General features: G+C 37.0%; 1 protein-coding gene, 1 long non-coding RNA gene and 1 pseudogene across 7 annotated transcripts; 1 reads left to right on the forward strand and 2 right to left on the reverse strand.

Annotated features, from left to right (window-relative positions):
* Positions 1–1,483: 1,483 nt before the first annotated feature.
* Positions 1,484–93,287, reverse strand: PTBP3 (polypyrimidine tract binding protein 3). 5 transcript variants are annotated; one of them, XM_027550514.1, is made up of 15 exons: positions 93,120–93,202; positions 90,182–90,215; positions 71,179–71,263; positions 50,119–50,288; positions 47,623–47,769; positions 39,436–39,600; positions 30,052–30,162; positions 28,419–28,593; positions 18,216–18,293; positions 14,647–14,792; positions 14,370–14,403; positions 11,389–11,481; positions 10,445–10,661; positions 6,925–7,002; positions 1,634–6,790 (listed from the first exon to the last, which is right to left on the reverse strand). In XM_027550514.1, exons 1-15 carry the CDS (start codon positions 93,125–93,127, stop codon positions 6,658–6,660), a joined length of 1,674 nt encoding a protein of 557 aa, XP_027406315.1. In that variant the 5' UTR covers positions 93,128–93,202; the 3' UTR covers positions 1,634–6,657. The 5 variants fall into 5 exon arrangements, with proteins under 5 accessions (XP_027406312.1, XP_027406313.1, XP_027406314.1 ...); XM_027550510.1 differs by lacking the exon at positions 90,182–90,215 and having other exon boundaries at positions 2,374–6,790; positions 93,120–93,287; XM_027550511.1 differs by lacking the exons at positions 71,179–71,263; positions 90,182–90,215; positions 93,120–93,202 and adding an exon at positions 54,443–54,485 and having other exon boundaries at positions 1,484–6,790.
* Positions 59,529–93,310, reverse strand: LOC113897663 (annotated as a pseudogene). The gene is made up of 3 exons (XR_003512390.1): positions 93,120–93,310; positions 71,179–71,263; positions 59,529–60,704 (listed from the first exon to the last, which is right to left on the reverse strand). The product of XR_003512390.1 is annotated as an immunoglobulin-binding protein 1 pseudogene (transcript).
* A 14,663-nt stretch (positions 93,311–107,973) lies between these two features.
* On the forward strand, positions 107,974–112,379 carry LOC113897664. Its single transcript, XR_003512391.1, has 2 exons — positions 107,974–108,932; positions 112,083–112,379. It is a non-coding gene; the product is annotated as an uncharacterized LOC113897664 (long non-coding RNA).
* The last annotated feature ends 829 nt before the right edge of the window (positions 112,380–113,208 follow it).

Raw genomic sequence — 113,208 nt, forward strand, 5'->3', positions numbered from 1 at the left:
GTTCAGTCGCTCATTCGTGTTTGACTCTTTGTGACCCCATGAATCGCAGCACGCCAGGCCTCCCTGTCCATCACTAACTCCCGGAGTCCACTCAAACTCATGTCCATCGAGTCGGTGATGGCATCCAGTCATCTCATCCTCTGTCGTCCCCTTCTCCTCCTGCCCCCAATCCCTCCCAGCATCAGGGTCTTTTCCATTGAGTCAACTCTTCACATGAGGTAGCCAAAGCATTGGAGTTTCAGCTTTAGCATCAGTCCTTCCAATGGACACCCAGGACTGATCTCCTTTAGGATGGACTGGTTGGACCTCCTTGCAGTCCAAGGGACTCTCAAGAGTATTCTCCAACAGCACAGTTCAAAAGCATTAATTCTTCGGTGCTCAGCTTTCTTTATAGCCCAACTCTCACATCCATACACGACCACTGGAAAAACCATAGCCTTGACTAGACGGACCTTTGTTGGCAAAGTAATGTCTCTGCTTTTTAATATGCTATCTAGGTTTATCGTAGCTTTTCTTCCAAGGAGCAAGAGTCTTTTAACTTCATGGCTGCAATCACCATCTGCAGTGATTTTGGAGCCCAAAAAAATAAAGTGTGACACTGTTTCCCCATCCATTTCCCATGAAGTGATAGTTTATAGAAGTTTACAAAAACTGTTTTGGCCATAGGGTTATTTTATCTTTCCCTGATAAAAATGCCTCTAGATCTAAAAGAAAAAAAAAAAATTTGACCTAGTTACATTCATGGAGACAACAGATTTTTAGATGAGCAAATATCAGTAGTAGTTAAGAGTCTCCTATGCCATTAAAAATAATCACACACACATAAATTCCCACTTGCAAAAGATCTAAGAATAAAAGATTAAAATAAATGACTGCTTAGACTCCCAAAATCCAATAATACTTTAAAGAACCTAGAAATAAAACATTTTTGTCTATGGAAAAGAAATATATAGGCAGCTGGTAACTATGTTACCCTTTAATTGAAAACAACACAAACTTGGTTTGAGATCACACCTCATGTCTCAAAATTTATGTATATTAGCTCCCTAGGGAAGCCAAAAACTGGAAAAAATGTTCCAACTCTTGTTTGGCATTGTACATATATTGTCTGTGTGTGTGAAAGAGAGAGACAGAAAGGAGAGAGAGAGAGATATACACAGAGAGAGCAAAAGACAGCATTCATGCAAATATACCAACGTGTACTTATACAGAGGGAGTGTGCCATTTACAAAGCTACTTGTAGGATGATTAGAAAAGCACTTTGTTTCTCAAAATGAGAACTGTTCCTGAACTAAAAAAGAGATGATCAGCAAACTTAGGGTCGTTTAGTTTTTAAAGCTGTGTGCACATGTGCTTGCTATGCTGTAACAAGTTTAGATGGATGGTTATGAGAAGGAAAAGAAAATATGACATCATTAGAATTACAGGTAAGACAAGGGAAAACCCAAAGTACAGACAAGAACACAGAAATATTTTAAGAGAGTACAGATGTCATGACATTTATTAAAAGGCATGCTACAATGCTATACTTGTTAGGAAAAGAGTAGAGATATCAATAGTCAGCAAATATACAAACTGAACGAAAATGGAATATACTGTAGTGTACAGAAGCTTTAATTAACCATGCACTACGCACTTAGAAAATATGTTTTTTAATATTTTATCATCTCTTTGCATTTATAACATGATTCACTTCAACAATCACAGAATCCTTTTCTTCCAAAGCCACAAACTGTGTTACAAATGAAAGCTGGTACTGCAGCTTATCAAAATATACAAGACAATTGATGTTTTATATAAAACCACTTTATATGTCAACTTGTTCCCTAAAACCGCTTTTTTCCCCCCTTTTTTGGCCTGGTTTAAAAAAATGTTGTTACAAATATTTACAGCATTTACTTCTGTTAGATGAACATTCTTATAAACTGAAAAAGGGAATTTTATGAACAGACCACATAAAACACAAGACAATGTCAGAGGCTCCTAGCTGTGCTATTTTTTTTTTTTTTCCTTAAATACAGTACTGAAAATGCCCATCGAACTCTTATCATCTAATCCATTCTGTTCACATTTAAACTCCCATTTTCTCTAAGTAGTCTATTCACCGATAGGAAATAGAAAGTAAAGGCCGCTTTGCACTGGCTCTTCTTTCAGAAAGGAGCTTGGGAAAAAATGCTTAACAGAAAGGAGTCAAAACCAGAACAGTCAGTCTTTGGTCAGAGCAATGAGGTGACATTTTGATGCAAAACTCTGCTTGGTTAGCAATCTTTATAATTAGTACTTTTTGGATGTGGGATGAATTTTTTAAAGATCTGGGTATCAATGGTAAAGGGAAGAAAGGCCAGAGTATGATTTTTTAAATGACATCAAAAATAGTTATTTAAATATTTATTATTACAACTACTACACAGATTCAAGAACTAAAAATAACCTAAAAACAACAACAACAAAAATCTGTTTACAGTGCTGATTTCAGCTTGCCATAAGCAGCTTTCAACCATGACTATTATCACCAAGGTCACTGGGCCAGAAAAATACCCCTGTTCTCTGGAACACATGCCTCAGGTTACAGAAATGAAGATGACTACCACAAAGACTCCGAGCAGCTCTGTTCTTGGGCCTGCACATGCTATGAATATTATGTGAGGAAGGCAAAAAGCATAACTGAGACTTCATTTTACAGTTACAACTGTTTCCTTGAAAGAATGGTCTGTGGGATAACATTCTTTTAAAATTATATACTATGCATTTCCTGAAAACCAGAATGTTGATACTACCACCTAAACCTCATTAGGAAGAAAGATCAATTAAGACTACTGAAGAAGGCACATACACTTTGGTCCTGTTTCTTTCGTTCTTCTCCCTCTATAAAACCCCCCAAACTGATATTTTAGTAATTTTCTATTTTTTAAACTATTCACAACTAGCTGTTAAAATTTGCTCTGAAAAAAGACTGCAAATAGTCTTCTAAATAATAACACAGCTGAATTAAGAGACAGCTGAATTACATTTTCTTTAAGGGAAAAGTTTTGTGCAATCTAATGGTATTTCTTTTCAGCACAATAGTAGATTATTTTAAGTCTGGCAGTTTTATTCTTGTTAATAACAGATCAAGACAAAGGAAAGGTTAAGAATGCTTTTACCCATAGTCATGCTGTCTTTTTGGTTTTAAAAATAGCAATACACACTAGTTTTTCTGAGAGATAGCCTGACAATTTGGCAAACAGGGTTTTTAAGTGACTCACTGCGGGCAGGGGACACATACTTTTGAGCTTGTCATCTTTCGTCCAAAAAATATTTAGTGGGAACAGAAGGGGAATTACATGATAATACAATCAGTGCATAACCTGCCTGCTTAATAACATGGAAGTTTCCAAAAGTTTATATAAAACTGAACAGAGACATTCATGGGCACTACTTCTAATCAACTGAAGCAGAACCTATGATGACCATACTAGGTGGAGCCAAAGAAACACTGCTTCCATAAGGAATCAGGCAGGCAAAAACTGTGTCTCTAAAAACTGTGAGATTTGCCAACTTTCAACAACAAAATCAGAAACATTACTGCAACTAACATCACAACTTAGCCTTAAACAAAGAATTTACTGCATTCTGTAGGAACTACAGATTGATTCTGATACTTTCCAGGAAGTTATCAAATTATTAAGCTTATTTTCCTATTTGTATCTCACACAAAACACAATTTACTACTATGCAAGTTATTTAAATCTCAAAGTAAAACTTTTTGGCATAAATTGCTACCGTTTAATGTGTACTGCTATTTTTTTCTCAGAGTTTCATACTATGGGTTTTTGTTGGTTATTCATTTTGTACTGCTATTTTTAAAAGTCCTGAATATATATAATTTGTGTCAAAGTCAGACACCTCCAAAAATAAGACAATTCTCCTGGAAATAAAGTAAATAAACTTTAAAATAGGATACTACGACAGCTCAACAACAACAAAACATTGCTTAGCAGATATCAACTAACTGCATGCCAAAACAAAAAATACAAAGATCTAGTTTTTTAACTGCCCTGATATTTTTAAATCTTTTTACAGAAACTATGTCAACACAAATACTGTAGACCTCTATAATTCAAAGAGCAAAGAGCCCAATATGGACAACATCCATGTGCTACAGCTAATTTTAGACACAAATTGATGGTTTTGAACACACTGTTTTAAATAAGAATATCTCACTTTTCCAAATCTTAATTTGATTAATGTTTTTGGTCAATAATTTAAGATGTATGTAATGTACATATGTATGTACAACATTAGAGGAGTGTATGTATGTATATACACTCATCTACACACACATACACATACACACACAAAGCCCTGAAAAGGATTCAAATGTTCTCTCTCAAATATAAAGGCCATTTCCTACTTCAAAATTACATTCAACACCATTTATGATCTCCCTTCTGCTACACTTCTGCTACACTTACACTGAATGTTATGAGAATCATGAATTGAAACTACACAGTAATTACTAACTCAAAAAGAAAAAAAAATTCCAATTTAAAATATAACTGAAAATTACAATAGTGCTTGTAAAGAAGGAAAAAATGAAGCAAACTTGGAGTGATTTCTTAAAGAAATTGGTTTTTCTCCCTTCCCTCTTACTCAGTGTTTTGGTAAAAATATATTTCATAAGTGAAAAAAAAAAACTAGATAAATGATTATACCGATCAGCCAATACTAAAACTGATCCATTCGAAAGGTCTCAATTTAGTGTCCTTCATTTTCTACCGACTAATTGCTGCTCAGTGTTGAGGGAATTTTGCTTTTGAACAATCCAGAATGTCTTTTGTATTCTCCGAATATTTTTGCAAAATTGTTTTTGTTAAAACTTTCCTGTTTAATTTAATAGCTGGAATATAATAAGAGATTGAGATATTCTTCTAAAAGGTGAGATGAGCCACTCTGAGAATCTGAGAAAAGTGAAAAAGGAATAGACAAAAACGACCCTTTTAACAAATTCTGCTTTAAAAAATCTACTCAAGCACTGAAGGAATAAGTAATCAATGCCAAGTATCTAATTTAAAAGAAACAATTTTACATTATACAGTCAATGAAACAACATTAAAACGTATGCTTATGTTCAACTAGAGAGAGAGAGGGACAGAGTATGAGAAAGAGCCCACTCCTCATACACGACCTATGTGGGCACTCACCCAGTACTGAGCTTCATTAGCCAAGAAAAGCAAGTTCTCACTTGAGTATATGACAAAAACCAAGCAATCCTGAGACAAATTCTAATGGATAAAGATTAGACAAGATCCAGAAACGGAGACTGCATTTTATAGCCCCCAACTGGTATGCTATAACCGCAATGACCACTGCTGGTCACAATATGAAGAGGCCTACAGGTGTGCACTGAGTTATTCCCAAAACCATTTAACCCTTCCCCACCCCACCTCTACACCAAAGCACCAAAAATTTGAATAGAAACTATTACTTCTTGAAAAATCACTTAAAACTGCAATTAAAAAAAAAAACAAAAACTTTAAAATTCTTGCCAAAACAAGGAAAGAAAAAACAAATGCTCACCAAGCCGACAATATAGCTTTTAAGATACTTAGATAAAACTCTAACCTATTATATCATAAGCACATAATAAGGCACATAATAGGAAATTAAGTAAATACACAGTAATTCTGAATAAGTATTAGAGATTATAGTGGTACAAAAAACCCTTGAGATTAATTTTTTTTCTAAAAGAAGACTTTACCAAAAATAACTTTTAAAAAATCTGTCAAACCATATAATAGACCTGAATATTTTCCTTAAGACTGTAAACTTTTTTTTTCTGAAAACAACTGTAAAAAAGTAGTTTATAAGTAGGATTATTTTTCTTTTTAAATTTTCCAAGATCATATTACTAGGCAACTGTCATTGTGAAATTTAAACCATGATTTTCCCAAATAAAATGAATTATTCTGACCCTTAATAGATCCTGGTTGGATTCCACATAATTTCCCTGGAGACAGTTGAGACATTTCATTCTCCAAATAGTTTTAAAAAGTTAAAGATATGCAAAGGAGTGTCTTACAGTGGGAAAAAAATAATTGAAAGAAAACATGCAAGTTTATCAATTTGCTTCCAATACAACCCCATTTATGTATAATAAGTATCAATATATGCCAAATAACTGTTATAACTTATAAGAGAACATAGTTTCCTACAGCACTCAAACTTCTGAATCATAAAGTTAAAAACTTGGTTGTAGGTCATTTAAATTACTTATGTCAAGTAATTTTAAAAGTCTGTATGTTTAAATTTTTCAAAGTACAAAGGAGTTTAGAAATGTTGTATAAGGCTGATCTGGACCCAAATTAAAAGAGTCTGTCCTCTTGAAATCCAATTTAATACAGGGAATTAAATTATTGGAAAAAAAATTTTTCCTGAAGATTATTTTCATTTTAGAAACAATGGTACAAAGGAAAAACATGCCTCTGATGACGTACTGGCAGAGGGGAGAAATGGGAAAAGAGAACATCCCTTGATTTTTTTAATATACTTTAACATCAAAGTCAGAAAGAGTTATTTTTGAAAAAGAGGCAAAATTGGTCTTGAGCTGCTTCAGTCTATGTCTGAAGGTTTTACTGAAATTATGGTCCAGTCTTAGGAGAAAAATTCAAAGAAAAGTCAGATTGTAGATTTTGAGAAGGAAACTCTGAGGTGATGATTTTCTCCAAGGTCGTGGTTATGAAGCTCAATGAGGGCCTGGATTGCTTCTTCCACAGATCCCAACTGAATGAGTGCCATTTTGCGATCTTTCCTAAAGTGGCAGAAGAAACAGAAAAAGTACACAGAATTAATTTTGCCTACAAACCTCTTCCCCAACCCTAGAAGATTTCATTAAATTACCATAAACATTTGCAAATCATGTATTTTTTAAAAGAATGGACTTACTGGAAGAATTTAAAAGCCTTCACTGAACATCCAGCTTCTGTGAAAAGATTCTTCAGGTCATCTACTGTAACAGAGGGGCTGTGAAAACATCATCACAGAGACAGTCAACTATCTTATCCCTAATTTTCAAATGAAGCAATGATTAATTCCTGACATCATCAGGTCTCTAGAATACCTCACATTACAAAGAGCATAAAGCCATGCAATGAAGACATGATTTGCAAGTGCCCTTAAAGATCTTCAAGGTTGGGCTTCCGCAATGGCTTAGTGGTGAAAAAATCTGCCTGCAATGCAGAAGATGCAGGAGACTTGGGTTTGATCCCTGGGTTGGGAAGATCCCCTGGAGGAGGAAAGAGCAACCCACTCCAGTATTCTTGCTTGGAAAATCCAATGGTCAGAGGAGCCTGGTGGGTTTTCCATAGAGTCACAAAAGAAAAAAAAAAAAAAAAAAGATGTTCAAGATTGATGCATGCATGTCTTCAGACAATGGAATGTTGTCTCAATTCTTTTGCATAAGACATGGGCAGTACCTAAAGAGCAAGAAAATCTTTCTATATTTACTCTTTCAATGGGATTATTACCCATACGGCTTTAGTACCTAACTAGTACTTCCAATGGAGAAGGCAGCGGCACCCCCTCTAGTACTCTTGCCTGGGAAAAAATCCCATGGACGGAGCAGCCTGGTAGGCTGCAGTCCATGGGGTCGCTAAGAGTTGGACACGATTGAGCGACTTCACTTTCACTTTTCACTTTCATGCACTGGAGAAGGAAATGGCACCCACTCCAGTGTTCTTGCCTAGAGAATCCCAGGGATGGGGGAGCCTGGTGGGCTGCCGTCTATGGGGTTGCACAGAGTCGGACACAACTGAAGCGACTTAGCAGCAGTACTTCCAAGCCCCTTCCCTAGCTCTGATTTGTCTTCTATAGTCCACTACTAGTCCAGTGTATTTTTAGTACTAATCCAGTACCTTTTCAATTACATTCAGGATAATTACAAACATATATATGCGCCAATCATATTCAAAAGTAGCCCCCAATTACACTTGCCTCCTAGTATATATACCCTTTGGGTACTCCTCTCCCATACAGAATAAGGATGTCCTCTGTAACCCTCAGGGTATTACAGAAATGACACATGACTTCTGAGGCTGAGAGACACTGTGATTTCCACCTTGCCCTTTCTTGAATGATTAGCTCAGGAAGAAACCAGCTGCCTTTTCATGAAGACAGTCAAGTAGCCCTATGCACAGGTCTTTGTGGCAAGGAACTGACTAAGCATATGAAGGAGCCACTTTGGAAGTGGACTCTAACCCCATTACAGCCTTCAGATGCTATTTTGTGAGAGAATCAGCCAAAACCTAAACCACTTCTGGATTCCTGACTCACAGTAAGTTTGAGATAAAGAACATCTACTACTGTGTTAAGCTTTAGGTTTTGGAGTGATCTGTTGCACAGCAGTGGACAACTAATACAGTGGTCTACCACATGACAGTCAATGGACTAAAAGTAGACTCTTCGTCATTTCACAACTACCAGCAAGGATGGTCTTACAGAACAACAACTGGCTCTGCTAGGAGAGAGATTCGAATTCATGTTCACCTGGTATGTCACTCCTGAGTAAGTTACTTAATCTGAGCCTCTCACTTTCAGTGTTAAAATGAAACTAACAACCTTTACTCCAAGGGTTATTATGGATAAACTGCTAAGACAGAACACAGAATGGTGGATACCAAGGACAGGGTAGAGAGAAACAGAGAGATACTGTCTAATGGATACAGAGCTTCAATTTGAGATGATGACAAGGATTTACAGATGGATACACGTGATGGTTGAACACTATGAAAGTATATAATGTGAGTGTACACTGAAACACACACTCAAAAGTGGTTAAAATGGCTATGTATTTAACCACAATTTTAAAAAGAAGATTATTATGGAGATTAGATGAGGTAATGCATGTAAGACACCAGCACAGTGCCCGATACTTGGTAGATGGTTAAAAAATACATTAACATTCTTTCTCCTACCTACATGTCCAGTGTAGGATACAACCTGAGACCAGCTCCTGGATAAACGTCCTTAAGAGGGAGCCTGCTTTAGTCTTTAAATATGTTGCCTCTCTCCCTCATTCTGTAGTAATGAGGTGCTAAATTTCTAGACGCACATAATTGAGTTTTCTTTTCTAAAGCGACTCCTCCTGTTGCCTGGAAGGCATAAGGCTTGAGCCACTGCCCAATTCAGATGCAAAGTTTCTCCATGTGCCTAACTGGAGACTAGTGAGGAGCCTGGGCATTCAACAGTATTTTAAACAATTATTTTTTGTTCCCATTCAACGGCCATTCTCATTTTCAGAAATGTCCCAGAACTGTACCCTTTTCCATTCCCTTTTAACTTTTCACACACATGCTGGCATACAACTATACCCCCCAGCTTTTACCCTTTCTTTCCAAAGCTATCCTCCTCCATGTTATATAAAACTGTCATCTTTTTTGGTCAAGGATTTCACAAATTAAAACTGGGATTTCCAGTTTTACATTTCTTAGGCTTTGATGACCATACAGTCTCTATTCTAACAATTCAGCTTTGTCGTATTGGCTCAAAAGCACCCATAGCTAATACATAAATCAATAAATGTGGCTGTGTTCTCTGAAACTTTTCTCATGGAAGGTGAAATTTTATGTAGTTTTCTCAAATCACAAAATATTATTCTTTTGTTTTTCCCCAACCACTGAAAATGTAAAAACTGATCTTAGCTCATGGGCCTTACAGGTGGATTTGACCCATGGGCTGTAGTCTGTCAATCTCTAAGCTAGATGATGAATGAAGAACAAGTCTGCTACAACACTGGTTACTACAGACTGGTTATAAGAAAATAATTTCTAGCTTTTAGATATATATGTGGCTTGTAGGTTAAAAAACAGAGAATTCAGTTTTACCAAATTCTTGCGTGCCTCTGACTCTTTGTAACCCCATGAGCTGTAGACAACCAGGCTTCTCTGTCCATGGCATTTTCCAGGCAAGAATACTGGAGAACGCTGCCATTTCCTACTCCAGGGGATCTTTCCAACCCAGGGGTTGAACTTATGTCTCCTGTGCCTCCTGCACTGGCAAGCAGATTCTTTACCACTGAGCCACCTGGGAAGCTTACCAAATTCTTAAAAACATAAATTATTTGATTTTGCTATGCTGGTTGCTGAAAGGTCTTCACTTCTACAGAAGGATGAGTAAGTCTGTACCAATGGAATATCTCTGCATAAATGTAATTTTGCCCTTCTATAACTGAAAGGTAACTAGTTGCTAATTCCCTGTTTGGAAAGAAAAATTTTAAACACTGCTACCTTTACTTTTGGAGTGTAAGTTTAGATAAATTTCTTAAGACATGATGGCAAATAAATCATCTGACAAGAAATTAGTGAATTTCTACTACTACGTTAACAATAATTTCAGTTTTTATCTCCCCAAACCATATACTCTAGATTATTTATCATTGAAATGAATAGTAACAAATTAAGATACATACGGGATGTTGGAAAGATGCAGAGTAGCTGACGGGGGAAAAATATTCTGGAAGTTTTTAGAGCCAGGTTTTTTAAAGCGATGCAAAGGACTATTGCTAAAATCCTTAGTCAGACCTTGGTCTTCTTGTCCCTCTCGAGGAAGCTGAACCGCTTGATGCTTGGACAGTGTAGCACGAAGCACTTTCCCATAAAGTCTTTGACCGCTCAGATGATTCATTGCTGGTGCATAAGAAGAAAATAAGGAAATTCTGGGTATTAAGGTAGAGTCTCTGTAAAACTATCATAATTCTTTTTATTTAGTCATTTAAAATTATATTGTCAGTTTGAGGGCTTAAATAGTTTTAAATTTAAAAACTCTTACATATGAAAACATATTAAATGAGTTGGTTTTACCATAAAGAAATGCAATACAACAAAAAACACCTATTTTCCTAGCAGAGTGCTAAAACGTTTCAGAATGCCTGAAATATAACACGAGCTCAGGAAATGGCTACTGAATAAATTAATCTCAAGTAAAGCTTTTTAAAATAAATATCTGACTAGTATATTTCAACAGCCACTATAATAATGAATGGTGAGATAGCAAAATGACACTTTCTTGCACTATCATTATGAACTTTTAAGCAACAGTTCTAGAAAACTTAAAAGGAAAACAAACAAGCAAACGAAAGAAAACAAGTCATGTTTATTAGTTTAAAGCTAATGGAAAAATCCTAGAGTCAAAGCTCTAAACATCAATGATATGTTCAAACAGATAAATGCACTTCAAAGAGTTATAAACATTTTTAAATCTTAAAATGTAAGCAGATCCAAATAATAGTGCAGACACTGACATAAAGAGGAACTCCTTCTACTTAAGCCGTAAGTTTACTTCATAGGAAAATTCACATACAAAAGGAGCATATAATATGTACATATAATAAGGACTATTATTAATCACTAGTACCTAGTTGAGCTTGATTTGCATCTGCCATCTGAACCAATGCATTTTCTTTCTTATTAAACATTATCTTCACTCGATGTACATCACCATATACTCCTAATTAAAAAGACAAAACAGTTTTTTAGTGTTGACTGTAGTGTTCAATTAATTTTACCAATATATTTAAAGAAAGCTTCTTTTCTCATGCTATATGCTTTCCCTGAGCAATTTCATATATATGCTCCCAAATTTGTATCTATATTTTAGATTTATTAATCCCTTCACGTGGATGTCCCATAAATACTTCAAATTTAATATATTCCAAATCGACTCATCTCCCCTTTTTGTCCCCTCCTATGTTCATGAACTCTCTTGATAAACAGTATCATCATGCATGCATTTGCTCTGGTCAGACACCTGGGAGTCATCTTTTGACCTATTCCTTTCCCTAAGTTCTTACATCCTATCAACTACCAGTACTCATTGAGTCTATGGCCTAAATACCTCTCACATTTGTCCACTTTTCCCATCCTCCCTACCATCCAAGCTATTATCACTATTTCACAACTGGACAATCACAATAGCCTCCAAATTGATCTCATTACATCCAATTTTTCTATACTAGTGTTCCCCAAAGTGGGTCCCACATCCCAAAAAGCAGACAAAATGATTCACTGGGGTGTGGGAGGATTGAAAGTGAAAGTCGCTCAGTTGTGTCCAACTCTTTGTAACCCTATGGAGAATACTGGAGTGGATAGCCTATCTCTTCTCCAGTGGATCTCCCGAACCAGGAATCAAACAAGGCTCTCCTGCACTGCAGGTGGATTCTTTATCAACTGAACTATCGGGGAAGCCCGAGAGGATAATAAACTGTTATTTATCCTGATTTGTTTATATAAACCAATGTGAAAAACTACATTTTACTAATTTTAAACATATACAAGAAATTATAGATGGAAATTTTCTACAGTGTGAAGGACATTTTCTCATCTTTTTCCATTTAGTGTGCTAAAATATATTGCAGTTCATGTGGAACAGGGTATCACCAATATCATAAAAATAAGATCCTTAAACAGTAGCACCATTACCATACTGTGTAACAGGATGAGAGAACAACTACGACAATCTTCAGGGCGCACATAGGAGAACTGGTTATCTCATGGGCAAGCCCCTACAAGCAACTAAACTGAGAGATAAACAGTAGCTAAAAATATATATATATATGTAAGTATCCCAAATTTGCTGTCCTTTTCAGAAATGACAAGTGGCTGAAATATTGTTGCTCAGTAGTGTGCAACTCTTTGCACCCCCATGGACTGCAACACATCAGGCTTCCCTGTCCCTCTTGGCCAAAATAAATAGCCTTTAAAAAATAACATACAATTTGTATTTCAAGCTGAGGGTAATTTTTTTCTAAATTAGTGAGAAATTAACTATTTTTGGAAAGAAATGTGCTCTGGCTACTAAAGAGACATATGAAAATTAGCATGAACACATGATTTTGTTACTGATAGTCATATAAATGTATCATGAACTAAAACTATTATAGAAACTGCACCTGAGTATGAAGTATCTCTGGGGGGTGACAGAGATGTTCTCAAATTGAACTCTGGTGATGGCTGCACAACTCTGTACACTGACTAAAAATCACTGAGTTGTATACCTAAGTTAGTGAATTGTATGGCTGTAAATTATATCTGAAAGACACTGTAAAAAAAAAAAACCTATTATCCACTTAAAAAATTTGAAACGATTTCTATTAAATATTTTTTCAAATGAAGATTAGTGAGTTTTAGCCCCATTATTCTAATACAATAGATTTCAAAATCAACTAATTTAACAAGAGGAAACATGGAACTTTTTCCAAGTAAAATACATCAAAATTTAGTGGATTAGACCAAAAAACTAGTATCTTAATTAGTATAGCAACAATGCAACACTTTCATTCATATCACATTTTTATATTTTTCAATTAAAATGTTTTCTTGGCCATGTCACGTGACTTGCGGGAGCTCAGTTACCCACCCAGAGACTGGACCCAGAACCTAGCAGTGAAGCACTGAGTCCTAACCACTGGACAGCCAGGGAATTTCCTTGTGTATCCTTATGAGGTATCTTTTTCAGTTACGACAACCATCAAGTACAAAAATAAAGTGAATTTAGAATCAGATTTTGGAATACTGATTCAAAGTGAAAAAGATTTTTGAAAATAATGAAGCATATTAAATCTTATTTCTCACTAAATGTTAACAAGATTTTTATTTCAAAAACTTTCATTAATAAAAATCTTTAAAATATTAAACATTGCTTACTTCATGGTTCTTGTATTTCTGTTTGTAATATAAAACTATACATACAGAGTACAGTAAAAGATTGATGAAATTTATGATTAATTAATCATATATAGATTAGGAGTACATGTTAAATATTTTTTAACTGAGAGAGGTACACTATCAAAAAGTCTAGGGATTATTTTTAAAATCTCAATCTCATTATGGATTCCCATTGTTCTTAGGTTAAAAACCAAGTTCCTTAATATAGTTCACAAAGCTCTTAATGGCCTTGCCCCCTATTCGTCTGTCCAGCTTCAACAAGTCTCTCCCTTATACTCTCCACTGAGTTTCCTTATTTCCATGTTCCAAGAGCTCTGTCTCTCATTGCCAGTATCTGTGAATGGACATTCGCCCTCCCTTTCTGCCTGGCTAACATAACACTTCTTCATTTCTCACAAGTCAGCTTAACTATCATTTCTCTGTACATCACCTTTGATTCCCTCAGCAAGGTTAGGTCTTCCAGCTGTATGTTCTTATTACAACCTCTAGTTCCCTTTTTATAAAACGTTGTATCTATAACCACTTAACAAATGTTCCTTGTTATTCTATCCTCACTCTAATTGGCACACAGCAGTAGTAAGTATTACTGAATGATGCAATGGGCTCAATTCACATCATAGCTAACTTAAAAAAAAAAAAACTAAAAACAGCAAAGCAAAAGAAATTACTTACCAAATAGTATAAAAAGTCCATGTGGTGTGATAAGCTGTTTGAAAAGGAGAACACAAAATGTAAGGGTCTCATTTAACTAAAAATTTTTTAAAAGTTTACTTGTAAAAACCAGAGTTGACTGTGTTTAAAGTGTTGCTTTTTTACATGCTTCTTTATATATATTAGTGATGAACTTTAATACAAATTCTTAAACATTTCCATTTGAATTCAACTCGAAGTCAGAAGGCACAGTATTTCCTCCTGAAAGACTTTTTACATATGATACTTTCCAACTCACATCAGGATTAAGATTGGTGACAAGCAGAACGGAATTTCCTGGCATCCCACCAGCCCCAGGAATGGCCATCCTTCCAGTGACAGCGGAGGAGGTGATTGCGAGGGGACCGAGCGCTCCGGGACCTAGTCCAGCTGGGACTGACAGACCTTTATGAAACAGCAAAAGCATTTTGCATTCTAGTTATCTGGAGAATTGGAACACTTGATGAGACTTAAGAAAACAAATGAATGAAAAAGCAAAAATAGAGAAGAAAATGCTTCAAAGCTACCCTAAGGATAACAAAGGTCAATCCAGACTCTGGAGGTAGAGCTTCTCATTTGTTGACATTATCATACTTAATACTCTATTATTTATATAACACTTTGCAGACCAACAAAATTCACCAGTCTTAAAGCCATGAGGTTTTTTAAAAGGGTCTATAACTACCAGTACTCCTTCTATGCGGGGAGCCGGTGAGGCATTCCACTCATGGCAAAGGTCATGAGGAAGGAGGCTCGGCATACGCAAAGGCGGGATCGAGCCTCAGGAGTCCACCCGGATATTCTCGAGCATTTTCCCCCAAAAAACCAGAGTCTGCCTACTTTATTGCTTTGTGCTCTCACCTCTGACTTTACTAGGGGCTGTCCCCTACCACCATCTCTCTCTCTCTGTGTCAAAGAGTTAACTTACAGCTCCAATTAATAAAGTTCCTGGGCAATTAGGAGTGTTTAAATCCAAACCCCTCTGATGGCTCTCTAACTCGCCTGACAAGTTTACCCGGACTCCTGCAGCTATGCATACGATTGTTTACAGTCTCCTAGCCTCCAGAGGCACGGGAAGCTTAAGATATTCAAATAGCTTAGAGCCTCTCAGAGAGTTAAAAACTGTCAGAATAAACTAGTAAAGGATTTCATTGATGAGTCAATGCTTGTTGCCAAGTTTTCACATCCCCTGAATTGTATCCTTGAATATGTATCAATTAATAGTGGGTATGTAGAAAAAATAAGTAGTGGCCTTGGTGTTAGTAACTTTAGACCCTTAAGGTAATAAATTCTTTCTTTGTTGTAAACCCATTACACATCCGCCCTATAGGAATGCAATTTTATCTTTGGAAGATGGTGCCAAACCTTGAAATAATTACTCTTAGAGAAAATAAGTCTTTGTTGATAAGTCCTTGTCAAGAGTCATAAAATGTTAGTAGGCCTTCTGGCCAGAAGATGATGTAAATCACCTAAACCATTTGTATACGATACATTTGCAGGAAAGAAACCTTGGTTTTTGATAAGAACCAAAGACTGCTGACTTTGCATCCCCTATTATCCTCTATGTGTAACTTAGGGTATAAAAGCCCCTGTTAAAAATAAAGCTACGGGCCTTGTTCACCAGCGCTTGGTCTCCCCATGTCATTCTTCCCTTTAACTTCCAGCTGAGTCTCCATCTGGAGCGCGGAACCCACCACGCTTACTAATCATGCCTGGGCTTTTAAGACCCACTCGAGAAGGAGTCTAGGGTGAGACACCTTCCGCTATTCGAGAGGGCGCCTGCGGCCTACGTAAGTGGTGCAAACTTCTTGTCTTGAAGTTTTATTGGTCTCCCGCGTAAACCAAGCTACTCAGCTTCTTTTCTCCACTGAATTTTCCTACTGAGCTATCCTCATTCTATTGTTCTCTATATCTCTAATTAGCATACAAATAGTCGCCTAGGCCGTCTCTCCTTCGAATACCCTGGATCAGCTGGGGCTGGTCCCCGGCACTTCTATTTCTTGAAATAGATATATTCCAATACATTTCTCTAAAGCAGATGAATTTTTATATTGACTTCTACCATTAAATCATATATATGTGTGTGTGTGTGTGTTTATATATATACATTTTAAAAGCCCTTCAGCAGAAGTCACATATATGCAAGCTAGGTAGTAATGCATGTTCTAAAACTGGACTGTGGTAATGACTGTACATCTCTGTAAATTTATTAAAAAATCACTGGGTTGTACATCTAAAACAGGTAAACTGTATACATATATTCTGCATGGGGAAAAAAACATTTTGTAACCTTGTAAAACATTATTACCATCAACAACAAATTTATGGAATTCAATATGCTTTTGGAGCAAGAATTTTCAGAGCTCTCTATTCCCTTAGATACTGCAGAAGCTACTGAAAGCCCTATGATACTGGAATATTGACACTACATACAATACATAAAACACTACACTTCCTCATAAGGTCCAACCATTTGTATGCTCAGCTTAAAAACTATATAAGATAAAATTCCAAGCTGATGTAAAATGAGCCAATTCTTTAAGGTATTGATTCTTTAAGTTCAAAATTCCTTATAATAGAGTCTGGCCACTTCATCACAAATCATGTGTGTGCATATACCCCCTATCACACCTGGAAAGCCTTATCAACTCAGGAGCCCTCTTTATGCAGTTTTTTCCTCTTTTTTACCATCTACTACAGTGTCTTATAGATACAGCATGTCAAAAAAATATCTAAAATGAAGAAACCATATATCACTACCTCCAAATGTGTAACTCTTGGGATCTTCAAATACATAAACACAATGTATAATGCCTTCATTTTAATGAGATAGATAAGATCACTCACTAATTAAACATATGTTAAAATGTCTTAAAACGACCAAATATCCTAAAAAATAAATCTCAACCTTTTAAATCACTTTCTTTTTAGTTAACTTCATCCTCTCTCCTGAAGAGAAGAGTTACAATTCCCAGACTTAGAAAGGGAGGATACTAAGATCATTGTCAGAAAGGAGCTATGCTGCAGTTTAAGATAGTTCTATTCACAGATCAGCTGGACGCTATAAAGGTAGTATGTAGACTAGACTTAACACTGCATCACTCTTCCAACCATCCACCTCAATTATTTTCTTTCAGCACAAAACCATAAAGTATTTTTTCTTATTATCAAATTCATTTTATTATTTGGAAGAGTCAGAGTCATTATCAAAGTATTAACTGATTGTTCTCTCTCTTAATTATTTTCATTAGCTGAAGAAAAAAATGTGTATACATGTATTTTTTTTCTGAAATAAAACAGCATGCATATCCTCTATAGTAATCTTCCAAACCCATTAATTTTTTTTTAAAAAGTACTTACAGATAAAATAGTCAATGTTTATTCATTCAAATGTTTGCTGTCTGCATATTAAGTACTGAATGTCATTAAAGGCAGAAGGACACAAAGATAAGTAAGACAGAAGTCTGTTTAACATGTAATTGAGCTGCTTATCAGCAAGCAGCTCATCTATTTTATATAATAACCAAAGAGATAAACCTAAGGTTATTTAATATAGTCAACCTATAGTTATCTGGGCCAATGGCAAGTATAAATGATGCAGAACAGATAATAGAATTTTAGTGTTGAGAAGGAAACCAGAGAGAATTATTTATAAACACAAGGAAGCTGTACAATCGTCTATTGTCCATGAGCCACTTCCATGATTGATATACGTAATGCTTTTTTGGTAAATCCTTCAAACATGGTCATATCTTTCATTTTGATAAGTTCTAGAATATATAAACCATCATTAAGAAATCATTTCAACTTCATCTTTAAAAGAGTCACCTGTAGCTTGAGGAAATCCAATAGCGGGGGCAAATCCAGCAGCCCCTGCATATGGTGAGGAAATGATTCCTGGTGCACCTAATGGGGAAGAGAAGCTGAAATAAATACACTACCTTCTATAAAGAGGGTTATCAACACAATAAAATGGCCATATGAGAGTATATTGTTGACAAAGAGATTCTAACACGGAGTAAAGATTTGTCCAACAGATGATCCTTGCTGTGTTGTATAAGAGCCTCTGCCACTTCTGGAGGCTAATCCCTTTCAACTGGGTTCAAGGTTCAAGACTACAGCTAGAATGTTATTAGTATTTCATTCTGAGTTATTAGTTTGCTACTTACTTTTAGTTTATCTGGTTTTGTTATTTAGGTTGATATTCCTGCCCTTATTTAGAGCACTGTTTCTATGTAAAAATCATCAAATATTCACTAAACGATACTGTACTGCTGGGGTACTGTGCTGATAAAAAGAAATATGAAATAAAAATCCTTGCCTTTGAGAGGCTTTACAAACTAAAATTATGAATTATAGAAGATTCACATGCTGAGGATCTAGAGGTTTAAATACAAATATACTGCAAGTGGTCTAAGAAGAAGGGATTGCAAAGACTCTCTGGGACTGTCTGAAGGCTTCTCAGGAAGTAAAACTTGAACTGGACATTAAGTGAAAAGCAGTGCTTAGTGTGTACCAGATGCCAAACAAAGGCTGATATTCCTTCTCCATTTAGAAGCCTGGCGACTGTGCACCATCAACAAATACAGGAGTTAGCTCTAAATGGTGGAATCATTATTACTAAGAAAACAATTTGATTTAGGACAAATTAAGGTCGAGGTGATACTAAGACATTCAAATGGCAATGCCACAAGTGGAAATGAGGGGGTAAACTCGGAATTTCTAACTATTACAAGATACAGATTTGTAAATCATCTATATAGAAATAAATGTAAAAGCCATATGAAGAAGAACTCCACTAAAAATTCAGGGCACAAGACAAGAAATGAAGGAAGCTAAAAAGAGAGCCTGGGAGTATCAGGACACTTAAGTGGAAGACGAGCATTCTAAGGAAAAGAGACAGAGAACAGCCTCAGAAAACAAAACAATGAATCACAGTCCCTCAGGATCCAGAGACGGAATTTCAGGGAGAGGGTTCAGTGAAAGTCAGGGAGAGTGAGAAACATAAACGGGAAGCAATAGTTTAGAGCAATAGTGAGAAGCTAGACTGTACGAGTCAAAGGGAGGGATTTGGTGTTTTTTTTTAATGATAGGGTGATATGCATATTTATAGGAAGTATGTAGGCTGAATTTTCCAGAGAAGTTAAAAGATCACGTAAGTTTATTCTCTTCATTAAAGAGAATTATTTAACAGAATTTGTTAAATATGTGCTATGACTTATTAAAATAATTCAAGAAAACATAGTTATAAAGAGACTTCAGGGACAGAGCTAGCAGAGAGAACTGACAATAAATGAAGACACAAAAATGAGAACGGACAGAGTGATGAAATAAGAGAAATATCACTGAAAGCACATTAGGAGGCAAGCACCCCTCTGGCGCTAAGGAAGCACTAAGTAACACATACAAGAATCTCTGCCCTTGCTCAACTTATATTCAAGTAGGCTGAAGCTCATAGGTAAAATGATTCATTTTCAGAACAAATAACTATTTTAAGGCACAGAGGGAGACTTACCAGAGACACTTCAATATGGATATGAGTTATTATGAAAATTCACACTGGGAAGTTAAACGGAAGAAGAAATATGGTTGTCAAGTATTCACTTGACCCTTCCATCTAACTCTGGCTAGTTATGTGACTTGCAGTGTCTCCTGCAGAACATACATCTGTAGGCAACACCACTGCACTCACATGATAGGAACACACAGACAGTCATGACATAGACTGCTATACAGAAGCGTTAAGAAGCATTACGGGTTTACACCAGTTCTCTGATTTCTTTCACCCTCTGCCATGAGAATGCCACGTCTCAAATGGAGTGGCACCTTCAGCTTGGACCCTCGATCTAAAAGACATGTGAGGGAAGTTTGCAAAAGTTGATTCACAGTTGTTTAAGTGTCAGTTATGTGAGAGGAATAAACGTTAATTACTGTAAATCACAGATTTGTCAGAAAGGGAAGGGAGGTACTTTTAAAACAAAACAAGTCTAATACAAGTGGTTATGGGGGGGGTGCGGTATGAGGCAGAAGATATGCAGTAGGTTTGAGAGAAATGAGGAACATTTTTGATATTAACTCTCTTTGAACATTAAACAGCAATAAATGAAAGAACTGGCAAACTGTTCCAGGGCCAAATTTTAAGTAACTGTTTCCAAGTACAAGAACATTTGTTAATATTTGACAAAAGAAACATTTGTAAAGTTTCCATAAATCTACATTCCTCAAGTAAGCAGGAACAGAAACATTTTAGCAAATTAACCTGTTAGACATTGGTTTACACAAACTTTAAAGGAAAAGGTTTAAGATTTGAATAGCTATATCACAGGTATTTTACATTTGGAAAATGTATTACCAATAGCAATTAAGGGAATACAAATAGATAACATTTTTACCTATGAAATCAGTTTATCAATGTTTCAGTGTTTCTCAGTGCTATTGTTTATAGTAGCAAACCCTAAAGAAACAAGCTTAATGTCTAAATTGGAGAATTATTATATAAATTATGAGTCACTAGACAAAATAGAGACATTTAAAACATTACAAACAATATATATTATGGAAAAGAGGTCCAATTATTGTTTTTCAAAAATGTGGATATAGTAGCAGACTAAAGACCAACCTTGTGGCAGATATGTCCAATGAACAGTAAAAAGATCTTTAAAAAAAAACAAAAAAACCTAACAGCCAACAAGATGATTAAGAGTAACCTGGCTAAAAACCTAACTCTATCAAACAGCTTTGGTTTTATCATCCTCACGCTTAATGGACAAGATGCAAATCCCAATGTTAGCCCAAGAGGAAGGAAGTCAACAGGAGACGTCCATGACATTAATGCAACAGTATAAACCTAAAATAACCCATTCCATTACCTACTCCCCCTGCCTTCAGAAGACTACAAGGAAAGCTGACTTTGTGTCTAACAGAGAAGAGACAAAATAAGTTCTGAAAAGGTCTAACCAAAAGTAAGCTCTCATGCAAATTTTCAGCCTAAATTCACATTTCTTAGGAATTCAAGGGAAAATTAACAAAATTATGGATTTAGACTGAAATGGTCCCAGACACAGATCCTTTGATGTTGCAAACAAGTAAATTCTTTCTGGAAGAACATACCATCTTGAGACTAAGAAGTCTCACAAGTTATTTCCCAAGTAAGTGAATAACTCAAAAAGAAGAAAGTAGAAAAAGAAATATCTAACTGCAGAAAAATAACTGCAAAGACTTCAGACATTGGAATTATCAGATGAGGATTCTAAATAGTATGTTTGGAAAAATAAAAGCTATGCTGAAAAGTCTCTACAAGGCAGATGATACTTAAAAAAAGAATAAAATTTCTAGAAATAAAAAGCACAATTACTCAAATTTAAAATTATCAAACAAGTTTAACAACATATTAGACAAAGGTGAAGAGATCATTAATAAAATGAAAGGCCTTAAGGAATTATTCAGGATGCAGCTCGGAGAGATAAAGGAAAAAACAGGACAGAAAGTTTAAGATACTCAGATCAGAGTAAGAAAATTTAACAGGTCTAGTCAAAATTCCAAAAACTAAGAAAAGAAACAGTGTGAAGATGGCATATGTGGAAAGATCACTTCTAGGACCAGTAAAAGACAACAATCCACCAAATTAAGATGCTTCTAAAGGGTATGTAATAATATATTATGGTAATTTTAACTTCCATTTTGCTGATGACTAGGGATGCTGAGCATCTTTTCATGTGTTTATTGCCACTCATATACCATCTTTTGTAAAATATTTTTTCAAATCTTGTGCCCATTTTTAATGATTTGTTTTCTTATTATTGAGCTGGGAATTCCCTGTATACCTTGATGTAACTAATTTGTTTTCTTCAAGTCTATAAGCTTGCCTTATAGACTTATTTATTGGTTTTGTTTTGGCCATGTCACACTGCATAGCATGTGGGATTCCAATTCCCTGACCAGGGATTAAACTCGTGTCCCCTGCAGTGGAAGCACGCTGAGCCTTAGCTGCTAGACCGCCAGGGAAGTCCCCCTTCCTATGTTTTATTCTAGGAGTTTTTTAGGTTTAAGTTTACAGACAGGTCTAAGATCCATTTCAAGTCAATCTGTCAGTATGGTGTGAGATACTAATCAAAATTTATTTTTTCCAATATGGATATCCACCTGTCCAAAAACTACTTGTTGGAAGATTCTCCTTCATTGAATTTTTACACTGGCAATTTTGCTCAAAATCAACTCATCCTATATACGTGGGTGAATTTTAGACTCTATATGCTTCTCTACTGATTTATATATCTATCTTTTCAACACTGTCAAAGTCGTTTGATTACTGCACTTTATGTTAAGTCTTGCATTTATTTCCTTTCACTCTTCTAGATACTTTTCCATTTCTACATAAATTTTAGAAGTTCAATGCATCTTATTAAAGTAAAGAGAAAAAAATTAGAATATTTAGAGAAAGGAGTTAATAAAAGTTGAGTATGAAATCAAGAAACAACAACACTGCATTTGTATATTAGCAACACTATGAAAACCAAATGATGGCTAAAATTTACACTGCATCATTCTAAGCTCTTACGTACATTAGCACGTGTAATATTCATCACAACTCTTACCACTTAAGTATTATTATGTTCATCTCACATATAAAAAGACAGAAGTACAGAGCAGTTAAGCAATTTGCCCAAAATTACACAGATCAAAAAGACTGGTTGAGAATTAGAACCTTAAAAGTATAGCTCTTAGGAATAACTCTAACAAACATATGTAAACATACTTTCACAGGGAAAAGTCGTCAAACTTTACCCAAAGACATTAAAGAATACACAAATGGAGAGGTGCACAATGTTCAAAACCTGGAAGACTCTATTGTAAAGATGTCAATTGTCTTCTAAGTGATTTATAAAGTCAATATAATCTAATCAAAACCCTAAGAGTGCTTTTTTCCCCCTTTGAGGACTTGAAAAGCTGATCCTAAAATTTCTAAGTGTAAATGGTCAAGAACTGCCAAGATCCTCTTGAAGAATAAGAGACTTAACTGTCAGACACTGAGACTGCCGGTAATGACAAAAATAATAAATAGACCATTGGAGCAATGCCCAGAAAACCACTTATGCAAATATTAACCTCCAGTTAATGGTATGTGTTAACAATTCTGAAACTTTCTGTGTATTATAGGATTGAGCAAACGGGTAAATATGTTGAGGCCAATGGAAACTAGATCTCTCATTCCTGAAGAAAGGAAGCACAATATGAAAAACGGTGCTCAATGAGAATCGGAAGTACCAGTTAAATTGGAAGTATCAGTGCTCAATTAGAATTGGAAGTATCAGTGTTTTTTAAAAAACACACACAGAGAAATATATGAAGTACACATACACATCCACTTAAAGTTTCTAGAAGCAATGATACCGTATTATCAATGAGCATATATATATAGTGCCTTAATACTGATTTCCACTAAAGGGAACCAGGGCTCATTGGAGAAATGGCTGACTGCAATGCTAAGGCAGGGAAAGTAAAGAAGATTTGACACATCTTCTGCCAGAAAGTAATGAAGTGTGCATACAATGATGAGGACACGTCAAAAGGCCACAGAAACTTGTATGAAAGGGCTCCCACTGGCCAAATCTGGGATAGTTTGAACATAAAATGAAAAACAATAATATGAAATTACTGCTCATATAATAAGAATTTACAAGTGCATATTAATGTGAAAAAATAAGTAGAATGAATAGTAAATAAGTCATACAGAGCCAATGCACAGTATAATGAATATAGACAGTAATAGTAAAATGATGCAATGGGGTAAGTATCACTTATCCCAGTGATCACACTATACCATGTAAATAGAAAGTAGCACATTATAAACTTACATTCACATAAATGCAGTAAAAATGGATGAATGAATGGAGTGGTAAAAAAAGTCCTTTATAATAAAACCCCAGCTACCAAATCAGGAGGAAAGATGAAATTAGCAAATCACCAATACAGCAACAACCATCACGGTGACAACTATTTTAGGCAATGGATATTAAAGCTGAAGTGTGAAGGACTTCCCTGGAGGTCCAGTGGTTAAGACTTCATCTCCCAATGCAAGCAATCCAAGTTCAGTCCCTGATTGGGGAGCTAAGAACCCACATGCCTCGTGTCCAAAAATCCAAAGCATAAAACGGAATCAATATTGTAACAATCAATAAAAACTTTTAAAATGGATCACATCAAATAAAAATCTTCAAAAAGAAAAAAACAACTAAAGGGTGAAAAGTGGTAAGAAACAGGCTGTTTATATAGTCTCAACATATCTTCCCTACAAAAAAGTGTTTTTAATTATAAAGAGGAAAAAAGTAAGACAACTGGAAGAAACCACCTTAAGTGATCAAAGTTAACATCACCACGAATAGGATAAACTGGCAGCAATCCTGATGTAATGAAACGAGAAAGACACAACATTATTTCAGCCAAAAACCCAGACACACATATTGGGATACATTCTATTAAATACTCAACCCTGAACTCTTCAAAAACTTAAAGGTCATAAAAGACAAAGAATGAGGAAATGTTTCAAATTAAAGGCCTCCACAAGACATGACAAATAAATTAACCTGATACTGGTTTGGATCCCTACTAGAAAAACATTTTCTCATAAAGAACATTATTTTCACAACTGGCAAAATTTTTAAAAGATCTATGGATTAGATAATGGTATCATATGAATGTTAATTTTCTGATTTTGTTATTTACATAAGAATGTCCTTGTTCTTAGAAAATATACAATGAGTATTTAGAAGGGACATCATGCCTGCAACTTACTTTTTTCTTTTTACTGCAACTTATTTTCCAATGACTCAGAGGAAGAAAAATACCACACACACACACACACAAAGAGAGATGATAAAGTAAATGTGGTGTGATGTTAATAATCAGAGAATTTTAAGGATGCAGGAGATTCTTTCAACTATTTCTGTAACTTGAAATACTGCAACAGTCACTAAAATACTACACACTTTAAAATTTCTAAGTGTTTATATTTATAATGTCAAAGTAACAAAGGATTTTTTAAAACATGACACAAAACACAAACATAAAGGGTATGGCAAGTAAATTCGGCCATATAAAAATACCATGAAGAGAATGAACCAAAAAGCCAAAACTGATAGAAACTATTTGCAACACATAAAACCAACAAAAAGACTAGTGTCTAGGATATTAAAGAATTCCTACAAATAAACAAGAAATGACAAGAAACTAAATATAAAAACAGGCAAAAGAATTAACAGAAAATTCATAAAGAAGAATGGCCAACAAACATAAGTTTAACCTCATTGATAATTAGGAAAATTTCAAAGCAGCACTGTTCATAATGGCCTCAAACTAAAATAACCCAAGTGTCTATCAGTAGTAGCACAGATAAACCAACTATAATATATTCATACAGTGGAAATCTATACACTTGACAGTGTTGAAAATGGATAAGCAAGAGCCATATATGTGAACATAGATGAATCAAAAAGGAAAACAGTGTGCTTCCATTTAAATAAACTTCTAAATATAGGAGAAAAATCTCTAGCACTTAGGGCTGCATAATGAGTAGTAAAAAAAACAAAACCAAACCACAGGAGAAAAGCAAAAAAGCAAAAGCAGGACTACCATCAAAAATTTGAGACTACAGATATATTGGAGCAGGAGAATGGGAACACAATAAACGAGAGGGGTACAAATGGTGCTTCCACAGTATGTGTATACATTTTATTTCTTAATCTGGGTAATATGGATATTTAAAACTGTACTCAGGGGCTTCCTTGGTGGCTCAGTGGTAAAGAATCTGCCTGCCAATGCAGGAGGATCTTTGATATAGGAAGGTCCCACATGTCATGGAACAACTAAGCCCGTGGGACACAACTATTGAGTCTGTGCTCTAGAACCCAAGAGTCACAACTACTGAAGCCCACACGCCCTAGAGCTCATGCTCTGCAACAAGGGGATCCACCCCAGCTAGAGACCAGACTCTGGCTCGCTGCAGCTAGCGCAGCCATAACTAACTAAATGAAATTAGTAGAATAATGTTAAACATTTCATGAAAAATAAAAAAAAAAATTAAAAAACTATATTCACATATTTTTACAAGCTTTTCTATTAATATAATATAATACATCTCTAAAACAGATCAGGAAGACCCCAGAATGCTTACAACTTAGCTCTAAGAACCTGAAAGGGTAATCTTTAAAAGAAAGAACAGCTAGGTAAGTAAGGAACAGAGACCTGGAAGTGTAGCATTTTCAAAGCCAAGAGAAAAAAAAAGAGGGAATAGTGAACCATGTCAAATATTTGTGAGAGGCAGAGTAAAGTTTCATACAACACCTAAAGGTATTGTTCTCTGTTTGATAAATTACTTATCTTACAATGTACATACTATTTGCAATGACAAAGGACTTATTAACACAATAAGAAAGGATAGCAACATTTTGATATTTTATATTCAGAAACCAAAATTCTTAATTGTATTTTTAAAGTGTCCTCCTCCCACAATGCAGAACATCAATTACACCAACAGTATGTATTCAATTACTGGAATATGTGCAGTTCTGCACCTGATAGCCAAGCTTTGGCAAACCTGAATGACAGCCCCAGTTCCTATCACTTGCTATTAAAATGCTAATTACAAAGACCTTTGGCTCTGCCAAGTTGTACATATGAGTAGAGGCTGATAACAAATACAGCCCCCTTCAGTATCTACAAGGGATTGGTTCCAGGACACTCCCAGCCCCCTCAAGGATGCTCAAGTCCCTTTATAAAATGGCACACAGTATGTGCATATAATCTCTGCACATCCTCCTGAATACTTGAAATCATCTCTAAATTGCTTATAATACCTAATATGTTGTAAATGCTATGTAAATAGTTGTAAAGACAATGTAAATAGTTGCTGGTACAAGGCAAATTCAAATTTTGCTTTTTGGAACTTTATGAAACTTTTTTTTTCTCCAATTATTTTTGATCTGCGGTTTGTTGAATCCACAGATGCCAAACCTGTAGACATGGAAGGCCAAATGTATAAAACACAAAAACTTGGTTAGACTAAAACAGAAACTTTAACAATTCAGGGACATGAACTGAACAATCCACTTGACTTTTTTCAGTTATAAATAATAAAAAGCTTTTATTTTAAATTTACTGTTTTCTAGAAAATTTGGACAACTATTTGGCTAAGGATTCTTTTTTCTCACCTGTAAAATGAAGATAAACTAAATACCACTTAAAGTCTCAATTAATATTTTATGGTGTCATCTGGCAAAGAAAAATCAATCACAAAGGGTAATAAAATTTAATACCTTATCTAAATAATAAACCACATTTGAGTGCTGCAAAGCCAAAAAGTACATTAACCTAGTGATATATTCAACTAGGCTATTCACTACTTTTCCTTTTACATAAAGGTTTACTTCAAAAGTTTAGATTACTGAGACCTGATCTTAAATAAAAGAAGGAAGCTCTTCAAAGCAACATTAGCATGAGTAATGCAGAGGATTGTATTTTTATTAGTGCAAAAATGCAATTTCACACAAATTTAGCGTAATGACGAAAAGTTCTGATGTTTAAAAAACAAAATCCTCTTCTCTGAATAAAGAAAGAACATACTACCAATTCAGGCTCTTGTTTTAAAATATCACTACTTTAAAAAGGAGAAGTATTTCTCTCAAGAGCACTTAGGTCAATATTCTGCTGGCTATAAATCAACTTGTTTAAACCAATGGTAATATATAAGACTATTAAATCCAGACAAATGGTTGTATGGTTTATAAAGAATGAGCAATATTCTTTAATTAATGGTAGAAAATAAATTCAATTTTAGGTATCCACTTGTTTTTGACAACTAATAGAATCTACTAATATTAAGATTCAGTTAATGAAGACATTTTTGTTCCATGAGTCTCCTTTTTCTCCTGAAATCCTGAGAGAATCCAAGAAGAAATCATCTGACATATATGGATTAACAAATTAAACTTGTAACTTCAGAAAACTTGTTCTACGACCCAAAACAGAACTACTCACCAAAAGCAGCAGCCATAGGGGGTTCAAGGGATGGCTGGCCATCACCAGTGGGAAGGTCTAAGCGAGTGAAGTCTCTGCTTTTGTCATTATTATATTTCACATTAAGGCTGGTGAGCTTGGAGAAGTCAATACGCAGAGTGCAGCATGCATTATAGATATTCTGGCCATCCAGAGCCTAAAGCATGTAAGAAAGGGACTGATGTTTTGCAAGACAACAATAAATCAAGTAGCCTCTACTTTGACAAAAAGTGGCAATCAGGCATAAAGCAGAGAGGACTAAACTAAAAGCCAAAGAATTGTATTTCCTTTTACCTTTATCACTAACTGTGTGAGCCTAAGAGAGAAAATGAAAACTCTATTTCTCAATTTTTTCTTTGGTAAAGTGAAAATTTCTATTTTATCCATGGTAAGATAAGTGGAAGAGGAGAACTGTATAAGCTTGAAAAACTATAATACATTATTGTACACTACTAATTATGATTATGATTATTTTAAAATGTTTAAATATATTTAACATTTCATCTTAATTTATATTAGTGTAGTTTATATAGGTTAAGATGATATAAAGTCTTTGTAAATGGTACTTGTCAGAACCACAATATGTGAAACAGTATCAACCACTTTTTTTTGTTGTTGTTGTAAATTTATTTTCTTTGAGTAACAAGATTGAGGGAAGTTTTAAGTCAGAGTAGATACAAGACCAAAAATTAGCAATCTCTTCTTTCACAATGATAAGATCTTCTGAAGGGATATTTATAGCTACTAATGACTTCCACAAACACTTGAATTTACAAAAAATAGATATCAGAAACTAAAACACAAAAAATAAAACAAAAAATATGTGTACTAAAAAACGCTTACTTATCATAACCATTACTGACGAGTATGCCATCGTAAAGGTACAGAACAATACATGCAGGTAGAGGACACAGCAAATACCACGGTCATTCCTAGTCAAGAGCCAGACACTACGTGACACGCACAGTGTGCCCACCTCAGTCTCCATCTTCGGGAAAAATTAGAAATGCTTCAGACACTGATACAAGATAGAATTGGAGTTAGGGATAGATCTCAGTAGGAGATGGATCAAACATAACCAAACTAAAGGTGAAGTTTTATGTTTTGTTAAAAGACAAGCACTTGTGTGCCAAAAACAAGACAGTAGGAATTGAAAGCAGCATATTTCCTAAGACTTAATGTCTGTCAATTTAGAGCTCAATGAGATTCAACAGTGAATATGGTTGCAAAAATACAGAAATCAATCAATCTTTGGCTCACTTAATAGAAGTAAATGAGGGCACTAGAGCAAAGATAATTCTATTCTATTAGTTAGATTATATCAGGAGAACTTTGTGCAACTCTAGACTTCAAATATGACAAACAGAAATGAGTCCCAGAAATATAAGAAATGATAAGGGATTTGAAACCATTTCATATGAAGAAAGAAGTAGTTTTTAGACTATAAAAAGAGCAAAAGGAACAGTACATTTAAAAATGATAAATTAGTTTGTATATTTTTTACAATTAAAAAAAAAACATAGTAAACTATAGCACAGGAGAAGACATGATGACCTTTGGTATCACTAAAGTGACTATAATAACAAGTGAAAAATGAAACAAAGATCATAATTACCATTTTGGCATAATGTGCATTCAATGGGTCAGCATACTGAAGCAAGGCTTGAAACTGATTATTCTTTGTAAAGGTGATAATCTTTAAGACTGTGCCAAATTTAGAAAATATCTGGAAAAAAGTTCACATTAGGTTAAATTTAAGGGAAAAATTTAGCTAACTTATCCTTATAAATACAACTTGATTCATAAATCTCAGTTTTAAATGAAAATAATATCCTTTATTAAAACTACTGGTACCAAAATTACTTAAATCAGGCCTAAGATGTTCATGTTCTAACACCCATACATGGCTTAAAACAGTGCCTGACATACAATAGGAACTAAATATTTAACCTATTTTATAACTTGTCACAATTGGCACAGTACTGAAACAGAAGGTTACAACAGGGATTAATTAGTGCTATGAGATAATGGTGTTGCAAAGCATATACCTAGAAATGGAAGAGTCACACACAGATCAACTATTTCAGCCTGAGAATCAGCATCTATTTCCTGAAACTTTTATAGAAAGAAAACTACAAAATATTCAACAAAATGAAGCACAAAATGTCCAATGCTCTATTAATTCATCAAATAGTCATAGAGAATCGTTGTAAGCTCTGAAAAAAGTCAGGAGTGAACAAAGTAGAAACAAGAATCTCAGCACCGGTTCATCAATTTTAAACAACAGCACCACACTAATGCAATATCTTGATAATAGGGGAAACAGTACGTCTGTGGGGGAAGGAGGTATATATATTCTGCTCAAAGTGTTTTGTAAACTAAAAATGCTCTAAAGAATTCTAGTAAGAAAACAAAATGTGAAACGGGAGAAAAACTAGAAAAGAGAAAGAGAACGGGGGAGGAAACCACAAACAAGTGCAGTTAAGTAGGAAACAGTTATCAAGTTGGCAGATACATGTCCAGGTATATCTTGGCAGATATATAAAAAAGTCGCTTTAAATGCCAATGTTCTTAATACGCTAATTAAAATACATAACTGTTAAGAGTGGGCTTTTTAAAAAGTACATGCAAGACCCAACTCTAGGTTATTCGGGAGAAATCCATTTTAAATATAAGGACTTAAGCTAAAGAGAGAGAAAGATACACCATGCTAACACTAATTTTTAAGAAAAGCTGGCAGAGCTATATTCATTTCTTACAAGGCTGACCTCTGAAGAAAAATTATCAGGGATAATGAGGGATGCTATATAAGATAATGGGAGTCATTTATCCAAGAAGACAGAACAATCTTTAAAATGTATGTGTGTAACAAAAAAGAACCAAAATACTTAAGAAAAAAAGCTGTTAGAACTACAAAAACACTATTGTTGTTGGAGACTTTAATAATATCCCTCCAATACAGACTTATGGATAAGTCTGTATAAGTCTGTATTGAGACTGTGAACAAACGTATGGATACCAAAGGGGAGAAGGGCTGGATCTAATTGACATTCATAGAATAATATATCCAATAACAGCAGAATACGCATGAACACCAAGATAGACATATTCTGAGCCATAAAGCACACTTAAATTTAAAATAATAAAAATCATACAATGTGTATTCTCAATTATAGATTTAAACAAGAAACCAGTAACAGGAAAAAACACCTAGAAAATCAGAAGGAAGGTAGAAAGAAAGAAAGGAGTCTCTGCTCTTGCAAGGAAAGACAAGACAATAAATAAGCAAATAAATAACAATACCTGGTCATACAAAAGTATTTTGTTTTAAATAAAAGGGAAAGGGATGAGCGTGATGCAAGTTGGAAAGGTGCAAGGGTGCTCCAGGAAGGCCTCTCTCAAGTCTTTGGAGAAGAGGAATTAACAGAATGAGGGGAAGGTTCCTACAGAGCCCTGGTCACCAATGCTCTTACAACACTTGTTCTACTTCCCCAGCACAGAAGTTCATGGCCAGGGTTCCTACAATGCATTATGCTTTCCTCTGACGTCTCATTTTACATTTGTTTTTTCATAAGACAGAAACGTGTCTTGCTTCTTAAACCTAAGTATTCCCTATGCTGGTAAGAATTTGCTGTCATTACACACTATGTATGTGTTTCCTTAATAGGCAAATATCCTGCTTTTTTATTATCAGAAAGAATGATCATGAATAACTATCCTAGAGGACAGGCAACAAAAGATAAAATAGAAAAATTCAACTACATCAAAATTAAAACCCATGTTCACCAAGACTATCAACAGGATTGAAAAGGCAACGCACAAAATGAGAGACAATATTCTCAAATCATTTATCTGATAAGAGGTAATATACAGAAATATGAAAAGAAGTCCTACAAGTCAAAAACAACAAAAACCCAATTTAAAAAACAGGCAAAGGATTTGAAAAGAACTTTCTCCAAAGAAAGGGCTTCCCTGATAGCTCAGCTGGTAAAGAATCCTCCTGCAATGTGGGAGACCTGGCTTCGATCCCTGGGTTGGGAAGATCCCCTGGAGAAGGAAAAGGCTATTCACTCCAGTATTCTGGCCTGGAGAATTCCATGGACAGTCCACGGGGTTGCAAAGAGTTGGACACAACTGAGGACTTTCATTTCACTTCTCCAAAGAAGACAATCAAATAGCAACAAGCACATGAAAAGACGCTCAATGGCAACTCGTGTCCACCCACAGATGAATGAATAAACAAAATGTGGTGTATACATATAATGGAATATTATTCAGCTTTAAAAAGGGAGGAAATTCTCACACATGCTACAATACCGATGAACCCTGAAGACGCTGTTCTGTGAAATAAGCCAGTCTCAAAACAGCAAATGATGAGTGACTCCACTTTTATGAGGAACCTTGTTGTTGTTTAGTTACTAAGTGGTGTCCAACTCTTACGACCCCATGCACTCTAGCCTGCCAGGTTCCTCTGTCCATGGGATTTCCCAGGCAAGAATCCTGGAGTGGGTTGCCATTTCCTTCTCCAGGGGACCTTCTCGACCCTGGGATTGAACCTGTCTTCTATATTGGCAGGCGGATTCTTTATACCACTGAAGAGAGTCAAACAATTCTTATAAGAGATCAATAAGACTCGTGAAACTAATTTGTCTTGGAAAGGATCACCAGAAAATTCCAATCTTAAAGATGTAGTCTGAAGGCTCTCTATTGAAATTTAAGATGTTTAAAAAAATATATAGTTAATTTCATTATGGTCATACTTCAGGGTTCAAAATGTTAAGACCTTAATCCCTCATATAACTCTATTTTGAAAAACACTAGGAAATTTTTGTTTTGCTCTTTTAATGAAAGGTTTGGTCTTATAATAAGTACTTCCTAAATACACCCTCATATCCTAGAGAATAAAGTTTATAAAATAATACCACGGACTTCCCTTGTGGTCCAGTGGTTAACAATCTGCCCTGCAAGGTTTGATCCCTATGTTCCCCTGGTCGGGAAACTAAGAAGATCCCATATGCTATGGAGCAACCAAGCCCATGTGCCACACCTAGAGAGTCTGCAGCCGCAACTACTGAGCCCATGCACCACAATGAAATATCCCATGTGCCGCAGCACAGCCAGAGAAATAAATAAATAACTTCAAAATGTATGTGTGTGTGTGTGTTATGGTTACAGTCTCAATACAGACTTATCTATAAGACTTATCTACACTATTTACATCAACAACTACAGTAGTTCTCCAGATACACCAAGCGGTTTCAGACTTCTATGCCTATATATGTGACTTTTCCCCTGTTCCTGTATCTCTTTATATAATGTCTAGGAAATTTTCATTTATTCTCTTTCAAAACTCAGCTCAGGCAATAATGCCACCAGAAAATTCTTAGCCCCACCCAAACCTCAATAGAGTCCATTTTCTTTACCAAATATTTTTATCCCCTTCCTGGCCTCGTTGTTTTACTTATACTGTATTATACATTTGTCTATATATGTCTCCTTTAATTAGACTGAAAGTTCCTTGGAGGTATATTGCTTGTCTTGGTCATTTCGTTAGCATTGACTACAATTCCTGGCACATAAGAGGCACAGAGTAAAAGTTTACTTTTAATTGATAAGAAAATTACACTCTGAGACCTGAGTGAAGAATAACCGCAACACGCAAATTTTAAAATGATAAACATTTCTTATGTAAACTATCTTGTTAAAGAAGTAACAAGAACATATAGTTTGCTCTAAAATTTGGGATTTTTATACCATATTATGCTATAGGACCTAGTTAAATATCACTTAATCTTCAGATTTTGTTAATGTTTAGATCCCTTTCTCTCATTTAATTTGAACAACAGCCTGAAGCATATCCTCCCTGGCAGATGTGTTTGGCTATATAATTTTTATCTGAATGTGCTGAGAGAATATAAATGTACTCATCTGGTTAACCATGCTCTCTAGAGCTTCCTGGACTGTATTTACTGAGGAGCTACAAAGATCAATCTGATATTATTAAAGTAAGCAAACACCAATATCAGGGAATGCAGCAATGCCTTAAGTGTGATTTTTAACAACTTTTTATAATTATCAAAACACTTATTTTTAAATAGATTTGGCTTCAAAAGATCAATATTTAGGAAAGTTTCATATATATTTTTATTGATTACAAGGTCTTTGACAACTTCCCTAATAAATATACTTTGCTGTCATAAATACAAATACACAGAGACTCAACTCTTGATATGTCTTGTGCATTTTAATCTTTTCAGACTTCAAAATGGGACTAATAAAATACAAGAGATCAGATTCTGGTAACATTAATCTTCAGGGTGATGAAGATTAATAAAGAGAACTTGCCAGAAACTGAAAATGTTCACTAGTATTCACTTGAAAAAAGCGTTATTCATACTAGAAATTTCTAAAATAGCAGGCACATTAGCTACAATTTGTTTACAATAGTTTTTGTAGGCAACAAAAAAGGTGACTTAAAAATTAGAATTTGGAGGCTTCGCCGGTGGCTCAGTGCTAAAGACTCTGCCTGCCAATGCAGGAGACACAGGTTCGATCCCTGATCCGGGAAGACCCCACACACTGTGAATAACCAAATCTGTTTGCCGTAACTATTAAAGCTGTGCCCTAGAGCCTGGGAACCACAACTACTGAGCCCAAGGGCTGCAACTACTGAAGCCCATACAGCCCAGAGCCCGCACTCCGCAAGAGGAGAAGCCACTGCAATGAGAAGGCCGCGCACTGCAGTTCCACAGTACTCCCTGCTTGCCACAACCAGAGAAAAGCCCACAGAGCAATGGAGACCCTGCAGTCCAAAAGAAATAAATAAGTACTTTTTTTAAATTAGAATTTTATATTACTAGTGTCGATTCTTTTATTTGATACAGTAATAATTGATTTTTGCAAGCTATTTATCTTTATACTTCGATTCAAAAAGGACTTATCTGTCTTTCATCCTGAAGAGACTCATCTATTGGACCTCTGTTGGACATAACTAACACCATACATGATGGTGCTTCAATGTAATAAATTCCAAAAAAATACTGTTTTGCCTTACTCCGTTAGTAGACAAAGAAATTTTTTAGAATGCAGGGCTGAGTTTACATAATGGATCAGTTGATGAATGCCTTCTTTACCTACAAATACTAAGTGATGCCATTCAATCCCACAGCCTTAAGTGCCAGTCATATGCAAATGATCACCAATTTTCCAGTCCTGAATTTTTACGCTCAATACAGACTTATTTCCCAAATGTTTCTTCAATATCTCCCACTGGGTGTCTAACAGGTATCTCCAATTTAAGTTGAAAATATACTCTTGATTCCTCCCCTATCTCCCACCCTTGCCCCACATCTTCCCCCCACCTCAGTCTTTACTATCTAGTATAAGATGGCTCTGCTTTACCAGAAGTTCACATCCACAATCTGGAAAGCATTGACGGTTACTCTCTTTCTCTTTATATCTCACATCTACTCATCCCATCAGCACATCTTTCCAAATACATATGTAATCACCACTTCCAGTGCCCACACCCCACCTGGGTTGCCACCACCTCTCACTGGACTGTGCTAAGAGCCTTCACTTATGCCTGTGTGTGTGTGTGTTAGTCACTTAGTCGTGTCTGACTCTTTGCGACGCCATGGACTAGCCCGCCAGGCTCCTCTGTCCATGGAATTCTCCAGGCAAGAATACTGGAGTGGGTTGCCGTTTCTTTCTCCATCACTTATGCCTATAGTTCATTCTTAACATAGCAAACAAGAGCAATTCTGTTAAAACATTCAGCCTGTCATCTCACTCCTCTGCTCAAAACCCCCCATGGATTCCTATTTCACTCAGTGTAAAGATTATAAAGGCTCTTCTCTGAGCCTATCAGTCATAGCTTTCGTATTTTTTTATATCCAATGACAGTCTTTTTTCTGATATTTGAATACATTAAGCACACTTCCATTTTACGGACTTTGCACTTGCTGTTCTTTCTGCCACTTATACACATAATTTAACACCCTCACATTCTTCAGGCTTCTGCTCAAATGTCTTCATATTGTAAATACTTCTGAAATAGCACCATTCCCATCTCAGTCACTCTTAATTCCCCTACCATGAGTTAAAGGAAAAACACTAGCTTCCACAGATGTTAGCAGTTTAGCTAACGTCAACTCTTCAGCAGAGAATACAGAAAAATTTGCTAATTATAACATGTACAACCAACTCCATGTATTTCCCAATCACAATATTTATCACATTTCACACTATTACTTACGTCTTACCCAGAGGCCACAAGAGCAAGGATCTGTTTCTTACAAAGCAAATGCCAGCTTCTTACTAGAATCTAGTAAGTACAGCCATCATTTCTTGAGCGCTTACTATGTAACAGGCACTACTTTAAGTGCTTTAAATGCATCAACCCATGAAATCCTCATAACAAATGTATAAAAGAGATACCATCTTCATCCCCATCATATAAATAAGAAAAAGACATAAAAGCAGCAAGTTTCTTGCCCAAGGTTATGGAGGTAGTAAGTGGTGGAGCTAGGGTTCAAACCAGCTCTAGAAACTGTATCCTTTATTACTTTGCTATACTATACTTAAATCGGCTAATGGAATAGAGTGCCAGGGGTAAGGGCTTAGTTAATGTAATTAGAGAAAGACACTCTGAGGAGGTGAATTTGAGCTGAAAACGGAATGATGTAGATTCAGCTAAGTGGCTAGGCCTAAGAAACAGAAGATAGAAACGGACTAAGACAGAAATAAGAAGGGTAAGAGGAAGAGGGTCAAAGAGCCAGAAAAGCCAGGGTGCTAAATCAGCAGAACAGTCAGGACGTGAGGTTACAGAGACAGTGAGAGGTCTTGATATGGGGGCATTAAGGGCCCTGGTAAGGAATTTTGCTTTTTCCAACAGTAGTGTGACGGACGGAGAAGGCAATGGCACCCCACTCCAGTACTCTTGCCTGGAGAATCCCATGGATGGAGGAGCCTGGTAGGCAGCAGTCCATGGGGTCGCTAAGAGTCAGACACGACTGAGCGACTTCACTTTCACTTTTCACTTTCATGCATTGGAGAAGGAAATGGCAACCCACTCCAGTGTTCTTGCCTGGAGAATCCCAGCGACGGGGAGCCTGGTAGGCTGCCGTCTCTGGGGTTGCACAGAGTCAGACACGACTGAAGCGACTTAGCAGCAGCAGCAGTAGTGTGACGGAGGATTAAACAAGAGACCGCTATAACTAAAGGGCTGAGAGTCCTATCCCAATGGTTACCATTGAAGACTCAGAAATACTTCTCTTCACTTGAAGGACCCATGATCTTTAGGGAAAGAAACAAGGTTTGTTACTGGTCTCAGCGAAGTGACAAATGGAATAACAAAACAGGACCACGCAACCTGGGCTAAGTTCACTGCTGACTGATAGCAATGTTGAGCCACAGGTGCAATAACATCTTTTGTGAAGCAACAGAAGTTATCAGCAGCAGCTACAGTGCTACAGGAGCAAAAGCAAACAAAAAACGCTGATGGATCACAGAGAGCTCGATGCTACTTGGTGGGATAAACAGAAAAAACGAAAATTCATCAGGACAAAGAAGCCAATCAATTAAGTAACTGCTGAACCCTTTTAGGAAACAACAGTGGCTATGAATACCACTGCTAAAGCCCTCCACAGGACATGCTTCACAAACATACATATTTAGAAAATGGTACTCAGGAAACTATTATAGGGAATAGAGTAGGCATAATAAGTGGTATATTTTGATATTTACATGCACAGCATGGGAACCACGGGCTGTGCTTAGTCATTCAGTCATGTCCAATTCTTTGCGACCCCATGGACTGTAGCCCACCAGGCTCCTCTGTCAATGGGGATTCTCCAGGCAAGAATATTGAAGTGGGTTGCCATGTCCTCCTCCCGGGGATCTTTCCAACCCAGGGATCGAACCCAGGTCTCCCGCATTGCATGTGGATTCTTTACTGTCTGAGCCATTAGGGAGCCCAACATGAACCATATAAGGAAATGTATCTGAGCTCTTATCACCAGTTGGTACAATGACAGTGGGGAAAGTAACAACTTCTAAGGTCCCCAATTCCCTTATTTGTAAAATGTGAGGAGAGGATACATGTCAATTCTTAGATATAAGTGCACACATACGACTCCCCATGACTCTTCATTCAGTAGTACAAACCCAAAGTTTTAGAAAACAGTTAAAATGATTCTAAATTGGCCTAGGGTTATGCTGTTTAATATTATATATATTGAGACATAAATGTGAAAATAAGCATATGTTTCAGTGTTTTAAAATAATTTTTATATATAGGTTAAGTATAATGAAATGGAATACTAGAGCTGGCATCAGGAGGCTTGAATTCTGACTGGTTCTTCAATTATTCTTTACAATACTCAACAATTATCGGAGATTTAGTTTTATTCATTACAAAATTATGTAATAACTAGGTGACAGATCTTGCCTTAAATTCCATCTCTTCACAGTAGGCCATGATGTGGTATACTGCCTCTTATCAAGACGGTTTAGACATAGTAATGGATAGTCTATGAAAGTTATGTTGAGAGTCAGTATTTAATTTGATACTTCCATATTACATGTGAAGTTACTCACATCTTCCTTTTAAAGTTTTAAAAATAAAAGTGCTCAAATGTATGGAGGAATCTATAGAAATAAATTTGTTGTTTTCTATATTGACGTTACTTTCTCACAAATAACTAGTACCAATTTTTTCTTTATAGGAATCTATGCTTTGTTCATTTTCATGCTTAGGTATAAAAACACAGAATTCTTACACACCTTTTTAAATCAAGTATTTAGGTTAGAAAAAGGAGGCTTTCAAAAACTATCTCTAACTGACACTATTCCTTGCATGAAACAGGATGCTGAAGACTTTTATTATTTAAGTAAATATATTAACCAGAATCAACAACCTGAAAAACTAAAGACGGAAAACATTAAAAGTTACAGAGGTCGTATTTGACTCTGCTTTCGTAAGAGTGTTCCTCCTTACCTGATGAAGAACTTCCAGGGTAACAGGATAAAAGAGGTTTTCAATAATTATTCGGAGCACAGGGCTCTGCCCAGGTAGGATTGTGCCTTCATTGGTAGGCGCTCCAGGAAGGGCCAGACTTCCTGACTGGACCGTACTGACAGCCTGCAGTGCAGCTTGGGCTCTCTATGTAACAATCCAAAACGAGAACTTGTGGTTACACAGACACATTATACAATCCTTAGTTGATGTAAATTAATATGAAGTACTATGGTTAAATAAAAATATACATATCTGTTGAACTTTCTCTGGATGTATATATCCTAATATTGTAATCAGTCAAGAATCAAAAGTCTTGTGTTCTTATCACAGTGACACAATATTTAATAGAGTTGCTTAAATTTACTTGAATAAATGAAAAAACTATAGCCAAAAAAGAAGAAAACTTGTATACAACTTTCATATCCTAATTTTTTAATGACAAAAGGGAAGAAAGCAATGTGAAAGTAACATTAAAGACCACTTTAAAAAAAATCACTCAAATTCCTCTTCTTTTTTCCTCTCTGAACAATTGAGTTCTAAAACCTCTGGGTGGCATATGATAGGCATAAACATGGAAGAGCTGTGGTGGTTCAGAGTGGGGCAGGGAGGGCATCCTGGCATGAAGCATCAGAGCCTGAGCAAAAAGAGGAAGGCATCCATCTGCCTGGCAAGGGGAACCTGAGCCCGAACAAGGTAAGCAAGGCATCTGTGAGTGGGTGGCTCACTGCCAGCTGTCAGAACCTGGGGAGCATAACAAGGGTAAGAAAGATATCCAGAGGAGAGCAGCCTAGCCAGGATTACCAGAGCTCAGGGAGAGTCAAGAAGAGGGCCACAGAGAATTGGGTGCTTCCCCTGTGGCTCACTGTTAAAGAATCCACCTGCAATGCAGGAGACGTGGGTTCAATCCCTGGGTCGGGAAGATCCTCTGGAGAAGAGAATAGCTACCCACTCCTCCAGTATTCTTGCCTGGGAAATCCCATGGACAGAGGAGTCTGGCGGGCTACAGTCTATGGGGTCACAAAAGAGTTGGACACTACTTAGCAACTAACAAAAGCAGCCGCAGGGAATAGGTAGCCAATGTAGTAAAGATAATTCGAGTAGGGAGAGAGTTCAACAGAGGGGCAGACTGGTATGAGATGTCAGAACCCAAGAAAAGGAAGGCAGAAAAGTTTCTAAATATGATGCTCTATTAAAAGGAACCAGGGTGCTCTAAAAAATGTCTAGGTCTAAAACTGGAGCAGGAAAGCATAAGATGAGTGTACATTTCCAGTTTTGTGGGGTTTTCCTGTTGTTGTTTTGTATCAGAATGCAAAACAGTTTTCAAAGAACAACAGAAGCAAGCCAAAAGGACACAGAAGACAGCTTGAAAGGGGCTCCCACTGGCATTATTTGAGAACCAAAATAGTGATTGTAACAAATAAAAACCCATCAGATAAAACAGGAAACCTGCAAGTCCACAGGCTGATAAAAATTGACAATTGATAAGGAACAGTCTATTTACACTGCTAAAGTACCTCCCGTCAAATACTCTTCTTTCCCCCTTTGTAAGTCATAACTTTATACTAGAGAAGCCAGGCAAACAGCAGTCAAATCAAGTGATCAAAGAGCACACCATCAGCAACGCAGCAAATTGAAATTATTATGTACCACCTGATACGATGAAATGAGAAGAAAAGAGCATTACTTCTGTGATGTTCCTGTCAAAGCTGCATACACTGAATCTTATCACAAGGAAACATCAGACAAACTCAAATTGAGGGATAGCCTAGTAGATGAGTAGCCCATAATTTTCAAAAGTATCAAGGTTATGAAAGCAAAAAAAAAAAAAGAACTTAACTGTTTCAGATAAAGGGAGACTAGAAGATATGATTTCTAAATGGAACATGCAACTCTGAATAATGCTTATTCTGCTAGAACAAACATCACCGGGACAACTGGCAAAACTTGAATCCGGGCTGAGGGTTGGAGGGAAGTAATACATCAGTGTTAATTTCCTGATTTTGACCAGTGTATTCTGGTTTGTAAAAGAATATCCTTCTTTGAAGGAAATGCACACTGAAAGTTTGGCCAAGGAAGACAGGCCAGATTAATAGGTTTTCCCCAAATGCCTCAAAGTAATCAGAATGTCTTCGTATTATATTTACGACTCTTTTTAAAAATTTTTTGACTGCCTCAAAATTTAAAACAATTATTCAAGTGAAAAGGGGAAACTGAAGAGGAAAAAAGCATGGTTGATAATTAAGCTAATAATTAGTGAAATTAAATGCAAGTTTAATCAATCTTGTGTTCTGTACTTATAATTTCCTAACAATAGTGATAATGAATAAAATGTTTATGCCAAAAAATGAAAAAACATCCCACCACTTTAATGCAGATTCTTTCATTTCTACATCTTGTATTCACTTGAAATTTTAAAGATCATAGTATTGTGTCACAGTTCTTTGTTATTTTATATTAACATTTATTTTGTTTTCATGACTTTAATTTTAGTTTACTATTTATTATACCACCTTTCAGAAGTGGGATGACTAGCTTTTTAACATTTTGTTATGAAAAATAACATTAAAATAAATGTCTTTCTGAAAAGTGGCAGTCTTTTCTGTATGCTTAATAACTGAACAACTTCCACTTTTGTACTTATATACAACTCTTTTTTAAACCGTTTAACAACATTTTTATGCCATATAAAGACTTTTATGTATCAAGTAATACTCGAACTGCCAAATGTTCAGTTTCCAAATCATCTCTGAGAACAATATATGAATAATTTGAATATATCATTAAATACATATGCGCCTGTAAAGTCAAGTGTGTGATACTGAGCACCCCAATTCTGCTTCACACGTAGCAGTTTATCTTATTTTATACTGGGCTCTCCAGGAAGATGTTATTTGGAAAACAGGGTTGTACTGCTTTTAAATTTGAAAATTGGCTCACAGTCCCACTTAAAGCCTTTAAATAGGCAATGATGAGGTTTGGAGGTCATTCAAAAAAGACTCAATTAACACAGGGATTAGAATTAGCAAACAAGAACATTAAAGTAGTTATTGTATCTGTATCAACTGCTCTCGCATGCACACACACACACACACACACACACACACACGAAAGGTTAAGTAGAGACATGGAAGACAGCATTGTTCAATAGAATTTCCTGTGATAATGAAAATATTCGACATCTACAATATATTGGATATTAGTCACTGGTGGCTGGTGAGCACTTGAAATGTACCTAGTGCAACTGAGGAACTGAATTTTTTATTTTTAATTTATTTAAATTTATTCACATTTAGCTAGCAGCTGAGGGGTTCCCAGGTGGCTCAGTGGTAAAGAATTCACATGCCAGTGCAGGAGATTTGGGTTCAATCCCTGGGCAGGGAAGATCCCCTGGAGGAGGGCATGGCAATACACTTCAGTATTCTTGCCTGGGGAATCCCATGGACAGAGGAGCGTGGCGGGCTACAGTCCACAGGATCGCAACAGAGTTGGACACGACTTAGTGACTAAAGAACAACAAGCAAGCAGTTACCATATTAAACCTACTGAACAACCAGCGAGCAGTTACTCACAACTTTAGAATGTTCAGGAAAAAACATCAACACAGTGAGGCTCTCAGTGGAGTAATGGTTCCTTTTTCTCTCACATCAGGAGAGAAAAAGGAACCATTATTCAAGATTTAATCATCCTATCAAAACTAAGCCTGAATAACTGAAAGTAAATGTAACCTTTTTGGCTACACTGTGTGGCTTGTGGGATCTTAGTACTAAGTGTGGAGTCCTAAGCACTGAACCGCCAGGGAATTCCCAACCTCACTGACTCTACTTCCTTATCTACCAATCATTCAATCAATTCTTTTTATTAAATAATTCTATATATATGCTTACTACTGCTATATTACAGTTATTGTTGCTATTGTTGCTGTTTCTCTTCCTCCACTCCTTCTTCTTTGGCATAAAAGACATCATGTTGCAGAAATATGAGAAGATATGGTATATATTGTTTTAATCATTCTACAGTTGTCAATATACTCCGCATTAGAACTTCACAGAGCATTGAGTACAAGTCTCCGCATAGCAGGCATGCAAAAAAAATTATTTTGACAATAAAAATCTGAGAAAGATTTGTTTAATAAGTAACTCTAGTTTCAATTTTTAATTAGGCAAAAATATTGAAGGAAGAAAATGAAAAGTAGAGGGACATGCTTCACTGAGGACAAAAGAAAAGGGAGGGGGAGAAAAAAGAAATGTCTTCTTAATATGAAGAGACAGTTCAGGTACAAAGAAGACATATTTTCTGTGTATCTGATGCTAAACATTACAAGGCAGCAGAATTCTTATTATGGGAGATAATTTTTCAACATTTCAGCCACAAACCCTCTGGAATGGTTACATTAACTAGTAGTAAAGGAAATAGCAGTATTGTGATGGAAAAACCAACAAATACTTATTGAGGTTGGGAACGTATATATACTTCATGTAAAATTTAAATATGCCTAGAAAATATGGCAACCCACTCCAGCGTTCTTGCCTGGAGAATCCCAAGGATGAGGGAGCCTGGTGCGCTGCCGTCTATGGGGTTGCACAGAGTTGGACACGACTGAAGCGACTTAGCAGCAGCAGTAGAAGAAAATATAAAGAAGGTATTTCTAAAGTTGAGATAGAAATGAATATACAACAAAATTCACAGATCTTTAAATGTTCAGTTTGATGATTCTGGGGGAAATATTTTAAGGAAAAAATTTGCCGTGGTCATTATTTTGCAAATTTATAAATTTCTACCTACAAGACCAAGAAAAACTGTCTATACAAAAATGACTGCTACTAATACAACCATTTCTCAAATGCTGCACCTCAAAAATACCATCTAAAGTTTTTAGCTCCAATTTTAGTTTAAAGCAAGGGAGGGAAATAGTTGATATTCACCTGGCCCTCTGCTAAGTATGTCCATAAGTATGTTTTGGGATATCTTGCTATTCAGAGAAGAAAAGAGAATGAAACAGTAATTTATCAGCTTCTGAGGGCTGTCAGAATAAAAAACATTTGGTACCTCTCATTAATATGTATGTAAACAAGTACCTTCAATTTTGACTTCAGCTTTTCTGTAGGACTCTGAATAAAAGAAAACCATTATTTTATCAAAAGTCAATGCAAAAAATGGACAAAAGTAACAAAATGGCAAGGGTACTGGGAAGAAATCAAGGCTATCTAAGAATAAACTAGGTCATTTGGGCTGGCTTTGGTTGCCAAGCAACTGGGATTTCTCACCGTTTCCCTTTAGAATAATCCAGTCTTTAAGAGTTTTATTAACTTGTGTCTTCTTCAAGACTTAAACATAATTAGGAATCACGCTAATGACAAAACTGCATGACTTATACAAAAGAGAACTGAAAATTCTACTGAGAGATAGGAAATAAAATATAACTTCCTCCTCAAAAGGATTAGTTAGCGATATAGATATGTTAACTATCTCCATATTAATCTATAAAATCAACCCAATTCAACTGTGTTTTGGGGGTGTTAGGAGTTATCAAAATAATTCTAATATATCCTGAGAAATAAACAAAACCTATTATCCATTTAATTTCTAAAAAGAGAGGGGAAAAAATTGAGCTTTGCCCTATAGTAGGTTAAGCCACAGGGACACTGAAACAGGAACGGAACAGAACGGAATCCAAAAGGCAATCCAGATTAGACACAGACTGCATACCACGTGAGCAGCACACACGTGAGGGCAGATGGAGGTCACACAAGCAAAATGTGCAGTCATGTCTAACAAGTATATTTATGCATGTTCTAAGTAGGCAAAGCCTGTGTACAGAAAGAAAAGTAGAACATGACAAAGGACAAGTTTTACATGAGTGGATAATACATGGGCTACTCAACCACAACAAAAGAGAAACTGGTCAGTGGAGTAAGTGAAAGACCCTAGCCTCCCTCTCCACCCACAAAACAGTCTTAACAAAGATTTAAACACTAAAATAAAGACAACCAAAACATTAACGTATAAGAAAATATAGGTAGAAACTTTTTAATCTTGCTATATTGGGTTTTTATGAGTATGGTACCCATGTCAGAGATCACAACACAACTTAAGAGACTTGACTCTTACATAAAAATAATTTAAAAACTGAATTAGCAAACAAAATCCAGAGACGGAAAACAGAATGGCAGCTGCCAGTGGGGGTAGGGGGAAATGAGGAGTCAGTATTTAATGGGTACAGAGTTTCAGTCTGGGAAGAGGAAACAGTCCTGGAGATGGATGGTGGTGCTAGGTTGGGCAATGTGAGTGTATTTAATGCCACTGAAGTGTTATTCACTAGCTTAGTAATTTCTGACTCTTTGCAACCCCACAGACTGTAGCCCACCAAGCTCCTCTCTCCATGGAATTCTCCTGGTAAGATTACTGGAGTGGGTAGCCATTTGCTTCTCCAGAGTATCTTCCCGACCCAGAGAGTGAATCAAGTCCCCTTCATTTCAGGCAAATTCTTTACTGTCTGAGCCACCAGGGAATGCCACTGAATCATACACTTAAAAATGGTTAAAATGGTAAATCTCATATACGTATTTTATCACAAATGAAAAAATGGGGAGGAAAACTGCATTAACAGAAATCACTGTAAATACGTCACAAGTTATTACATAAAAGTAAGTAAAATAATAAGATATAATTTGTTAACTATCATATTAACAAAAATGGACAGGAAAATCGCTTGCTCATATATTATCAGTGGCACCCTAAATCAGCAAATAATCTTTACAGAAAGCAATACTGCAATGTATATCAAAACATAAAACATACATAGGCTAAGTACCAGCAATTCTGTTGCCAGAAACAAAAACTGTAAGATAATGCCGCAACTGTGCCAAGATATATAAGAATGCTACTATAGTACTATTTGTAAAAGCATAACATTGCAAACAATCTCAATGTCTATTAACAAGAAACTAGATAAATTATGGCTGTCCTTTTGAAGCAAGTATTATGCAATCATTTAAAAATGATGACGTAATAAAAAGTAAAATAAAAAGTATGAAGTAATTGTGTATTTCTTCTCATGAAACATCACTGACCTACTGTAGAGAAAAAATAATAGCTCTTAAAACATTAGGATTCCACTGGTGTAAAATTATATACATAGACAAAACCTGAATAGAGAAGGGTACACAGTAAAATGTTTGCAAAATGTTAATCAGTTATACCTAGGTAGCTGGATTGTCTTTTGTTTTTTATTTTTCTGGATTGTCTGAATGTTTTACCATAAGCATGTATCCTACTTACAAGGCAATGTTTTACTTTAAAAATTTTATATATTTAAAAATATCTAACATTTCATTTACTCAAGTTTAGATAATTTATTATATGTCATTAATATGTCTTAGAATAAGTTAAGGATTGGATGCAGGAAATGTCATTGTTTTTAAAAATGTGGAAAACTATAATTTAAATTCAGCAGCTTGTATTATAATGACTTTCAACACAGAAACAAAGAGCTGAAGGAGTTCTTTTGCCTAGGGCAAGACTATCAGGGCCAAACAATGCTCTCAGCATAATATAAAACCTATTTTTTAAAATGTACTTGCTAAAAAAAAAAAAAATAAAATAAAATGTACTTGCTTCATGGATAAATTTTTCCTACCCTTAAAATACTTCAAATTACTATTTTAACTACTTAAAAACTCAACCTGGAGAGACAAAAAAGTTTCAGTATGGTAAGAAATGTTCATAGTCTATATTCCACATTTATCTTGGAGAGTTAAAATCATATAATGAACATATTTATATAAATTCTTATTATAACAATAGGATCACCACTCAACTTCTCAATGCCTTTGTTACATATTCTATAAAAAGAAAGGATTGACTTCCATAGTTCCTTTAGATCTGAAATTTTAAGAGACATTAACAATGTACTTTTTCCCCGCTTATGGAAACAGTTTGAAGGGAAAACTGATTGCCTGCCATTTCTAAGGCCATATCCTCAAACACAGTTTCAAATGGCAGTGCTTTCTTATTGGAGTCTTTGGATAAGAATTTATATATACAATCTTTATCAATAGAGCATCTCATGATGAAAAACACATGATTTTTTTTCCACTTAAAAATAGAAACTTAGTTATTATATCATGTATTCTTAAAACTATTTTTATAAATGACATTAATACTTACAGCTTGATTAGGCAGATTGTCAGTCTTAAGTTCTCTGTGATTGGAATACTGAATAAAAACAGGCTGGCTTCGAAGGTGAGGAGTAACAGGAGTGTAATAATTCACCATAGTAACAGCAGCTTCCTCAGAAGCCATTTCTAAGAAAGCCTGCAATAAACACAAGAAAGTAAAGTGAAAGCTCCTGTTTTTGAAAGGCAGCTAAGAACTATTTTGTCATTCTAGCTGATCTAAAACTCATGCATTCTTAACAGAAGTCATATTACCCTCAAGGGGATGAAAAGACTTTCGTTTCAAACTCTATCACTGATAGTTACTGAAAACATATTTGACAAAAGTTGGGTTCAATAAAGGATTTGGGATTGGGAAATTGACAGTTGATTAAATGACTCTGTGTGGTTTTTGGTCTTCTTACTTCTGTTTCTTCTAAAATTTAGAAACAACTAAAAAAGCAAAAATAAATATGTGCATCACTACTATAAATAGATGCGTTCAGTTTCTTCCTAAAAATTTCTCCAATGATCTGTTCTCCTTTGCCTTTTTATGAATGTAATTAGAACATTCATGTGCCAAGGCTCAATTGTACAAATTAGGGAAATGGGAGAACATCCTACATTAAGTCAATATTGATTTGATTTGGGTCATTCAAGTGACCTTTTTTGGCTATTGGTAATCACTGTACTGATATTAGCTACTTGAAGACTAAAAAGAACTGAGATGGAAGAAGCTCCTTAGTATTCATGTCTTATTCTGTTTATGGCTTCTCCTCACTGTCATGATTCCCATTAACTTATGTGACAGGAATCGGATACTTACAGATCTTTAAGGTGGCAGATTTTATCACCCTGTCTCAATGGTTAAGAAGATAAAACATATACTAACAGTTCTGAGCCCTGACTACCTCTAAGAACACTTCCAATTTAAAGTACAGGAAGAACTCATGATCCAAATCACTATCTTCGAGGAATAAAACAGATTTTAAGTCATTTACAGTATTTAAAAGGTACAAATGTCTGTGATACACTTTAAAGCTGCTATCCAATTGTATAAGTAATACAGTTTTTCTAATATTTCTAAGAGAAGTAGATAAAAATGATCAAGGTAACAAAAATAGCTATGGCAGTATTTCTTAACTATCTGGTTTTTTAAAGTCATCTTTTCAACAAAGAATTTGTAAACTGTATTCTAATAATATTCACCATATGGGGAGAGTCTCTTCCTGCAAACTCCCTACTAAATGTTGAGACTCCTACAATGTCACACAAAGGAAAGGCTGAACAATGTCTTTGGATATTGTGATTCTAGTCAGGAAATCATTCCTATATGTATATACAACCTAAAAATTCATATGTAAAAATAAAATTTTCCACATGGAGTCCAGTAAAAGAATTATTTATGTTTTCCCAAAGTATCCAGCGAAGGATCAACCTCCATAATAGGATGAAGAGAAAATAAAAAATCACTACCCACAGAAAGGCTGGTGAAAATAACCCTTACTCTATCCTCAACACTCCCAAGAACCATGGAATGATTATGCCGACAAGTACTACTATAGTGACTCACATCAGAATCTCTTGCTGAAGTAAATTACTAACAAGGTATTTTCTGAACAGGATTTAGGATCAAAAGACAAGCAATTAACAGCAATCAGCACTACAGAAAAATATAAACCTAGAACCAATAGCCGAAACAAAGGAAACTGTGACACTGCCTGCTGCCTCTCAGTTATTTGACATAAGATATAGGATATACTACATGAAACATAATAAGTACGTAACACGTGCCTGTTAGACATCAGACAGCCATTAGACGTGGTCGTGTTGGCTCTTTTCAAACTCTGCGAACCATACTAGTCTCAATAGTGGCATCTGTAAAGAAAATTAAGATCCAAGTGCCTACACTACCTCTAAAAGATGTAAGAAAAATGTATAAACACAAGGACTGAATACTAAGACATACTATTTAACTTCTCCAGTTCTTAACAACCTCAACTACCTTAAACAAGGCTGTTAATTTAAATAAATAGTTTACTAAAGATAGGGGTCTGAATCAGACATCATTATCCAATCTTGGATGGTAAACAATCTGATCTCTTCTGATAATCACAGGATCTTTTCATAAACCATTTTGTAATTAAGAATGTAAAATATGTTTGGTCAAGATAATAAATAAGAGAGAATCCTGTTTCCTATACAATATTTTTATTTATTGCTTCCTGTCATTAAAAAGTTCTATTTTTAAAAGCTATGTAAATAGAATAAAATTTAGAAAAAAAGTTCAAGAAAATAAAAAGCTTTCATTTCTTAAATTTTGGCGGCACTTTGCAGGATCTTAGTTCCCCCAGCAGGGATTGAGCCTGCACCCTTGGCAGTGAAAGCACAGAGTCCTAACCACTGGACTACCAGGGCATTCCCTTAAAAACAATGTGGTTTTTTTGTTTTTTTTTTCCACTAACACCCAGAAATAATAATTGTGGGTCAATCTTTAAAACTTACATACCTGGCTTTTTCCTTTCAACATCAAAAGATTAGTTACTTTGCCAAACGGTAGACCTAATGATATGACCTCTGCTTCGGTGACATCACTTGGAATTTTGCGAAGATGGAGAACACGGGAAGGCGAACAGAGAGGTCTATCTCCTTTAAATTTCTTGTTGTCATTCCCATTAGCTAAAAAATACAAGATTTGTTTTTTAATTACTGAAACTAATTTGGGTTGACATACTACATTAACCATATCATCACATTTGATCTTCCAAGCATTTCAGGTTTTGAAATTCAGGAACTACGGGGCTGATGGGAGAAGAGTAGAAGACAGTTGAAAACAAAACCATCCACTTTTCAACGCGTGGGTTTTTTAAAATTTTTTACTGCAGGTGTATTTTTTTTAAAACTGAACTTGGATTTTTAACTTCAAGCAAAAGTGCTGGATATGAATTACATATGTTGAGGTACCAAAAACCTCCAAATGGGAAACTATTTGTTATGAATAGAAAACAATACTTATATTATCTTCAATGTATCTTAAAAGATGCTTTTCTAGTTTGTCCTGTTACTAATTAAACAGAATAAAAATTTTTAGGATAGATGGTAATAAAAATTTCATGTTTCTCACACCCTACAAGGATTTAAATTTGAGATGCACATTTATGAAAGTAAGTTTATTTCTCAGGCATTATACAATTTTTGCCAATTCACTTTTTAAAGTACTTTCAGAAGCTAAACTGTGACTTCCTTAGGATAATCCTATTCTTTATGATATAATAGGCAGCTCTTAACGTAAGTATCATTACCTTTTGGAAATGCAAATTTTAAGCCCTATTTCAGACCTACTGAATCAGAAACATCCCAGCAACCTGTGTTTTTACAAGCTCTCCAGATGATTCTGAAGCAACCTAAAGTATGAGAACCACTGTTGTAATCCAGTATGCCAGTTTATAGCCAAATTTTATTTAAAGCTTATGTTTTAACACTGACAGTAACTAGAACTGACAAGCCTGTAACAAGTAGTCAAATTTATGTACATAAGATTCAGGAAGGTTTTTTTCTTCCCCAGAAATAGCACCACGTAAGACTAAATGCAAATTATCTAAAAGCCAAAGTTTCATTATAGTGTTGTTTTTTTAATACTGGCTCAAGGAAATAGCAACCCACTCCAGTATTCTTGCCGGGAAAATCCCACGGAAGTCGGAAGCAACTTAGCAGCAGCAGCAGCAGCAGACGTTAAAGCATCTGCCTGCAATGTGGGAGACCTGGGTTCGATCCCTGGGTCGGGAAGATCCCCTGGAGCAATGCATGGCAACCCACTCCAGTATTCTTGCCTGGAGAATCCCATGGACAGAGGAGCTTGGTGGGCTACAGTCCACGGGGTCGCAAAGAGTCGGACATGACTGAGCGACCTCACTTCACCATACTTAGCACTATTAGAAGAAAAATATAATCTTTTCAAACACCTGAGATTACCATTTTTCTAAATACTAGAAAAACTTCTAAAACACTAAAAAAACAGTCATATGTCTGTGACCCTAAATAAACAAATTTCATGAGGGCCACATAAAAGTCTTGGCAATATTCTGTACCCGTTCCTATGGCAGAGAACACCACTTGCTTACAGGTAAACAGGTTGACTTAATACCAAAACTAGCACTTGCTCCCAAATTCTCTATGTTCATGAATGCAGGCAACATCCTACCAATACTATCAATTCCAAGAGGTCCTTACAGGTCTGTGCCTGATTATAGCAAATGCCTAGGACAGTGTGTGGAAAATAATCAACAAATACTTATTGGAAATCATGTATTTAATTTCTGGGAGTCAAAAAGATTCCTTCTCCTTCCTCATGAATCATCATGAAACACTGATTTTTCCCTCCAAAATAACTGATTCCACTTTCATCTCGACTCTCAATGTCACCTCACCTATGATCCCTATGATCTACGATACCTTCTACTCTGCCTTCCTCTAGTCTCACTCCCTCCACTTCCACTAAGATCTAACATCTTATCATCCTAAATGTATATGTCATGTCATTATCCTGTTCTAAAAACCCTGACAAGCTTCCAACTACTTAAAAAGATCCTTAATTTCTACTTTTCATGCTGTTTTCATTTACACTGCCTCACTGGAGTTGACACATAAAAATACATTAAATTACATCTTATTAACTTTAACAGATGGAAGAGATTAAGAGATTTAACAGATCAGAGATTAAATAATTTTTGTACACAGCTAGGAAGTGAAAAGAGCATTATTCAAACTTAAGTTTAAAGGTAACTTTTTAATCACAAAAATCTCAAAGTGTGTTACCATCCCTAGAAAAAAAACTAAGCAACTTGATGATGACAATAAATTTTCAGAATATATGCAGATTTATGAGGATTATACTGTCAGTATACAGTATTATAGTGATAATACTGTCACTAAATTAAATGCTAAACTATCACCTCCTGGAAAAGTATAAAGTGCCTTTTTGCACTTCCCCTCTCTGTAAGCCTAGATGGCTAGACAAAAATATCACAACCTTGTACATTCTTAACCAGCATAAGGTGTTAAAAGACTAGAAAACCATCCTAAGGAGCAAAGGCTTTTAGAAGTTTATCCAGAATAATCCAAAATAAATGAATGAACATTAAGAAGGTTATTTCTTTAACTGAGGTGTTCATAATCTCTGCAAAACCACGTGTGAAATAAAATGAATACCTACACAAGCTACTTGAACCTGAACTGCACTATCAAATAAAAACCAACCGTGACAAACTTTTTATCAAGAAGTATATACATAACCAATTCAAGTTTTTAGTTCTTCTGTGTTATAAAAGTCTCTGCTATGTTAAAAGCATGGCCTACAAAATCAGACATCTTGTTCTGATATAACTGAGCCTTATATTCATTTCCTATAAAATGAGTATAACAACAGTACTTGGAAATTGTAGTATGAGTATTTGGAAAATTAAATTATATCACAGCAAGATATACAGTTTATAATCCAGCCTATGTCTAGAGATGTCAAAAAGATCTCACAATATCTAACCCCAAATTAAGCAACCTTCTCATTTAAGCCACTCATCCTCATATATAACCTAAATGCAGGATTCTTTGCAATGTTAGCATATTTTCTCTGCCTTTGGTTCTCTTGTTAGAGAATCATTCTAATGAGGTAACTAGTTTTTGTTTGGTAACGTATTAGCAACCAGTTCCAGATCATTTGTTTTCATCTAAATGTGAGGTCTTTCTTTTATTCCTCCAATATTCAGGACACTGGTATGAAACACATTTGGGAACTTGATTTGTATAAGAATACCATCTTTAATAAGATACTGCTCATCCTTTTCTTTTGGAGAAGGAAATGGCAACCCACTCCAGTATTCTTGCCTAGAGAATCCTATGGACAGAGAAGCCTGGGGGCTGCTGTCCATAGGGTCGCACAGAGTCGGACACGACTGAAGCGACTTAGCATGCATGGATGCATTGGAGAAGGAAATGGCAACCCACTCCAGTATTCTTGCCTGGAGAATCCCAGGGACAGAGGAGCCTGATGGGCTGCCGTCTATGGGGTCGCACAGAGTTGGACACGACTGAAGCGATTTAGCAGCAGCAGCAACATTAATATTTAAATGCTAGATGTAATGTCCATTACAAAAAGATCAACAACATATGTCTTGATTTTCTTAAGAGAGCTTATTTTACCTGGAAAGTATTTTCTTTCTACTTTTTTTGGTGCTAAAATGAAGATTGTAGACAACAGTGGCTTTTTTCCTCTTGATGTCCTAACTTTGCAAAATTAACACATTGCTCAAAATTAATTCAAAATTTTATTAGACTGTGAAATCTAAAAACCTAAAGAACTACTCATCTAGATGACCAAAAAAAGGTTATAAAGACTTGATAAATATAACAATTTAAAAATGGAAAGGCATATATAAGCATATAGGGAATCATAATTTAATTAAGGAGGAAACAAGGAAATTCTACTGTATTGAATATGCAACTTTGACAAATTATTCTCTATATGAAAGATTAAAGACTTTCTGAAAACTGTATTATGAAAATAAGCATTCAAAATACTTAACTTGAATAAATCTTGTACTTTTGGATAGAAACTTCGTGAATGGCTACCGAATGGCTTCCTGAAGACTACAGATTTCTTCAAGAAAATTAGAGATACCAAGGGAACATTTCATGCAAAGATGGGCTCGATAAAGGACAGAAATGGTAGGGACCTAACAGAAGCAGAAGATATTAAGAAGAGGTGGCAAGAATACACAGAAGAACTGTACAAAAAAGATCGTCACAACCCAAATAATCACGATGGTGTGATCACTCACCTAGAGCCAGATATCCTGGAATGTGAAGTCAAGTGGGCCTTAGGAAGCATCACTACGAACAAAACTAGTGGAGGTGATGGAATTCCAGTTGGAGCTATTGCAAATCCTGAAAGACAATGCTGTGAAAGTGCAGCACTCAATATGCCAGCAAATTTGGAAAACTCAGCAGTGGCCACAGGACTGGAAAAGTTCGGTTTTCGTTCCAATCCCTAAGAGAGGCAATGCCAAAGAATGCTCAAACTACCGCACAATTGTACTCATCTCACACGCTAGTAAAGTAATGCTCAAAATTCTCCAAGCCAGGCTTCAGCAATATGTGAACCGTGAACTTCCAGATGTTCAAGCTGAAAAGGCAGAGGAACCAGAGTTCAAATTGCCAACATCCACTGGATCATCGAAAAAGCAAGAGAGTTCCAGAAAAACATCTATTTCTGCTTTATTGACTACACCAAAGCCTTTGACTGTGTGGATCACAATAAACTGTGGAAAATTCTGAAAGAGATGCGCATACCAGACCACCTGACCTGCCTCTTGAGAAACCTGTATGAAGGTCAGGAAGCAAAAGTTAGAACTGGACAGGGAACAACAGACTGGTTCCAAACAGGAAAAGGAGTACGTCAAGGCTGTATATTGTCACCCTGCTTATTTAAGTTACATCATGAGAAATGCTGGGCTGGAGGAAGCACAAGCTGGAATCAAGATTGCCAGGAGAAATATCAACAACCTCAGGTATGCAGATGACACCACCCTTATGGCAGAAAGTGAAGAAGAACTAAACTAAGACGCTAAAGGCTAAAGAGCCTCTTGATGAAAGTGAAAGGAGAGAGTGAAAAAGTTGGCTTAAAGCTCAACATTCAGAAAATGAAGATCATGGCATCCGGTCCCATCACTTCATGGCAAATAGATGGGGAAACAGTGGCTGACTTTATTTTTTGGGGCTCCAAAATCACTGCAGATGGTGACTGCAGCCATGAAATTAAAAGACGCTTACTCTTTGGAAGGAAAGTTATGACCAACCTAGACAGCATATTAAAAAGCAGAGACATTACTTTGCCAACAAAGGTCCGTCTAGTCAAGGCTATAGTTTTTCCAGTGGTCATGTATGGATGTGAGAGTTGGACTATAAAGAAAGCTGAGTGCCAAAGAATTGATGCTTCTGAACTGTGGTGTTGGAGAAGACTCTTGAGAGTCTCTTGGACTGCAAGGAGATCCAACTAGTCCACCCTAAAGGAGATCAGTCCTGGGTCTTCATTGGAAGGACTGATGTTGAAGCTGAAACTCCAATACTTTGGCCACCTGATGTGAAGAGCTGACTCATTACAAAAGACCCTGATGCTGGCAAAGATTGAGGGCAGGGGGAGAAGGGGATGACAGAGGATGAGATGGTTGGATGGCATCACCAGCTCGATGGACATGGGTCTGGATGGACTCCGGGAGTTGGTGATGGACAGGGAGGCCTGGCGTGCTGCAGTTCATGGGGTCGCAAAGAGTCGGACACGACTGAGCGACTGAACTGAACTGAACTGAACTGAATGGCTACTTATATTAACCATGTTCCAAAGATAAAAGTGGAAGAGGTTTTTAAAAAATTCATATATTCCCATCTCAAAAGTGAAGGGATCTACCAAAAAAACTATCCTAGAAATATGGATCTTTTTTAAAATTTAACTTTATTAGGGCAGATTTTAGATACGGTAAAACCCACCTACATTTTAAATGCAGTTTGACAACCTTTGACAAATGACTCATATGACCACAAAAAAGAAAACTTCACCTGAATTTTTAAATTACCAATTTGATTTTTAAAACAGGCATAGGGCTATTTGTATGTTAGTCACTAAGTTGTGTTTGACTTTAGCAACATCACGGATGGAAGCTTGCCCATCCCTTGTCCATGGAATTCTCCAAGGCAAGAATACTGGAGTAGGTAGCCATTCCTTTCTCCAGGGGATCTTTCCAACTCAGGGATCAAACCCAGGTCTCCAACACTGCAGGCAGACTCTTTACTGTCTGAGCCACTAGGGAAGCCAGTTTTCTATTTCTTTTGTACTTATGTTTTTCAAGCAATTTGTCCACTTCATCTAAATTTCCTGGCTTAAAACTGTTCATAGTATTCATCTGAGATCCATCTTAACCTGGTCAGGATACCATGACAAAATACGACAGGGTGATTTAAATAATAAAAATTTACTTTCTCACAGTTTTGGAGAATAGAAGTCCAAAATCAAGGGTCAGCATTGTCACTTTCTAGTGAGGACTCTTTTCCTGCCTTATAGACAGCCACCTTTTCACATGGTCCTCACATGGCAGGGTGGAAGGAAAAAGCAAGCTCTCTTCTTAAAAAGACACTAATCCCTTTGTGAACCCCATTCCAAAGGGCCCATCTCCAAAGACTCTGGGGATAAGAGCTTAAACATATGAATTTTAGGGGTATACAAACATTCATCCCATCAGTTTAGTTGCTCAATCGTGTCTGACTCTTTTGTGACTTCATGGATTGCAGCACGCCAGGCTTCCCTGTCCATCACCAACTCCTGGAGTTCACTCAAACTCATGTCCATCGAGTCGGTGATGCCATCCAACCATCTCATCCTCTGTCTTCCCCTTCTCCTCCTGCCTTCAATCTTTCCCAGCATCAGGTCTTTTCTAATGAGTCAGCTCTTCGCATCAGGTGGCCAAAGTACTGGAGCTTCAGCATCAGTCCTTCCAATGAATATTCAGGACTGATTTCCTTTAGGATGGACTGGTTTGACCTCTTTGTAGTCCAAGGGACTCTCAAGAGTCTTCTCCAACACCACAGTTCAAAAGCATCAATTCTTCGGCGCTCAGCTTTCTTTACAATCCAACTCTCAAATCCATACATGACCATTGGAAAAACCATAGCTTTGACTAGATGGATTGTTGGCACAGCAATGTCTCTGTTTTTAATATGCTATCTAGGTTGGTCATAACTTTTCTTCCAAGGAGCGAGCGTCTTTTAATTTCATGGCTGCAGTCACCATCTGCAGTGATTTGGGAGCTCAAGTAAATAAAGTCTCTCACTGTTTCCACTGTCTCCCCATCTATTTGCCATGAAGTGATGGGACCAGATACCATGATCTTAGGTTTTTGAATGAGTTTTAGGTCAGATTTTTCACTCTCCTCTTTCACTTTCATCAAGAAGCTCTTTTGTTCCTCTCTGCTTTCTGCCATAAGGATGGCGTCATCTATATATCTGAGGTTACTGATATTTCTCCTAGCAATCTTGATTCCAGCTTGTGCTTCATCCAGCCCTGCATTTCACATGATGTACTCTGCATATAAGTTAAATAAGCAGGGTGACAATATACAGCCTTGATGTACTCTTTTCCCAGTTTGAAATCAGTCCATTGTTTCATGTCCAGTTGCAACTGTTGCTACTTGACCTGCATACAGATTTCTCCGGAGGCAGGTAAGGTGTTCTGGTATTCCCATCTTTTGAAGAATTTTCCACAGTTCGTTGTTATCCACACAGGTTTCCCTGGTGGCTCAGCTGGTAAAGAATCCACCTTCAATGTGGGAAACCTGGGTTTGATCCCTGGGTTGGGAAGATCCCCTGGAGAAGGGAAAGGCTACCCACTCCGGTGTTTTGGCCTGGAGAATTCCATGGACTGTATATAGTCCATGAGGTTGCAGAGAGTTGGACATGACTGAGCGACTTTCACTTTCACTTCACTTTCCCTTTCTGTTAGAACCATTTGGTGATGAGGTGGTTTCCTTGCCCTTCAAGAAACAGAGTGGGCCCTAACTTAGTCTCTTCCTATTAATGGTGAAACAGGAGGGAGGGGAGCAAGGCACAACTTTGGGTGCTTTCCTGGTGGCTCAGACGTTAGAGTCTGCCTGCAGTGCGGGAGACTCGGGTTTGATTCCTGGGTTGGGAAGATCCCCTGGAGAAGGAAATGGCAACCCACTCCAGTTCTCTTGCCTGGAAAATTCCATGGATGGAGGAGCCTGGTAGGCCACATTCCATAGTATTGCAAAGATCAGACACGATTGGGCAACTTCATTCTTGCTTTTTTGATGATCCAGCAAATGTCAGCAATTTGATCTCTGGTTCCTCTGCCTTTCCTAAATCCACCTTGAACATCTGGAAGTTCACAGTTCATGTACTGTTGAAGCCTGGCTTGGAGAATTTTGAGCATTACTTTGCTAATGGGTGAGATGAGTGCAATTGTGCAGTAGTCTGAAAATTTTTTGGCATTGCCTTTCTCTGGGATTGAAATGAAAACAGCTTTTCCAGTCCTGTGGCCACTGCTGAGTTTTCCAAATTTGCTGGCATATTCAATGCAGCACTTTAAAAGCATTATCTTTTAGGATTTCAAATAACTTCTCCAGGTCTTCCCAGGTGGCATCAGTGGTAAAGAACCCACCTGCCAATGCAGGAGACCAAAGAGACACAGGTTCAATCCCTGGGTCGGGAAGATCCCCTGCAGGAGGACATGGCAATCCACTCCAGTATTCAATCCATAAAAGTACCTCTTTAATGTCTACAGGATCCTTCTTGATACTGGTAACTTACCTTCTTTTTCTGTCTACTTAGAAGTTTATTAATTTTACTGATCTATTAAAAAGCAGCTACTGCTTTCATTATCCTCATTTTCTTCATTCCGCTATTTACTTGGGGTTTAATTTGTCCTTCTTATGCTACACTTAGAAGCTTATTCATTTTACACATTTTCTCCTTTTCTAATAAAACATTTAAAGATGTAAATTTTCTCCTAAGAACAGCTCTAGCTGAATCCTATAAACTTTAGTAAGCCATGTTTTCCTTTTAATTCACTTCAAAATATCTTCTAATTTCCCTGGTGTTTTCTTATTTGATCTATGGATTATATGTTACTTTTTTTTTTTAATTGTTTTATTTATTTTCTGCACAGGCACATGTGATAGAAGGGACCTTTTTTTTTTTTTTTTTTTAAAGATAATTCATACAACTACTGATTGATTATACAGAGCCATTTCTCAGTCCTCTTTTCTTTCCACTTAAGAAAATTAAAATGTATCATGATGAGAATGATTAATGCCAAAACAAGATTTCTGGCTTATCATTTAGGGTACAAATACACACTTCATTGCTTGACATTTTATTGAATGCTAAGCAAGACTAAGCATCTCTGCCTTCGTTGTACAGAGCTGAAGCAGAAAAGCAGGGAGGGGGAGACAGCACTATTGTCCTTGGCGGGGAAGATGTAAGCCCCTGTTGTCCTGTCTCGTTGTGGGGAGGCTAACCCATGTTCTGCCGGTTGCCATAGCCTCTAGGATGGGTGTCCTTCCAGTCATCCCACTCTCGAGCTCTGCACACTGCCTGCTCATCATCCTCTTCCTCCTCATGCTCCTGATCTTCTTGTTGCTGAGCTGCCCTTTTGAACTCTGACATTGTCGTGGCTATTCCCTGATCTGGTAACGCTCCAAATTTCCGATGCTGTTCATACCAGTCATTCACTGTCATAGATGCCAGACTTGGATAACCAGCTCCAAATACTTTGGCTTGGGCCATGTTCTGAGTGAGAACAAACGGTTTCATTGGAGGCCTGTCCTGATGAGATGACTGAGAAGTTGATGCCTCGTGTGTGGAGTCTTTTTCTCTCAAGATCTTTATCTCCTGGTCAATGCTCTCAATCTCTTCTAAGCTGATACCAATCCACCTTCGAAGGTGAAGGAGGTAATATTCACGAACATGCTCGTCATCTGCTTGACCACTTTCCACAGCAGATTTCAGTGCAGACAACCTATGCTCCACCTCCTTCTTCTGCTTGTATCTCTCTTTTTTAGCCTGTCTCTGAGATGCCATAGCAATGATGCTAGGATAGGCCATGGAGGAATTAGCAGTGTTATTTCCAGCTAAGTTGGTCTTGGTTTTGGGCAGCTCAAACTTTGCCACGTGATAGTACTGGCACTGAGTTAAGAAGTTTAAGAAGTGTTCTCGAGCCCACTGCAAATGATCTAGACGCTTGCTGGGACTGACTTGTTTCATGGTGAACGCTCCTTGAAATGCTGGCACCATCAGGTATTTCAGGTCAGTGGACGCGATCTCCTCCAAATCTTCATTTTGGCTGAACAAGTCAAGCTGTGACAACATTTCAGCAGCCTTCTTCAGGAGATCCAGTCCCTTGAACACCTTATCTTGGATTATTTGGGAGCTGGTGGGTTCAGCTGCGATTTCCACTTCATCCAAAAGCTGCTTGCTGGTTTCGAACAGCTCGGGGAGCCGCGGGAGCAGTAACTCGTCTTCAGCTGCTGCCATCTTAGGGAAGGAGGAACCCCAAATTTATTTTTTAATTGAAGGATAATTGCTTTACAGAATTTTGTTGTTTTCTGTCAAACCTCAACATGAATCAGCCATAGATAGACATATATATGTATGTATACATATATACATAGGGGAGGAGAGGGTTAGATGTATGGAGAGAGTAACATGGAAACTTACATTACCATATGTAAAATAGATAGCCAATGGGAATTTGCTGTATTTCTCAGGAAACTCAAACAGGGGCTTTGTGTCAACATGGAGGGGTGGGATGTGGAGGGAGATGGGAGACAGGTTCAAGAAGGAGGGGATATATGTATATGTATACCTGTATATGTATAGTTTCTTTTCCTAAGCAATTGGAGATTTCTTCTCAAATATTTGAGTATTATTTTTTAAAATTTCTAGTTCTAATATAACTCTAATACCTAATTTTAATGCACTCATATTTAACTGAGACCTATTTAAGGACCCAGCATATAGTCTACCTCGCAGACCACTTCATGTGAACCTGAGCATGTATCCTGATAGTGCTGGGGAGACTATTCCATTGTCAATTAGGTCAAGCTGGTTGAGAGTACTGAAAACTTCAGTATTAGAGGACCTACAGACTTCTTTTAAAGGGTCACATAAATATTTTAGACTTCGTGGGCCATCCAGGCTCTGACCCAGCTATTCATCTCTGCAGTTATAAAATGAAAGCAGTCAGAGGTAAGATGTAAACAAGTAGGCACGACTGTGTTCAAATAAAACTTTATATACAGACAATGAAATTTAATTTCATGTAAGTTTCACAATCATAACAAAATATTCTTTGTGTTTTTCACCATTTAAAGTGTAAAAATCAGGGACTTCCCTGGTGGTTCACTGGTTAAGATTCCATGCTTTCAAGGTAGGGGTCTCCAGGTCAATCCTTGGTTGAGGAACTAAGATCCCACATGCTGTGCCATAGGGTCAAAAAATAACAATAAAAATTTTTTTTAATGGAATAATATGAGGTATATAGTTTATTTTTTTATGTAAAAATCAGTCTCAGTTCATGGGCAATACAAAAATGAGCAACTGGAATGGATCTGGCCAACAGGAGAATTTGCTAACCCTGTTCTGTATCCTTACTAATTTTTATGTACTGGGCTATCAATTACTGAGAGAGGAGTATTGAAATCTCCAGCTATAATTGTGGATTTTTCTATTTCTTTATTTAGTTGTTAGTATTATGTATTCTGAAGCTCTACAATTAGGTGAAAAATATATATATGTATCAAGAAATATAAATAAATATATGGAATACAAAGTAATAAATGATAAATAAAATAGAATATAAAAAATAATCTTAAGAAAACCAGGACAGAAAGCAGAAACAGAATGAATATAAATAGAAAACAAAAAGCAAGATGACAAACTTAAACCCAACCATATCAATAATTATATAAAGTGAAAATGGCATAAAGATTCCAATTGAAAGGCAGAAGTTACAACAGTCTGGATAAAAGCAAAATTCAATTATATGGTGTGAATAAGAAACTCATTTTAAATATAAAAATCTCAGGTTAAAGCTAAAAAGACGAGTAAAGAGAAATATGTAAACACTAATCATAAGAAAGATAAAGTGGCTGTACTAATATCAAAGTAGACTTCAGGAAAAGAAATATCACCAGGGATAAAGAAAGACACTTCATAATGATAAAGGGATCAATTTATCAATAAAACATAATACATCACACATAAAACATGCACATAAATGGCAGATAACCTCTGGTTTTCAATTATGTTTACTTTTTTGGTTAGTTTTTTTTAAGTGATTACTCTGGAGTTTAATCAACAATAAGTTTCTTTAACTTACCCCAGTCTACCTTAAAATAATACTATAATACATAGGTATTATGTAAGAACTTTTCAAAGTATACATCTGTTTCTCTTATCATACATATTCTTTGTATTACTGTCATATATTGTACTTTTCACATTTGCTACAACCCCCCCAACTATATTAATTTTATCTTGCTTTAAATAATCAATTACCTTTTTTCCTTTTTGCATCTTGTTTTAATCACTTGTATCTTATGGAGCTTTCCATAGAGAGCATTCTAGAGTTTTTTTCAAAAATTTTTTACTATGGTATAATACACATAAAATCACTATCTTTAAACACAGAATTCAGTGATGTTAAATACATTCATAATGTGCAACTATCACAACCATTCATTTCCGTAACACTTTTCACCTTGTGTTGATAAAACTGAAATTCTATATCCATTAAATGAAGCTCCCTAAACCCTCTTCTTCCAGTCCCTAGCAACCACCATTCTACTCTCTCGCTCTAAGATTCTGTCTACTCTAAGTATTCTTTCTCATTTCTTTTTGAGCATATTAGATAGCTATTTTCTTTATGGTTACCATGGGGATTACTTTTAACATCCTAAAGTTATAACACTCTAATTTGAATTTAGTCCGGCTTAACTTCAATAACATACAAAAACTCTGCTCCTTTATAGATCTGTCCCCACCTCTTTCCACTATTACCACAAAAAATAGATCTTTAAACAATGTGTGCCCAGAAAAACAAACAATTCATTTAAATGTTATCAGTCTCCTAAATTATGTAGAAAACAAAATGTGGAATTACAAACCAAGTCACTTGAGAACTTTAGATTAATAATTTTTAAAAAAAAGTGTATTAGGCCCTTAAATCTGCAGAGAAGAAAAAGTGGATTACAAACCACTGTTTGAATGATACAGGCTTTTACAGTGGCATTCACTGAGATCTTTACTTCCTCAAATAAATGGCTTTGAGCTACTGTCTACTGTCTTTTTTCATTTCACCCCAAGGGACCCCTTTGAATATTTCTTACAGGGCAGATCTAGTTAAGTAATAAACTTTTTCAGTTTTTACTCATCTGGGAATGTCTTAATTTCTCTCTCACATTTGAAGGACAAATTTACCAAACACAGGATACTTGGTTAACAGTTACATTCTTTGACAACTTTGAATATATTGGCCCACTGACTTTTGTCCAAGTTCCTGAAGAGAAATCTGCTCATATTCTTATTAAGGATCCCTTGCATGCGATGAGTCGATTCTCTCGCAATGCTTTTTGGATTTTCTCTTTATCTCTGACTTCCAAAAGTTTGGTTTCAAATGTGTCTCAGTGTGGGTCTCATCAAATTCATCTTACCTGGAGTTCATAAAGGTTCTTAGATGTTTATATTCATATTTTTCATCAAATTTGGTATTGTGGTAATGCTGGAAATCAGATTCTTCCCTTTTCTCAGGGTTTTCTTGTCTGTGTTATTGTTTTTCTGATTCTTTTGGACTGCCTCTATGCCAAGAATAAGCTTGAGGTGTAAATTTAAGTCCTTCTCAAGTGTCTTCTGAGCCTTTTCCTGGGCATGCACTAATACTTTCTAATTTTCTCTGTAGATGCAGTTGTGTTTTTAATGTCCTAGTCTTTAATATTTGCTTCCCAAAAGGGGATAGGGGAAGGAAAATGAAGGGGAGGAAGGTGTAGAAAACACCAACCCTTTATATCCTCTGAAAGTCACATGTACTGGGGGTGAGAGGTGCTGACCAAAGGGAGAGATGCAAGAAGAATGGCTGCCTGCCTCTTCGCATCTATGTGATCAGAAGGAGCAATCAGAGCACAGATCCTTGAAGCTCTTGCCCACCCTGGCTCCTATTTGTAAGCTGCTCTGGAACTCACACAGCTGCCTGCCATGTGACTGAGGGTGAGGGATGGTAGCTGCTACTGTGCTGAGAGCTAAAATTGACCATAATTAACCACAGTTTACCTTCCAAGTCTTCCCCTGGAACTCGCAGGCCTTCAAGACTCCAGAGTTCCAAATTAGTTACAGGCAGATTCTGCCAGCCCAATTGTCATTTAGGTAGAAAGACTGCTGGTGCTTCTTACTCTACCACCTTTCCAGAATCCCTCAATTATCTTTGAACTTAACCAAAAACATGAGGAAGAAAAGTCACATATCCACATATTTACCACTTTGTGTAGACCCAAATTTCCACCTGGTATCACTTTCCTCAAGTCTGAGGAATTTCCTTTTCCATTTCATAAAATTTAAGTCTGTTACTAACAAATGTTCTCAGCTTTTGTGTGCCTCAAAAAAGCTTTAACTTTTATTTTTGAAAAATATTTTAACTGAACATAGAATTTCGGTCTGATTGTTATTTATCTTCAGTACTTTGAAGATGTTTCTCCATTGTCTTCTGATTTGCACCATTTGGGGGCAAGAACTCTCGTTACTCTTATCTTTGTTTCTCTGAAAAATGTGACTTTTTTCCTTCTGGCTACTTTTAAGATTTGTTCTGCATTCCTGGTTTTCAGCAATTTGATTATGATGAGCCTTGGTGTGGTTTCCACTGTATTTATCCTGCCTGTGGTTCATTGAACTTCTTGGATATGTGGGTTTACAGTTTCCACCAAATTTGGAATATTTTCAGTCATTATTTCTTTAGACATATTGGTTTCCCAACCCCCATCTTTTTTTCTGGGACTTCAAATATACATATGTTTAGAACCACTTTACTTTGTTCTACAGGTTACTAAGGCTCTGATTTTTTTTTTTTTCAGTTTTTTTTGGGTCTGTGTTTAGTTCCTACTGTTGACTTTAAATTCACTGATTATTTCTTTTATAGAATATTAGTGCTGTTAAAGCCATGCCTGTTTCTTTTTTAGATGCTATATTTTTATCTCTAGAAGTTACATTTGATTTTTATTTTCTCCTTGTTATTTTCCTTTAAATCCTTTCCCATACTTTAGTAACTATTCCAAAGTCCAAATCTGCTGATTTCATCATCTGTCATTTTTTAGACCTGTTTCTGTTGACTGATTTTTCTTCTAGCTACAGGTCACAATTTTGTGGTTCATTCCATGTCTGGCAATTTTTGGTTGAATGCTCAACACTGTGAGCACCAGTATTTGTTTCATTCCTTTAAAGTGCCAAACTCCTTTCTGGAAAAAAGTTACTTTCAGATCAGCTAATTGTTTTATAGCTTGTTTTTAAGTCTTTTTAGGGTGGGTTTAGAATAGTCTTTATGGTAGAGCTGAAATATCACCCCTACTGGTCAGGCATGTATGGCTTAATATTCAGCAATAAATTCAAAGGCAGATTTCTGGAGCATTTTTCTCACAGATGGAAGCTAGTACTCCTATAGGCAGAAAGATAATAGAGGAAAACCCATGTAGAAATGTAACACTTCCACTTATATCTTGTTAGACAGCACTCAATCACATGAACACACCTAGCTATAAGAAGACTAGACAAGCAGTCATTTAATCTGGGTGACAACATGCCCTGATAAAAATTAGTGCTCTGTTGCTTAAGAAATTGGGGCACACAATAAATAGTCTCTGCCATCATCGTAAGATTACATTTAGAAGGCAAAGCATATGATTTATGTAGACAAGTGTAAAACATTTGTCTACAGAGCCAGACATCCTGGAATGTGAAGTCAAGTGGGCCTTAGGGAAGCATCACTACAAACAAAGCTAGTGGAGGAGATGGAATTCCAGTTGAGCTATTTCAAATCCGATGATGCTGTGAAAATGCTGCATTCGACATGCCAGCAAATTTGGAAAACTCAGCAGTGGCCACAGGACTGGAAAAGGTCAGTTTTCATTTCAATCCCAAAAAAGGCAATGCCAAAGAATCCTCAAACTATTGCACAATTGCATTCATCTCATCCACTAGCAAAGTAATGCTCAAAATTCTCCAAGCCAGGCTTCAAGAGTACATGAACTGTGAACTTCCAGATGTTCAAGCTGGATTCCTTTCACTGACAGGATCACAACAAACTGTGTTTCCTAAAGAGACAGGAATACCAAACCACCTGACCTGCCTCTTCAGAAATCTGTACGCAGGTCAGGAAGGAACAGTTAGAACTGGACATGGAACAGACTGGTTCCTGATAGGAAAAGGAGTACATCAAGGCTGTATATTGTCACCCTGCTTATTCAACTTACATGCAGAGTACATCATGAGAAATGCTGGGCTGCAGGAAGCACAAGCTGGAATCAAGATTGCCAGGAGAAATAACAATAACCTAAGATATGCAGATGACACCACCCTTATGGCAGAAAGCGAAGAGGAACTAAAGAGCCTCTTGAAGAAAGTAAAAGAGAGTGAAAAAGTTGGTTTAAAACTCAACATTCAGAAAACTAAGATCAAAGCATCTAGTTCCATCACTTCATGGCAAGTAGATGGGGAAACAGTGGAAACAGTGACAGACTTTATTTTCTTGGGTTCCAAAATCACTGCAGATGGTGACTGCAGCCATGAAATTAAAAGATGCTTGCTCCCTGGAAGAAAAGCTACGACCAAGCTAGATAGCATATTAAAAAGCAGAGACATTACTTTGCCAACAAAAGTCCGTCTAGTCAAGGCTACGGTTTTTCCAGTGGTCATGTATGGATGTGAGAGTTGGACTATACAGAAAGCTGAGTGCCGAAGAATTGATGCTTTTGAACTGTGGTGTTGGAGAAGACTCTTTAAAGTCCCTTGGACAGCAAGATCCAATTAGTCCATCCTAAAGGAAATCAGTCCTGAATATTCATTGGAAGGACTGATGCTGAAGCTGGAACTCCAATATTTTGGCCACCTGATGCAAAGAACAGACTCATTTGAAAAGACCCTGATGCTGGGAAAAACTGAAAAAGATCGAAGGTGGGAAAAGAAGGGGATGACAGAGGATGAGATGGCTGGATGGCATCACCGACTTGATGCACATGAGTTTGAGTATATTCTGGGAGTTGGTGATGGACAGGGAGGCCTGGCGTGCTGCAGTCCACGGAGGTGCACAAAGTTGGACATGACCAAGTGACTTAACTAAACTGAAACTACAAAAATTTTGTGATGAAGACAGTATACAAAAAGATCTTTCAACACAGTACTATACATGGCTTTCCTTTAGCAACCCATTATTAATGTGATTTTTAAAATTATTTATGTCTTTGAAGAACTACTTAAGTATCTTACAATGGGATTAAACTCTTTAAATGAGCCCTAGAAACTTTCCAATAAAATTTGTTCAAAATCAATCAGAAATATTTATTCAAAGAAGTCAAGAATTAAGAGTAACATAATCTTTAGTTTTTGAAATTTTTAGAGAATTGCAAATATTGAATCAAGTATTACAAAAGTATTTTTAATGTATAGGTGACCTAAAAAATAGAAGCAAAATTTTTAGGTACCAACAGGCCAGCCCCTTAGGAGGCCCCCTTTCAGTAAAAGGCAAAGTAAAATTAGAAATTTTCCATCTACCACAGGTATCGAAAAAGGAAGTATATGTCTGTTCAGAGATCTGAATGGAGAAATGTAAATACCCAGATTTTTACTTTCTCTTGTCTTCTGGTATGAATCCCCAAAGCAATATATTAGCATACACATTAGGGTGTGTTAGCAGGACTATACTGTGCTACGTGTGCACGCTCGGCTGTGTCTGACTCTGTGCAAGTCCATATACTACAGCCCGCCAGGCTCCTCTGTCCATGGAGTTTTCCAGGCAAGAATACTGGAGTGGGTTGCCGTTTCTACCCTAGCAAATCTAGCAGAGCAAACACAAAAGATTCTCAAAGAAGGAAAAATAGAATTTAGTTGAAGTTTATCTCATAACCAAAAATTATGAATCAAGTAAAAATAATATACCATAAGCAAAGATTAGCTGATACAAACCCCAGGAATATTAGCACCCCTAAGAACTCCATAATTGTAAAATCTGAGACTATAAAAATTGTTTTAAATAATTAAAAAATTAGGGGAAAAAACAATAGTGACCATAAAAAAAGAACACGATACTAAAAAAACAAAACTAGGTGGTCTTTAAAAAAACGCGTCAAATGGACACAGAAAAATGAAAAATATATGCCTTGAAATCAAATACTCAACAGAAGGATTAAACAGCATACCAGACAAAGCTGAACACTGAGTGAATCAGAAAACCATTTCAAGGAAATTATCCAAAATACAGGACTTTAAGGAGAAGGAGGTGACAATGAATGCAAGAGGTTAAACAAATGCAGGACTAAATGAGGTGGCCCAAAACATGTCTAACTGGAGTTCCAGAAGGAGGCAATTCTGTGGAAAGTTGGGGTCACTACTAAGCAGGATAAATTAAAGTAAGTCTGCAGCAATGGTCTTCAACCCTGGCTGCACCTTACATGTATCAGCTGCTGCTGCTGCTGCTAAGTCGCTTCAGTCGTGTCCGACTCTCTGCGACCCCAAAGACGACAGCCCATCAGGCTCTACCTTCCCTGGGATTCTCCAGGCAAGAACACTGGAGTGGGTTGCCATTTCCTTCTCCAAAGTATGAAAGTGAAAAGTGAAAGTGAAGTCGCTCAGTCATGTCTGACTCTTCGTGACCCCATGGACTGCAGCCCACCAGGCTCTTCTGTCCATGGGATTTTCCAGGCAAGAGTACTGGAGTGGGGTGCCATTGCCTTCTCCGACATGTATCAGCTAAGAAGCTTTAAAAACAGTACCTAGGCCTCTCCTTCCCCAACCAGCAATTTCAGAATTGGTGTGGAGTAGGTCAAGGTATCTGTATTTTCTTCAAAGTTTCCCAAGCTATTTTAGTGAACCCTCAGAGAACCAGCGATCCACACCCAGGCATAGCTAGAGACACAGAACAAAATTAAAGAGAAAACTGTTAGAACAACTACAGAGAATTAATTCTATCTACACAATAATAACATAGGCTGACAAAAGGCTTCTCAACAACAGAGGCTAAAAGAATAATAAAACAGTACCTGCAAAGTACTAAGAGAAAATAACTGTCAACCTAAAAACACTGAACCTAGAATGAAAAGGGATACAAGAGGAAATTCAAAACATAAAGACAAAACAGAGCAGACTACTGCTGCCAGATAAACTCACAGCTCATACATCTTTCTTTTCCTAAGTAATCAATCAATCCAGATGTCAGTCTTTCTGGTCATCTGTTCTAGTAGTTTATAAATATGATCAGACAAACTGACCTCGGTTTTAAAGTTAAAAGCAAACATGTTCCCCCCCGCCACCCCCCGCCTAGATGTACCTAGCTCTAGGAGTAAGAGCCAAATTCTCCTTAAAAGTCTAACAGATCAAGAGGATAATCAGATTTTAGAACTTCAAATTCTAGTTATTTCCTTCATTCAGTAATTCTCTTTAAGTGTGGCTCCTCAAATGTCAGCATCATCATTCCTGGAACTTGTGGAAATGCAAAATTATCAGGACCCATCCTGGACCTACTGGCCTAGCAATTCTGAGGATGAACTCTGCAAATGTGCTTTAACACTCAGATGATTCTGAAGCCAAGTCAAATTTGAGAGTGCTTTCAGTCTCCTGCTCCTATTATCTACTGTTCACACTTTCACAAGAACAAACCCCCTGTTGCTGCCCCACCAACGAATCTTCTAGGGTAATGGTCCATGGCTGACCAATTCTCATATACTTTTAATCTCTTCACTGAATTTTCTTTTCATTTTTCTCTTAACTGTCACTTCTCTTATAGGGGTTCTCACAGAAAGGTTGTTCACTCTTCCAAACATCAGTGTCTAGAAGGTGAGGTCCACTCTTCTCTAACTTCCTATAACTCCAAAAACCTTTGGATAAAAAAAATCTCGTCTTTTCTGAGACTCTCTACTCTCATGGCTTCCACTGTTAAGTGGCTGTGATATAGATTTCCAAATGTCTCTTATGATGCTGAAACCAGAAGAACCCACTACCTACCTGACGCTTCCATCTGGATGTTCCCAGAGGAACCTCAAATCAATGTATGAAATCTGAACATGCTATGTTGTCCAACCCTATTTTTTCTGTATTTTCTAAAATAAATGAAGGCACTACAATTCAGCTACACAATTATCCAAATCTAAAATCTGAAAATCAGCAGTGGAATTCCTTATTCAAACACTCAACTAATCACCAATTACCATCAATTTCACCTATGTTCTCTAATTCTCTCCATCACAACTGCTACTGCTACAGTAGAAATCTTCCTCCCTTACCAGGATTTCCTGTACAGCAATAGCCTCCTAACTCCCTTGCTATCTCTTCAGTACTTCACTCCTCCAATTCATTTTACAGTCCTCAAATTTCAAGAACATTTAGTTTTAAAATCATGTGAGTTTATAAAATTTTAACTTAGTTTTAATACTTCTAAAGTCATCATCATTCAGTGCAAGCTTTTAAATCTAGCTCTTTTACTCAACAGTTCTAGATCACCAACTTATTGATAATTTATCACAATTATGTAACAAAGAATGCCAGTCAAAAATTAGATCCAAATTAATCCTTAAAATTTAAGGGTGCTGTAACTAGTAACTTCATCTATATGAACTTCACTGCCACAGATTTTAGTTTTTGTTATAAATAGTAGCACTTGATGTTATAAGATGAGCAAAATAAGAACACTGTGGAAAAAATGTTTGAAACCCAGGGAAGAAAATTCTCAAATTTTGAAAAAAAAAAAATGAAAACTCACCGTATACACCTGCAGAAGGAGTGGAATTGTTCATGGTAAAAGGTCCGTTAATGATGCCAGAAGAAAGAAGCTCATCAGACCCCCGCTGAAAAGCAAGAGCAATATTGTGTTAATAAAAATGAGTCTCTGATAATGATCCATAAATTTACTACTAAAAATTTTAAAAGCTAGCACTATTACTTAAATCTGATTATCACGGCATTTAAGGAGAACACCTCAAGAATCATGACATCTAAAGGCTGGAAGAGAACAGTAAAGGAAAATTATTGCACATCTACATGGCTGTTAACAATAAAAAAAAGAACTGCCATCACATAATTGGGAGCATAATCCTATAACCTTTTTTGATCAAACCCTCTGAGATGTTACAGCTGAAGTACCAAAAACCATATTCAGGGGTTGTATCCTAATTATTATTTTTGCAGTATACTTTTAAGTATATTTAGTGTATTTTAAACACAATTGGTATATTAAGCATGTTAAGTTTTTTAGTATGTTTTTAAGCATTTGCATGTGAATAATTTGTGCAGCACTCCCTTTTTCAGACATATATATAAAAATATATATATACTTTTTCATGATATATATATTGTATACATATATTCTTAAAAGTTGAACAAAAAGATGTAATTTATTTCTATATTGGCCAAATCCTTTAAATAAGTGATTTTTCTTCCATTATTCCTTAAATGGTCTTTATTGTGTATTATTTCTTAAATAACTACTCTTTTAAGTAATTTAGACTTTTTTTCAGGTAAGAGCTTGACCAATTTCAAAGTTGAATTATCAAAGCTAAAAGGTAAGTGAGCGGGACTAGCCTTTTCATTGTGACCATGAGGTCTATTACCAAGATTAAAACATTTATATATAGGAATGACAATAAGCAACATGTATAAATTTAAAACCAACCTATTTCAAATGGTAATTTGTTCAGCTCTCAGTCAATGTTTTTGGCCACATGTCACCACTTGTGAGATCTTAGTTCTCTGACCAGAGATCGAAACCTGGCCCCCGACAGCAGTAGAGAATTTCCTGATCCTCCCGACCCAGGAATCAAACCCATGTCTCCTGCTTGGCAGGTGGATTCTTTACTGCTGAGCCATGGGGGAGATCTAGTTATACATACACAATGTAATTAGTAGTGAATAGCAATCCCTTAAAGGTAAAAATATTCTTTCAATAAAGGAAACTTTCTAAAGTTTTAAAAAGAAATGCAAACTTTTTGATACCAACAAAAAGCAAATTCCCTGTCAGATAAATTGATAAAAGACTGGATTTTGACACAATCAAAATGGAAAGGACTGCAAAAGAGATTTAATAAAGTTCCATTTGTAATTAACCTTTGAGAATAAGAGGGGCTTCCCTGGTAGCTCAGTCAGTAAAGAACCTGCCTGAAGTGCAAGAGACCTGGGTTCAATCCCTGGGTCAGGAAGATGCCCTGGAAAAGGAAATGGCCAACCACTCCAGTATTCTTGCCTGGAAAATCCCATAGACAGAGGAGCCTGGTGGGCTACAGTCCATGAGATGGCAAGAGTAGGACATAAGAAGAATAAACAATGTGGCACTAGAACTTTCCTTCAGCACACTGATGATATCTGTTTAGGAAAAAAACGAGGTCAAAATTTTCACTATAACCATCTTCATTTAAACATTTTTGCATACTTATCCAATTATATCAGGAAAATATATAAATGTTAATTAGCTAGATCATTTTCATAGTTGTGTTATCCTAATACACACTGTACAAAGTTATAATATGAATCTATGTTTCTCTGTAATCTTTTTAACTGATAAGTTTTTGTCACATTGTTAGTCTCCATCATAATTATTTAATGAATTCTTAAATTCTGTAATTGCCTACTATTTCCCTACTACTCAATATTAGCACCACATGTAAGTTATTGATCCCCAAAATTATGCTGCATTTAGAATACAGTATTTTCTTCTATCCATAGAATAAATATTCAGAAGTAAAAGAGACAATCTTTTCTTTTTGAGTGAAGGTAAAACTGTAAGAAATCTCAAACTTCTGTTTAACAATATATAGTAACTTCAAGTTACTAATATACTACAAATGACTACTAAGATGCATTTTTGCTTCTACAGTAAAAGTGAAAGTCACTCAGTTGTGTCCGAATCTTTGCAACTCCATGGACTATACAGTCCATGGAATTCTCCAGGCCAGAATACTGGAATGGGTAGTCATTCCCAACCCAGGGATCGAACCCAGGTCTCCTGAACCACAGGTGGATTCTTTACCAGCTGAGCCACAAGGGAAGCCCAAGAATACTGCTGTGTGTAGCCTATCCCTTCTCCAGCGGATCTTCCCAATCCAGGAATCAAACCAGTCTCCTGCATTGCAGGTGGATTCTTTACCAGATGAGCTACTTCCAAAGGGTTCTTCAAATATTGTTGGAATTGGCACATGACCGCCACAATTTTAATATTACTCAGTTTGGCTCACAGTCTGTGTAATAAAGAATCTAACCTTGTTCAAAGAGAGGTCTGGTTTTTGCCCTCTCCTTCTAGGAGGTAATCTCTAAATCCCTGGTAAAGTTATGCCTGAGAAAGTGTCTTTTTTTTTTTAAACTTGAGGGGATTTGAGTCACCAGACAGTATTACAGGCAAGGTTGACGACATGGCTGGAGGGGCTGGAGAGTGAATTCTAAGATTAGCCTCCAGAGCAATCAAGTATGCTTAACACAGAGTTGTTGGTCATGCTACATAGAATTGCTGTTTTGTAGTTTAGTCGCTAAATCATGTCTGACTCATGTCTGTGACGCCATGGACTGCAGTGCACCAGGGTCCTCTGTCTATGTTCAAGGCAAGAACACTGGAGTGGGTTGCCATTTCCTTCTCCAGGGGATCTTCCCGACCCAGGGATCCAAACTGGGTCTCCCGCACTGCAGGCAGATTCTATACCATTTGAGCCACCAGGGAAGCCTGTTCCCTAACTTGACTGTTGGCCTAATTCCTCTCATGGATAAATGATGAATCAATAGAGCAAATATATTAAAACTATTCATTTGAAGGATTTTTTAAAACTTTATTCTTCACCTTTAAATCACCATTTAGATTTCTAACTGTAAAAGACAAATTTAGTCCAAAAATGTGATCTACTAGTCAAATATTTACAAAAAGATAAATTTATATGGCATATTAAGTAAATTAATGAAACATCTTAACTGTTATATATCATGTTTCTACACGAAATATAAACTATAAAAGGAAATGGTGAACATTAGAGTCTTCAAAATAAAAGCATTTAAGTTTGATAATTCTACTAGCTCTTCTAATAGTAACAAGAAGCATTTTTTAAAAGAGTAGTAATAATAATGTAATAGTAGTAATAACAATAATCTAAAATAATGCATAAGTAAAGCAAACCCTATAGGATCCAATGAAATGCTGGAATGCTATTTTTATGTCTTATTATACAATAAGAAAAATTAAAATATTTGATTCCAAAGTTTTATACTTGGAAATAGCAGAGAGGGGGTTACTATTCATTTTACAGAATAAACAACGCGTATCTCAAATAATTTTGACACTTTAAAAAACTAATAACTTTTGACCCTAATAATTTCAGGATATGATAAAAGACAAAGATAGCAAAAAGAGCTTACATTTGAAAATGCAGTCATAAAAAAATACCGATAATCAAAATTTACTAGCTAAGCTTTTTTGCTCCCCAAAATTCATTTTCAAATCATAGAAAATAAAGGTTTTAAGACATTATAAAGCTCAAATCCCAAGTCGTATTACTTTGTAAGCTTTGTAAAAAGTGACAAAAACACAATCAGTTCACTAAACAACTATTCTTTCCTTGACATCAATTCTTTCTCCTGGGGGTGGGGAGTGGGGAATCACTGCCTGTAATTAACAGACTACTTCACAAAAAACAAAAGGTATTTATGAAAATTATGCTTAATATTTATATCCTAAGTGTCTGAAAACTAATTTTCCATTATAGTTAAGGAAGAGCAATGCAGACCTAGGTAAAACTGACTGTCTTGTAAGGGAGGAAAACGTTTGCCTTCTTCTCTTCTAGGTTCTTTGGCTGGTCTAAAAATTCAACTGACGCAAGACAGATTAACAGGAGAGAAACAAAATTTAATTTCATACATACAGGAACTCATGAAGATATGAGACTTTAAGAAGTGACCAGAGCATGCAATTTTTATGCCTTTTAGACAAAGAAAACAATTATTTGTGGAACTCTGACAAAACAAATGGCCTGGGGCTTAATCAGCCTTCTCTGCCTTGAATTTCCTATCTCTGGTGATAAAGATGACTTCTACGCTCCTTGTACTAATGTAAGGAGGATACTTTCACTTGGAAGATTTATTTCCTGCTTTCAGGGAGACAAAGGAGGGTCAGTATGCTTGCATCAACTGTTTCTTAAGTAACTTTAATTCAAAATAATCAACACACCAAAATGGCCTATTTGAGGGTGGCATATTTTGCTCCACCTCACTCTCTGCTGAGGCTTCCCTGGTGGCTCAGACAGTAAAGAATCTGCCCTGCAATGCGGGAGACCTGGGTTCGATCCCTGGGTTTGGAAGTTCCTCTGGAGGAGGGCATGGCAATCTACTCCAATCTTCTTGCCTGGAGAATCCCCATAGTCAGAGGAGCCTGGTGGGCTACAGTCTGCGGAGTCGCAAAGAGTCGGAAATGGCTGAGCGACTAAGCACAGCACTCTGTGCCAGCTATGGTGAGACATTATAGTTTGCGAGATGAAGAGAAGATAAGCAGAATGAAGACTCTAAATAAATGATGGAAAGCTTATTTGGATGAGTGACTGTAGATGATCAACAGAAGAAAACTGTTAAAAAAAAAAGTTAAAAAGTGAAAGAAAAATGACTGTACCACAGGTAAACAAATTAACATTAAACAAAAAGGCTTTAACAAATCAAATAATGAAGACATCATGGGGTGAGGGTGGAGCAGGAACAATACTTGCTCAACAGTCTCCTTAGAAACACACAGTAAATTTATAAAAGTGCAACAGTTTTTCTGCGGACTTGTTAGCTTTCTGGTTAAGTCAACACACCAATCAGCTTTACTGCCTCAAGTATCAATTATTGAAGCTCTCTCCTGCTTAAGAATAATTAAATACACAGGGCCAACAAAGCAAAGGAATAGTGCAATTAAGCACCACAGACAAAGTGTTTTATTATCAATTTGATGGGAAGTGGTTCTGTTTAGCATTAAAGTGAGATTATTAATATGACAAAAGGCAATCCACACAACTGCAAATCAGCCAATAAAATAACAGGTAAGGAAGATTCTGAAAATAAACCATTAATTAGCTTATGGTTAAATTTCAGATCATACCTAAATGCATGTGAAATTCAAGAATAAGGTATTTATTTTAGTCTATCAAGGTACTATGATCATAAAAAATATCAAAAAAACTCATTATTTTCCATGATACTAGAACTATCTTTTTTTATTAGGTACTAGGTTTGCTCTAAGGTATTAGCTTATAGTTAACACCATAGGTTTGTTCTTCTGTATAATTAGATTAAAACTACAATAGACAGGCCAAATTTTGGAAAGAAAGAAAAATAATGAAATAAAGTGTGTCACTGTTTCCATTGTTTCCCCAGCTATTTGCCATCAAGTGATGTGACTGGATGCCATCATCTTAGTTTTTTTGAATGTTGAGTTTTAAGCCACCTTTTTCACTCTCCCCTTTCACCTTCATCAAGAGGCTCTTCAGTTCCTCTCCAGTTTCCTCTTCACCTTCTGCCATAAGGGTGGTGTCATCTGCATATCTGAGACTACTGAAAATGTATTAGAAGAGGAAGAAAAAATATGGATAGTTGTCTCTGGTGCAGTGTTAGTCGCTCAGTCATGTCTGACTCTTTGCGACCCCATAGACTGTGGCCCACCAGGCTCTTCTGTTCATGGGATTCTCCAGGCAAGAATACTGGTGGGGTAGCCATTCCTTTCTCCAGGGGATCTTCCTGACCCAGGGATGGAACTCAGGTCTCCTGCATTACAGGCAGATTCTTTACTGTCTGAGCCACCAGGGAAGCCCTATATATGCATTAGAAAGGTACTGGAAGGGTAAAGAAAAAGCTAATAAAATTGTTGTCTTTATGGAAAAGACAAGAAGAGGGGCAACACTGAATAAGAGTTCTCCACACGTACACAGTTGAATTTGTTGAAATACTTCTGTTCTTTTGTTTTATGAATTTAATTTTTACTTTTATCAAATATGTGTACTAGAACAAATATTACAAAAGAGTTTATATGGTAAAAGCAGATCTCAGCACTCAAACCCAGTCTTTAAACAGTTCTTATTCTAATGGTTGCCACTACAACACTAGTAGACAACATGTTTATATTACTACTTATAAGTTATCAACTTGAAAATAAACTGACTGACCTCTAATATGAAACCTTAAGAATTTATCTCTAAAATCCCTCCCTTTTCTGTTCTCTCAATGTTTGAAATACATGCTATTAGTTTTAATTCTTGTTTAAGTATCTTTGAACTTTAAATACTAAACATATCTTTATTGCTTGTCAACTTGACGTTATCTCTTTTTGTATATATTTTGAAATGTTAGATCTTATTCTCTTATTTTTTATTATTTAAAAACATTTTAATTTTATTGGAGTATAGTTGAGTTACAATGTTGTGTTAGTTTCAGGTGTACAGCAAAGTGATTCAGTTATACATACATTCATTCTTTTCTTTGAATGTTTAAAAAAATTTAATTTTTTTTTATTTTGGCCGTGCTGCACAGCATGTGGGATCTTAATTCCTTGACCAGGAATTGAACACAGGTGACATTATCTCTTGATTCTCCATTTTGAAAGAAAGCTTTTGGGACTAGTAACCTGTTCCTCCCCTTCCTTGCCTCTCTGTCAGCTTCACTTTTACTTTTATTGATATAGTTGTTATATTCTGCCCTCCAACAATAGCATTCTTGGCTTTGCCCATTTCTGTCCTGTCCAAAGGATGACTCGAAATTGAGTATCAATAAACAATATTTATATTTTTATTACTATGTAAATACTGTACAAGGAAACATAATCCTGGCACACTTAGCTTCTTACTCTCCATGTCTAATGTCACAACCTTAGAACCACTTGAAAAACACTGTTCTCAGAATCAAGATTAAACGGATTCTGTATTACACTCTATCAATTTCTTAACACCACAATATATTCTAATTTGGTTCACAGTTAGACATCTTTGTTTATTTATTCATTCATTCACTCATTCATTCATTTTGCTTCCCATGACATTTTAAAACTGTATTTACTTTTCTGACACTATTATCCTTTATATCATCAAATTTTCCCCAAACCTTTCATGATACCACTCATTCTATATAGTTCTCATTTTCCTTCCTAAGATCTCCCACCTAAAAGCCTCTTTTCTCTTGCTTCAATCTTGAATGACTGCTTTCTAGGACTTCTGAACAGTCGTTAACTTAAGCCTTCTTTTCACTTTCATCTGGGTTGACTTAACTTTTTCCTGAACTTCTGTCTTCCGTGTCCTTGGTTCACATTATTTTGCTGCAACCTTAAATAACTACCTAAATGACGGTAGACACCAAGTTAAACTTTATGGGTCCATGCATGTCTAAAAACCCTATCCTCATAATTAATCATTTGACAGTAAAGAATTCTGGGTTAAAAATTACTTTTCTTAAGAAAATTGTAAACACAGTCCCATTTTCATCTAGCATACAGTATTAGATGCCAGTCTGACATTCATTTCTTTAAAACTGACTTGTTTTCTTCCTCTGCCTGGAAGTTTTCTGAATCATCTCTCCACCCGTGGAATTCTAAAATTTCACAATAACATATCTAAGTTATAATGCTTTGTACTGCTGTACTAGGTGATAAACAGGTGGGTCTGAAGCCGGAGACTTCCACTGTCCTTTGCACTCTCTGTATTAAGCAATAAGTTAGTTGGAAGTCTGAAGTTAGCATAAACTGTTAACTCCCATCTCCAACCATGGAGAAGCTGCAGAAGCTAAGGGGATGGGTGAATCTCTGGAACCAAACTAATGAAAGGAAAGCCTTGATGAAATATAAGGGAAAAAAGACAAATCAACAGCTGAATTGAAATTTTAATATATTTCTCTTAGAAACCAATAGACTAAACACATAAAATATGACCAGAAAAAACAAATAAAACAATCAATAACGTGAGCTAACAGATACACTGAATGCAGAACCAGACAGCCAGCTAAGAATAAACATTTATAAAAACAGACACTGTGCCAGATTGGCAAACTTTATATGTAAAGGGCCAATAGTAAGATATTTTAGACTTTGTAGGCCATACAGTCTCTGTCACAATTCACAAAAGCAATCACAGACAATGTGAAAATGAATGAGCATGGCTGTGTTTCAATATAATTTTATTTATAGACACTGAGAGTTGAATCTTATCTATTTTTCACCTGTTACAAAATATTAATCATTGGATTTCTTTCAAGCACTTGCAAGTATAAAGACCATTTTAGTAAAGGATGTATAAAAATAGATGGCAACGAGCCCTGTTTAGTCCTTGGACAATAGTTGCCAATTCCCATTTTAGTTCATAAAAGAAGTTTCAATACAATTCAAAGGAATATACTGAACATACTATGGTTTCTATAATAAAATTAGAAATGATAAGAAAAGAATAGCTAATGTTTGACAACTAAACTTTTAAAGCTACTAAATAATCCTGGAGTTAAAATGGCAACTTTTCCAAAATGATACATGTACCACAATGTTCCTAGCAGTCCTATTTACAATAGCCAAGAGGTGGGCACAATCAAAATGTCCATCAACAGATGAGTGGATAAAGAAGTTGTAAGATACACAAACACATGAATATTACTCAGCCACTTAAAAAAGAATGAAATAATCCATCTGCAGTAACACAGATGGACCTACAGATTACCGTATTAAACGAAGGAAGTCAGAAAGAGAAACAGAAGTATCATACGATATCACTTCCATGTGGAATCTCAAATATGATATAAATGAACTTATGCACAAAACAGAAACAGATTCAGAGACATAGGAAACAAACTTAGGTTTGTTATCAAACAGACATAGGTTATCAAAGGTAAAAGAGGGAGGGATAAATTAAGAGTTTGGAATAAGCAGATACAAATTGCTCTATATATATATCTATATCTATATCTATATCTATCTATCTATATATATATATATATATAAAATAGATAAACTACTGTACAGCTCAGGGAATATCTTGTAATAAACTATAATGGAAAACAATCTGAAAAAGAGGATATATGTACACATATATAAATATACATATATATGTAACTGAATCACTTTGCTGTGCATCACAAACACAACACTGTAACTCAACTGTACTTTAAAAATAAATAAAAATTTTGAAATCATAAGGAAAACAAACATTTGGATATAATGAAAATGAAAAACACAAATCGAAAACTTGTGGGATCCACCTTTAGCACTTAAAAGATAAATTTATAGTTGAAAATACATTTATGAGGAAACAGCAGATTTTAAAATTTGTGAGTTAATTATCTGACTGAAAAAAAACAACACAACAGAGCAAATCCAAATCCCAAAATTAGTGTGAGAGTAATAAAGTATCTGAATGACCACAAGGATTAAAGATAGTGAGATGATATACAAAGACATCCCGACTCCCCACTACTGATCCAGGTCCAGATGACTTCACAGGTGAGGTAAGAAAACATTTATTCCACAAAACAGCAAAAGAATGAGAGTTTCTCAGTTCATTTGAAGCAGCTAGTGAATGAAATCTTGATTCCAAAAGTAAAATTAGAAAATCGTCACTTTACAGCTATCATTGTAATAACAATTTCAGGCAAGAATCATCAAAATAGATGTTAAAACTAGTACGTTAAAGCTTGAGAATTAAAATAATATTAGTGTGGCCTCAAAGTATCACTCCCCAAAATACTAACTAGTTGCAAAGAGAGAAACAGTAAATTTACAGTGGAAAATCTGGCAAGCGATCAAAGTTAACACATCACAAGTAACAGGACAAATCAACATCCTTTGCCTTCTGAAAAAATACACTAAGAACAACATAGCTTCTGTGGTATTCACTTAAATCTAGTTAAAAGAAACATATACACTCAAAGTATGGGATATCCTACACAATAACATGCCTATATTCTTTTAAAATGTCAATATCATGAGTCAAAAAGACTGAAGCAACACTTCAGATTAATTTCCAGATTTTGATAATTATGCTACAGTAATGTCAAATGTCTTTGTTTTTAGATGATATACTCTAAAGTATTTAGGGGTTAAAGAATAAAGTAAAATAATATATCAATGAAGTTGCAAGGAATCTCCTTGACATACAATTAAGAAGGGAAAATTAATAACTTAATATAGTGGAGAGCTGGGCTGAAAATCATGCTAACCAAATGATGATTCAGAAGGATAAAAAAGGAAAATAGATATACATGTATCTGCAGAAAGTAACATATAGATATATAGAGAGAAAAGACTATAAATGAAAAAACAATGGAGCAAATGTGAATTGCCTGGTTAATGATTATATAAGTTTTTTTTAATAGTACTCTGCAACCTTTCTGTAAGTTTGTATTCAAGTTTTAAAAAATAAGGTATCAATGAAATTCACCACATCAGTACAATAAGAAAAAAGAAAATATAAAGTAAAAATCATATGTACAAACTACAGTAAGCTATCAGAGAGAGAGAATGTGGTAATATAAAAAGTCATATGCACAGTGATTTACAACCAAAAAAGCACTTGCATTTTTTATAATCTTGCGTGCATTTTAAGTTGTTTCAGTCATGTCCAATTCTTTATGACCTATGGTTTGTGGCCTGCCAGGCTCCTCTGTTCATGGGATTCTCCAGGCAAGAATACTGAGGTGGATTGCCATGCCCTCCTCCAGGGGATCTTCCCAATCCAGGGATTGAACCTGTGTCTCCTGCACTACAGGCAGATTCTTTACCACAAAGCCACCAGGGAAACCTTAGACATTAATAAGCTATTTTATTACTCATCTTTCAATATTTATTCACTACTGGTAGTTAGTTATATTAGTTATACATGGATACCTAACAAATTATCCCAAAATCTAGTAACTTAAAGTTTTTAAAATTTTTTCTTTTTATTTTTGGTATGTGGCATGCGAGATCTTAGTTCTGTGACCAAGGATCAAACCCTTGCCCCCTGCATTGGCAGCACAGAGTTTAAACGACTGGACCACTAGGGAAGTTCTCAAAAAAAAAAAAAAAAATTTTTTTTTTTAAACTCAATTTCTGAGAGCCAGGAATCTAGGCATGGCTTAGATCCATTCTCTGGTTCAGGGTCTCTCACAGACTAGAATATCTCAAGGCTCAACAGAGGAAATGGAGGCCCTGCTTCCGCATTCACTCCAGTGATTGCTGGCAGGGTTCAGTCTGTAAACGGGCCTCTCCATAAGGTAGCTCATTTTCATCAGAGAAAGCAAGAGAAGCCAGTCTTTTGGAAACTAATCCTTCAAGCAGATTTAAGACTACCATCTTGCTCCTTACTATCTCTGGTTCATCCACCCTTTAATCTATCTTAAACACAGACAAATTAAAAGGGAAAAAAAGGGGGAACAGGAAGAAAAGATATACCACACAAATATTAATCCCAAGAAAAATGGAACAACTAGAATGACTTTATTACTATAAGACAAAGTAGATTTGGGGACAGGAACTATTACTAGGTAAAGATGTATATCACAAATGATTTTTTAAAAGGTTAATTCATCAAGAAAATATAACATTCCTAAATGTGAATGCATCTTTGCTTCAGTCATGTCCAAATGTGTGTGACCCCATGGACTGGAGCCTGCCAGGCTTCTCTGTCCATGCTCCAGGCAAGAATACTGGAGTGGGTTTCCATGCCCTCCCTCCAGGGGATCTTCCCAACCCAGGCCTCTTAGTCTCCTGCATTGGCAGGTGGGTTCTTTACCACTAGAGTAATTGAACTTTAAAATATATAAAGCAAAAACGGACAGAACTATAGAAAAAATTTAAGAAAACCACAACTGTGGATGGAAATTCCAATATCCCTCTCTTCTTTTGATAATGAACAGAAAAGGAAGAAAATCAGGAATATTACAGAAGACTTGCAACTTCAACCAGTTTATCCTACCAACATTTATAAGGAGGTACTACACCCAACAAAAGTAAACTATACATTTTTTCAAGTCTACATAGAACATTCACAAAGACAGACCATAGCTTGACATTAGAACAAATCTCAGGAAATGTAAAGGGCTGAAACGGTACAGAGCATTTTCTCTACTCAAAGCAGCATTTTTTTTTTAAAAAACTAGAAATTCAAAGATTTGGGTTGGAAACCAAATATTTAGAAATTAAACTCCCAAATATTCAGAAGTTAAATCATGTACTTATAAATAATCATAGGTAAAAAGAGAATCACAGGAAGAGTAGAAAATACTTTATACTAAGTAAAAATTAAAACCCAGTATACCAAATTCTGTGGGATATAACTAAAGAAAGAAAAAAACCTGAGTAGCTCAATATCTATTTTTAAAGCTGAATTCATAATTAGAAACCTTCCCACAAAGAAAATCATCCACAGATAGCTACACTGATTAATTCTACACTGATTAATTCTATCGAACATTTAAGAAAGAAGTAATACCAATCTTATATAATTCTCATCAACAGACTGACATGGCTGAGGAAGAATTATGAGCTTGAAGGTTAATTCCAATAGAAACCTCCCAAACTGAAATGCAAGAAGAAAAAAAGAATGGGGGGTGGTGCAGAAAGAAAAGGAGAGAGTGAAGAAAAAAAAAATCTGAAAATAATGAATGACTAAGAGCTTTCTATAATCAATGATAGACACCAAACCACAAAACCAGGATCTCAGAGAACACCAACAGGATAATGCCAAAAAATACGTACTTCAGCGTATCATTCAAACTGCAGAAAACCAAAAACAAAGAGAAAATATTGGAGGAAAAAAAAAAGAGGAAAACATCTTACTTAACAGAGAAGTAAGGATAAGAATTACAGAGGTTACTTTCTCATCAGAACCATGGAAGAAAGAGGAAAGAAAAGTGGAATATTTAAAGTGTTAATAGAGGGGGAAAAAAAGAAAAAAACACCAATCTAGAATTTCTATATGAAGAGTAAAGAAGAAAAAGACTTCCTCACACAAAAACCAAGGAAATGTACTGTTAGTAGACCCCCTCTGCAAAAAAATATTAAAAGAAGGTCTTTGGGAAGAAGAAAAATTAAACAGATCAGAACTCAGACCTACATAAGGAAAGGAAGACTACTGAAGAAGGAATTAGTGAAGGTATTTTATACTTCTTATTCTTAATTTATCTAAAAGACTTTATTTAAAGTAATAACAGTAACAATATATTGGGTGATTACAGCATATAATTAAGTAAAATGAAAGATGAGGGCTTCTTTGATGGCCCAGTGGTGAAGAATCCACTTGCCAATGCAGGAGACATGGGTTCCACCCTTGGTCTGGGAAGATCCCATATGCCATGGGACAACTAAGACCGCACTCCACCACTACTGAGCCTCTGGAGCCCGGGAGACACAACTACGGAAGCGTGTACGCCTAGAACCTGTGCTTTCCAACAAGAGAAGCCGCCGCAATAAGAGGTCCCCGCAACACAAGTGGAGAGCAGCCCCCACTCACCACAACTACAGAAAATCCCACTCAGCAATGAAGATCCAAACACATAAATACTTTTTTAGAAAAGGAAAGATAACACTGTCCTAACGGACTGGAAGGACAAATTGGGAGTGCTCTGTTTAAGCTTCCCTGGTGGCTCAGATGGTAAAGCATCTGTCTACAATGTGGGAGACCCGGGTTCGATCCCTGGGTGGGGAAGATCTCCTGGAGAAGGAAATGGCAAGCCACTCTGGTATTCTTGCCTGGAAAATCCCATGGATGGAGGAGCCTGGTAGGCTACAGTCCATGGGGTCACAAAGAATCGGACACGACTGAGTGATTTCACTTTCACTGTTTAAGCTACCTGCACTACACATGAAGCAGTATAGTATTATTTGGAGGTGGACTTAAAGTTGTAAATGCAGACTGCAACCACTAAAAATGCTTTTAAACTATGAGAGGCTAAATGCTATAATCACCCAATATATTGTTACTATTACTTTAAATAAAATCTTTTAGATAAATTAAGAATAAGAAGTATAAAATACCTTCACTAATTCCTTCTTCAGTAGTCTTCCTTTCCTTATGAGGAGAGACTACGAGGAGATAAAGGAATCACAGAAAATGCTCAACTAAAACCAGAGAAGGCAAAAAAAATGAGAGGAGAAAAAATAAAAACAAAGAACAAGTCAGTGAAGATACTTATTAATTCACCCCTCTTAATCATCCCTTGAAGTATGAAAGGTAATGGTCTACATATACCAATTAAAAGACACTGTTCAGAGTGGGTTTTAAAAAAAAAAGACCTAACTGTATGTGGTCTATAAGAAATCCACTTTAAAGGAACGAGCAAAAAAGTTAACATTCATAAAAGAAGGTGAGTGAATGGCTAACAAGCACATGGAAGGGTACACACTACTACCCGGCATCCGGTCAATGGAAATTAAAACTACAGTAAGACACTACTGGCCCTTCTAGTTATACTTACTAGCATGGCTAACAGTAAAGTCTTGGCAAGGACGTGAAGCAACCTGAACTGTAATACAAAGCTGGTCAGAATGTAAAGTGGTGCAACATTTTGCAAAATAACCAAGTTAAATATACACACACCCAGTTTTACTCTGAGGCATGGTGTACAATGAAACAAACATCTACGCAAAGACATACACAAATGTTTATTATAGTAGCTTTATTCGTAATAGCTCCAATTTGAAAAGAATCTAAATGCCTATCAACATGAGGATGGATTTTTAAATATCATGACATATTCACACAATGGAATACTCTCATTAAGAAAGAAGAAAAACATACTGATACATAAAACATAGATATCAATAAATCTAAAAATCCATTTTGCCGAGTAAAAGCCAGACATCAAAGAGCTTATGCTGTGTATCTTTGTTTTAGCACTAAGTCATGTCCAACTCTTCTGCGACCCCTTGGACTATAGCCCTTCAGGCTCCTTTGTCCAAGACATTTTCTAGGCAAGAACACTGGAGTGGGTTGCCATTTCCTTCTCCAGGGGATCTTCCCGACCCAGGGATGGAACCTGAGTCTCCTGCATAGGCTGGCAGACTGTTTACCACTGGGCCATCAGGGAAGCTCATACTGTATATACGCCGCATGAATATTTTATTCCATTTATATGAAGTTCAAAACATGCAAAATTAATCTGTGGTGACAGAAATCAGAAGAGTTGCCTAGACTGGGTCTGGAAGAGGGCAACAGGAAACAGGGGGATAAGTTTGTCAAATTTACTGCACTGTACCCTTAAGATCTGTGCATTTCACTCTATGTAAATTAAGTTCAGTTTAAAAGAAAAAAAAAATTCCTGGCCTTCAGTATTTTCTGTAGTTGAAGCACAACAAGTAGCAGATGAATTTTTTTTGTCCAAAGGGTCAGAAAGTAAATCTTTTAGAATTTGCTGTCATACGGTGGCTGATCTAACCCCTCTGTCATTGTATCAAAGTACCCAGACAATATGCAAACTAACGAGCATGGCGGTGTTCCACTAAAACTATTTCATGGCGGTGTTCCACTAAAACTATTTACAAAAACAGGCGGCAAGCTGGATTTGGTCCACAGGCTGTATGTAGTCTGCTAACTCCTGGTGGAGCAAACAGAAAATTGATCTTCAAAATTAATTTAGGTTAATTTCTAATTCAGAGTCAAGTTAAAAAAAATTAATTTAAATACGATGCATTGTTCTTTCCTATATGGTGACAGGCAATGATAATTATTAGAAGCCTATTATAATCCTTCCTAAACTTGTTTTTCTACACTCATGGAATCATTTTAAAATAGAAAGACAAACCAGAAAATCCCTAATATGGTTGATACGCAAGATTATCATTTTAGAAAATCATTTAACAGCTATAATAGTATCCTGAAAAATTATCTAGGAATATGAAAAATATTTAAGATAAACTAGGTAGTAATAATTAAAGTATGAACTGGAAATTTAAAATATACTTAGGTACACACATTAAAAGCTTTGTTACCCACAGTGGTGATGCTTTATCTGGTATAATAAAGTTTTTGAAACATTCAGTATCACTCATAACCACCTGGTTCGTTCTTTATTTAAAAGAATTGAAAATTAAGAACAGCAATCCCTTCTTGATGTTTTAAAAAGCATTTCAGAAAACTAAAAAAAGAAGGGAAATAAAACAAGCATTTTCTGAGAAGTAATTTCCTTGCCTAATTTAGACAAGGCTAAAAAATTGAGCTTCTCTGGTGGCTCAGATGGTAAAGGTCTGCCTACAATGTGGAAGACCTGGGTTCAATCCCTGGGTCGGGAAGATCTCCTGGAGAAGGAAAATGGCAACCCACTTCAGTATTCTTGCCTGGAAAATCCCATGGATGGAGGAACCTGGTAGGCTACAGTCTGTGGGGTCGTGAAGAGTCAGACACGACTAAGCGGCTTCACTTCACTTCAAAAATTGGTATCTTGCAAAGAACATCCAGGGTACACAACTAGGTATAAGTAAATCTCAAACATGGCACACATAAGCTGCCTGAAAATGTTTAGCCATCTTCAAGAAAATCCCAATCTAAAAAATGAACTTAATCCTCTCTCACCATGGTATATACCTATTAGAAGAAACACCAGCAAAATTAGGAGGCTTGGGTTCCAGTATAAGTTTGCCACCTAATTGGCTGTGTGAGAATCTGGCATCCACTCATCATTCATCAAGCATTTCTGAGAGCTTCGTATGTGCCAGACACTGGAAACACAGTAGTGAAGGAAATATCAAAAATTCCTGCCCTCATGACACATTCCAGTGAGTCACTTAATCTCTAAAAGCAATTTAGTTTTCTTTCTCTAAGATAATGGATTTCATATTTAAGGGTATTTTCAAGTCCCTAAAATAAGATGCATATTACTTTCCTGCATCCAGGAAAGCAACTGACAGAGTACCACCTGAAATCCACTCTTTAACTGGTTAAAACTCTTTCCTGTGTCACCATATTCAGAGAGCAAATTAAAAAAAAAAAAAAAAAGTAACAGACATTCTTGAAGGACTTATTTTAAATTCGCTAATTTTGGTTTATAAAATTTAGAGGAAATATGAGCCTTATTGGCCTATTACTTGGTAGCTAAACTTCCTTGGATGGGATCCAAGAAAGCAGCAGAACAACCTTATGAGAATGTTCTTCATATAATGAATAATTTTACAGACATTTCCAGTACTGCCTGGTGAACCAACTAATCAGCTCATCTTTTCTTCATAGTAGGATTTGATCTTTCTTTCCAAAGTGCTTGCTGCAACACAGGTACTCAGAAATCCAAATTGTATATTCAAATCTAGTCCCTTGCGCCCTGCATTTAAATTTTTCTTTTATTTATCATCAAGATATATATTTTCCCCACAACAAAACAGGCATGCCAGTCCTTCAAGCATAACTCCTCAATTCCCAAGTGGTAAATTTTTAAAATGTCTCATGTATTCATTTTTCCCAGATGAACTCTAGAATCACAAATTACATTTCTGGTAAGACCAAAGCAATGCTCACTTTAAATATCCCTTCCTTCATAGGCCCCTACCGAAACACCAAAAGGGATCAAAAATGTAAGCCTGCAGTTTCTAATCTAGGAGTATTCACTCCCAAACGAGAAACTGACCTAAGGATCTACCAAAAAAAAATGTATATCCCACCAAAAGCGGCTTCTCCATTTATTTTCAACTCATAAAATACATTCAAAGTTTGTTAAAGTAAGCTAACACCATTCAACTTCAAAAGACAATATAAATAGTAGTTCCCAATTACGCTTATCTTGAGCAACCTATTGTTAACTAAAACGCTGTTCACTATATGTATGCTTATATCTTAAGATGTTTTAAGAATATGAGCACCACCATCAGATCTAATAAGCCCAAATGCAGAAGTACTGAAATGGTTAGCAAGAGCTGATGGACAGAAAGCAGAACAGCTTTACATAAAACACATGCAATGTACACATGAACTGTTTCTATTTTTTACAGTAATCTGAACTGTCAGTGGCCTTTAGAACTAGATTTTCAATTCAGGTATATCAAATACCAAATTGCTAAAAAGAAATCTTAAACTTCCATCTATATTTTAACAGTCTCATATTAACGAACTTGATTTATATTTCAGAATCCAATAAATGAAACGACTTTGATAAAACTGAAATGACGTGTAACTTAGAAGAATCATTATTGTAAAATATTAATAATCCAGCTCTCCTGCTGTTCATCTTGTAGGCAGTACCCTCCTCATTACTGGCAGTGAGGTAAAAATAAAGGAAAAAAAAAAGTCTGGTTTTGGAACCACAAAGACATGGGTTTGAACTCCGAGGCACCATGCCTTAAACATAAACTTTCTGAACCTATTTTTTTCATCTCTAAAATGGGAATATTAATACCTAATTTGAATAAATATTTTAATGATTAGTGAGATATATGTAAAGCAGCTTGCATATAATAGGAACTGAAGAAACTTTAGCTGCTATTTTTATTTTATTACTCAGAAATGTATCCAAGAGAAGATAAAAGGAAGGACATGACAGGAAAATAAATCAGAGCCAAGGTTACATGTAACTGTTAAAACAAGACAAAAACAAATACACTGACAGTTCAAGTGAAACTTTTTGTTCACATTTTATAGAAACAAGCTAATATTGTCACCACTTTTTATACACACATAAAACCTACAGATCTACTAATGGTGGAGCTAAATAAAGACTAAAGATTATTACCATACAGTAAAACAAGTAATTTTATGAACAGGTGAGATGATTTCACCATTGGAAAAAAAATGCCAAAACTAAGATTTTTAAATGCTTATGGAAGGATATTAAAAGATTCCTACCTTTAAACCGACTGCTATAAGATCTGTAACAACACTGTATGGAAAAAGTAAAAAGAGAAAATGGAAAACAAAGTTAGAAACAAGTTTTTAAAAGACAGAGATAAGATAAAGAAAAAAGAAAAATATTATAATAAATAATAAAAATAAGAATGTGACAAGTTGTGAAATGTTAGTACAAAGAAAAGCGATGGGACAGTCTAGCCAACAGAGTGTAAAAGCAAAGCTTCAACAGCAATGTAAGAAACAATAAATCAAATTTGCTTTCAGGATTTAGAAAAATAATTGTTTCAGTAAAATGAAAATGGGTTTATCCATTCACCTCTATTTAACAAATCCAGCCAAGCCTTATAATCACCAAAGTTCATTCTTTTAAATCACTGGCATGAGTAACCATACTTCAAGTTTTAAATGAAACAAAACCAGTGAGTGGATTTTATAGAAATAGAAAATATCTTGAAAATTTGCATCCACCACCCAAATGGCTCACCAAAATATAGCTAAGACAGCCTTAGAACTGAAATAATTACAAACACCAAACTTAAGACATCAAAATTGTCAAAGATTTGCTTTTAAAAAAGTCCTACCACATCATGTCTATGATTAAATTACCTCAGAAAGAAATGAACATACACACACATACACACACACAAGGACAGTTGGCATCTGAGGTGGAACTAGAAAGATATGTTGACTGGAGGTTTGTTGTTTTTTTAACTATCCAAAATAATGAAAAAGGACCTTTTTTCAGGCTATGGAAAAATGTAGAAATTTAATTAGCTTCCTGAAAGCATAAGCTCACTGAGTTAAAAACCATATCCCTTAACATCAAGATGTAAAAAACCCTATATAGTTCTGCCAAACAAAAATCTATCTCTTCTAACCCAAAAGAAACTGTTTTCAATTAAGTTTGTCTCAATATCTTCTAAAAGAAAGCTCTAATAAAATTCTATATATTGTTAATAACCTATATCATTACTTACTAGAAATAAATTTATATTTGTCTAATGATGCAAATTTGTTTTAAACAATAACGATATAGATTAAAATTTTTTCTTATACACTTTGGAAACTCGAATTTGGTTTGTTTTAAATTTAAATGTGATATCTCTGACATCTGCACATAAAAAAATTAGATTGTGTAAGGTATACCACAGTATTGGTCTGGATACAAAGAGCATGCTTCTACTTGAACTCCCAAATGAACTTACCTTTCAGTATTTCTTATTGCCTCATATACTTAAACCAATAAACTCATTCTTAGCTTTCAAACCACATTTAGGAGGAAGAAAAAGTTAATTTCTTAAACACTACCCAAAAGAGTAAGTTTGCACTTCACAGTTGCTCAAGAGTTTAACAGCCAAGATGCATAATCCAAGAGTCCTCTTTATAACACTGTAAAGTTTCCAATACAAAAAGCTAGCCTGCTTCCACGTCTCACGTCAAACCACTAGTCCAGACAATTCACTACACATAATGAAATACTACTTTCACAGCCTTCCTCAACTGAAATACTGGCATACTCACACAAATACTTAAGATAGCAAAATTTTGCACCCATAGAAAGTGTAGTTGAAAAAAGGTGAAGTAAAATGAGTTTTGAACAATGCTCTCAGAAAAGCTTCAATTAAACAATAAAAACAGCTTCAGTTAAATCTTAAAAATACTTGAAAACATCACAATAAGCGAAATCTAAAACTGCACTCTGCCTAACGTCTGTAATAGTGTGCAATCTGCATTCAAATATATTTATAGATTTATAAAACTAGGATAAATGAAATCTAATGAAGGGAAAAATTGTTCGAAGATCCTTTTACACAGGAAGGTCTTTACACAGCATGACAACAGTCAACTATATGGCAACATATACGTGATTTTACTGTACATGCAAGTTCCATATATTCTACAACCAAAAGGTTTACAGAAATCTTGCCATTAAAATCAAGTAACAGGCAACCAAAATCTCAAGTGCATAATGAAAATAAGTAAGTGGATCTGCAGGCTCTAAGACAGCAGGAGATTTTTTTTTTAACCTTGACGGACTAGGATCTTCAACTAATTCACTAAGATCTTAATCTAGTTATTTTCTTAATCATTCAAATATTGGTTTGGTCCCACCCAAGGAGCCTGGGTCCCCAGAGAAATATTTACACCGATGATCCCAAATCTTTATTTTGGCCACAGACTTCATTCACTTTTAGAGCGTTTCAAAGCGCCCGGAAAATCGCACTTTTTTTTTTTGCATACAGCGCAGGGAATTCACGAAGTTCCTTGGGGGCGGAGGTGGGGCTGGTAAGGGGACGCATCCCTGTTCACCGAGTCCAGACGCCCGGAGTACCGTAATCGTAACCAGCTCCCAGCACAAGCCCGGAGACCGCGTGGGGCCCGGCTCCGGGACCGGGTCGCCGCCCAGACGTCTACCGGCGCGTGCCCTCGCCGTCCGCCACTCCGCGGCCACTCGTCTCCCCGCCAGGGGAAGCTCCAGCGCTCGCCCCACCTCACCGGTAAACACCAACTCCCCGAGCGGGAGGACGCCCGCCCCGAGCGCCGCCTCCGCCTCCCCCAGCGCCGCGCACCATTTTCTGAGAGGAAGTGTCGGGAGGCCGGGCCGGGCTCCCCCGACTCTCGAGCGGAGGGCGGACCTCGGAACCCGGGCGCTGCACCGGGCTTTCCGCCGCTTCCCGGGGCGAGGGTTTACAGGGGCGGCAGAACGGGGTCGGGGGGCGCTCCGAGGGGGAAAGAGAGGCTGCAGCGGGCCGCCTCTCCGCGATTCGGGGCTCCCCAAAGGAGGCGCCCGGAAGCCCCGCCGTCGGGCTCGGCCGGGGCCGCTCCTCTGGTCGCCGGCGCCGCGCCCGGCTTCCCAGCTCCGGCGCGTCCGGCCGAGAGCTGCGGAAAAGAGGACGAGCGCAGCCCGGTGACCACCGCGCCGCCGAGCACTTACCCATCCATGGCCCAGACGGAGGCGAGCACAGTGCGGGGACTGACGGGCTCACCGCGAGCGGAGGAAGGAGGCGGCGGCAACAGGGCGGCTCCGGGAACCGGCAAACGGCGCCTCTCCGGAGCCCGGGCCGGTCGGAGGTGGAGAGAGAGTGGGAAACAGGGGCGGAGACCAGGGACGCTCCCGCCACCGCCGCGCCCCCGCCTTCCCCACCCCCCGAGCGCGTCCCCGCCTCGCCTCACCCCGCCTCTCAGCGTCGACGCCCTCCCTGGGCCCCGCCCTCAGCCGCCCTCCGGCTCGGCTCCAGGGCGCCCTCTTCCTGCTGCCGCCCTAGAGACCCCGCCTCCGGGTGCCCCGCCCCGGCGCGCGCCCCCCGTCCCCGCCCGCCTCCTGTGCTCGCGGGAGCGCGCGCCTTGTGCTTCCCGCTTCTCCGCCTCCCACCCGCCCTCCGCCCCGTGCCCCCGCGGGCTTCGCCTGCCTTCCGGCTTCTCCGCCCCGGGGCTCCCTAGCTTGGACACCTCCCTCTACCAGCGGGGAAAACGTTGGGGACCCGACTCCGGACAGTAGGTAGGAGTGTCCCACGAGAGCCCCAGAACCGCCGCGAAATTGCCCCGGGTGGGCGAGACTGTCGGCTCGGCCCCGAGCACTGAGGCCAGGCGCCGGCTGTGGTCTTCCCCCGGCCTGGCAGCCCAGGGAAGCGCCGGTCGTCCGCCTGGTGACCCGCACCGGCTCGGTAGATGAGGTTGGGATGAAGATGAAAGAGGTGAATGAGATTACCCCGAACTTTGAGAATATACAGCTTTAGTCGCTGAGTGCTTTTCCACTCAGTCTGACATTAAATTTATAGGAAACATTCATTGCACTGTATGGAATGGCCACTATATTGGTAGCATTTTATAAAAGTTTACACATTTTCCCTATTAAAAAATAAACAACAGAAACCTATGAAAGTGCTTATTCTCGTTTTTCCGATGAAAATGTAGACATAAGTGATTTGCCGACAGTTTGACACCCACCGAAACCCTTTCCTTTTAGTCTGAGCAAAATTATAAGAGTATAACTAGTGGCAACTCAGTTGTTTCCCCTCATATTCTGTTTGGTTCTGAAATTGAATGATTTTTCGATTCACAGATCGCCAAGACGTGAGCCACTGAACACTGTCCTCCACCAAATTCTTAACTTCCTGGGTAGAAAGAGGGGACAGCTCCTTCTCAGCCTCATTTGAAAAGCCAGTAACTAGAAGCTCCATCATCTATCCTTGCTACTGTCCTGCTTTTTAAAAAGTGGGTGCTCCTGAAAAGGTTTAAACTGTTGATTCACCCATCGTTCAGTCAATATTTGTTGCTTACTATTTGCCGAGCACTGCAGGGCTGACCAAGAAAATCAGGTTCCAGTCTTGACGGTTGCATGCATTCCTCCCTTAGTGTATTATTTGTTTGTTGACAAAACACAATTTTTGAATAGCTCAGGTATCTTATTAAGAAAGGTCATTTTAAAAATACTGTATCTAACCTAAATCCCACTTTTCAAAAGGTCAAATATACTTTGATTCTTATGTTAAATCTAAATATGAAGTTACAGTTGTAAACATTGCCACCCTACATTGCCAGATGGGTATTAAAAATACCAGCAAGATAAGTAGCTGATGAGGTCTTCCTGTTGTTTGAGGGATATATTCTGTTGATAAAATTGCCTCGATTTTTTTTAAGCTATGCAAGTAATAATATACATACATGCTCATTTTGGAAAATTCAAAACAATATTAAATATAAAAAGTTATTATTTTTCTTCACAAGCTACCCCTGCCCATGATAGCCACTTAACAGTTGTGCATGCATACTTCCAAGACCCTCACCATTTTTTCCTTTTTCCACTTAAAAATCCTAGAGATTTTTCTCATCTACTTAATTCTTTTTAATACTGCCTATTATTTCATAGTTTCATGCGCCATAATTTTATTTAAGCTTTTCCAAAATAGTGGAAATTTACCTTGTTTCTAATTATTCAAAATAATTAACAGTACTGCAAAGAACATCATATGTGTATGAGCATCTTTGCTTGTATATGATTGTATCAAGGAATAGATTCCTAGAAGCAGAATTGCAGGACAAAAGGCATAAGCATTCTCAGATTCATAGATATTGACAAAATTATTCCCAAAAGCTGAACCAGTTTATACTTTTAAAAGTTGTATTTCTCTTAGCCAATGCCTTATGATAGCAGATTTCAGGATTAAAAAATAAATGTGAAGTCTGTCTCACACTCCCTGTCCATAGTACCAACAATAACTCTGAAAGGTCTCCAGTGTAAAGTGTACTTGACTGAAATGAACAGAGCTGTATGGCATTTCCTAGACCACTCACATCCAGTTTTACAACAGAAGCCTAGATAGTAAGAAAAGAACTCGGGACAGAACACAAGGTCAAACCCTGCCCCCTCCCCTGCCTCTTGGTCATAAGTTTAAAAGATTTTTCATGGATTGAGTGCCATAGGTTTGTGAGTTTCTCTGATTCAAAAACAATATATAGAATAGAATTTAGTTCTTCTATGACCACTTTTAGAATACTAGCTATTCCTATAATCCATATGGCATTAGAAAGCTGTGGCCTAACAAGTTTCTGAGTTTCTGGAACAATCAGATAATCACCCACGTGACCTGGCTTGACATAAAGAGCTATATGTTCTGTATACTGGCTTCCTGATGATGAAGAGGATGACACAGTCTTTATTTGCTAATTGCTCTGTACTTTTGAAAAGTAAGACAGTTAAAATAATTTAGTTTAAATTTTCTTTCTTTTTTTTTTTTTGGACAGAGAAGCCTGGCAGGTTATAGTCCACAGGGTCGCAAGAGTCAGATACAATTTAGTGATTAAACCACCGTTATTCTGTATTTTAAAGTTATGAGTGTCAAGCTGCTTTATCCACAAAAGAAATTCCTTTAAACTCAAAAGTACACACAGGTAGACATTTTATGAGGATTCAATTTTAAAATAGAATTAGTTCCCATCAAGCCCCACAAAACAAGGAGCCTTCTCTTAATAAGTGTGAAAGTACACGTATAAATTTCAGTTGTGGAAATATTCTACAAGTTCACTATCTTGCCTAAGTAATTATTTTTATCTTTATGTCTAAAAAATGACTAAAAGCATAACAAATCTTTTTTTTTTTTTTTTAACTTTTTTATACATGTGTTCCCCATCCTGAACCCTCCTCCCTCCTCCCTCCCCATACCATCCCTCTGGGTCGTCCCAGTGCACTAGCCCCAAGCATCCAGTATCGTGCATTGAACCTGGACTGGCATCTCGTTTCATACATGATATTTTACATGTTTCAATGCCATTCTCCCAAATCTTCCCACCCTCTCCCTCTCCCACAAAGTCCATAAGACTGTTCTATACGTCAGTGTCTCCTTTGCTGTCTCGTATACAGGGTTATCATTACCATCTTTCTAAATTCCATATATATGCGTTAGTATACTGTATTGGTGTTTTTCCTTCTGGCTTACTTCACTCTGTATAATAGGCTCCAGTTTCATCCACCTCATTAGAACTGATTGAAATGTATTCTTTTTAATGGCTGAGTAATACTCCATTGTGTATATGTACCACAGCTTTCTTATCCATTCATCTGCTGATGGACATCTAGGTTGCTTCCATGTCCTGGCTATTATAAACAGTGCTGCGATGAACATTGGGGTACACGTGTTTAAATTTTCTAACACTTTACCTTCTTTTGTTTTTATTCTAATTTTTATTGTAAGAAAGTGCCCTGAAACACCTTCATCAAATGAGACACTCCGTACTCCCTCAATTATGATGTTTGGACAAAATGTAACCTTTGAACATTTGCCTTAAAACATTGCAGTATGCAGTGGAGTTAACATTTAACCAACGTTATTACCCTGCTTGGGCCTCCCACGTGGCGCTGGTGCTAAAGAAAGGGCCTCTCTGCAGGAGACATATATAAGAGGCGTGGATTTGATGCCTGGGTGGGGAAGATCCCCCTGGAGAAGGGCATGGCAGCCCTCTCCAGTACTCTTGCCTGGAGTATCCCATGGACAAAGGAGCCTGCAGACTGTGGTCCATGGGGTCACAGAGTCTGACATGACTGAAGCAACTTAGCACGCACATATTACCCTATTCATGTTTATAGGTAAGATTACTTAAGATATAAATATAATACTTAAGATAGAAAAATAAAAAGATCCCAATTTAAATCAGAGATAAGACCAGCCATTTGATGAATCTAGGAAGGAGACATTTTAATATCATTTTATCCCCTGACAAGTACAGAATCATAATTGCTGACATACATACACTAAAATACAAACGTGAAATTATACTGAGTGAAATAAAGCTAAACTTAAAAGGCTATAAACTGTCTGATTCCATTTATATAACAGTCTCAAAATGACAAAATGACAGAGATAGACAACAGATTACTGGTTGCCAAGGGTTAGAAGGGGGATGGCAGGGTGGTGGTGAGGGAAGATACGGAAGGAGAAGGAGACGGGTGTGACTATAAGGGAGGGTAGCAGGGGGGATGTTTGTGGTGATGGTGCAAGTCTTGATTGTGAGGTTGTACAAACCTACACATGATAAAATTGCATCGAGCTTTAGACACACACAGTGCATGTAAAACCAGTAAAATCTGAGTGAGATTTATGGATTGTACCAATGTCAATTTCCTGACTTTGTTACAATTATTAAGACGTTACCAATGGTAGAAACTGGGTGAAGAGTTTCTGGGACCTCTTGGTACTTCTTTTAAAACTTACTGTGATTCTATAATTATTTCAAAAATAAAACAAAAAAAATTGCCAAGTGTTCCCTTAAATACATGTTATTTGTTCAATAGTTAATGCCAATAACAAACTTCAGAGGCTGAAGGAAAATGTATAGGTGTATAATTCATATTTTTCAGGTGCTATCAACTTGGTAGTCAGACTAGGTTTTAATAGCTGACACACACTGAGTCTGACAGACTCTGCCCAATCTGTTGAATGATGTGCCTTCCTTCAAAGTCCTTCTCAACTGTTCGAGGAAGAGACTTGAACGTGTTTCCCACCTACTCACTGACCTCTCTGCCATCGTGAGTTGTATCCATTTTCCTGAGCGCATCCCTGGCCCTGATGTAGTCATTTCCATGTGAAGCTCCGAGTAAGACCAGTCCAGAGGACTTGAGCATTTGTGCTGAAGGTGCTGTCTTCAGTCCCTGACCGGTAGTGGCACGTGCCAGCCCATGTCGAAGTTGCTGTGGATTTTCAAGAATAATTTTCCTTTTGTCATACTATATCACCGAGGTCCCAGTGTCACTCAGAGTTTTTAATAAAACAGACCTTTCCATTTTTATTCTGAGAAAGTCCTTTGAGATTTAGGCATGAGTCTGAGACAAGGCCAGAGAACAATTTGAGTGATAATCATTACCCTCTTTAAAGAATCATTGCCCTTAAGCACTGAGCTTTTGTCCTTAAAACTGGTACAACTGGGACAATCTACTCTCTACCCTGAGACTCTGGGTTCCCAACCAGGGGGCTGCATTCAGTCCCTGGTAAGGAGACTAGATCCCACATGAGGACAGCTAAGGGTCGGCATGCTGCAGCGAAGATGCAGTGCAGCAAAATAAATTTTTTTAAAAAAATAATCACATTATTTAGAAATAATTGACAGTGTTGTGTTTTTTAATCATCTTTCAGTTAGAAGAATAAATTTTCAAGATTTTTTTTAGAAGGAACCTTGAGTGGTTTCCCGAGTCTATATATTCCATCACTTATGTAAGGTAAAACTTCAGTAGATGAAGAACTATTGAGTCAGGAACGCTGTAACTATAGCCCTACTTTCCTTCAGCATCGTATAACTGTGATGGAAAAGACTGATCCTTAGAAGAGCTTTTCTTCATCTTTGAAATTTAGATAATTATTTAGGCTACGTCTTTAAGTCTTTGATTTTTCTAGAATCAGTCTAATGGGCAGTTCTCAGACCCCATCTAAATCAAACCATCAGCAGTAGTTGGCTGTTCCCTCTTCCTTGATGGGCTTCCCTGGCGGCTCAGTTGGTAAAGAATCCGCCTGCAATGTGGAAAACCTGCGTTCCATCCCTGGGTTGGAAAGATCCTCTGGAGAAGGGGATCCACTTCAGCCTGGAGAATTCCATGGACGATACAGTGCATGGGGTTGCGAAGAGGGGGACACAACTGAGTGACTGTGACTGACTTTCTTCCTCGATACACTTTCTTCACTTGGTTCTCAGGAAACTGCATTTTTGTTACGTTTTTTGTCTCTGGTCACTCCCATCTTCTTGCCTGGTTCTGCCTTAACAGCTTTCAAATATTTCAAGACCCAGCCTTTGACCTTCTTTTCCTATACTCACTCTCTTGATACGTCTTAGGGTTTTAAATATCATCTATAGCCTGAAGAGTACCAAATTTCTCTAGCCTAGAACTCTTTCTTGAACGTTAGGTTGGTTGTTCCTAGTTGGGACCAGGCAGGTTCCCATCTCAGAGTCCTTTATACTTGTTGTTCACTCTTCCTGGAACGCTCTTCCCCGCATGGTTTGCTCCTTCATTTCTAGAATCCTTCATAGCCTTCCTTGCATGTAATTTTCCCAGTAAGACCTTTCTGGGCCACTCTTACTTGAAACTGGATATCATGCTCACCCCTGTTATTTCTTCTCCTCCCTGCTTTATTTTTCTCCTTAATCTGACATACATAACCTACTTGTTTTATTCATTGTTTGTCTCCCTCCACTAAAATGTAAAAGCATTAAGGCAGTGATACTTGTGTGTGTTTGCTGATGTATTCTTAACAACTGGAACAATGCCTCCCACGTAGTAACCAGTGACTATCTTATTAAATAAATACGTGAAACACGTTGTTCCTTGCAGAGACAGTCTTTCTTTTGATTTTGAAATTTTGTTTTAAATTTATGTTAAGCTTTGTTTTCTTCCTTAGCATTGCTAACTAGTTATTTATTGGATCTCTGATCATTTCAATATTTATTAGGTTTCCCTCATAGCTGAGTTGGTAAAGAATCTGCCTGCAATGCAGGAGACCCTGGTTTGATTCCTGGGTTGGGAAGATCCTCTGGAGAAGGGGAAGGCTACCCACTCCAGTATTCTGACCTAGAGAATTCCATGGACTATATAGTTGCAAAGAGTCAGATAAGACTGAGCAACTTTTCACTTTCACTTTGTCTGTTTTCTTCCTTAGCATTGCTAACTAGTTATTTATTGGATCTCTGATCATTTCCATATTTATTCTTTAGTGTCATGTTTCTGTTTTTCCATTACTTTCTGTACAACTTCTCAAGCCTATTTTCTCCAACCATAATTCAGATTTCTATAGTAGTGGTTTGATTCCTTTCTATTTTTATGTTTTAAAATTATATAATTTTATTTTTCTCCTCATTCTTTCAATTCTTGTCAGATTTTTTCTTTTTTTCATCTCATGGTATTATCTTACATATACATGTACATATGTATTTTATTGAAGTATAATTGATTTACAGTGTATACATATATATAGAGAGAGAGGTACAATATAGCAGAATTAGATATAGATATGTGTATAGGCATTGGTTGGTATGTATGGTTGCTATGTATACTTGTATTTCTAAGTTTTGTCTGCTGAGAGAGCCAATGACACCCCATTAACTTTACCAACATTTTAGTTACTAAATATCAGTCCCCAATAAAAGGAACCAGGACTCCACAGAGAAGTCATTGATTCTAGGGCTGCAGAAATAAAAATAATACATGAGCCTAGAGCAACTTGCGGAGAAGGCAATGGCACCCCACTCCAGTACTCTTGCCTGGAAAATCCCATGGACGGAGGAGCCTGGTAGGCTGCAGTCTATGGGGTCTCGAAGAGTCGGACACGACTGAGTGACTTCACTTTCACTTTTCACTTTCATGCATTGGAGAAGGAAACGGCAACCCACTCCAGTGTTCTTACCTTGAGAATCCCAGGGACGGGGGAGCCTGGTGGGCTGCCATCTATGGGGTCGCACAGAGTCAGACACGACTGACGCGACTTAGCAGCAGCAGCAGCGAAGTACTTTTAAAATGATAGGGACTTGCCAAAAGGGCACAGGAGTCTAGCTGAAAGGTCTCCCAGGGACCAAAGGGGGAATAGTTTGAGCAACAAAATAAATAACAATAGTATTATACAGCCTTTAAAGTAAAATAATGAGTCAATACTTACATAAATAAATAATTGAATAAGCAAATAAGGGGGAAAGGATAGCTCTTACAGAAGAATTCTAATTAATAAGCATAGAAGGAATACAGGGAATAGAAAACCACTATTAGAATAATTGCTGCAGACAAGATCCACCAATTAATGCTAAAATTAGTGAGCAAACCTTAAGAAATAGGATAGTGGCATAATTTCAAAGTATCTCCCCTAAGATATTTATTAATTATGGAGAAAAATAATAACTTTACAATGAAATCCACCAGACACCATCTCAGCTAAGCAGTCAAAATTAGCAGTAATGTGACATGTTGACGTGAACTGATAAACTATTGATAGACTGCACTGGCAAGGTTACATTGCTGCTATCATATCCCATTCCAAAATGCATAACTCAGTCTAACCCCGAGAAGACATCAGAGAAACTCAAATTGCAATTAAAAAAAAATATTTTTTCTTGAAGAATTGACAGACTTTTCAAGACTGTCAACACCATGAAGGACAAGCAAAGATTGACAAAATATTACAGATTGTGGGCAACTAATGAGACATGACAACTAAATGCAGTGTGAGACTTTACAACAGAAAAGGACATTAGTAGATAAATAGATACAATACAAAGGCTATTTGTTTTCTGTTGCTGTGTGACAAACTGTTGCTCAGTCTCGCAGTCCTGTCTGACTCTTCTAATCCCACGAACTGTAGCCTGCCAGGCTCCTCTGTACATGGGATTTTCCAGGCAAGAATACTGGAGTGGGTTGCCATTTCCTTCTCCACTGTAACAAATTACCACGTACAAGTTTAGAAGCTTAAAACAATACAAATTTTTATCTGGCAATTCTATAGGTCGGAAACCTGCATGGGCTTGACTGAGTCTCTCCTTAATCTCACAATGCAGAAGTTAAGGAATTGTCCAGTTTAGGCTTTTATCTGGAGCATTCGGGGAGCGTCGGCTTCCAAACTCTTTCCTGTTATTGCAAGAATCCAGTTCCTCCTGACCGTAGATCCTAGATTCCTGTTTCCTTGCTGTCAGCCAGGGATCACCCTCAGTTCCTTCAGATTAAGGCAGCAGCATTGCTGAGGCTAGTCCTTCTGATACCCTCGATCTGTAGGACTTCTTCTGCTTTCTTCCATCAGCCAGAGAAAGCTGCTGCTTTTAAGGGCTCTTATTTGAGTCCGGTAATCCCTGTTTCTTAAAGTCAGCTAATGTGGAACTTTAATTAGACCTGAAAATCCCTGCACAGCAGTACTTACAATTAGTGTTTAAATAACCAGGGAATGGGAATATTGTTGGATGGAAGGTGGGAAAAACTGCTAAAATTCTGCCTACCCCACACCATCTGTAGTTCGCTAATAATGTATGATTATTAATTTATTAGTTGATTATTGTACAGTGGTTATGCAAGAGAATAATATTAGGGGAAGCTGGACAGCGTATTCAGGAATGCTCTGTAGAAATTTTACAGTTTTTCTGAATGTCTACATTTATTTCAAAATAAAAATTTAATAAACTTACACGTGCTAGTTGCTCAGTCGTGGCTGACTCTTTGCCATCCCATGGACTGTAGCCCACCAGACTCCTCTGTCCATGGAATTTTCCAGGCAAGAATACTGGAGTGGGTTGCCATTTCCATTTACATAAATTATTAAGCATAATCATAAAATGACCACCAAGGAGAATTTGAGAAATTGATATCAAAGGCAAAATTGGAAGGTCTTTTTTTTTTTTTTTTGGCATTGCCACATGGCATGTGAAATCTTAGTTTCCTGATCATAGATCCAGCTTGTAACCCCTGAATCGGCAGTGTGGAGTCTTAGCTGCTGGACCACCATGGAAGTCTCACAGATTCTTTTATGTACTTTTCTAACCCCATTTCTAATCTCTCCCATCCCAGTGCAAAGAATGGTAATCCTGAGTTCTATGATTACTCATTCTTGCTTTCTTAATAGTTTTAAAAGGTGTGCAAATTCCTAAACCATAGGAACTTTATATAAACAGTGTAATATTTTTAATATCTTTTTGCCACTTGATTTTTTCACTTAATATTCTGATTCTGTGGTTAATTCCATGTGTTTCCTTAATTTTCAGTGCAGTATTTCTCAATGAGAATATGCTGCAATGTATCCCTTCTTCTCTTGATTGATATTTGAGTGGTTTCTAGTTTCTGCTTCTTGTTGTGTTATTATAAATAATTTTTCTGTGAATATTTTGGTACCTGTCTCCTGAGGCACTCAGAGATTTCTCTAGGTTTGACAATCTAGGTTATGCATTCAAAAGTCATGAAATTTGGTAATCTTCGTCTTTACTGTGTTTCCAAAGTGATTTTATCAATTTTCACTACCACCATTATCAAGTATTTGAAAGCTCCCATTGCTCATACCCTCAATTGGTCAATTGGTATTGTAACTAATACAAGTTCAAAATTTTGCCATTGAGTCTAAAAATGTCATATGTGCCCTACATTTTCACTTTTTGATTATTAATACAATTGAATATTATCTCATATTTTACTGGCCAGTCACGAATCTTCTTCAGTATGTCTGTTGATGTATTTTACCTTTTTTAAATTCCTATTTGACTGTTGTTTACTTATTGATTTTTAGGTGTCCCTGGTAATAGCCATAGTAGATACCTTCTTCCCAGAATGTGGCTTCTCTTTTCATTTTCTTTGTGTTATCATCTGATGAACAAAAACTCTTAATTTTAACAAAATAAAAGGTCTTAATCTTCTTTTGCTTATGTTTTGGTCCTTTTGCTTAAGTTGCTATTCAGTATTATACCATAGTTCCTGTACAGTAAGACAAGAAACAGAAATGAAAGCTATGAATATTGGAAAGGAGAAAGCAAATTGCTATTATTTGCAGTTAGGAGGATTATATAGAAAAATCCAGAAGTATGTAAAAGGTATTAAAATTAATGAGTTTAGTAGGAAATCTAGGTATAATCAGAGTACATGAAAATCAACTGCATTTTATATACCAGCAACAACAGTGAGAAAATATCACTGAAAAATGGTAATACCATTGCCACAGACCTGTACACCTAAAATCTGTTAAAAGTATAAAAGTTTTATTTTGTACATTTTATCACATTCACAGACACACAGAATGCCATCAAATTTTGTATGAAAGCAAAATTAAAGATACTTAGAAATACATGTGACCAAGTATCTGTTGTATCTTATGGAAAGAAACTTAGAAAAGACAGCCTAAAGAAGTGATACACCATGTATGGACTGCTGCTGCTGCTAAGTCGCTTCAGTCGTGTCCGACTCTGTGCGACCCCATAGACGGCAGCCCACCAGGCTCCTCCGTCCCTGGGATTCTCCAGGCAAGAGCACTGGAGTGGGTTGCCATTTCCTTCTCCAGTGCATGAAAATGAAAAGCGAAAGGGAAGTCGCTCAGTCGTGTCCAACTCTTCACGACCCCATGGACTGCAGCCTACCAGGCTCCTCCGGCCATGGGATTTTCCAGGCAAGAGTACTGGAGTAGGGTGCCATCGCCTTCTCCCATGTATGGACTAGAAGACACTAAATTGTAAAGATGTAGATATTCAAAATGATCTATGGATTCAAGGCAGTCCCAAGTGATTTTCCCAGGAGTTTGATGAAGTAACTTCTATAATAACTTAAGACAATCTTGATGAATAACAACGTAAGAGGACTTGCCTCCCCAAGTATTAAAATTTAAAAAGACAAATAATCAAGAACATGCAGCATTTCCACAGAGATAGAAAAGTTATTTAATGGGATAGATCTGGATATAAATGAAAACTTGAGGTAGGACACAGGAGACATTTAGATCAATTGGGGGGAAAAAGTGGACGTTGATCTCTACCTCATTCCAAATATAGATAACAACCACCTTAAAGTTGCTCCAGGTGACTCAGAAAGGAAAGGCAAAGTTTTTAAGCTTTTAGAATAACATTTAGGAGACTGTCTTTATGATTTCAGGATAGAAGACGAATTCTTAACATAATTTCAACTTAAAGACATCCATACTTGAGTACTTCTACTCCTATATGTACATAACCTAGAGAAATTTAAAATATGTACTAGGAGACATATGAAAGACTCTTCATAGCACCACTGCTATTCTATGCTATTATTATTCTATATAATATAGATGCAAATAACCCAAATGTCCATCAAGAGAGATGGGCAAATAAATTGTGGCATAGGCACATGATGGAATACTATACAACGGTGAAAAAGAATAAAACACAATAAGTAATGATATGGATAAGTCAAACCAAAATACTGAATGAAAAATAAAATCAGAAAATAACTGTATACTAAGATACTATTTCTATAAAGTTGGAAAGGAACCACCACCATGCAAAGCTGACCAATGTATTATGTATACACACACACACACACACACAAACACATGCACAATTTTATAAAAGACAAAGGAGAAGTAAAGACAAAACTCAGAGGTGACTTTTAGAGAGGAAGCAGGGAGGTGGAAATCAGAGAAGCACATGACTCATGATTTCTAGTTCTTTAGCTGGGTGACAGTTTCACAGATGTTTATTATTATCTCATAATTTACATATATATCATACATATTTTGGATGTGTCAAATATTACACATGCACAAAATCTAGCCTATTTCTGTCAGCACGGATATAGGTCCCCAAACCTCATGCATTAGGGTAGCGTTTCTCAGCCTCAGCACATTTTGGATGGGATAGTTCTCAGGGAGATGGGATGTACTGTCCTGTGTACTGTAGAACACTTAGCGGCATCCATGGACTGCATTCACTAGATTCCGGTACCATCCCTCACATACATGGGACAGCAGAATGTTTCTAGACATTCATTCACAAATATTCTCTGGGGTGTAAATTCCATTAAGAATCATTGCCTTAGACATTTCCCTTAGTTTCTTCCAAATTCATTCAGTCATTTAAAATAGTGTGTGTGTTTTTTTTAAGTTATGTAGCATTATAAGATTTAAAATTTTTAAAATAAGCTTTATTGTTTAGAACAGTTTTAAGATGTACAAAAGAATTGTGAAGATAGCACAGAGTTCTTGTATGCCCTACACCGGTTTCTATTATTATCTTACATTAGTTGGACATACTTGTTACAATTAATGAATCAATATTGATACAGTGTTATCATCTGTCACCCATATTTTATTAAGATTTCATCAGTTTTTACTTAATGTTGTTTTTCTGTTTCAGGATCCCATCCAGGATACCATATTACATTGAGTTATCATATCCCCTTTAGGATCCTCTTAGCTGGGACAGTTTCTCAGACTTTCATTTTTTGTGATGACCATGACAGTTTTGAGGAGTACGGGTTAAGTATTTTGCAGAATGTCCTTCAGTTGGGATTTGTCTGATGTTTTTGCTCACAGTTAGATGAGGCTTTGTTGACTTTGATCACCTGACTGACACAATATTTGTCAGCTTTCTTCACTGTTATTTTTTTCCCCTTTTCATACTGTACTCTTCAGAAAGAAGTCACTATGTACAGCCCATACTTAAGGAGTGAAGAGTTACTCTGTATCTCCTTGTCATCCCCTTCTGACTTCAATCTTTCCCAGCATCAGGGTCTTTTCCAATGAGTCGGCTCTCTGCATCAGGTGGCCAAAGTATTGGAGCTTCAGCTTCAGCATCAGTCCTTCTAATGAGTATTCAGGGTTGATTTCCTTTAGGATGGACTGGTTTGATATGCTTGCTGTCTAGTGAACTCTCAAGAGTCTTCTCAGTTTGAAATACCACAGTTCAAAAGCATCAGTTCTTCGGTGCTCAGCCTTCTTTATGGTCCAACTCTCACATCCATACATAACTACTGGAAAAACGATAGCTTTGAGTGTATGGACCTTTGTCAGCAAAGTAATGTCTCTGCTTTTCAATACACTGTCTAAATTTGTCATAGCTTTTTTTTCAAGGAGCAAGCATCTTTTAATTTCATAGCTTCAGTCACCATCTGCAGTGATTTTAGAGCCCAAGAAAAAAAAGTCTGTCACTGTTTCCATTGTTTCCCCATCTATTTGCCATGAAGTGATAGGACCAGATGCCATGATCTTAGTTTTTTGAATGTTGAGTTTCAAGCCAACTTTTTTTTTTTTTCTAAAAGTGAAGTCGATCAGTCATGTCCGACTCTTCACGACCCCATGGACTGCAGCCTACCAGGCTCCTCCATCCATGGGATTTTCCAGGCAACAGTACTGGAGTGGGGTGCCATTGCCTTCTCCTATACAAGCCAACTTTTTCACTCTCCTCTTTCACCCACATCAAGAGGCTCTTTAGTTCCTCTTATCTTTGTGTCATAAGGGTGATGTCATTTGCATATCTGAGTTTATTGATATTTCTTCTGGCAATCTTGATTCCAGCTTGTGCTTCATGCGGCCTGGCATTTCACATGATGTACTCTTCATATCAGTTAAATAAGCAGGGTGACAATATACAGTCTTGATGTACTCCTTTCCCTATTTGGAACCAGTCCGTTGTCCCATGTCCATTTCTAGCTGTGACTTCTTGACCTGCATACAGATTTCTTAGGAGGTAGGTAAAGTGTTCTGGTATTCCCACCTCTTTAAGAATTTTCCAGTTTGTTGTGATCCACACAGTCAAAGGCTTTGGCATAGTCAATGAAGCAGAAGTAGATGTTTTTCTGGAATTTCCTTGCTTTTTCCATGATGATCTCTGGCTCCTCTGCCTTTTCTAAATCCAGCTTGTACATCTGGACGTTCTCAGTACACATACTGTGGAAGCACTAGTCCTTATTTTGTCAAATTTCAGATAGCTGCTGGACCTTTAGGTCTATCCCATTTATTTTCTTAAAAATGGTTCTGAGTTGTTTCTTAGAAGAAACACTTGTTAAATGTCACTTTCTTCCTTAATTTGGATACAAATTGGAGGGTATTCTTCATATTGTGGTAGGGTTATGTCAGTTTCCTAGTTTATTATACTAGAAATTTTCTCTGGTTCAGGTTCATTTTTTTTTTTCATTTTCCTGGACTTCCATTTTCCCTGCAAATTATGTGATAACTAATGACTTTCATTACAATATTCCCACTGTCCTCTGGCAGCTTTCTATACTGTCTTTCACCAGTCCTTATCATGATTCTCCCTTAACTTATCTATGCCTAAACAGTTACCTAATGTGAGATTCACCCTAGTCATTTCAAAGACGGAACGTGGAGGAATAGCTGTGAGTAGAGTAGCAGAAGGAAAGGGACAACTCCTTTTTTTCACCCGTCTTTTCCCATGAACCTGTTGCCTGTAACTCTTCCCATCTGAACTGAAGTTGGCTTACTATAATGAGTTGATTTGCCCTTACTGCCTTGGTATTCCTTTTGTCTACAGATATATGAGATCAATACATATTATAGATGCCTATTGGACTTCCCTGGTGGTCCAATGTTTAAGAATCCACCTTCCAATGCAGGAGATGCAGGTTCGATCCCTTACCGGCTGATCAGGAACTAAGATCCCACATGTCACAGGGCAACTCAGCCCATGCACCACAACTGGAGAGGCTGTGTTTTACAACAAGAAGCACCTGCGTGCTGCAACTGGAGCAAGCCCACGAGCCTCAATGAAGAGGCCACATGCTGCAGTGAAGATCCAGCACAGTGAAAAAAAAAAAGATGTCTATAATATTGTAAGTGTTCTTATATGAGACAAAATAGTCCCTTCTTAGCAATCTGAGACCATATCTTTAATAGGAAATACTTATATTTTTCACTAGAATAAGCCTTCACTCTGGTCAAGTCAAACCTTCCCCTACAATTTTTGATACAACTGTTTAACAAGGAGTCATATCTGGCTATTGATTGGTTAGAGAATATATATATTTTTTCTTTGTCCTTATTTGCCCTTGGTTGAAATAGTCTTGTGCAAAAATCTGGTCATAATTTACAAGGTTGGTGGAATGGTTCTTGCGATGCCAGACAACTGGAAAAAATGATTGCTGTCCCTCCCCAGTGTAGTTCTAGAAGATGTTTGCTTCATGTGATCCTCCAGGGCACCAGGCAAACATTCAGCCTTGAGCAGGCAAACAAGCAAAAGGTCAGTAGCAGAAAAACGAAAGAACAATCTGGAGGATTTCGCTATGAGAATGTTATTTATGTAACTGGAAAAGCAAGTCTTCCCACCTCCACACCCCACTCTTGGAGGTGGAGGATTGGTTGTATTAGAGGATAATGTCTTCATATAGCCTCTCTTCTCCTGGAGCAGTGGGAGTAGGAGACCTTAATCAAAAATTTAATTTAGTAGAGTGTAGTGGGAGGATGACACCTCTGAGAATTTAATTTGGCATAGCAGAAAGACATGGGGGAATTCCAAAGTCTGGTATTTGTGTAGCAAACTAATGGCCAGCAAGAGATAGATGGCTCAATTATGGGCCTGATCCTTAAGCTAACTTAAAATGTCCGTATTTTCCCAATGGTAGGCACACTTGGAAAGTTAGAAGATAAAAAAACTGACATTGTTCCTCAGTATAAAATGATAAAATGCTCTCTTTATAGTGAGCAGGGTTGAAGCTATGTTGATTACAGAAGAATCAAATGTTTCTTTTTCTCGGCTTGGAAAGAGTACATGTACTCACAGTAGACTACTGTATCTCAGAAGTAATGCCTGAGTTTGGGAGAGGTGGGTGTGTTTAACATAGTAGTCACTTACTGGATACCAGGAAGAATTAGGTGAGACTATCTCCAAGGGAAGTGGACTTGGAATACCTACAATCACGGATCTCTTGCTAAAGTCATATTCTAAATACAATGAGTAGGGGACTTTCCTGGTGGTCCAGTGGCTAAGACACCACGCGCCTAGTGCAGGGACCAGGTTGGATCCCGGGTCAGAGAACTAGATCTGCATGCCACAACAAGGACCAAAGATCCACAGTGCTGCAACCAAGACCCAGCGCAGCCAAATAAAGAAAGATTAACAAAAATAAATAAAATGAATAATTCACTCTTGGGAAAATGGCTAGGGAAGGGAGGATGGATGTTAGCGTGAGACCAACTCCTGTGAGCAGGGCTTAGGAGTTCCTGAAAAGTGGTGGAAATATTAAAGACAATTTTAAAGAAAGAAATCTGAACAAAACTAATGCTCTCAGGGAAAAATGCAGATATGAAACCAAGGATCTGGTTGGTTCCAGAGGGAACTCCCTTCAGTGGTTTATAGTCTTTTGATACTTTGCCTTGAGACAAAGTATCATTTAAGAGTTAGGTCCAGATACATATAACAGAAGACAAAAAATAATAGTGCCCGAGATATAAATTTATTCATTGTGCAAAAGAAGTAATGGTTTCAGGGCTGCAATGGCATTCCATGTTTATCAAAGATCCAGTCTCCTTTATGTTCTGTTATGCGAACATACAGCTTTCATTCTTTTTTTTTTTCTTTTTTTTTTAATTTTATTTTTAATCTTTACATAATTGTATTAGTTTTGCCAAATATCAAAATGAATCCGCCACAGGTATACATGTGTTCCCCATCCTGAACCCTCCTCCCTCCTCCCTCCCCATACCATCCCTCTGGGTCGTCCCAGTGCACTAGCCCCAAGCATCCAGTATCGTGCATCGAACCTGGACTGGCATCTCGTTTCATACATGATATTTTACATGTTTCAATGTCATTCTCCCAAATCTTCCCACCCTCTCCCTCTCCCACAGAGTCCATAAGACTGTTCTATACATCCGTGTCTCTTTTGCTGTCTCGTACACCGGGTTATTGTTACCATCTTTCTAAATTCCATATATATGCGTTAGTATACTGTATTTATGTTTTTCCTTCTGGCTTACTTCACTCTGTATAATAGGCTCCAGTTTCATCCACCTCATTAGAACTGATTCAAATGTATTCTTTTTAATGGCTGAGTAATACTCCATTGTGTATATGTACCATAGCTTTCTTATCCATTCATCTGCTGATGGACATCTAGGTTGCTTCCATGTCCTGGCTATTATAAACAATGCTGTGTATGCGAACATACAGCTTTCATTCTTAACATCACAAGATGTCTGGAAGCCCTTTAAAGAAGCTTTCCCAGAAGTTCTTCCCAATATCTTCCGCTTACCTCATTAGCCTTAATTTGGTCACATGGCCACCCCTAGTCAAGGGAGGCTGGAGAGATGCAATGTTTTTACTGGGCATACTGCCACCTCTAATAATAGAGATATACCATTGGTAAGAAGTGGAGAATGTGTAATGGGTAGGCAAATAAATCTGACACAGCAGTTGTCATGCAGAGAGAGAGAGAGAGAGAGAGAGAGAGATGGGTTTCCCTGGTGGCTCAGATGGTAAAGAATCTGCCTGCAACGCAGGAGACCAAGATTCGATCCCTGGGTTGGGAAGATCCCCTGGAGGAGAGAATGTCTACCCACTCCAGTATTCTTGCCTGGAGAATTCCATGGACAGAGGAGCCTGGCAGGCTACAGTCCATGGAGTTGCAAAGAGTTGGACCCAACTGAAGTGACTTAGCACACACAGCACACAGAGAGATGGTAGTTCCCTCATGTAAGCCTCAGCTCTTTGGTAAAGAGCTGTGTGGGAATTGAGTAGTAAACAAACCAACAGAGCGAAAAATGGACTATGGCCTGATCCACACACCCACTCCACTACTGTACTCAGGCAAGGAAGCAGTTGTCTACTGAGGGAACTGTCTCCAAGAATTGTAAGAGCTGGCTAGCTGCAAAGTGAGGAAAACCCACACTGTGCCTTTGAGCAGGGGGAGTATCAGAAAGCTAGGTGAAGACCTAGGTGGGTTCTTAGACAACTGCCCCCTAACTCCCTTTCCTGTATATTATAGGAGAAAGTTCACCTTTGAAGGAGCTATGGAAAGGGGAAGGCTAGTTCCTCTCGTGGTTTCAAGACCAAAGCAGCTGTTCCAAGCATCATGTCCAGAAATAACATTAGAAGAAGAAAGCTGATATATTCAGTGGTCTCTTTCTTAAAGTCAGAAAACCTTCTCCAGCAGACCTCACATTTGCCAGAACTAGAAAACATATCCACTGCTAAGCAAGACATTGACTAGTGAACAATGATGTACACACAATGGCTTTTATTGCAATACTGTTTATAAAAAATAAAAACTATTGAAATACCATCACAAGTGGTAACATTAATTTGGAGTACATTCATATAAAAGAAAACCATGAACCTAAGATAGTCTTGGACCTGGGATCAGGGACCTTTTACTGGAGTGCCTGAACCTGGACAAAAGGAGTTCATGGAGCAACAGAATACAAAGAAACTATAAGGGACTAAAAACAGCTGAATGCATGGCAGTCAGGGTGATTATGAACAATGATACAAAAAGGCCACAAACCAACGGCCACTTCTGAGGTGCCTGGAGCAAAAGCAGGGTACTGAGCGTGATCTCTGCACACAGCACCACCACAAGGGTGGCAGACCACCTAAGCCACCCCTTCTGTCAGACCCATGGAGCTGCCCCTACCCTCACTCCATTTAAGGAGAGCTAGCAAGGGCACCTGTAACTTGTTTTCTCTCCCTAGTGCTGCAGTACAAGTCCCAGGAAAGCCTTGCCTGAATTTCTCCTCCAGCCTCTTATAAATTTCTGCTGATTAAAGAGTCTAAGGACCCGGGTGGATAACACATCTAATTTTTAAAATTTAAGGTGAACTTTTAGGTGTAAATTTGAAAAGATGTTTGTGATACACTAAGTAAAACAAAAACAGGTTCCAAAACAATAGAGTATATATAATCCCTCTTTTGGGCTTCTTTGGTGGCTCAGATGGTAAAGAATTCACCTGCAATGCTGGAGACTTGAGTTTGATCCCCGGGTTGAGAAAATCCCCTGGAGAAGGGAATGGCTACCCTCTCTAGTATTCTTGCCTGGAGAATTCCATGGACAGAGGAGCCTGGAGGCCTACAGTCCACAGGGCCGAAAAGAGCTGGACATGACTAAGTGAGTA

This window comes from Bos indicus x Bos taurus, chromosome 8, assembly GCF_003369695.1.
Source record: "Bos indicus x Bos taurus breed Angus x Brahman F1 hybrid chromosome 8, Bos_hybrid_MaternalHap_v2.0, whole genome shotgun sequence".
NCBI classification, from domain to species: domain Eukaryota; kingdom Metazoa; phylum Chordata; class Mammalia; order Artiodactyla; family Bovidae; genus Bos; species Bos indicus x Bos taurus.

Coding starts and splice junctions, on each gene's coding strand:
- PTBP3 (XM_027550514.1), bottom strand. Junction 50,289..71,178: donor TCCTTCTGCAGGTGTATACG/GTGAGTTTTCAT, acceptor TGTATTTTTTAG/CTAATGGGAATGACAACAAG. Junction 14,793..18,215: donor TGGATTTCCTCAAGCTACAG/GTGACTCTTTTA, acceptor TGTTTCATAAAG/GTCTGTCAGTCCCAGCTGGA.